Genomic DNA, 144,179 nt, shown 5'->3' with positions numbered 1-144,179 from the left:
ACAAGTTTTTCTGTGAAATCAAATATGTCTAATATTTTCTCTTTGAACTGAATCTGATAAGGGTAAGATCTGCACAATGGTCATCCCCCTCCCTCCTTTCCCTCAATTATAATAGGTTTTCTTTCCCTATTCACGAGAAGAAATTGCCCTGAATTATCTCCATTTTCTCCTTTTTTCCAGTGCAGTCCCCTTTCCACCTCTAGTTTCTTTTTCTATATTCATAGTAAAATCAAATTATACCTGTACTCTGTATATCTATAACTATAATATTTATAGTTCTCAAGATTTTTATCTTTTTATTCTTTTCTTAGTTTTATATTTGGAGGTCATTTTTTTTGTTCAATTCTGTTCTTTTCATCAGAAATAAATGAAATTCTCCTGTATCATTGAATGTCCATCTTCTTCTCTGAAAGATTATGCTCAATTTAGCTGGATAGTTTATTCCTGGCTGCACTCCAAGTTCCTTTGCCTTTTAGAAAATCAGATTCCAGACCCTTCAATTCTTTAAGGTGGAAGATGCTAGGTTCTGGATAATCCTGAATATGGCTCCTTGATAGTCAAATGGTTTCTTTCTGCCTGCTTGTGATATTTTTTCCCTTGATCCAATAGTTCTGAAATTCAGTTTTAAGATTCCTTGGAGTTTTCATTTTGTATCTCTTTTAGGAGATGATTGGTGAATTCTGTTTTTTAAAATTATTTTTAATTAAATTTTTAATAAAGTTTTGTATTTTCAAAATACATGCATGGATAATTTGATAACATTGACCCTTGCTTGCATAACCTTATGTTTCAGATTTTCTCCTTCTTCCCCCTACCATCTCCTCTATATGGCAAGCAATTCAATATATGTCAAACATGTCAAAATATTTGTTAAATCCAATTTGTATAAACATTTTTATACAACTGTTTTGCTGCACAAGAGAAATCAGATAAAAAAAGAAAGCAAATAAGAAAACAAAATACAAGTAAACAACAAAAAGGGTGAGAATGTTATGTTGTGATCCACTTTCAGTTCCTACAATCCTTTCTCTGGGTGTATATTGCTCTCTTCATCACAAGATCATTGAAACTGGCATCAATCATATCATTATTGGAAAGAATCATGTCCATCAGAATTGATCAATACCTCATTTATTTGGTGTTCTTTTTCTTATTTTTTAAACCAAATAGTAGTTTGTATATTTTATTGGTTTTGGGGGTTACATTTTAAATTTTAATATATCCCTTCATTTTTCACCATCCAGCACTAGAGGATACCAGATTAGAAGAGACTAGAGACTCATTTTATTAAAATTTATAAATATCTGTAAAACCATACTCTGGATATTTTTATTTATCAAGGTTTTTTTTTTTTCTGGAAGTGTATAAAATCTTCCTGCATAAGTCTCTTATAACTGATTTGAGTATTCATAGTAATCAGAATAAATTGGTTGCTCACAATTATTATTTAAACAATATTGATGTCATCATTATCATTTCATTCAGATCTTTCCATGTTTTTTTAAAATCAACCAGTTCATTATTCCTTACAGCATGATAGTATTCCATCACAACAATTTAGAGTAACTAGTTTATTAGTTTTCTAATTTATTTCTTCATTGAGAAACTGCCTGTTCAGTGTTTGACAATTTATCCATTTGGAGGAGGTATATATTTTTGTAAGTTTGACAAAGTTCTCTTCTTTGGCTTTTATTTATTTATTTTTTGTTTAGATTTATCTGGTTAAGAGGATGCCATTGAAGTTCTCCCACTGTTTTATTTTGCTATTTATATTGCCATCTCTAATTCATTTAACTTTTCCTTTTAAAATTTGGATAGTATAGCATTTGATGTATAAAGCTTGAGAATTTATTATCACTCATCATCTATGTTACTTAAGATCACAATATAGTTCCCTTGTTTGTAATTTAAAAAAAAATTTCTCCAATGATATAAAAAGTTGCATTAATTTTGAAAACTTTGAGTTCAGATTCTCTGCCCTCCTTCCTCTCTTCCCCCACCAATGAGAATGTGAGCAATTCAAAATAGTTCACACATGTGTAGTCATGCAAAACATTTCCATAATAGTCATGCTGTGAAATAAAATATACACCAAAAAAGATGCAAGAAATATAAATTAAAAATAAAATTTCAATATGTATTCAGACAACCTTAGTTAGACAGTACTTAAAACTCACCACGGCAGCTTACAAAAGAAGATGAAGAGGCTTTGAGAGAAATTGATTGGGCTTTATCCAATGTGTTTGAAAGAGTCACTCAAAAACCCTTGGAAATATCCATTTTTGCTACACAAGAGGCACCTACAGCAGTCCTTTATTGAGGATAGTGTGATAGAGTGGGTGAACCTCCCAGCACAATCAGAACAAAGCCTTACTCCTTACTTAGTGCTTGTAGCTAGAATTTTATTAAAGGCCATTAAGCAAGCAGTACAATTATCTTGGACAAGACCTGACAAGATATACACCTTTTATACCAATGCACAAATTAATGTATGCTGTGAAACTATCCTAGAGTGGCAAATTTTATTGGCCACAGCTCCAAAATTTACACATGGGTCTCCATTAAAGATAACCCATTACATAATTGCCAATGGATTCTTGAAAAAAATGTTTCTAAAGTTCCTCTTAAAGGACCAACTATCTTTACAGATGCATCCAAACATAACATTTGTGTTGTATACTCTCATGGCTTAACTATAAAGAGAGTAATCAAACTCTTTTTCAGTCCACTCAGCAAAATGAATTGTATGCCATAATTCTAACTTTTATTTATTATCCAGGACATATAAATATAATATCTGATTTGGTCTATTCAGTAGGTGTGGTACAAAGAATTGCCACAGCCCAAATAAAATTTGTAGCTTCTAATATATATCAGCTCTTTAAGGAACTTCAAGAGCAAGTGAGAAAGCATCCAGGTAAGATTTATTTCTTGCATGTCCGCTCTAATAGTGGACTTCCAGGTCTCATTTTTTATGGAAATTCAAAGGCAGATACCCTTCTAACCAAGTTAGCCAATACTCCTTTATTTCAGACAGCCCAAGAATCTCATTCTAAATATTATCAGGCTGCTCGAGCTTTACATTTTCAATTTGGAATAACAAAGGAGGAAGCTAGTATAGTATAGTAATAAGCATAATAAAAGCCTGTACAGCTTGCCTTCTTTTCCATACTCTTACACTCCCTCCAAGGAAGAGACCTTGTGGTTTGTGATGCAGTGAAATTTAGCAAATGGATGTGACCAATTATAAAGCTTTTGGTCATCTGTCTTTTATCCATGTTGTAGTAGGCACCTTTTCAGGATTCACTTTTGCAATACCAGCAGCCAAAGAGACAGCCTGAGTGGTCACTGAATTCCTTATACAAGCGTTTACAATTATAGGTGTGCCACAAGCAATAAAAATAGATAATGGGCCTGTGTATACTTCTAAACATTTTGCACACTTTTGTGCACAGTATAAGATATTACACCCCAAGGACATACCCTTTAATCCTCAAAGATAGGCAACAGTAGAGAGAAGAAATAGAGGCATTAAGATGCTCCTTCAAAAAACTATGGACAGACTTCTGGCCAAGATGGTGGCATGGAGGAAGACAGCTTCTTGAGCTCCGCACTTTCTCTCAAGACTTACTTCATGACAAGCCTCAGAGTTAATGCTTGACCAGAAAAGAAACCCACAAATAATCACCAAGAGAAGACATCCTTGAAATTCACCAGTGAAGGTCTGTATTTGCTCTGGGGAGGGTCGAACAGACTAGGTACAGACTGAGGGCAGACAGCCAGAGCAAGACAGACAGCTCACACAGCTCAGACCTGAGGGGCAGGGGTACTATCTCTGCCTTTTCTGTGAAAAGGCTTTTACCCCAGTGTGGATGTTCCATCTTGGCAGCAAGCCAGGAGCAGAGGAGAGGGTGTAAACACCGGAGGTGAAGATTAAAACCCCAGAAAGCTAGGGTCTCTCAGAACCAGCCACCCCCAACCCTCACCTGGACTGACTCAGCATCTTCTCAGAGCCTCAGAGAGCAGACACAGCACAGCTATCACTGTCCTGTTAGTGGCTCTCTGCTGCCCTACCCACAGTCTGTAGAGGAAGCCCATTAACACCATCCAGCCCCATCCCCCCAAAAACAGACCTATTGTTTCTCTTGTCAATTTGTTTTCTTCGATTCCCCTCTTGACAAAATGAACAAAAAATTCAAAAGGGCTCTAACCATTGACAGCTTCTGTATGGAGAGAGAGCAGACTTCAAATACTGAGGAGACTAAAAACAGACTGTCCCCAGAGGAATCCCCTAAGGGGGATATGATCTGCTCCTCAATACAAAAGAATCTCATAGAGGAAATCAAAAAGGCTCTCACAAGAGAGTTAGAAGAGAAATTGCAAAAGGAAAGGGAAGCTTGGAAAGAGAGCCTGGAGAAGTTATCCAGAGTGGATAAAGAAATCAAATCATTGAGAAATTAAATTAGTGAATTAGAAAAGGCAAACAGCTCCAAGGAAAACAGGATTAGTGAGCAGGAAAAGGTAAACAACTACAAGGAAAACAGGATTAATGAGCTGGATAAAGAAATCAGCTTTCTAAAAAATAAAATGGAAACAAATTCCATAGAAGATAAAAACTCAATTGGACAATTACAAAGAGATGTAAAAAAGTGAGTGAAGAAAATACATCATTGAAAATTAGACTCAAACAAGTAGAAATAAATGACTCAAGGAGAAACCAAGAGGTAGTGAAGCAAAACCAGAGAAATGAAACAATTGAAAAGAATGTCAAGTACCTTACCAGAAAGACAACAGACCTGGAAAACAGATCCAGGAGAGAGAATTTGAGAATAATCGGACTCCCTGAAAAATGGGAGGAAAAAAAGATCTTGGACACTATTTTCGAGGAAATTATCAAAGAGAACTGCCCAGACGTTTTGGAAGCAGAGGGCAAAATGGACATTGAAAAACTTCATTGATCACCTACTGAAAGAGACCCTAAAATCAAAACGCCAAGAAATATAGTGGCCAAGTTCAAGAACCATCAGACAAAGGAAAAAATATTGGAAGCTGCTAGAAAAAATAAATTCAGATATGGAGGAGCCACAATAAGGATAACCCAGGATCAAGCAGCGTCTACATTAAAAGAACAAAGGGCCTGGTATATGATATTCCAAAAGGCTGAGGAACTTTTATGCAGCCAAGAATAACTTACCCAGCAAGAATGAGCATTGTTTTCCAGGGAAGAAGATGGACATTTAACGAAATAAATGAATTCCATCTATTTTTGATGAAAAAATCAGACCTACATAAAATGTTTGATCTTCAAATACAGAACTCAAGAGATTTCTAAAAAGGTAAAAAGAAATCTTGAGAACTATACTTCTGCCAAGAAAATATGTAAAGAACATATGTACAATTTGTCTTAGAAACTAGAGGTGGAAAGGAAATTATATCATAAAGAAGTGTAAAGTGGTGGTACTACATCTCATGAAGAGGCAAAGGTAACTTATATTTGAGAGAAAGAAAGGAGGGAGATGAACATAGTGTGTATCAATAGACATATTCGATTTATGGTGAAACTTCTTCCACTTCATTGAAAATTGAAAGGGAAGGAGTAAGCTAAGGGGAAGGGAATACAGAAATTGTGAGGAAAAGGGGTAAAATAAGGGGAGGAACTTTAAGGTGGAGGAGGGATGATAAAAAGGGAGGGCTGTGAAAAGCAAGTGGTGTTCACAAGTTTAATACTGGGTAGGGGGGAAGAGGGAAGGAAAGGGGAAAAGCATAAGCAGGGGTTAATAGGATGGCAAGCAATATAGAATTAGTCCTTCTAACCATAAATGTGAATGGGGCAAACTGCCTCATAAAGAGGAAGTGGTTAGCAGACTGGATTAAAAGTCAGAATCCTATTATACGTTGTTTTCAGGAAACACACCTGAAACAGGGTGATACATTCAAACTAAAAGTAAAAGGGTGGAGCAGAATCTATTATGCTTCAGCAAAACCAAAAAAGCAGGAGTAGCCATCCTCATCTCAGATCAAGCAAAAACAAAAATTGATCTAATTACAAGAGATAAGGAAGGGCATTATATCCTGCTAAAGGGCAGCATCAATAATGAAGCAGTATCAATATTAAACATATACACACCAAGTGGTGCAGCATCTAAATTCTTTTTTTTTTTTAAATTTACAATTTTTTTTCGCGGTATATATGTATAATTTTTTATACTATTATCCCTTGTATTCATTTTTCCAAATTATCCCTCCCTCCCTCCATTCCCTCCCCCCAATGACAGGCAATCCCATACATTTTACATGTGTTACAATAAAATATGTGTGTGTAAATACCACTTTCTTGTTGCACATTAAGCATTAGATTCTGAAGGTATAAGTAGCCTGGGTAGATAGACAGTACTGCTAAAAATTTACATTCACTTCCCAGTGTTCCATCTCTGGGTATAATTATTTATGTCCATCATTGATGAACTGGAAGTGAGTTGGATCTTCTTTATGTTGAAGATATCCACTTCCATCAGAATACATCCTCATACAGCATTGAAGTGTACAGCGATCTTCTGGTTCTATTCATTTCACTCAGCATCAGTTTACAGCATCTAAATTCTTAAAAGAGAAATTAAGAGAGCTGCAAGAAGAAATATATAAGCAAAAATATAATAGAGGGAGATCTCAATCTTGCACTCTCAGAATTAGATAAATCAAACCAGAGAATAAATAAGAAAGAAGTCAAAGAGGTAAATAGAATACTAGAAAAGTTTGATATAATAGATCTTTGGCAAAAGCTAAATGTTGACAGAAAGGAGTATACTTTCTTCTCAGCAGTTCATGGAACCTATACAAAAATTTATCATATACTAGGGCATAAAAATCTCAAAATCAAATGCAGTAAGGCAGAAATAGTAAATGCATACTTTTCAGAACACAATGCAATCAAAATTACATTTAACAAAAGCCAGGGGAAAATAGACCAAAAAATAATTGGAAACTAAATAATCTTATACTAAAGAATGATTGGGTAAAACAGTAAATCATAGACATAATTAATAACTTCACCCAAGAAAATGACAATAATGAGACATCATACCAAAATGTGTGGGATCCAGCTAAAGCAGTAATAAGGGGAAGTTTTATATCTCTACAGTCCTACTTGCATAAAATAGAGAAAGAGAAGGCCAATGAATTGGGCTTACAACTAAAATTGCTAGAAAAGGAACAAATTCAAAACCCCCAGACAAACACAAACCTTGAAATTCAAAAAATAAAAGGTGAGATTAATAAAATTTAAAGTAAAAAAACTATTGAATTAATTACTAAAAATAAGAGTTGGTTCTATGAAAAAAACCAACAAAATAGACAAACCCTTAGTAAACCTGATTAAAAAAAGGAAAGAGAAAAAGCAAATTGTTAGTCTTGAAAATGAAAAGGGTGAATTCACCACTAATGAAGAGGAAATTAGAACAATAGTTAAGAGCTACTTTGCTCAACTTTATGCCAATAAATTCGATAACTTAAATGAAATGGAAGAATACCTTCAAAAATATAGCTTCTCCAGATTAACAGAGGGAGAAGTAAGTAGTCTGAATAGTCGCATCTCAGAAAAAGAAATAGAAAAAGCTATTAACCAACTTCCTAAGAAAAAGTCCCCAAGGCCAAATGAAATTACATGTGAATTCTACCAAACATTTAAAGAACAACTAACTCCAATGCTATGTAAACTATTTGAAAAAATAGGGATTGAAGAAGTCCTACCAAATTGCTTCTATGACACAGACATGGTACTGATACCTAAACCAGGTAGATCAAAAACTGAGAAAGAAAACTATAGACCATTTTCCTTAATGAATATTGATGCTAAAATCCTAAATAAGATATTGGCAAATAAACTTCAGAATATCATCCCCAGGATAATACACTATGACCAAGTGGGATTTATACCAGGAATGCAGGGCTGGTTTAATATTAGGAAAAATATTAGTATAATTGACCATATTAATAATCAAATTAATAAAAACCATGTGATCATCTCAATACATGCAGAAAAAGCATTTGATAAAATCCAACATCCATTCCTACTAAAAACTCTTGAGAGTATAGGAATAAATGGACTATTCCTTAAAATAATAAGGAGCATATATTTAAAACCTACAGTAAACATCATATGTAATGGTGATAAACTAGAACCTTTCCCTGTAAGATCAGGAGTGAAACAATATAGTACTAGAAACTCTAACCTAGGCAATAAGAGCCGAGAAAGAGATTCAAGGAATTAGAGTAGGAAATCAAGTTATCACTTTTCGCAGATGACATAATGATATACTTAGAGAACCCCAAAGACTCTGCTAAAAAGCTATTAGAAATAATTCAGAATTTTAGCAAATTTGGAGGATACAAAATAAATCCACATAAATCCTCTGCATTATTATACATTACCAACACAATCCAACAGCAAGAGATACAAAGAGAAATTCCATTCAAAATAACAGTCGATAGTATAAAATATTTGGTTATATATTTACCAAAGGAGAGTCAGGAATTATATGAGCAAAATTACAAAACACTTGCCACATAAATAAAGTCAGATTTAAATAATTGGAAAGACATTCAGTGCTCTTGGTTAGGCCGAGAGAATATAATTAAGATGACAATACTCCCTAAACTAATCTATTTATTTAGTGCTATACCCATCAGACTTCCAAGAAACTATTTTAATATCCTAGAAAAAATAACAGCAGAATACATATGGAATAACAAAAGGTCTAGAATTTCAAGGGAAGTAATGAAAAAACAAATTAAGTGAAGGTGGTCTAGCTGTACATGATCTAGAACTGTATTATAAAGCAACAGTCACCAAAACCATTGGATATTGGCTAAGAAATAGACTAGTTGATCAGTGGCATAGGTTAGGTTCACAGGGCAAGATAGTGAATAAAAATAGCAATCTAGTGTTTGACAAACCCAACTATCCCAAATTTTGGGATAAGAATTCATTATTTGGCAAAAACTGCTGGGAAAACTGGAAATTAATATGGCAGAAAATAGGCATGGACCCACATTTAACACCACATACTAAGATTAGATCAAAATGGGTCCAAGATTTAGGCATAAAGAATGAAATAATAAATAAATTGGAGGAACATGGGATGGTTTACCTCTCAGACTTGTGGGGGACGAAGGAGTTTGTGTCCAAAGGAGAACTAGAGATCATTATTAGTCACAAAATAGAAAATTTTGATTACACCTAATTAAAAAGCTTTTGAACAAACAAAAGTAATGTAAATAAGATTAGAAGGGAAGTAACAAATTGGGAAAACATTTTTACAGTTAAAGGTTCGGATAAAGGCCTCATCTCCAAAATATACAGAGAATTGACTTTAATTTAAAAGAACTCAAGCCATTCTCCAATTGATAAATGTTTAAAGGATATGAACAGACAATTTTCAAATGATGAAATTAAAACTATTTCCACTCATATGAAAGAGTGTTCCAAATCACTATTGATCAGAGAAATGCAAATTAAGATAATTCTGAGATATCATTACACACCTGTCAGTTTGGCTAAAATGACAGGAACAAATAACAATGAATGTTGGAGGGGCTGTGGGAAAACTGGGACACTGAAGCATTGTGGGTGGAATTGTGAAAGATTCCAACCATTCTGGAGAGCAATCTGGAATTATGCCCAAAAAGTTATCAAAATGTGCATACCCTTTGACCCAGCCATACTATTACTGAGCTTATATTCCAATGAAATACTAAAGAAGGGAAAGGGACCTGTATGTGCCAAAATGTTTGTGGTAGCCTTTTTCATAGTGGTTAGAAGCTGGAAGATGAATGGATGTCCATCAATTGGAGAATGGTTGGGTAAATTATGGTATATGAATATTATGGAATATTATTGTTCTGTAAGAAATGACCAACAGGATGGGAAAACTGGAAATTAGTATGGCAGAAATTAGATATGGATCCACACTTAACACCATATATCAAGATAAGATCAAAATGCATCCATGACTTAGGCATAAAGAATGAGATAATAAATAGATTAGAGGAACAGAGGATAGTCTACCTCTCAGCCCTGTGGAGGAGGAAGGAATTTATGACCAGAGGAGAACTAGAGATCATTACTGATCACAAAATAGAAGATTTTGATTACATCAAACTAAAAATTTCTGTACAAACAATACTAATGCAAACAAGATTAGAAGGGAAGTAACAAATTGGGAAAATATTTTTAAAAGTAAAGGTTCTGATAAAGGTCTCATTTCCAAAATATATAGAGAACTGACCCTGATTTATAGGAAACCAAACCATTCTCCAATTGATAAATGGTCAAGGGATATGAACAGACAATTCTCAAATGATGAAATTGAAACTATTTCCACTCATATGAAAGAGTGTTCCAAATCACTACTGATCAGAGAAATGCAAATTAAGACAACTCTGAGATACCACTACACACCTGTCAGATTGGCTAAGATGACAGGAACAAATAATGATGGATGTTGGAGGGGATGTGGGAAAAATGGGATACTGATACATTGTTGGTGGAGTTGTGAAGGATTCCAGCCATTCTAGAGAGCAATTTGGAACTATGCCCAAAAAGTTATCAAACTGTGCATACCCTTTGACCCAGCATTGCTGTTATTAGGATTATATCCCAAAGAAATACTAAAGAGCGGAAAGGGACTTGTATGTGCCAAAATGTTTGTGGCAGCTCTTTTTGTTGTAGCTAGAAACTGGAAGTTGAATGGATGTCCATCAATTGGAGAATGGTTGGGTAAATTATGGTATATGAAGGTTATGGAATATTATTGCTCTGTAAGAAATGACCAGCAGGAGGAATACAGAGAGGCTTGGAGAGACTTACATCAACTGTTGCTGAGTGAAATGAGCAGAACCAGAAGATCACTATACACTTCAACAACAATACTGTATGAGGATGTATTCTGATGGAAGTGGATATCTTCAACATAGAGAAGAGCTAATCCAATTCCAATTGATCAATGATGGACAGAATCAGCTACATCCAGAAAAGGAACACTGGGAAATGAGTGTAAACTGTTATTTTTACCTTCTGAATCCAATTCTTCCTGTGCAACAAGAAATTCAGTTCTACACACTTATATTATAATATATTTAACATGTATAAGACTTCCTGCCATCTGGGGGAGGGTGTTGTGGGAGGAAGGGAAAAAATCTGAACAGAAGTAAGTGCAAGGGATAATATTGTAAAAATTACCCATGCATATGTAGTGTTAAAAAAAAAAAGTTATAATTATAAAAAAACAAAACAAAACCAAAAAACAACCAAAAAAGAAACTATGGCCAATGAGCCATATTTCCTTGATGTAGCAGACCTTTGAAATGAAGGAGAAATCCCAAGAAACATTGGGTAGTTCTGTTGCTGACTGTGCTCACTACTGAAAGAGCATGGCAGTTATGGCAATTGATTCATGGACATCAAAAATTGAATCATTGTAATCTCTAAGACATGAAAAGATTGTTGTAGGACTTGAAAACCCTCAGGAATCATTGGGTTCTCTGAGAAATGATGAAACTGTCTGCAGGAATCATTGGATTCCCTAACATATAAAAAGATTGTTGCAGGATTATAAAAGGCTGAAGCTCTGAAAATGGTGTGCTTGAATCAGACAACCAAGCACTTAAAACTAATTACCTATTCAATATAAGACAATGACTCTATTAACATATGTTTGGGAAAATGGCCCCTCTCACCATTTGGTGCAGGCTCAATGTTTGGGGTTAAGATAAGCATAGGCAAGGATTAGCTGGTGGGGTGACAGAGATCAGAGACTCACTTGGGGGCAGGACTAGGAGGAGAAAGGTGGAGATTCTGGACTCCAGAATTGAGAAGAGATCTTTGGCAAAACTCCTGGTAGTTTGTTTGTCTCCTTCATTTCTCCCCCTAAAGACCAAGGACTTTTACTTATCCTGACTCTGACTGATCCTGAGGCCTTCAGGGAGCTAATCTGCACACTTAACAACATATGAAGAAATGCTCTAAATCAGTATTGATTAGAGAAATGCAATTAAAGGCAACTCTATGATAAAACTTGAAATTTTTCAGTTTGGGTATAATGACTGGAAAAGATGTTGGATGTTGTGTGGATGTGGGAAAACTAGACATTAATGCATTATTAGTGGAGTTGTAAACTGATCCAACCATTCTGCTCAGCAATTTGAAACTATGACCAAAGGGCTATAAAACTGTGCATACATACCTTTTGACCCAGTAGTATTATTACTGGGTCTATATCCAAAGGAGGAAAAAAACAAAACAAATGTGCACAAATATTTGTAGCAACTTCTTTTGTGGTGGCAAAAATTGGAAAATCAATAGATGCCCATTAATTGGGGAATGGCTGAATAAGTTGTGGTATATGGATGCAATGGAATGATATTTTCCTATAAGAAATGATAAGCAGGCTGATTTGAGAAAAGACTGGAGAAACTTAAGTGAACTGATATTAAATGAAATGAGTAGAACCAAGAGAACATAATACATAGTAACAAGAAGATTATGTGATGATCAACTTTGAATGGACTTGTGTCTTCTCAATAATTCAATTATTCAAGACAATTACAATTCTATGGCTTTGCCATAGAAAATGCCATCTACATCCAGAGAGAACTATGGAAATTGAATGTGGATTGATACATAATATTTCACCTTTTTGTTTATTTGTTTCTTTCTCATTTTTTTTCTTGTACAATGTGAAAAACATGGAAACATGTTTAAAATATTACACATATGTAACCCATATAAGATTGCTTGCTTGCTCTCTTGGGCAGAGGTGATATAAAAGAGAAAGAGAGAAAAATTTGAAATCTTACAAAAATGAATGTTGAAAAATATCTTTACATGTATTTGGAAAAATAAAAAACACAAACAAAAAAAAACTTTTCTTACATCTCTCTCATTTTTCTTCCCATTTCCCCCTCTCCCTCTTAGTTAATTTTAAGATCCTTTTTGAACTCTTCCATTGCCTGAAATCAATTCATATTTTTCTTGGAAATTTTGGATGTAAGAGTATAGAGGGCTGCAGATAGAAGGAGAACTCTGGGTGAGGTATAAGACCCTTCAGCCTCAAGGGAACCTGCTGATAATGTCTGGTATTCCCACCTCTCTTTGGTGCTCTCACCCCTTCCTAAGAAGTCAAGGACTACCTGTGTTCTACTTGAAGCAAGGGATACTTACAGCAAGAGGCATTTACATAGCAGGGTACTTATAGTTAGCACTTTCTCAGTGTGATTGATTATATAATATATAATGGCTATCTAGTTAGCACATGTTTAGTGTGCTGTAATGATGTAATCATACTGAGGTATTTAAGAGCTGAGAAGACTGGAAATAAGACCTTTCATCTTTGACCATACTGGTTGCTCTCCTGCCTCCTGCCCTCCTCCATTAAAATCAAGTCTAGTCACAAGATCCTCCAGAGAGCTAGTTTGGACAATATACTTCTCCAATTTATTTTATAGTTGAGGAAATTAAGTGAAGTGACTCACACAGCTAGCAAATGTCTGAGGCCAGATTTGAACTCAGGTCCTCCTGATTTCAGGGCTGCTGCTCTATCCACTTCACCAACTAGTTGCCACAAAGTCCAAAGCTTGGATTTTGTTGTCTTTTTCTGTGTGTGTGCTTTGATCTTTCTTGTCACCATTGTTACTTTCTATGGTCACCATTTCTTTATTCATTTCCCCAGTGTATTACTTTATTTTTTTAACTCTTTGTTAAAATCCCTATTTTAACATCCCTATGTTTCCAGGATGAAGGGTGCACTGTCCCAAGGTTGTATGACCTATGGAGAGTTGCTTAATACTTTTCTGTCCTGTGCTTTCATCTTTAAGTAGCAACAAGAACTCTTTTTTCCCTTAAACACTGATGAGGGTCCATGACATATTGTGACCTCAAGCTTTGGTGTATTAGTGCTTTTCCACACTCAGGGACTAACATTTAGAACTGCTACCAGGATCTGAGGATGGGAAATGCAACAGTCTTGCTTCAGTTCTAGCAAAGACATACTGGTAATCTTTTTCTGATCAGTTGTTCAATCTGTTTACCATTTACTGACAGAGGGTTTTGGAAGCATGTATAGTCATTTGATATCTAGTGGCTCTGAAATCTTGTTCCTGTTTTGCAGGAGCCTGGGCTCTCCTGGCAAAGCCTGTGCTGGATTATGCTACACTCTTACCCTAATTGAACAGACCTTTCCTGATGACCTTTCAAATTGTCTTGCGCTAGAAAATTGTTTCACTCCATTTTTTGTGAGTTCTGCCACTTTAGAATAAATTAGATTTAAAGGTATTTTTAAGCGTTTTTTACTCCAATCTTTTGTAGGCTCTGCCACTTTAAACTCTAGTTGAGGAATTTAAAATTGTTTCAAATCAGATGTTGAGAAAGTTCAGCTGAATTGCTGCCTATAAATCACCATCTTTAAAATTGCTTTTTAAATGGGAAAAATGTTAATAATGTTCTATGCTAAGGTATAAATGAAGGATTTTGCAGGAAATTACTGTACAGGATCAGAATTTGGTCAAAATCCCATGAAAAAGGTAATATAATCATTATCTACTAAACTGTAACTTTCATTAGGGCATGAACTGCCTTAGCTAAACTTATTTTATCTTTCTCAATGTCTAGAACATTTCTGAGAACATATGTTCATTATGACTTTTGAAATGGCTTGAATTGTCAACAATAAATATTTTAGTATGATGCTCACATTGCATAGATTTATGCTAGCTTCCAAGAATTCAAACACATTTGTACCCTAGGACAACTCACAATATAGTTTATTGCACAAGATGTAAAAATAAAAAGATACGTGACAACATAAGGTCATATATGGCAAGTATAAAATGAATGACAGACAAAAAATGCTACATATTTCAAAGAAGATATTGATGGCATGGGCAGTCTAATAAGGCATTGTGAAAGACACCATAGGATCATTGGAGAACAGAATTTGAGTTGAAATATATCTTAGAGATAATTTGGTGCAGTTTTCTTATTTTATGGATGAAGAAACTGAGACTCAGAAAATTGAATAAGTAGTCATAAATGTGCTAAATAGCAGATAGCATTCAGCACAGCTCCTGTACTTCAAACTTAACAAGTTTTTTCACATCATGTCATTTTTCTGTAAAAATGAAAACTGGGAAAAGCCAAGACCCAATAACTTGTTTGAGATTAGGATTTGGGGTAGGGGAAGGAAGGAGAATATGTGAAAAACAATTTCTAACATTATGTTTTTACTTTAAAAAGCCAAATTTACTTAGAGCAGGACATAGTGCACTAATAAGGCACCATCTCAAAGACCAACTTGGAGTTTGTTTAATTCCTGAAAACTCCTTCTACAAACCCATTTTTAATTGTAACATACACTGTAGCAACTTGGCTCAGAAAGATGGATGAACATTTCAATTAATCATTTGATTATATTTGGTTACATGAAAATATCAACCAGGATTCTTTTTTATAGCATAAAATGTTTTCTGCTTATTATTATTATTATTATTATTATATAATTATGATGTTACCATTATACTGCTGATGAGAGTAAAAACTATACTGGCATAAATATTTAAATAGGCATAAGAACCATTTCAAGTAGAAATTTTTCAGTTTGTACCTAGTTTTAAAGAATGCGATCCTTAAAATTTGCATGTATAATGTAATATAGAGTTTACTTCTGGGTGTCATATGGTGCCATATGGTTGATTCCCCTTTAGTTTTAAGGAAAAGACGTCAAATAGAAATGATATGTAAAATTGTGGCTAATTGAGAGGGATAAAAAAGGGAAAAATAATTTCCTTTCAAAATGCAAAAACTGAAAACATTTTGTATATAAAAATATACTAAAATAGATAGTATGTATAAAAATATATGGTATATAAAAATAAATTAAAAAGTAACCAAATTTATACAAATTTACAAATACAAATACAGAACTTTTCTGACAACCATTCTTTGAAATAAATCATGACTGTATACATGCACACATGCACACAAATATAAATCTCTCTATATGCATATACATTACACATGTAATCACACTTGTTATGGTCTAAGTAAATGGTGAAGGTATGATTCAAAGTTAAATATGACTCTAATTTTATAATTCTATTCACAACACCACTTATAGGCTATAATGGGGTATATTTTTCTCCCTTTATGTTGATTCCTTATTTAACCAGTTCTTATTCACACCAACTTAAAACTTTTGTCTCTTTGTTCTATAGATCATGTCTTATCAAATTCCAAACCTGAATTATTTCCATTTGTCCATCTCCTTTGCTCATTTTCAGCGAATATTGATTAGAACTGGAGAAGAATCATGAAGCCATATTGATTGGATCTACTATACATTTATATTGCATAAACACAATTGCCGCACATGGATTCTTTCACATACTCTGAATTGTTTTGTTCCTCCATCCACTACAGCAGCTAAGCAGCTATTTTAAACCTGTTCATGTCTTAATCCTTTTTTTTTTTTTTTTTTTTACTATTTCAGTTGAAGATTTTACAACTTTTCCTTTATGTCTTTCTTTCCCTTTTCACATTATGTTTCTCATTCATTGCTTCTTCATGTCTTGCTTCATTCGAATCTCATATAAGACATTGTCTTTATTTTTGCCAAAGCAAATCCTTTTAGATATATCCTTAATCCTATCTTCTCTTATCTTCTACATTAGATTTCTTCCACCCCTCCAATCTTTACTAAACTATGAGCTTCATACTTCTTCCTTTATGACTAAAAACACATTCATGTCTCATTTAATCCTACCATTTCTCCTCTATATCTCTATAGTACTATAGTACTCCTCTGTATCTCTATAGTACTTCTTTTTTTCTGTTACTCTACTCTAAGAAGGCTTTAATTTTGGTACTTCAATTTTATCTCCTCTGATTCACTTCTGAACCCTCTGCAGCTGAGATATTCAACCACAACCATTCTATTAATTCAAATATTATTGAATACTTTTCTCAAAATGGTAGTATATCTAATTCTGCATTGTATGGTGATATAGATCAGGGAAAAACAGAATCCTTACATATTTTAGTAACAAGTCCTTTTCTCTTATGGCTACCTATATAGGCTATGATTTTTACAAAAATCTTGGATTTTAAGTAAGAAAACTTGGGAATTACAATAGGAATTTGGAATATGAACCTGCTGGGTTATGAGGAAAGTACTATTCTTGGAGTTCATATGATGGCTAGCTGATGTAAAATACAGTTGTGTATTTTTAAAATTTCCTTTTATGTATCTTGAAATTTTTTTAAAATGAACTGCAACTAACTAAAAATCTATCCAACAAAAGATGAAAATTTACTTAGGTACTTAAATAATCCTTAGATAAGAAGTCAGAGAAAGATCTTAATTGTCCCTGACTCCATAATGACAGGTAACTCTTTCTCCTCAATCAGCCTATGTAGTTTATAAATGTAATTTGTAACCTGAATCTTAGTCTACCTAGATTTTGTCTGATGAGGTTTGTTTTCCTAAGAGATGCATGATATTATAACTGTTTAAATGTGTTTAACATTTATGTTATTGAAAAAAATAAGGGATTACAATTTCAACTTTTCTTTAGTCTTTACAGCCTAAGAGGAATGCATAAGACTGTGAAATATATACACACACATATATATGTATGTATAATATAGATAAATATTTTTGTATATATATATATATGTATATGTATATATATATATATATGTATATGTATATATGTGTGTGTGTACATACACACAACATTATTTATCTGTTACTCTGACATAATAATGGCTATTACAAGCCTTGTCAGAATCCTCATGATTATTCAGGTTTACTTTGAGGACTGACCTTATGCTTTAGCATAATAATGAAATTTAAAATTTTTTAATCTTTATGATTTCTGTATTGTGATACATATATATGTATATATATATGTATATATATGTATATATTTGTATATTTGGCAAAATGTTACTCACCATAAGGACCCAGAGAACAGATATTTCTTCCAAAACAAATTTGAATTCCTTGAAAGAAATATTTTCTTAATTAGTTAGGAGACAACCCATAGGGGTATATTTCACAAAAATAAACCAACTAAATCCCATAATTTACAGCAAAAGTTTTTTTGTTTGTTTGTTTAACTGGGAATTGTTGGACTAGAAACTCACCAGTAACACTTAACATTTGATCAGGACTACAGTTCCAGATCCTAACTGAGCCCTTCCAGAAACAATGGCCTTAGCACAGACAAGTTTTGTGCTTATACAACTGAAAAAAAAAGATAAAAAAGGGCATAAGATAATGAAGCAGAGTATAAAATTAGGAAAATGTCATAAAAGCAGAACAAAATTAATTATAATTTCATAATCATAATTTTCCCTAAAGAAGCAAACTTTATCTAACAAATTTGAAAGGTAAATTAAGTGGGGTTACAGATTAAATAACATTTAGATGGTTCAAAAATAGAGTGTTTGAGAGGGAGTGGTTTCTTATCTAAGGAATATGATGCTCTAAAGAAATTTTTTACATCCTGTGGAACAGGTTTTGGTCAGTTGAGGTTTAATTCAACCCAAATTTTGCAGAAGAAATGGTCCTAATACCTGAATAATAATAGGGAATAAAACTTTTTTGATAACCTCTAAAAGATTTCAGTATATATCCAAATACTTTCATTTATTGTTTACTGTATTGTTTTGGATAATTCACTTAAGTTTTTGTTAAATGAAAAACAAATTGCTACTTCCTTAAGACAGTTCCAGTTCCAGATCTTATGATATATGGTCAATTTTCTCAGAACTGTCTTAATGTAGTGAATAAAAGCATTAAAAATCTCCTAAAGTAAATTAATTAATATCATTTGCCTTTGGAATGTCAATTCTCTGCTTTTTTTTTCTTTTTAATATAAAATATAAAATTCATCATTTTATATTTACAGATTTCTATATAGTTTTTATGTAACTTGTCTTTTCCACTTTATTTGACATTATTACTTTTCACAAGCTTCATATTCCAACCAAACATGAAGGAAAAACTTTTCTATCAGAATGGTATATGAATGACCAGAAAAGCAGGCTTAGACTAGTCAGATCAATTGCCATATGGATATATTCCATTCTGGCCTCAAGCAGTTCAATTGTTGTTGTTTTTTATGATAGCAGAGCATGTTGAAGTAGACCAGTCTTTTCTGTAACTACTTAGTTGCTCAGTCTCCCATACCTATCCTTCATCACTGTTTATATTAATTCTTATTTTTCTTTTGTTATTCTATTTGTCACCTTCTCAAAAAAGTAATTGTGTTCTCGTTATTATCTCCTAGTTCTATGCGCTTAATACTTGGCTAGTTTATACATTTTGAGCATTCCTTTATACTCTTCACTTGTTGGATTTTGTCATATTTTTGTTTCTGTCAAAGCCTATGAATAGAATGAAGGAGGAATTGTTCTTCCCCCATACACTTGTACTTCAATTGCCTAGTCCAAACACTTGTTTGTAGTTGAAATTTAATAAATATTATATATCTTTACATTCAATTCTTAATAGAAATGAGGTAAGGGAACAAGTATTTATTAATCATTTTCTTTGTATCAGGCTGTTTGACATGAATCACAAATTTAGTTACATTCCACCCTGGATCAAGGTCATAGAAGGCTTCAACATCAAGAAGGATTTTATATTTGATCATAGATGTAATGTAGAACATTTATATTTGACTGAATAATGGTGTAACATAGTTTTGTGCCTTAAGAAGTTCATTTTCATAGCAGAATAGAGAATGGTCTAATGTGAAGAGAAACTTGTGGAAATGAGACCAATGGACTATTGAAAAAAACTCAGATTTGAGGTGATGAAGCCTTATTTTAGGCTGGTGGCAATGTCAGAGGAAAGAAGGAATCTATATGAGAAATGTTATAAAATAAAAATGAAAGAATTTAGTAATTCATTGGAAAGGGTGAGGGTGAAAAGTTGAAGGGTGAGAACTGGATAGTGAACTTGAGTGACTGGGATGATTTTAAAACCTTCCACAATGATAGAGAAAAAATATATATATATATGTATATATTAAATGAAAAACAGATGAGCTTAACTTTGAGTGAAAGATATCTATACTTGAAAAAATGCAGTAGTTGTCAAAGTATCAGACAAAGCAAGGTTAAAATCAATCTGAGTAAAAGAGATAAATAGAAAAAATACATTATGTTGAAAGCTATCATAAATATATATATATATATATATTTAATATAAATGTATTTAACAATATAGATCTATCTAAAATATCAGAAATGTTAACTAAATCAAGTGCCATTAAGAAAAGATTAAAGTTAATTTGAGGTCAAATAATCAGAGTGAGTCAATTAAAAATCATTTAAAAATAATTTCATTAAAAGAGCCAATAACAATTGGGCATTTTAGAATTTGTTTTTTTTTAAATTTTATAATTATACATTTTTGACAGTATATATGCATATGTAATTTTTTATAACATTATCCCTTGAATTCATTTTTCCAGATATTCCTCTCCCTCCCTCTACTCCCTTCCCTAGATAACAGGCAATCTCATACATTTTACATGTGTTACAGTATAACCTAGATATAATATATGTGTGTAAATCCAATTTTCTTGTTGCACATTAAGTATTAGATTCCAAAGGTATAAGTAACCTGGGTAGATAGACAGTAGTGCTAATATTTTGCATTCAATTCCCAGTGTTCCTTCTCTGGGTGTAGTTGTTTCTGTCCATTATTGATCAGCTGGAAGTGAGTTGGATCTTCTTTATGTTGAAGATATCCACTTCCATCAGAATACATCTTCATACAGTATTTTTGTTGAAGTGTATAGTGATCTTCTGGTTCTGCTCATTTTACTCAGCATCAGTTCATGCAAGTCTCTCCAAGCCTTTCTGAATTCATCCTGTTGGTCATTTCTTACAGAGTAATAATATTCCATAACCTTCATATACTATAATTTACCCAACCATTCTCCAATTGATGGACATCCATTCATCTTCCAGTTTCTAGCCACTACGAAGAGCTGCTACAAACATTTTGGCACACACAGGTCCCTTTCCCCTCTTTAGTATTTCTTTGGGATATAAGCCCAATAGCAGCAATTCTGGATAAAAGAGTATGGACAGTTTGATAACTTTTTTGGGCATAGTTCCAGATTGCTCTCCAAAATGGACGGATTCTTTCACAACTCCACCAACAATGTATTAGTGTCCCAGTTTTCCAACATCCTTTCCAACATTCATCATTATTTGTTCCTGTCATCTTAGCCAATCTGACAGGTGAGTAGTGATATCTTAGAGTTGTCTTAATTTGCATTTCTCTGATCAGTAGAGATTTGGAACACTTTCATATGAATGGATATAGTTTCAATTTCATTAACTGAGAAGTCTGTTCATATCTTTTGACCATTTATTAATTGGAGAATGGTTTGATTTCTTATAAATTAGAGTCAGTTCTCTATATATTTTGGAAATGAGGCCTTTATCAGAACTTTTAACTGTAAAAATATTTTCCCAATTTGTTACTTCCCTTCTAATCTTGTTTGAATTAGTATTGTTTGTACAGAAACTTTTTAGTTTGGTGTAATCAAAATCTTCTCTTTTGTGATCAATAATGATCTCTAGTTCTTCTCTAGTCATAAATTCCTTCCTCCTCCACAGTTCTGAGAGGTAGAAAATGCTCTGTTCCTCTCATCTATTTATGATCTCATTCTTTATGCCTAAATCATGGACACATTTTGATCTTATCTTGGTGTATGGTGTTAAGTGTGGGTCCATATGTAATTTCTCATATACTAAATTTCCAGTTTTCACAAGTTTTTTTTTTTTTAAAATAATGCATTTTTATACCTAATGTTGGTATCTTTGGGTTTATCAAACAATAGATTGCTATAGTTGTACCCTTTTTTGTCCTTTGTACCTAATCTGTTCCACTGTATTCCTGGTATAAATCCTACTTGATCATAGTGTAGTATCCTGGGGATGATTTTCTGAAGTCTTTTTGTTAATATCTTATTTAAGATATTAGCATCAATATTCATTAAGGAAATTGGTCTATATTTTTCTTTCTCAGTTTTTGATCTACCTGGTTTAGGTATCAGTACCATGTTTGTGTCATAAAAGGAATTTGGTAGGACTCCTTCAATCCCTATTTTTTCAAATAGTTTATATAGCATTGGGGCTAATTGTTCTTTAAATGTTTGGTAGAATTCACATGTAAATCCATCTGGTCCTGGGAATTTTTTCCTGGGGAACTGATTAATAGCTTGTTCTATTTCGTTTTCTGAAATGGGACTATTTAAACAATTTGTCTCCTCTGTTAATCTAAGAAGCCTATATTTTTGGAGGAAGTCATCCATTTCACTTAAGTTATCAAATTTATTGGCATAAAGTTGTCAAAGTAACTCATTATTATTTCACTAATTTCCTCTTCATTGGTGGAAAGATCCCCCTTTTCATTTTTAAGACTAACAATTTGATTTTCCTCTTTCCTTTTTCTGATCAGATTTACCAAAGGTTTATCTATTTTATTGGCTTTTTTATAAAAACAACTCTTGGTTTTATTTATTCAATAGTTTTTTCACTTTCAATATTATTGATTTCTCTTTTTAGTTTTAGTATTTCAAGTTTAATTTTTGGTTGGGGGTTTTTAATTTGGTCTTTTTCTAGCTTTTTAAGTTGCAAGCCCAGTTCATTAAACTTCTCTTTCTAGATTTTGTTCAAATAAGCCTCTAAAGATATAAAATTTCCCCTTATTACCGCTTTAGCTGCATCCCACAGATTTTGGTATGATGTTTCATCATTGTCATTATCTTGGGTGAAATTATTAATTGTTTCTATAATTTGATGTTTCACCCAGTCATTCTTTAAGATGATATTATTCAGTTTCCAATGACTTTTTGGTCTATTTACCCCTAACTTCTTATTGAATGTAGTTTTTATTGCATTGTGATCTGAGAAGAAGGCATTTATTTTCCTGCATTTAATTTTGAGATCTTTATGTCCTAATATATGGTCAATTTTTGTATAGGTTCCATGAACTGCTGAGAAGAAAGTATATTCCTTTCTACCACCATTCAGTTTTCTCCAAAGGATTATAATACCTAGTTTTTCTAATGTCCTATTTACTTTTAAATTTCTTTCTTATTTGTTTTGTGGTTTGATTTGTCTAAATCTGAGAGTGCAAGGTTGAAATCTCCCACAATTATAGTTTTACTGTCTATTTCTTCTTGCAACTCTCTCAACTTTTCTTTTAGAAAGTTAGATGCTATACCACTTGGTGCATATATGTTTAGTAATGATATGGCTTCATTGTTTATGCTACCTTTTAGCAGGATATAGTTTCCTTCCTTATCTCTTTTAATTAGATCAATTTCTGCTTTTGCTTGATCTGAGATAAGGATGACTACCCCTGCTTTTTTGGCTTTACCTGAACATAATAGATTCTGCTCCTACCTTTTACCTTTACTTTGTAGGTATCTCCCTGCTTTAAGTGTGTGTTTCCTGTAAACAACATATTGTAGGGTTCTGGCTTTTGATCTAGTCTGCTATCTGTTTCTGTTTGATGTGAGAGTTCATCCCATTCACATTTACAGTTAAACTTACTAATTCTGTATTTCCTGCCATCATATTATCCCCAGATTATGCTTTTTTCCCTTGACCCCCCTGAACTCCTTCCCCAATATTTAATTTATGGACCCCACTTGTGTTGCACAGCCCTCCCTTTTTAGTATCCCTCCCCCCTCCTTCCAAGTTCCTTCCTTTATTCCCCTTTTCCTTTTACCTTTTCCTCTCCCCCCCTTTTAATGAGGTGAGAGAGAATTCTCTGAAAAAGAAATATGTCAATTATTTACTCTTTGAGCCTATTCTGATGAAAGTAAGATTCACACAATGTTTCTCCCCCTCTCTAAATTCCCTCAGATGTGGTATATTTTCTATGCTTCTTCCTGGGATGTAGTTTCCCTCTTTTTATCACTCCGTCCCCTTTTTCTGATACTACCCCCTTCCTTTTACTACTCCCCCTTTTTTATATAAGTAAAATCAAATTATCCATGAGGACTTTCTGTATATCCACAACAGGATACAGTTCTCAAGAGTTCTTCTTACCTTTTTCTGTTTCTCTTCAGTCTTGTGGATGTAGATGAAATTTTTTGTTTAAGTCTGGGTTTTTTCTTAGAAACAAATGGAATTCCTCTGTTTCATTAAATTACCATCTTTTTCCATGGAAGAAAAAGCTAAACTTATCTGGGTAGTTTATTCTTGGTTGCAATCCTTGATCTTTTTCCTTTTGAAATATCAGGTTCCAGACTCTTCGATCTTTTAATGTGGAGGCAGCCAGATCTTGAGTGACCCTTAATGTGGCCCCTTGATATTTGAATTGCTTTTTTCTAGCTGCTTGCAATATTTTTCCTTTGTTTGGTAGTTCTGCAGCTTAGGCACAATGTTCTGTGGAGTTCTTTTTTTAGGGTCTTTTTTAGAAGGTGTTCGATGAATCTTTCAATGCCTATTTTCCCTTCTGTTTTTATTATCTCTGGACAGTTCTGTTTGATTATTTCCTGTAACATAGAATCTAGGCTCTTTTTTTGGTCATAGTTTTTGGGAAGTCCAATGATCCTCAGATCCTCAGATTGTCTCTCCTAGATCTATTTTCCAGTCTATAGATTTTCTCAATAAGTATTTGACGTTATTCTCCAGCTTTTAATTTTTTTTTGTTTGTTTTGTTTTGTTTTGTTTTGTTTGACTGATTGTTGGGTTCTCAATGAATCATTCATTTCTATTTGTTCCATCCTGATTTTTAATGAGTTATTTTTTTCATTCACATTTTAAAATTCTTTTTGTATATGCCCAATTGAGTTTTTAAATGAATTATTTTGCTCTATTGACTTTTTTTCCATTTCCCTAATTTTTTTTAGAGAATTATTTTCTTTTTCCAATTCAGCAATCCTACTTTACTGTGATTTTTTTAACCTTTTCTAATTCACAAATTTTGTTTCCCTGCATCTCCTGTGAATTCTTTATTTTTTCCAACTCAAATTTCAGGACATTGTTATTCTTTATCAAACCTTCTCTTTCCTATTCCCATTTTTCTTCAAACTCTCTTAACTTTTTAATAGTCTCTTCTAGGAGAGAGTTATGTGATTGGAGGCAGGTATCATTCCCCTTTAGAGTGTTTATCTGCTGACTCTCTGCTGTTAACTTCCTCGGGGTTGAATACCTGCTCTTTCTCTGTGTAGAAGGAATCAATAGTTCTCTTCAGCTTTTTACTCATTGCTAAAAATCTTTTAGGGTCTGTCCTTGGTGTAAGAAGTTTATTTATTTACTTATTTACTAGCTTCCTCCAAGACTGGATGGATGCAGAGGCTCCTGTGCCTGAGGTAGGAGAGAGCTCTGGGAGAGAGTTCCCCTCCCCCCTCCCTGGAAATGCCTCAGAGGTGATATGGCTGCACTGTGAGGGTTGCCCAGTGAAGGACCCTGCTGTGTGTCCTAGCGACTTCCCTGATGTTTAAGACTGAACAGTAAAAGTGACATAAAGCCCGGCCAATGCGTCCTAAGGGGCATGTATAGCAGCAACGTCTGTGAAAAGCCCCTGCACTCATATTGGAAGTGTCTGCCTGGAAACTGTGGTCCGTACTTCAAAGGTTCTGCTTCTCTCGGAATTCTGCCTGCTAGACCTCCACGGCCTCAGGCTAAGCCTGGCCCTATGTGGATTAGATGTTGCCTCAGGCTGTGTCCCTGCTGTTCAAGCTCTTAACTACCCCAAGGTGAAGCCCCAGACAACAGAAGGCGGCTTCACAGCCATGCAGAGATCTGTTAGATCACTTCTAGATTGGAGTGGTTCTAGGATCTAGCTTTATATTTTAAAGTGGCTTGATTTCTCTTCTGAACTGCTGTTTTATAAGCAGAGAAGAGCTAACAGCCTGTGTCAGATTCCTCTATCTCAATGGCTTCTCTGATCCCAGAGTTCTCCCCAGCCTGATCGGCACAGTGTCCTAACCGTCTGTGCTGGCCTTTTTTCTTCCTCCCCTTGGAACTGACCTTTTCTGTAGAGACTCCAGATTCTCTTCAGCTGGTATGTTTTGCTTCTCTAATCCTTGTGGTTTCTCTCAGTCCAGATTTATTTTTGAGGCTGATTTAACTAACTAGTAATGAGGGAAGAAGGGAGCTTACAAATTCGAGTGTAACTTCTCCGCCATCTTGGCTCTGCCCCCACATTTCAGAATTTGTGAAAGTACATGTTAGGGGAAATTTTATACCATTAAACATTTTCATCTTCAAGGAAAGAAAAATATAGATAATAATATGGCATGCATAAAAAATAAAACCCAGAAAACCAGCAAATTAAAAAAAAAATTACAGCAATTTAACATTAAAATTGACAGAGTTTAATGATATGAAAAGCAAAAAAAAAGTATGAATTAATTTATAAAATAACAAACTATTTTTTAAATTATTAGTTAATTTCATTTTTTAAGTGGAAAAGTTAATTTTGTGTATCAAAAATGTAAAATAAGAACTTAACAGTAAATGAAGAAATTACTTGAAACTACTTTTGCCTAATTATATGTCAACAAAACCTTATTTTTTAAAAAAATTAAATGACTAGGTCCGAAGAATATTTAAATGATCTAATTCAGAAAAAGAAATTGGATCAGACAGAGATAAATCTCCAATGGAAAAAGCCTTAGGGACCTGACAGATTTATAAATGAGTTCAATCAAATCTCTGAAGAGCAGTCAATGCCAATACTACAGAAATATCAAACTGAGGGACTGGTCATCAATCTGAGAATAACGCAATCAAATATCAAACATAAACATAATGGATTACTATTTTGTCCTAAGAAATGACAAAAAAATGTTCCATGGAAATATGTGAACTACTTCAGAGTAAAGTAAGAAATATCAGAAAGAATTTGTTTTTTTTTTAAAACATCAAAAAAAAAAAAAAAAGCTAAAAACCCAAGTCCAACCATCTATTCAGAGAACTGAAGAGGTGAGATGATATCTCCTTCCTGACAGATGATGGAATCAAGATCCATGACAAAGACATATAACTTTGGTGTGCCCAATGTAGAACTTTGTTTTGCCTGATTGTATTTTTTCCCTTTTTTATTATATTAATACAACTTGTGGAATAAAAGAAGAATTTTGATTACATTGAATAGTAAAAAAGATGATTACATATGAAATTCCAAATCTACCATGCACAACTTGCTATTCCTTTCAAATAAACAACAAAATTATCATGTAAATTTCTTTCTCTCTCTCTCTCTCTTTCTCTCTCTCTCTCTCTCTCTCTCTCTCTCTCTCTCTCTCTCTCTCTCTCTCTTTATCTTGCCATTCTTCCCTAGAGATGGCTATCATTAGACACAGGTATCTATACACATGTCAAATTATTCTATGTATGTTTCTATTTATTAGTTTTTTTTTTTTCTGGTTGCAGAAGGTGTCTTTCTTTATATGCCTTTTTTTTGTTAAATTTGGGTATTTTTAACAGTTTAACTTACTAAATGTTGTTCTTAAAACAACACTGCTATTACTATATACAATGTCTTCTTTTTCCTGCTCATTTAACTCTTATTTCATTCACATCTTTCTAATATCATTGAGCTCATTATTTCTTAAAGCACCATAATATTACATCATAATCATGAATCATAACTTGTTTAGTCATTCCTCAATTGATGGGCATCCCTGCAATAATCAGTTCTTTTGCACCACAAAGTAGTTGCTATAAACATTTTAGAATGTAGATTACCTAGGTTATTTCTATTTTCCCTAATCATCTTTGGAAATATAGCTAGTGGTGGCATTGGTTAAGTCAAAGAGTATAATTCATTTAATAACTCTTTGTACATAATTCCAGATTGCTTTACAAAATGGTTGGATCAGTTCATAATTCCAATAACAATTAATTATAATCTGATTGTGTATTACAAAATCATTCTTTTATTTTCTTTCCTAATCTAGCAGCAGACTGATAGATTGGAAGAAGGCAAAAGGAAAGAAAATGAATGTTTTTCAATAAGAAATTTTTAATGAAATGGGTGAGATGTGGTGCCAGATTGTCTTGTGTGTGTGTGTGTGTGTGTGTGTGTGTGTGTGTGTGTGTCCACTCTCAATTCAACTGCTAGATAAAGAGAATATCTTTCTCCTTCAGCACAATCAGGTATAGAAAATAGCTATTGTGAATAGACATTTAAGTTAATCGCATTGCATATACTGAGGTGTTTATAGACCTTGGTTCCTAGCTGCCTTCTCCTTTTCTGTATCCTTTTCTGACACAAGTTAGAAGTTACAGTACCTGAAAATGATCTTTTTATATAAACTTTAATGTAAGAGATTGAAAATTTATAAGTACCAATATGTTCAGACATAAGCCTCCTCCTAGAAAGATAATTGTCTTAAACTAGAGAGCAATTAACTAGACATTGTCAAAATAGCTATTACAAAATTTCTTGAACAGATCTGAGATGAATGAGAAGAACTTATTCATATATAAGAAAAAGTCCACTTAGGTTCTAAGGATATGTTAATGAACTATTTGATTGTTTTATGGAATTTACATTTCTGGGAACTGAGTTAAGTATTTTTGTAGAAATGTGTATGGGAGTCATATATATATACTTTCATCATAAGATAGAACCTGATAAAAGCTAGGTTTAGCTCTTCTTGATAATGGTGGTGGTGGTAGTGATGGTAGGAGGGATCTACATCATAGGTAAACATATATGCAGTTGGGGAGGGAGTTGATCAAGATATCACTGAAGAATTGATTTCTTCCCCAACTCCAGTTGATGAATTCATATAAGTGAAAATTGTATCTGATATATTAGATATGAAATATAAATCTACATTGAAATATAAAGAAGAGCTTAATTTTCCCTAAAAGAGGTTTAGAAAAGTTTTCTAATCAAAATTGATAGAATTAAAGGGAAGCCAGTCATCTACTGACCAATAATTAGTCATACTTCTTTAAAAACTGTGACACAGGAGTAAAAAAATACCATATTATTACATTAATAACTGAATATTAATTGTAATCCATTCTTTTCTTCCTATTTCTGTAAAAGCTTTATACCTATTAAGGTTAGTCATTTTTTGAAGGGAATAGCTGATAAGATTGTTCCTAGCCCTCAAGTAACATGCTTGTCAATTATGTGTTTGGGGCAGGACTCCATTCAAATAGAAGACCTAATTTCTGTTAAGATTATAAATAGATTGGGCAGCTAGGTGGTGCAGTGGATAGAGCACCAGTCCTGAAGTCAGGTGGACCTGTGTAATCCTGGGCAAGTCACTTAACCCAAATTTCCTCAGGAAAAAAATAAATATAGTAGATTTAGTTCAGAAAATGAATAATATGGAAGTGTTTTATATGATTGCATATATGTAATCTATATAAAATTGCTTAGTATATTAGGAAAAGGGTAGGGGATAGAAGAAAGGAGAAATTGGAGTACAAAAATTTATTTAAAAATGAATGCTAAAAATTGTTCTTTACATGTAATAAAAACATACAATATTACTCAAATGAAAATAAATTAATAAAAGTACCATAGACAATGGAGGAGGATACAGTTTGGGCAAGTCCTTACCCAAGAAAGAAGGATCCACTGTGCTTTATCTTCTCTATTAGAGTTTAGGGTAACACAGATCATGCAGTAGAAAACTAACCAGAGAATTCTGGATAGAAATGGCTCCTCCTTCCCAGACTGCTAGAGGCTATTTAGTTTCATGATCAATCCACATTCTCAGCAAGAAGAGCTGGTAACTTTTAAGGTACAACCATCAATCAAGGTTGACTTTTACTTATCAGAGGAATTTACTTTCAGAAGTTATTTAAGGTGTTTCAGGGTCTTCCTTGGCACCTTTGGTTACTAAGAGAAACCACTGACGATCAATTTATTGATTTCCAGTCAGCTTAATTATAAGCTGGTTATCTATTACCCAGAAACTCTGTTTCTCTGGGTTTTCATTTCTTCCAGGAGCATAGCAAAACAAACAAACAAAAACAGAATATCCCTTTAAGAAGTGTGCCACAGGAATATAGCTAAAATGAGAGAGAACCAAGCTGAAAGAGAAATAATAAGTACAGCAAAACTCATCCTGAGAAATCTTCCTATACAGATACAGAAAGCACAGGAAGCTAAAACCAGAGAAAGAATAACAATATATTATATTTCTAGCCTAGGCCAGCATAGAGAGATAGAGAAGTTTGCTGATATAGAAAAAAGGCTAGCCAGTCATAGCCATGCAATCAGTGATGATCTCTTGGAATGTATAAGGACTTAACACTGTACACTCAAATAAGAAGTTGCATACCCACATAGAGGAGCCTGACTTTATGGCAGATGCAGGGGCGATGTCATTTTGAACTCACTATCTGGTTGTGTCACAGAAAAAAAAATGGATTCTGCAGGGGTCGGGCTGATTCCAACTTGTTGACTTTAGTGGGTTGATGGTGGTTAAATTTATTAGTAGTTTAATAGAACACTATTCACAATATATTAGAATGAATAATATAAAATAAGGTAGTCACAAGAAACATAGTTAATATAGTAACATTACATACAGCTAAAATAAGTGGCAAGAGTAAAATATATTATGCTTCAATCAAGGTAATAAAAGATAACACAAAGGAAAAGAATGGAGACAACAACAAAAGTTGAGATTTCATTAAGAGATAAATAAGAAAACTATATTTTGCTGAAAAATACCAAAGATTTTTTAAAATTAATTTTATAATTATAACATTTTTTACAACATTATCCCTTGTACTCCCTTCTGTTCCGAATTTTCCCCTCCTTCCCTCCACCCCCTCCGCTAAATGGCAGGCATTCCCATACATATTAAATATGTTATAGTATATCCTAGGTACAATATATATGTGCAGAACCAAATTTTATTGTTGTTGTTGCAAAGGAAGAATTTAATTTGGAAGGTAAAAAATAACTTGGGGAGAAAAACAAACAAACAAAAAAAAAGCTAAGAGTTTGCACTCTTCCCAGTGTTCCTTTTCTGGGTATAGCTGATTCTGTCCATCATTAATCAATTGGAATTGGATTAGCTCCTCTCTATGTTGAAGATATCCACTTCCATCAGAATACATCCTCATACAGTATCATTGTTGAAGTGTATAATGATCTCCTAGTTCTGCTCATTTCACTCAACATCAGTTGATGTCTCTCCAAGCCTCTCTGTATTCATCCTGTTGGTCATTACTTAAATAACAATCATATTCCATAACATTCATATACCATAATTTACCCAACCATTCTCCAATTGATGGACATCCATTCATTTTCCAGTTTCTAGCCACTACAAAAAGGGCTGCCACAAACATTTTGGCACATACAGGTCCCTTTCCCTTCTTTAGTATTTCCTTGGGATATAAGCCCAGTAGTAGCATTCTGCTGGGCCAAAGGGTATGCACATTTTGATAACTTTTTGGGCATAATTCCAGATTGCTCTCCAGAATGGTTGGATTCTTTCACAACTCCACCAACAATGCATCAGTGTCCCAGTTTTCCCACATCCCCTCCAACATTCATCATTATTTGTTCCTGTCATCTTAGACAACCTGACAGGTGTATGGTGGTATCTCAAAGTTGTCTTAATTTGCATTTCTCTGATCAATAGTGATCTCGAAGATTCTTTCATGTGAGTGGAAACAGTTTCAATTTCATCATCTGAAAATTGTCTGTTCATATCCTTTGAGCATTTATCAATTGGAGAATGGCTTGATTTCTTATAAATTAGAATCAATTCTCTGTATATTTTTGAGATGAGGCTTTTATCAGAACCCTTATCTGTAAAAATGTTTTCCCAATTTGTTACTTCCCTTCTAATCTTATTTGCATTACTTTTGTTTGTTCAAAAGCTTTTTAATTAGGTGTAATCAAAATTTTCTATTTTGTGACTAATAATGATCTCTAGTTCTCCTTTGGACACAAATTCCTTCCTTCTCCATAAGTCTGAGCGGTAAACTATCCTATGTTCCTCTAAATTATTAATGATCTCATTCTTTCTGACTAAATCATGGACCCATTTTGATCTTATCTTTGTATGTGGTGTTAATTAATGTGGGTCCATGCCTAGTTTCTGCCATACTAATTTCCAGTTTTCCCAGCAGTTTTTGTCAAATAATGAATTCTTATCCCAAAAGTTGGGATCTTTGGGTTTGTCAAAAACTAGATTGCTGTTTTCATTCACTATCTTGCCCTGTGAACCTAACCTATTCCACTGATCAACTAGTCTATTTCTTAGGCAATACCAAATGATTTTGGTGATGGTTGCTTTATAATATAGTTCTAGATCAGGTACAGCTAGGCCACCTTCATTTGATTTTTTTTTCATTACTTCCCATGAAATTATTGACCTTTTGTTCTTCCATATGAATTTTGTTGTTATTTTTTCTAGGTCATTAAAATAGTTTCTTGGGAGTCTGATTGGTATAGCACTAAATAAATAGATTAGTTTAGGGAGTATTGTCATCTTAATTATATTCGCTGGGCCTATCCTAGAGCACTAAATATCTTTCCAATTATTTAAATCTGACTTTATTTTTGTGGCAAGTGTTTCGTAATTTTGCTCATATAATTCCTGACTTTCCTTTGGTGGATATATTCCCAAACATTTTATACTATCGACAGTTATTTTGGATGGAATTTCTCTTTGTATTTCTTGCTGTTGGATTGTGTTGGTAATGTATAAAAATGCTGAGGATTTATGTGGATTTATTTTGTATCCTGCAATATTGCTAAAGTTCTGAATTATTTCTAATAGCTTTTTAGCAGAGTTTTTGGGGTTCTCTAAGTATACCATCATGTCATCTTCAAAGAGTGATAGTTTAATTTCCTCATTACCTAATCTAATTCCTTGAATCTCTTTCTCGGCTCTTATTGCCGAGGCTAGCTTTTCTAGTACAATGTTGAATAGCAATGGTGATAGTGGGCTACCTTGTTTCACTACTGATCTTACCAGGAAAAGTTCCAGTTTGTCGCAATTACATATGATTTTTACTGACGGTTGTAAATATATGCTCCTTATTATTTTAAGGAATAGTCCATTTATTCCTATACTCACAAGTGGTTCTAGTAGGAATGGATGTTGGATTTTATCAAATGCTTTTTCTGCATCTATTGATATGATCATATGTTTTTTGTTAATTTGGTTAGTGATATAGTCAATTATGCTAATAGTTTTCCTAATATTGAACCAGCCCTGCATTTCTAGTATAAATACCGTTTGCCATAGTATATTATCCTGGGGATAATTTTCTGTAGTCTTTTTGCTAATATTTTATTTAAGATTTTAGCATCAATATTCATCAGGGAGATTGGTCTATAATTTTCTTTCTCAGTTTTCAGCCTACCTGGTATAGGTATCAATACCATGTCTGTGTCATAAAAGGAATTTGGTAGGACTCCTTCAATCTCTATTTTTTCAAATAGTTTATATAACATTGGAGTTAGTTGTTCTTTGAATATTTGGTAGAATTCACATGTAAATCCATCTGTTCCTAGGGATTTTTTCTTAGTGAGTTGGTTAATATCTTGTTCTACTTCTTTTTCTGAAATGGTACTATTAAGACTATTTACTTCTTTGTCTGTTAATCTGGGCAAGTTATATTTTTGAAGGTATTCTTCCATTTCATTTAAATTATCGAATTTATTGGCATAAAGTTGAGCAAAGTAGCTCCTAGCTATTGTTCTAATTTCCTCTTCATTAGTGGTGAGTTCTCCCTTTTCATTTTCAAGACTAACAATTTGCTTTTCCTCTTTCTTTTTTTTAATCAGATTTACTAAGGGTTTGTCTATTTTGTTGGTTTTTTCAGAGAACTAACCCTTAGTTTTATTAATTAAATAGTTTTTTTACTTTCAATTTTATTAATCTCACCTTTTATTTTTAGAATTTCAAATTTTGTGTTTCTCTGGGGTTTTTTAATTTGTTCTTTTTCTAGCAATTTTAGTTGTAAGGCCAATTCATTGACCCTCTCTGTCTCTATTTTATGCAAGTAGGCCTCTAGAGATATAAAACTTCCCCCTATTACTGCTTTGACTGTATCCCACACATTTTGGTATGATGTCTCATTATTGTCATTTTCTTGCGTGAAGTTATTAATTATGTCTATGATTTGCTGTTTTACCCAATCATTCTTTAGTATAAGATTATTTAGTTTCCAATTATTTTTTGGTCTATTTTCCCCTGGCTTTTTATTATATGTAATCTTAATTGCATTGGGGTCTGAAAAGGATGCATTTCTGCCTTACTGCATTTGATTTTTTGGTTATTATGTCCTAGTATATGATCAATTTTTGTATAGGTTCCATGAACTGCTGGGAAGAAAGTGTACTCCTTTCTGTCTCCATTTAGCTTTCACCAAAGATCTATCATATCAAACTTTTCTAGTATTCTGTTTACCTCTTTGACTTCTTTCTTATTTATTCTCTGGTTTGATTTATCTAATTCTGAGAGTGCAAATTGAGATCTCCCACTATTATAATTTTGCTGTCTATTTCTTCTTGCAGTTCTCTTAATTTCTCTTTTAAGTATTTAGGTGCTATACCACTTGGTGCATATATGTTTAATATTGATACTGCTTCATTATCTATGCTACCCTTTAGCAGGATATAATGCCCTTCCTTATCTCTTTTAATTAGATCAATTTTTGTTTTTGCTTGATCTGAGATGAGGATGGCTACCCCTGCTTTTTTGGCTTTGTCTGAAGCATAGTATATTCTGCTCCACCTTTTTACTTTTATTCTGAATGTATCACCCTGTTTCATGTGTGTTTCCTGTAAACAACATATAGTAGGGTTCTGACTTTTAATCCAGTCTACTAACTGCTTCCTCTTTATGAGGGAGTTTACCCCATTCACATTTATGGTTAGAATGACTAATTCTATTTTGCTTGCCATCCTGTTAACTCTTGCTTAAGCTTTTCTCCTTTCTTTCCCTCTTATCTTCTACCCAGTATTAAACTTGTGAACACCACTTGCTATTCACAGCCCTCCCTTTTATTATCCCTTCCCCATCTTTAAGTTCTTCTTCCTATTTTACCCCTTTTTCTCACAATTTCTGTATTCCCTTCACCTTAGCTTACTCCTTCCCTCTCACTTTTCAATAATTCAATATTTTTATTTCTCAATGATTTGTTCTCTTTATCTACTCTGGATATCTTCTCCAGACTCTCTTGACAAGCTTCCCTTTCCTTTTCCCATCTCTCTTGTAGCTCTCTTGTGAGAGTCTTTTTATTTCCTCTATGAGATTCTTTTGTATTGAGGAGCAGCTCATATCCCCCTTAGGGGATTACTCTGGGGACAATCTGATTTTTGTGTCCTCAGTATTTGAAGTCTGCTCTCTCTCCATATAGAAGCTGTCAATGGTTAGAGCCCTTTTCAATTTTCAAGAATATGTCTATTGATACACACTATGTTCATCCCCCTCCTTTCTTTCTCTCAGATATAATGGGTTACCTTTGCCTCTTCATGAGATGTAGGACCATCACTTTACCTTTTTTATGATATAATTTCCTTTTCACCTCTAGTTTCTAGCACAAATTATACATATGTTCTTTACATATCTTTATGGCAGAAATATATTTCTCAAAATTTCTTTTTACCTTTTTAGAAATCTCTTGAGTTCTGTATTTGTAGATCAAACATTCTGTGTAGATCTGTTTTTTTTTTTTTTTTTTTTTTTTAATCAATAATAGATGGAATTCCTTTATTTCGTTAAATGTCCATCTTCTTCCCTGGAAAATGATGCTAATTTTTGCTGTGTAAGTTTTTCTTTGCTGCATACCAAGTTCCTTACCCTTTCAGAATATCATGTTCCAGGCCCTTCGTTCTTTTAATGTGGATGCTGCTACATCCTGGGTTAACCTCTTTGTGGCTCCTTCATCTCTGAATTCTTTTTTTCTAGCAGCTTCCAATATTTTTTCCTTTGTCTGATGGTTCTTGGCCAGTACATTTCTTGGCATTTTGATTTTAGGGTCCCTTTCAGTAGGTGATCGATGAATTTTTTCAATGTCTGTTTTACCCTCTCTTTCCAAAATGTCTGGTCAGTTCTCTTTGATAATTTCCTGGAAAATAGTGTCCAGGCTCTTTTTTTCCTCACATTTTTCAGGGAGTCCAATTATTCTCAAATTGTCTTTCCTGGATTTGTTTTCCCGATCTGTTGTATTTCCAATAAGGTACTTGACATTCTTTTCAATTTTTTTTTTCTTTTGATTTTGCTTGACTACTTCTTGGTTTTTCCTTGAATCATTCATTTCTCCTTGTTCCATTCTCATTTTCAGTGATGTATTTTCTTCACTCACTTTTTTATATCTTTTTGTAATTGTCCAATTGAGTTTTTAAGTGAGTTTTTTTCTTCTATGGAATTTTTTTTCCATTTCATCCATTTTATTTTTTAGAGAGCTGTTTTCTTTTTCCAGCTCACTAATCCTGTTTTCCTTGGAGTTGTTTACCTTTTCTAATTCAATATTTTTATTTCTCAATGATTTGTTCTCTTTATCCACTCTGGATATCTTCTCCAGACTCTCTTGACAAGCTTCCCTTTCCTTTTCCCATCTCTCTTGTAGCTCTCTTGTGAGAGTCTTTTTATTTCCTCTATGAGATTCTTTTGTATTGAGGAGCAGCTCATATCCCCCTTAGGGGATTACTCTGGGGACAATCTGATTTTTGTGTCCTCAGTATTTGAAGTCTGCTCTCTCTCCATATAGAAGCTGTCAATGGTTAGAGCCCTTTTCAATTTTCAAGAATATGTCTATTGATACACACTATGTTCATCCCCCTCCTTTCTTTCTCTCAGATATAATGGGTTACCTTTGCCTCTTCATGAGATGTAGGACCATCACTTTACCTTTTTTATGATATAATTTCCTTTTCACCTCTAGTTTCTAGCACAAATTATACATATGTTCTTTACATATCTTTATGGCAGAAATATATTTCTCAAAATTTCTTTTTACCTTTTTAGAAATCTCTTGAGTTCTGTATTTGAAGATCAAACATTCTGTGTAGATCTGTTTTTTTTTTTTTTTTTTTTAATCAATAATAGATGGAATTCCTTTATTTCGTTAAATGTCCATCTTCTTCCCTGGAAAATGATGCTAATTTTTGCTGTGTAAGTTTTTCTTTGCTGCATACCAAGTTCCTTACCCTTTCAGAATATCATGTTCCAGGCCCTTCGTTCTTTTAATGTGGATGCTGCTACATCCTGGGTTAACCTCTTTGTGGCTCCTTCATCTCTGAATTCTTTTTTTCTAGCAGCTTCCAATATTTTTTCCTTTGTCTGATGGTTCTTGGCCAGTACATTTCTTGGCATTTTGATTTTAGGGTCCCTTTCAGTAGGTGATCGATGAATTTTTTCAATGTCTGTTTTACCCTCTCTTTCCAAAATGTCTGGTCAGTTCTCTTTGATAATTTCCTGGAAAATAGTGTCCAGGCTCTTTTTTTCCTCACATTTTTCAGGGAGTCCAATTATTCTCAAATTGTCTTTCCTGGATTTGTTTTCCCGATCTGTTGTATTTCCAATAAGGTACTTGACATTCTTTTCAATTTTTTTTTTCTTTTGATTTTGCTTGACTACTTCTTGGTTTTTCCTTGAATCATTCATTTCTCCTTGTTCCATTCTCATTTTCAGTGATGTATTTTCTTCACTCACTTTTTTATATCTTTTTGTAATTGTCCAATTGAGTTTTTAAGTGAGTTTTTTTCTTCTATGGAATTTTTTTTCCATTTCATCCATTTTATTTTTTAGAGAGCTGTTTTCTTTTTCCAGCTCACTAATCCTGTTTTCCTTGGAGTTGTTTACCTTTTCTAATTCAATATTTTTATTTCTCAATGATTTGTTCTCTTTATCCACTCTGGATATCTTCTCCAGACTCTCTTGACAAGCTTCCCTTTCCTTTTCCCATCTCTCTTGTAGCTCTCTTGTGAGAGTCTTTTTATTTCCTCTATGAGATTCTTTTGTATTGAGGAGCAGCTCATATCCCCCTTAGGGGATTACTCTGGGGACAATCTGATTTTTGTGTCCTCAGTATTTGAAGTCTGCTCTCTCTCCATATAGAAGCTGTCAATGGTTAGATCCCTTTTAAATTTTTTGTTCATTTTGTCAGAGCAGGAATTGAAGAAAACAAATTGACAAGAGAAACAATTGGTTTCAACAATCTTTCAAGTAAGATAAGCGGTAGATAGATAATACTCATTATTATAATTATTGCTCAATATAATGTTAGGCATTTATGTAGCAATAAGTCCAGAAAAGAAAATTGAAAGAATAAACAAAGATATTATTAAATTACTATTTCTTATAGATGATATGATGGTTTATTTAGCGAATCCTAGAGTATCAATTAAAAAAAACCCTAATTGAAACAATTAGCAATTATAAAAAAAAAAAAGTGGACAAGAGATTTTTAAAATACAAAAAATTGGTAGACTTTTGCAAATTTTGAACCAAATCTAGCAAGAAATCACAGTGTTTTATTCCATAGATTAAAACAAAATAAAAAAAAATACTTGTTTTTCAATAGTGTTTGATTTTTTTTTTTGACCACTTAGGTTACTGTCCATGGGATTATCTTGGCAAAGATACTGGAGTGGATTGCCATTTTCTTCTCCACTGGATTAAAGCAAATAAAGGTTAATTGACTTGTCTAGAGTCACACAGCTAAATGTGTCTGAGGCCAAATTTGAACAGGTCTTCCTGAATCTAAGTGCAGTGCTTTATCCATTAAGTCATCTAATTGCTCCCAAAATAGCTATGGATTTTACAAAATACTTGAAGTCTATTTTGAAGTCAAGACAAACACAAGCATTATACAAAAACAACTAAGTTGCTGCATATAAATGCAGATGCAGATTTAAATAATGTGAGAAAAATATTAATTGCTTATAAAAAAAGCCAATACAATATATTAAAATGATAATTCTACCTAGATTAGTTATATCACCCAAGAATCTTAGGACAAGGAAAAAATATAATTCATCTAACATAAAAAATATGTACTGTTAAAGAAAAAACATTAAGTGGGCAAGAAGTTGGCGTGGCTGGCTCATTATTGAGTTTTAAATTATAACATAAAATCGTAATTAACAAATCAATTTGGTACTGGCTAAGAAATAGATAGGTTGGTATATAGAAGAGATTAGGTATCAATAAGGAGCAACAAATAATCATATTAACCTGGTACCTGAGAGCAGTGATCCCAGTTATTGGGGTAAGAACTCACTATTTTGTGAAAAACTTACGGTAAAATTGAAAAAAAAAAAAAAAAAACAGTCTGTTTTCATGAGTAGATACCAATTACTGACATTTGACCCTAAGGTTGGTCCAAATGTACATGCAGCTGCCTGTAACATCATAAACAAATTATAGAAAAAAGAAAGAAATGATCTGCTAGAATTATGAATAGGTGAAGAATTTATTATCAAAAAAAAGTAAGAGAATATCAGGGAAGAGAAATTGAGCAATCTTTACTACATAAAATTAAAAAAAAATTGCAGGAAACTAAAGCAGCTAAATATGAGAAAGAAAGCAAGTAAATTTGTGATGAAGAGAAACCAAGGCACAAAAATCCTGAATATAATCTATTTTTTGGCAAAGTAGCAGTTGCTAGTAATTGAAGTCAATGCTTCCTCAATGACTATAGACTTTGTAGAGAAGATAGAGGGTTCTTTTATAAAAGTTGGTAAAGATGTAAGACAGGCTTACATTTATCCTGATTTATAGGAAATATATTTCTGAGATTCATGACAAGAGAGTTAGTAAACATTCTCTGGAAAGTCTGGTATTAAGCAAGCCATGACTTATGACTGACTAGACATAACATCCTATGACTCTAGGATTCATTCCTCTCCACCTGGGAAATAGCCCAAGCTTCAGTCCTGAAAAATAGAGAAGTCACATATGTTGTCAGATTTTTCAATATTAAGTAGTCAAACTATCCTTTAAATCAATGTAATTCCTAAGTACTGATTCTAGTGATTAGAAACAATTTTCAATCAATAATAAATTAAGAATAAAGTGGTATATCACTTTTAAATTTCATAAATGATTTTGTTTTTCTTAATGGGATGTGATTTGATAGGAGAGGTAAAAGACATTTTTTATCAATTGGCAAAAATAAAATTTAAACAGTGAAATTAGCTAGTAACTTCTGTTTTTAGAGTAAAGAAATGTAAGCCAGACATTTTATAAGAACTTAATTTTAGTTTAGAAAGTCCAGTTGATGGTAACTTCTTGTGGCAAGGAAGAGGGGAAGAAACCTACTGGTGATTATGAAATATACATTGAAGAAGATTGGTAGAACCTGATGCCTCTCTTCTTTCCCTTTTCTCCACATTAGCTGTGTTGTTTCACATTAGAATTTTTCAGAGTAGGAGATGACCATCCCAACAGGGAATATAACCATTAGTTGAGACATGAAACAGCTTTCATGAGTGTGACCAAGGTGAATAGATAATAGAATCAGCTTTGGCTTTCAGGAGTTGAGGGAAGGAAAAGATTCAAGAAACCCAGTTTTAAGTAAAGATCCTGTACCAAGGGGGAACAACATGAAAATTCCGGAGAAGGAAAGGATATCACAATTCTTCCTTGTTGAAAGAGTGAGTTGTTTTGAATATATGTTTACTAAATATGTGACCCTCTACAATCACACTCTCCATACATGTACTCACTCTCCTGATGATGCTGAGTGTATCTGTAGAAGACTATGCTCCCGGTTTATGAGGGAATGTTAGTATTGTTTTTACTATTATTATTATGCCATCTCAGACAATTCATGCTTTTTGGTGACTATTGATTGTGCGTTAAAGGTGAAGATCTGAAATGTGAAGTTCTTGAAGTGTGGTATTTGGTGGAGGTGGTGGTGGTGTGTGTGTGTGTGAGTGTGTGTGTGTGTATCTGAAAATATAAAATGACCTGTGTTTTGTGTTTTGTTGTTTAAAAAATATTATCCCAAAAGAAATTAAGTCTATATTTACTGTATACAAATCATAATCTGTCTATGAGGGCTTCAGGATAGGTGAACTTCATAAATAATGGAAATGCTAGTTAAAGGAAGTACTGGTACCTAGTATTTTGAATTTGACTTTGATAATGGATTATGATTACAGAACAGAATTGATAAGCTTGATTAAGTGGTTTTATTTCATTGAAGTCTTTAAATAGATGAATGCATGACTGGCAATTTAACCATTTCAGTTATCTGAGGGTTGCCATGGCAATAAAATATACATTGAAATGACATTTAAAATTCATTTCCTTATTTTAAATTGCAATCAGTGAAATACATGAACATTTCCTTACAAGTGTACTTCAGTTTAAGGTAAATGATGAAGAACAAATGTTCCCCTACTCCAGATAGTGATGATCTATAGGGCATAAAGAGAAAAGGTTATGGCTTATTCATTTATCATCCAAATTAGGCCTTTAATATATCTAAATGGAAAGGTTAGTTGTATTCTCTTGAAACAGGTTTCTAACTGGCCTTATGACCTTTGGACAAGGAGACAAGAATTTTCTGTGATAGATTTCAAGACAAGTTCCATTCCAAGATATTGCAAAAGAAAAATAGTATAATAAAATTATAACACACTGCCTTCTCAAGTATTTTGACATGACTGCAAGCAAACTAATGTTTAGTTATCTATTTGTGAGAAAGAATATTTGATTTGACTGGTATATAAATGCATTGGAAATTTGGAAAGCTCTGAATCTCTGACTTTTATTCTCAGGATCTTTGGATCTTAGCATCATTTCTTATGTTCTTTATTGACTCATTTTTGCATCATTTTGTAGTTATTTTTGTAGTTTTTGTACTTATACTTTTTATTCCATTAATATATGAATCAATATATCTGTGATTTCATCAGCATAGGAATCACCATCAGTAATTTCACCAGTACAGACCATAGGGAATTTGTGGCTAATAATTATTGGAAGAAATATTTGAAATTTGGTATTCTATTTGCAAGTCTGTCACTTTTTCTAATAATCCATTCTGCTTCTCCAGTATGGGATAATATAACATTTAGAAGATGAAGATGGTGGAAATAAGAAAGATATCAATAGGGTGTTACTTTTCTATTTGAATAGTCAGACAATTAAATTAATATTTACATCATGTGAATGTTTCTCAAAATGTTCTAAAATTTCCTTGATTTTCCTTTTCAATTTTTATCCAGAGTACAATGTGAATAATATTTGTCCTGTTGATGTATTATTTTGACAAATAATAATTAGCAGCAATTTAAAAATACAAATATTCTTACATATTTTTTCACAAGCTTTTAATAGAGACAGGAAATTGATGTTAACTCCACTTACTTATTTTTATTAAGACAACCTTTCTATTCTAATAAACAGAAGCTCACCCACACTACCATATTGCTATCCCCTTAGTTATTTGTTGGGAAATTGAGTTAAATTCTGTCTCTAAATCAATCTATTGATTTCATCCCCCTATTTAACCAGGCATACAGCTAAGAGTAAATAATGACACCAAAAATAATTGGCAGTATAGTACAGGGAATAAAGAGAGAAAGCAAAAGTATCTACAAACTGATGGAAATAAAACCAATAAACACTGGAAACAGTAAGAGAAACATTAATTCAGTCAGTGCCCTTTCAGTTTGCCTTAGGAGTCATGAGTAGCAATTTGAAATCCTGTTTTTCTCCTGGGGAGATTGCTGCCTCGAATATGATATAAACTATACTGATCAAATAAAGAGGACAGCCTCTGGCTAAAACAAGGAGAAAGAAGTTATAACAAAGAAAAACAGCTAGTTGTATAAAATGACATTATATACGAGTAAAGTAAAATTAGAAATCCACCCCATCCTGTAAATGTTTCTGTCAGTTATAGAAGAAAAATAACTGTCACAAAGACAATAGAGAATGAGAGTAACATAAAATAAAATTTATTTAAAATAATTCTTGGATAACATATATGTTTTTATGATGATGTGAAACAATTAATTAATACATTAAGTCCTATTAGATAAAGACTATTTTAAAGAAGAATTTTTTTGTGGGGTATGATGTTAAAAAGTTTAAAACCAAAAGCAAACTGAAAGAAGAAAACACAAAATTTAATTTAGTTAGATTTGTTTAATTCTAATGGTTCAACATTTTGACCCTTCTTTAGAAATTGAAAGTGTTCATTCAAGAAAAAAAAAAACAAAAAACAAAAAAACAAAAAAACAAACAAACAAACAAAAAAACCTGTTTGACTTGCATTAGAGTCACTGTGATGAAAAGAAAAGTGTAATCAATGATTATATATAGTAGGGCCATATTTGGAAATTTTGCCTTTGCAGTTGAGCTTCTTAAAAATTGAATGGCAAGTGTTTTTAATAACAGAATCATTTTATACAATAAATAGGTAGGTGTTGAAAATCTGAATATAAATAGAATTTGAGAGCAATCACATTTTACCAGTGCTTTGTTCATTTGAAGGAATTGATATTCTTCTGCAAAATCAAAAGTTTATATGTAATGATAACTCAGTTTACTTAATGCATTAGATTTGTCAATTGCCTGACTTTTAAAAGTGGGGCACAAAATAAATATTTTTCTTTTGCTTTCTTTTTCTTTTTTTTGGAAGGATGATCAAGAAATGTTTTAATCATTGTTTATTTGTTTTGAAACCCCTTTGCTTTAAGTAAACACTTAAATGCTTGCTGATGATTCATTGGGGTTCTGGTATTCCTTTTGAATTGAGGAAAATACTATCAATGGTTTCTTCCTTCTACTTCCTCTCTCCCCATCATCCCCTGTTTTCTAACAATTTTTTCCCTCTTTCTTCTCATCCTCTCCCTGGTAATGATAAACCTTGAAAAGCCTTGTTTATGTTTTCTTTTGAAAGAATGTTTTTATTTTATTTTTTCTCAATTACACTTAACATTTTTTGATATTTTTTTTTTTTTCACATCACTTAACTAGCTCCCATGCCTTTTACAAAGTATTCCTTCTAAATGCTCTGATAATCAATGTTTTTCCCCCTGAGGCTGGGGTTAAGTAATTTGCCCAGGGTCACACAGCTAGCAAGTGTTAAGTGTCTGAGACCAGATTTGAACTGGGGTCCTCCTGAATTCAAGGCTGATATTCTATCCACTGCGCCACCTAGCTGCCCCCTGATAATCAATTTTTTAGACATTACACATATCATCCTCTGTATCAGAATGTAAACTGTTTAACCTTATTGTCTTCCTTTCAATTTATCTTTATTATTTAACTTTTTATGCTATTTTTGAGTCATATTTCAGAATAAAATTTCCTATTTTGCTCTGAATTTTTCATCAGGTATATTTGAAATTCTTTTATTTCATTGAATATCAATTTACCCCATGAAGATTTATGCTCAATGCTATTGGGCAGATTCAGTTGGGCAGTCATTGTAACAATGACTTCTTTGTTTTTTGTAATATCATATTCTCATCCTTCTGCTCCTTTAATACAGAAGGTGCTAAATATGTGTTATCTTAACTGTGGCTCCAGATATTTGATTTTTTTTTCCAGGAAGCTTAGATTATTTTTTCCTTGACCTGGAAATTTGGAATTTGACTATATTATTCTTTTTAAAAATATATTTTAATAGTTTTTATTTACCAGAGATATACATGGATATTTGTACAACATTGACAATTGCCAAACATTTTGTTCTAATTTTTCCCCTCCTTCCCCCCCCCCCATGGTAGGTTGATCAATATATGTTAAATATGTTAGAGTATAAATTAAATTAAATACAATATATGTATATATGTCCAAACAGTTGTTTTGCTGTACAAAAAGAATTGAACTTTGAAATAGTGTACAATTAGCCTGTGAAAGAAATCCAAAATGCGGACAAAATTAGAGGGATTGGGAATTCTGTATATTGGTTCATAATCATCTCCTAGAGTTCTTTTGCTAGGTGTAGCTGGTTCAGCTCATTACTGCTCTATAGGAATTGATTTGGTTCATCTCATTGTTGAAGATGGCCACATCCATCAGAATTGGTCAACATATAGTATTGTTGTTGAAGTATGCAACGATTTCCTGGTCCTGCTCATTTCACTCAGCATCAAATCATGTAAGTCTCTCCAGGCCTTTCTGAAATCATCCTGTTGGTTATTTCTTACAGAACAATAATATTTCATAATATTCATATACAACAATTTATTAAGTCAATCTCCAATTGATGGGCATCCACATAGTTTCCAGTTTCTGGCCACCACAAAGAGGGCTGCCACAAACATTCTTGCATATACAGGTCCCTTTCCTTTCTTTAAGATCTCTTTGGGACACAAACCCAGTAAGTAGCAACACTGCTGGGTCAAAGGGTATGCACAGTTTGATAACTTTTTGAGCATAGTTCCAATTTGCTTTCCAGAATACCTGGATGTATTCACAACACCACCAACAATGTATCTGTGTCCCTGTTTTTCTACATCCCCTCCAACATTCTGCATAACCTTTCCTTCTCATTCTAGACAATCTGACAGATGTGTAGTGGTATCTCAGAGTTGACTTAATTTGCATTAATGACTTAATTAATAATGACTTAGAGCATCTTTTCATATGACTAGAAATAGTTTCAATTTTTTCATCCGAGAATTGTCTGTTCATATCCTTTGACCATTTATTAATTGGAGATTGGCTTGATTTCTTATAAATTAGAGTCAATTCTCTATATATTTTGCAAATGAGGCCTTTATCTGAACCTTTTACTGTAAAAATGTTTCCCCAGTTTATTGTTTCCCTTCTAATCGTATCTGCATTAGTTTTGCTTGTACAAAAATTTTCAATTTGATATAATCAAAGTTTTTTATTTTGTGATCAAATAATAATCTCTAGTTCTTCTTTGGATATAAATTCATTCCACAGATCTGAGAAGTAAACTATCCTATGTTCCTCTAATTTATTTATAATCTCTTTCTTTATGCCTAGGTCACGAACTCATTTTGACCTAATTTTGGTGTATGGTGTTAATTGTGGGTCAATGCCTAGTTTCTGCCATATTAGTTTCCAAATTTCCCAGCAAGTTTTGTCAAACATTGAGTTCATCCCAAAGGCTGGGTTCCTTGGGTTTGTCAAACACTAGGTTATTAGAGTTATTGATTATTTTGTCCTTTGGACCTAACCTATTCCACTAATCAACTAGTCTATTTCTTAGCCAATACCAAATGGTTTTGGAAATCGGGCTTTATAATATAATTTTAGATCTGGTACAGCTAGGCCAACTTCATTTGATTCTTTTTTTTTTCATTAATTCCCTTGAAATTCTTGACCTTTTGTTTTTCCATATGAACTTTGTTATTTTAGGTAGTATTGTCATCTTTATTATATTTTCTTGCCCTATCCAAGAGCATTTAATATTTTTCCAATTGGTTAGATCAGATTTGATTTGTGTAGAAAGTGTTTTGTAATTTTGCTCAAATAGTTTCTGATTTTCCCTTGGCAGATAGATTCCTAAATATTTTATACTATCAGTAGTTAAATGGAATTTCTCTTTGTAATTCTAACTATTGGATTTTTTAGTGACATATAAGAATGGTGATGATTTATGTTGGTTTATTTCATATAGTTAAACTTTGCTAAAGGTGTGGATTATTTCTAATAGCTTTTAACTAGAATCTCTAGAGTTCTCTAAGAATACCATCATATCATCAGCAAAGAGTGATAATTTGGTTTTATCATTACCTACTCTAGTTCCTTTAATCTCTTTCTCCACTCTTATTGCCAAAGCAAGCATTTCTAATACAATATTGAATAGTAATGGTGATAATGGGCAATCTTATTTCACCCCTGATCTTATTGGGAATGGTGGCAATCTTTCCCCACTACATAGGATGCTTATTGATTGTTTTAAATAGATGCTACTGATTACTTTAAGGAAAAATCCATTTATTTCTATATTTTCAAGTGTTTTTTTTTTTAATAGAAATGGATGTTGGATTTTACCAAATGCTTTTTCTGCATCTGTTGAGATGATCATATGATTTTTTTAATTTGTTTATTAATATGGCAAATTATACAGATAGTTTTACTAATACTGAACCAGCCCTGGATTCCTGGTATAAGTCCTACTTGACCATGATGTATTATCCTGGGGATGATTTTCTGTAGTCGTTTTGCTAATATCTTATTTAAGATTTTAGCATCAATATTCATTAGGGAGATTGGTCTATAGCTTTCTTTTTTTTTTTTCTTTTTTTAAATTATTTTTATTAGTTTTATAATTATAGCATATTTTTGACAGTACATATGCATAGGTAATTTTTTACAACATTATCCCTTGCACTCCCTTCTGTTCTGAATTTTCCCCTCCTTCTGTCCACCACCTTCCCTAAATGGCAGGCATTCCCATACATATTAAATATGTTATAGTATATCTTAGTTACAATATGTATGTGCAGACGCGAATTTTGTTGTTGTTGTTGTTGTTGTTGTTGTTGTTGTTGTTGTTGTTGTTGTTGCAAAGGAAGAATTGGATTCAGAGGGTAAAAATAACCTGGAGAAAAAAACAAAAAATGCTAACAGTTTACACTCATTTCCCAGTGTTCCTTATCTGGGTGTAACTGATTCTGTCCATCATTGATCAATTGGAATTGGATTAGCTCCTCTCTATGTTGAAGATATCCACTTCCATCAGAATACATCCTCATACATTATTGTTGTTGAAGTGTATAATGATCTCCTAGTTCTGCTCATTTCACTCAACATCAGTTGATGTAAGTCTCTCCAAGCCTCTCTGTATTCCTTCTGTTGGTCATTTCTTACAGAACAATAATATTCCATAGCATTCATAGAAATAGTTTACCCAACCATTCTCCAATTGATGGACATCCATTCATTTTCCAGTTTCTAGCCACTATGAAAAGGGCTGCCACACACATTTTGGCACATACAGGTCCCTTTCCCTTCTTTAGTATTTCCTTGGGATATAAGCCCAGTAGTAGTATGGCTGGGTCAAAGGGTATGCACATTTTGATAACTTTTTGGGCATAATTCCAGATTACTCTCCAGAATGGTTGGATTCTTTCACAACTCCACCAACAATGCATCAGTGTCCCAGTTTTCCCACATCCCCTCCAACTTTCATCATTATTTGTTCCTGTCATCTTAGCCAATCTGACAGGTGTGTAGTGATATATTAGAGTTGTATTAATTTGCATTTCTCTGATCAATAGTGATCTGGAAGACTCTTTCATGTGAGTGGAAACAGTTTCAATTTCATCATCTGAAAATTGTCTGTTCATATCCTTTGAGCATTTATCAATTGTAGAATGGCTTGATTTCTTATAAATTAGAATCAATTCTCTGTATATTTTGGAGACAAGGCCTTTATCAGAACCTTTAACTGGAAAAATGTTTTCCCAATTTGTTACTTCCCTTCTAATCTTGTTTGCATTAGTTTTGTTTGTGCAAACTCTTTTTAATTTGATGTAATCAAAATTTTCTATTTTGTGATCAATAATGATCTCTAGTTCTCCTTTGGTCACAAATTCCTTACTCCTCCAAAAGTCTGAGAGGTAAAAGTATCTTATGTTCCTTTAATTTATTTATGATCTCTTTCTTTATGCCTAAATCATGGACCCATTTTGATCTTATCTTAGTATGTGGTGTGAAGTGTGGGTCCATGTCTAGTTTTTGCCATACTCATTTCTAGTTTTCCCAGCAGTTTTTTTCAAATGATGAATTCTTATCCCAAAAGTTGGGATCTTTGGGATTGTCAAACATTAGATTGCTATTTTTATTCATTATCTTTCCCTGTGAACCTAACCTATTCCACTGATCAACTAGTCTATTTCTTAGCCAATACCAAATGGTTTTGGTGACTGCTGCTTTATACTATAGTTCTAGATCAGATACAGCTAGGCCACCTTCATTTGATTTTTTTTTTTTAATTCCCTTGAAATTCTTGACCTTTTGTTCTTCCATATGAATTTTGTTGTTATTTTTTCTAGGTCATTAAAATAGTTTCTTGGGACTCTGATTGGTATAGCACTAAATAAATAGATTAGTTTAATGAGTATCATCATCTTGATTATATTCGTTCACCATATCCAAGAGCACTTAATGTCTTTCCAATTATTTAAATCTGACTTTATTTTTGTGTATGCCAACAAATTTGACAACCTAAGTGAAAGGGATAACTACCTCCAAAAATATGGGCTTCCCAGATTAACATAGGAGGAAGTAAATTGCTTAAATAGTCCCATTCCAGAAAAGGAAATAGAACAAGCTATTAATCAACTCCCTAAGAAAAAAATCCCCAGTACCAGATCGTTTTACATGTGAATTCTACCAAACATTTAAAGAACAATTAATTCCAATGTTATATAAACTATTTGAAAAAATAGGGAATGAAGGAGTCCTACGAACTTCCTTTTATGACACAGACATAATATTGATACCCAAACCAGGTAGGTTGAAAACAGAGAAATAAAACTGTAGACCAATCACCTTAATGAATATTGATGCTAAAATCTTAAATAAGATATTACTCAAAAGACTACAGAAAATCATCTCCATGATAATACACCATGATCAAGTAGCATTTATACTAGAAATGCAGGGCTAGATTAATATGAGGAAAAATATTAGTGTAATTGACCATATTAATAATCAAATTAACAAAAACCATATGATCATCTCAATAGATGCAGAAAACGCATTTGATAAAATCGAACATCCATTCCTACTAAAAACACTTGAAAGTAAAGGAATAAATGGAGTAGTCAGGAGCATATATTTAAAACCGTAAGTAAGCATCTATGTAATGGGGTAAACTGGAACCATTTCCAGTAAGATCAGAAGTGAAACAAGGTTTCCCAGTAGCACCATTACTACTCAATATTGTATTAGAAATGCTAGCCTCAGCAATAAGAATGGAGAGAGAGATTAAAAGAATTATAGAAGGTAATGAGGAAACCAAATTATCACTCTTTGCAGACAATATGATGGTATACTTAGAGAACCCCTGAGATTCAACTAAAAAGTTATTATAAATAATTCACAATTTTAGCAAAGTTGCAGGATACAAAATAAATCCACATAAATCCTTAGCATTTTTATACATCACCAACAAAATTATACAGCAAGAGATACAAAGAGAAATTCCATTCAAAACAATTGTCAATAGTATAAAATATTTGGGAATCTATCTACCAAAGGAAAGTCAGGAATTGCATGAGCAAAATTACAAAATACTTGCCACAAAAATAAAGTCAGATTTAAATAATTGGAAAGACATTAAGTACTCTTGGATAGGCCAAGCAAATATAATTAATATGACAATATTCCCTAAACTAATCTATTTATTTAGTGCTACCAATCAGACTCCCAAGAAACTGTTTTAATGGCCTAGAAAAAATAACAACAAAATTCATATGAAGAACAAAAGATTGAGAATTTCAAGGGAATTAAGGGGGAAAAAAATCAAATGAAGGTGGCCTAGCTGTACTTAATCTAAAAGTATCTTTTAAAGCAGCAGTCAACAAAACCATTTGGTATTGGCTAAGAAATAGACTAGTTGATCAGTGGACTAGGTTAGTTTCACAGGACAAAATAGTGAACAATTATAGCAATCTAGTGTTTGACAAACCCAAAGATCCCAACTTTTGGGATAAGAATTCATGATTTGACAAAAAACTGCTGGGAAAAGTGGAAATTAGTATGGCACAAATTAGGCATGGACCCACATTTAACACCGTATACCAAGGTAAGATCAAAATGGTTCCTTGATTTAAGCATAAAGAATGTGATCATAAGTAAATTAGAGGAATATAAGATAGTGTAACTCTCAGACTTGTGGAAGAGGAAGGAATTTGTGACCAAAGGAGAGCTAGAGATCATTATTGATCACAAAATAGAAATTTTTGTTTACATCAAATTAAAAAGCTTTTGCACAAACAAAACTAATGCAAACAAGATTAGAAGGGAGGTACGAAATTGGGAAACTATTTTTACAGTTAAAGGTTCTGATAAAGGCCTCATTTCCAAAATATATAGAGAACTTACTCTAATCTGTAAGAAATCAATTGGCTTGATTTGAACAGACAATTTTCAGATTATGAAATTTAAACTATTTTCACTAATATGAAAGTGTTCCAAATCACTATTGATGAGAGAAATGCAAATTAAGAGAATTCTGAGATACCACTACCCCCTGTCAGATTGGCTGACAGGAAAAAATAATCATGAATATTGGAGGGGCTGTGGGAAAACTGGGACTCTGATACATTGTTGGTGGAGTTGTGAAAGAATCCAACCATTCTGGAGAGCAATCTGGAATTATGCCCAAAAAGTTATCAAAATGTGCATACCCCATGGTCCATCAGTGCTACTACTGGGTTTATAACCCAATGAAATACTGAAGAAGTGAAAAGGACCTGTGTGTGTCAAAATGTTTGTGGCAACCCTTTTTGTAGTGGCTAGAAACTGGAAAATGAATGGATTCCCATTAGTTGGAGAATGGTTAGGTAAATTGTATATGAATATTGTGGAATATTATTGTTCTGTAAGAAATGACCAACAGGATGAATACAGAGAGGCTTGGGGAGACTTACATGAACTGATGCTGAGTGAAATGAGCAGAACCAGAAGATCATTATACACTTCAACAAAGATACTGCATGAGGATGTATTCTGATGGAAGTGGATATCTCCAACAAAGAGAAATTCTAATTCAGTTTCAATTGATCAATGTTGAACACAATCAGATATAGCTAGAGAAAGAACACTGGGAAATGAGTGTAAACTATTTGCATTTTTGTCTTTCTTTCCAGGTTATTTTTACCTTCTGAATCCAATTCTTCCTGTGCAACAAGAAATTTGGTTCTGCACACATATATTGTATCTAGGATATACTATAATACATTTAACATGTATGGGACTGTTTGTCATCTAGAGTAGGAAGTGGAGGGAAGGATGGGAAAATTTGGAACAGAAGGGATTGCAAGGGATAATGCTGTAAAAAATTACCCAGACATATGTACTGATAAAAAAAAAAAAGTTATAATTATAAAATTAATTAAAACAGTAAATTATCAAAAAAAAAAAAAAGAAAAGAAAAGAAAAGAAAAGAAAAAAGAAATAGAATAGCCATTCCAGATGGTGGAGAGAACATATGTTTCATTCTGAGCTCCCCTTCTACCTCACTACTTAGTACAAAATTCAGCCTCTGAAATAGTGCTTGACTAGTAGAATTCACGAATATTGGGAGTACTAAAAATTACCAGCAGAACATAATCTAGAAGAGTGCCAGCAAAGGTCTCTCTTGATTGGGTGGGAGGAGGCCAACACAGGCAGGGATGTAGAACACAGGAGTGAGCTTATGCTGACAGGATCAGGGGTAGGGTGCAGTCTCTGTGTGCAGAATTTGCAAGAAGATCTCTGCTGCAGATTGGATGCTATGCTTTGATTACAAAGCAGTAAATCAGCAGAGAAGGTACAAAAAATGCAAAAATAGAATGTATCTCAAAAGGCCAGAGTTTCATAGGATCTGGCCACACCCACCCAGCACTGGGAGTGTCTCAGCATGATCACAGAGCAGTCACTCTTTCCAGGGCTGTCACAATTCCACAGTACAGCCGCTCTTCACAGTCTGTTTGCAGGATAGTCACTGTCCATCTGTTCCAGTTCTGTAGAGGAAGCTGGGGACCTCCTTGCCCTAAAGGTAAACCCCAAGGGTTTTAAAAAATGAGTAAAAGAGCAAAGATAGCTCTACCTATAGATAGCTTCTGTACTGAAAGAGAATTTCTTAACCCTGAGGAGACTAATAGAAGACAGTCTCCAGACAAAACCTCAAAGAGAGATATAACCTGTTTCTTACCACACAAGGCTCTCCTCGAAGAAATTTAAAAATATCTTAAAAGAGAGCTAAAGAAAAGTGGAAAAGGAAAGAGAAGTTTTGCAAGAGAGGATGGAAAAGAAATATAACTCATTAAAAGAAAGATTTGAAAATGAAAACAACTTTGTGAAATATGAAATGAAACAGGTAAAGAACTCACAAGGAAACCAAATTTGTGAATTGGCAAAGATAAAGACCTCCCAGAAAAGCACGATTTGTGAATTGGAAAAAGAAAATAACTCATTAAAAATTTTGTAAAATGGAAAAAAAATCCATAAAGTAAAACAACTAATTTAAAATCTCAATTGAACATATATAAAAAGAAGTAAAAAAGGTAAGTGAAGAAAATTCATTAAAATCAGAACTGAACAATGAAATGATTTGTTGAGACATCAAAAAATCAGTCAAACAAAACCAAAAAAATGAAAAAAAATTGATAAGGAAATACAGAAGTAGTCATTTTAACTATAAATATGAATGGGATGAATTCTCCCATAAAGCAGAGGTAGATAACATACTGGATAATAAGCCAGAATCCTACATTATGTTGTTTACAGGAAACATATTTAAAGCAAGGTGATACATACAGAGCAAAGGTAAAAGGCTGGAACATAATCTATTATGCTTCAGGTGAAGTAAAAAAAGCAGAGGTAGTCATCCTTATCTCAGATCAAGCAAAAGCAAAATTTGTTCTAATTAAAGGAGATAAGGAAGGAAACTATATCCTGCTGAAAGGTAGCATAGACAATGAAGCCATATCAATACTAAACATATATACACCAAGTGGTATAGGTTCTACCTTCCTAAAGGAGAAGTTAAGAGAGTTGCAAGAAGAAATAGACAGCAAAGCTATAATAGTGGGAGACCTCGACCTTGCACTCTCAGAATTAGATAAATCAAACCACAAAACAAATAAGAAAGAAATTATAGAGATAAATAGAATATTAGAAACGTTAGGTATGATAGATCTCTGGAGAAAACTGAATGGAGACAGAAAGGAGTACAGTTTCTTCTCAGCAGTTCATGGAACCTATACAAAAGTTGACCATATATTAGGACATAAAGAACTCAAAATTAAATACAGAAAGGCAGAAATAGTAAATGCATTCTTTTCAGATCATGATCCAGTAAAAACTATATTCAACAAAAAGCTAAGGTTAAATAGACCAAAAAGTAACTGGAAACTAAATAATATCATCCTAAAGAATGAATGGGTGAAACAGCAAATCATAGACACAATTAATTTCACCCAAGAGAATGACAACAATAAGACAACATTGCAGCCAAAGTGGTAATAAGGGGAAACTTTATATTTCTAGAGGCTTACTTGAATAAAATAGAGAAAGAGAAGATCAATGAATTGCACTTGCAACTTAAAAAGCTAGAAAATGAGAAAATAAAAAAAAAAACAATTTAGAATTTGGAATTCTAAAATTAAAAGGAGAAATTAACGAAATTGAAAAAAATATTGAATTAATTAATAAAATTAAGAGTTGGTTTTATGAAAAAGCCAACAAAATAGAAACCTTTGGTAAATATTATTAGAACAATGAGAGGAAAATCAAATTGTTATTCTTAAAAATGAAAAGGGAGAACTGTCCACTAATGAAGAGGAAATTAGAGCAATAATTAGAAGTTACTTTGCTCAACTTTATGCCAATAAATTTGATAACTTAAGTGAAATGAATGAATACCTTCAAAATTCTAAGCTTCCCAAATTAACAGAGGAAGAAGTAAATTGCTTAAATATCCCATTTTAGAAAAAGAAACATAAGCAGCTATTAATCAACTCCCTAAGAAAATAATCCCCTGGACCAGATAGATTTACATGTGAATTTAACCAAATATTGAAAGAACAATTAACTCCAATGTTATATAAACTATTTGAAAAAAAAATAGGAATGAAGGATTCCTCCCAAATTCCTTTTTTGACACAGATCTGGTAATGATACCTAAACCAGGTAGTTTGAAAACAGAGAAAGAAAATTATAGACCAATCTCCATAATGAATATTGATGCAAAATTCTTAAACAAAATATTAGCAAATGATTACAGAAAATCATCCCCAGGATAATAACACCATGAACAAGGAGGATTCAAAACAAAAATGTAGGAATGGTACAATATTAATAAAACTATTAGCATGATTGTGTGTATCAACAACCAAATGAACAACAAAAAAAAATATGATCACCTCAATAAATGCAGAAAAAAACATTTGATAAAATCCAACATCCATCCCTACTAAAAATTGAGAGTACAGGAATAAATAGACTTTTCCTTAGCATAGTCAGTAGCTTCTATTTAAAGCCATCAACAAGCTTCATATGCAATGGGGATAAACTGGATCAAGAGTGAAACAAGGTTGCCCACTATCACTATTTCTGTTCAATACTGTACTAGAAATGCTAGATTCAGCAATAAAAGTTGAGAAAGAGATTAAAGGAATTAGAGTAGGTAAGGAGGAAATCATTTTTATACATTACCAACACAATCCAACAGCAAGAGATACAAAGAGAAATTCCATTCAAAATAACAGTAGATAGTATAAAATATTTGGGAATATATCTACCAAAGGAAAGTCAGGAATTATATGAGCAAAATTACATAACACTTGCCACAAAAGTAGTCAGATTTAAATAATTGGAAAGCCATTCAGTGCACTTGGATAGGACAAGCAAATATAATTAAGATGAAAATACTCCCTAAACTAATATATTTATTTAGTGCTATACTAATCAGACTCCCAAGAAACTATTTTAATGACCTAGAAAAAATAACAGAATGATGATGATTTATGTGGATTTATTTTGTATCCTGCAAATTTGCTAAAACTCTGAATTATTTCTAATAGCTTTTTAGCAGAATCTTTGGGGTTCTCTAAGTATACCATCATGCCATCTGGGAAAAGTGATAATTTGATTTCCTCATTTCCTACTCTAATTCCTTGAATTTCTTTCTCGGCTCTTATTACCGAGGCTAGCGTTTCTAGTACTATATTGAATAGTAATGGTGATAGTGGGCAACCTTATTTCACTCCTGATCTTACAGGGAAAGGTTCCAGTTAATCGCCATTATATATGATGTTACTGACGGTTTTAAAATTATGCTCCTTATTATTTTAAGGAATAGTCCATTTATTCCTATACTCTCAAGTGTTTTTATTAGGAATGGATGTTGAATTTTATCAAATGATTTCTCTGCATCTATTGAGATGATCATATGGTTTTTGTTAACTTGGTTAGGGATATAGTCAATTATGCTAATAGTTTTCCTAATATTGAACCAGCCCTGCATTCCTGGTATAAATCCCATTTGTCAGAGTGTATTATCCTGGGGATGATTTTCTGTAGTCTTTTTACTAATATTTTATTTAAGATTTAGCATCAATATTCATCAGGGAGATTGGTCCATAATTTTCTTTCTCAGTTTTCAGCCTACCTGGTTTAGGTATCAGTACCATGTCTGTGTCATAAAAGGAATTTGGTAGGACTCCCTCATTCCCTATTTTTTCAAGTAGTTTACATAACATTGGAGCTAATTGTTCTTTGACTGTTTCGTAGTATTCACCTCTGAATCCATCTGGTCCTGGAGATTTTTTTCTTAGAGAGTTGGTTAATAGCTTGTTCTATTTATCTTTCTGAAATGGGACTATTTAGACTATTTACTTCTTTGTCTGTTAACTTGGGCAAGCTATATTTTTAAGGCATTCTTTCATTTCATTTAAGTTATCGAATTTATTGGCATAAAGTTGGACAAAGTAGCTCCTAACAATTGTTCTAATTTACTCTTCATTAGTTGCAAGTTCTCCCTTTTCATTTTTAAGATTAACAATTTGCTTTTCCTCTTTCCTTTTTTTAAATCAGATTTACTAAGGGTTTGTCCATTTTGTTAGTTTTTTCATAGAATCAACATTTAGTTTTATTAATTAATTCAATAGTTTTTTAACTTTCAATTTTATTAATCTCACCTTTTATTTTTAGAATTTCAATTTTCACAATTGTCTGGGGGTTTTAAATTTGTTCTTTTTCTAACCATTTTTTGAGCCTCTCTTTCTCTATTTTATGCTAGTAGGCCTCCAGAAATATAAAACTTCCCTTTATTCCTGCTTTGCCTGTATCCCACACATTTTGGTATGATGTCTCATTATTGTCATTTTCTTGGGTGAAGTTATTAATTATGTCTATGATTTGTTGTTTCACCCATTCATTCTTTAGTATAAGATTATTTAGTTTCCAATTATTTTTGGTCTATTTTCCCCTGGCTTTTTAATGAATGTAATTTTCATTGCACTGTGGTCTGAAAAGGATTAATTTACTATCTTTGCTTAACTGCATTTGATTTTGAGGTTTTTATGTCCTAGTATATGATCAATTTTTGTATAGGTTCCATGAACTGCTGAGAAGAAAATGTACTCCGTTCTTTCTCCATTTAGCTTTCACCAAAGATCTATCATATCAAACTTTTCTAGTATTCTATTTACCTCTTTGACTTCTTTCTTATTTATTTTGTGGTTTGATTTATCTAATTCTGAGAGTGCAAGGTTGAGATCTCCCACTATTATAGTTTTGCTGTCTATTTCTTTTTTACACCTCTCTTAATTTCTTTTTTAATAATTTAGATTCTGCACCACTTGGTGTGTTTATGTTTAATATCGATACTGCTTCATTATCTATGCTACCCTTTAGAAAGATATAATGCCCTTCCTTATCTCTTTTAATTAGATCAATTTTGGTTTTTGCTTGATCTGAAATGAGGATGGCTACCCCTGCTTTTTTGGCTTTACCTGAAGCATAGTAGATTCTGCTCTACCCTTTTACTTTTAGTTTGAATGTATCACCCTGTTTTAGGTGTGCTTCCTGTAAACAATATATAGTATGATTCTGGCTGTTAATGCAGTCTACTAACTGCTTTCTCAATATTAGGGAGTTTACCCCATTCAGATATATGGTTAGAATAACTAATTCTATATTGCTTGCCATCTTGTTAACCCCTGCTTATGCTTTTCTCCTTTCCTTTCCTCTTAACTCCCTCCCCTGTATTAAACTTGTGAGAACCACTTGCTTTTCACAGCCCTCCCTTTTTAGTATCCCTTCCTCACCTTAAAGTTCCTCCTCCTATATTACACATTTCCCTCACAATTTCTGTATTCCCTTCCCCTTAACTTACTCCTTCCCTCCCACTTTTCAATGAAGTGGAAGAAGTTTCTCCATAAATCGAATATATCTATTTATACGCACTATGTTAATCTCCCTCCTTTCTTTCTCTCAGATATAATAGTTTACCTTTGCCTCTTCATGAGATGTAGTACCATCATTTTACCTTTTTTTATGATATAATTTCCTTTCCACCTCTAATTTCTAGGACAAATTATACATGTGTTCTTTACATATCTTTATGGCAGAAATATAGTTTTCAAGATTTCTTTTTGCCTTTTTAGAAATCTCTTAAGTTCTGTATTTGAAGATTAAACTTTTTCTGTAGATCTAGTTTTTTCATCAAGAATGGATGGAGAGGGACTTCTGGCCAAGATGGCGGCGTGGAGGCAGACAGCTGCTTGAGCTCCTCGTTTTCTCTCAGAACTTACTTCATGACAAGGCTCAAACTTAATGCTTGAACCAGAAAGAAATCCACAAATAATCACCAAGAGAAGACATCCTTGAAAGTCGCCAGAAAAGGTCTGTGTTTGCTCAGGGGAGGGTCAATCAGACTGGGTGCAGACTGAGGGCAGGCAGCCAGAGCGAGACAGACAGCTCGCACAGCTCAGACCTGAGGGAGAGGAGTACGATCTCTGCCGTTTCTGCGAAAAGACTTTTTCCCCAGAGTGGATACTCTGTATTGGCAGGAAGCCAGGAGCTGGGAGAGGGTGTAAACACCGGAGGTGAGGATTAGAACCCCAGAAAGCCAGCGTCTCTCAGAACCCGGCCACCCCCAACCCCCATTTGGACTGACTCGGCAAGTTCTCAGAGCCTCAGAGCGAAGACTCAGTACAGTCATTGCTGTTCTGTTAGTGGCTCTGCTGCCCTACCCCCAGTCTGTAGAGGAAGCCCATTGATACCATCTAGCCCCATCCCCGCAAAACAGACCAATTGTTTTTCTTGTCAGTTCTTTTTCTTCTATTCCTAATCTGACAAAATGAACAAAAAGTTCAAAAGGGATCTAACCATTGACAGCTTTTGTATGGAGAGAGAGCAGACTTCAAACAAAGAGGAGACTAAAAACAGACGGTCCCCAAATGAATCCCCTAAGAGGGATATGAGCTGCTACTCAATACAAAAGAATCTCATAGAGGAAATCAAAAAGGCTCTCACAAGAGAGCTGGAAGAGAAATGGGAAAAGGAAAGGGAAGCTTGGCAAGAGAGACTGGAGAAGTCATCCCATGCATTCAAAGACAGATGGATAAAGAAATCAAATCATTGAGAAACAAGATTAGTGAGCTGGAAAAGGTAAACAACTCCAAGGAAAACAGGATTAGTGAGCTGGAAAAAGAAACAGCTCTCTAAAAAATAAAATGGATAAAATGGAAAAAAATTCCATAGAAGATAAAAACTCAATTGGACAATTACAAAGAGATATAAAAAAAGTGAGTGAAGAAAATACATCATGGAAAATCAGACTCCAACAAGTAGAAATGAATGACTCAAGGAGAAACCAAGAGGTAGTCAAGCAAAACCAGAGAAATGAAACAATTGAAAAGAATGTCAAGTACCTTACTAGAATGACAACAGACCTGGAAAACAGATCCAGGAGAGACAATTTGAGAATAATCGGACTCCCTGAAAAATGTGAAGAAAAATAGAGCTTGGACATCATTTTCGAGGAAATTATCAAAGAGAACTGCCCAGATGTTCTGGAAACAGAGGGTAAAATAGATATTGAAAAAATTCATCGGTCACCTACTGAAATGGACCCTAAAATCAAAACACCAAGAAATATAGTGGCCAAGTTCAAGAATCATCAGACAAAGGAAAAGATATTGGAAGCTGCTAGAAAAAAACAATTCAGATATGGAGGATCCACAATAAGGATAACCCAGGACCTAGCAGTGTCCACATTAAAAGAACGCAGGGCCTGGAATATGATGTTCTGAAAGGCTAAGGAACATGGTATGCAGCCAAGAATAACTTACCCAGCAAGACTGAGCACTGTTTTCCAGGGAAGAAGATGGACATTTAACGAAATAAATGAATTCCAGCTATTTTTGATGAAAAAACCAGACCTACATAAAAGGTTTGATCTTCAAATACAGAACTCAAGAGATTTCTAAAAAGGTAAAAAGAAATCTTGAGAACTATACTTCTGCCAAGAAAATATGTAAAGAACATATGTACAATTTGTCTTAGAAACTAGAGGTGGAAAGGAAATTATATCATAAAAAAGTGTAAGGTGGTGGTACTACATCACATGAAGAGGCAAAGGTAACCTATTATATCTGAGAGAAAGAAAGGAGGGAGATGAACATAGTGTATCAATAGACATTCGATTTATGGTGAAACATCTTCCACTTCATTGAAAAGTGAAAGGGAAGGAGTAAGCTAAGGGGAAGGGAATACAGAAATTTTGAGGAAAAGGGGTAAAATAAGGGGAGGATCTTTAAGGTGGGGGAGGGATCCTAAAAAGGGAGGGCTGTGAAAAGCAAGTGGTGTTCACCTGTTTAATAGTGGGTAGGGGGGGAGAGGGAAGGAAAGGTTAAAAGCATAAGCAGGGGTTAATAGGATGGCAAGCAATATAGAATTAGTCCTTCTAACCATAAATGTGAATGGGGCAAACTGCCTCATAAAGAGGAAGCAGTTAGCAGACTGGATTAAAAGTCAGAATCCTACTGTATGTTGTTTACAGAAAACACACCTGAAACAGGGTGAGACATTCAAACTAAAAGTAAAAGGGTGGAGCAGAATCTATTATGCTTCAGGCAAAACCAAAAAAGCAGGAGTAGCCATCCTCATCTCAGATCAAGCAAAAACAAAAATTGATCTAATTAAAAGAGATAAGGAAGGGCATTATATCCTGCTAAAGGGCAGCATCAATAATGAAGCAGTATCAGTATTAAACATATATGCATCAAATGGTACAGCATCTAAATTCTTAAAAGAGAAATTAAGAGAGCTGCAAGAGGAAGTAGATAACAAAACAATAATAGTGGGAGATCTCAACCTTGCACTCTCAGAATTAGATAAATCAAACCACAAAATAAATAAGAAAGAAGTCAAAGAGGTAAATAGAATACTAGAAAAGTTTGATATGACAAATCTTTTGCGAAAGCTAAATGGAGATAGAAAGGAATATACTTTCTTCTCAGCAGTTCATGGAACCTATACAAATATTGATCATATACTAGGGCATAAAAACCTCAAAATCAAATGCAGTAAGGCAGAGATATTAAATGCATCCTTTTCAGACCACAATGCAATCAAAATTACATTCAAAAAAAAACCAGGGGAAAATAGACCAAAAAATAATTGGAAACTAAATAATCTTATACTAAAGAATGATTGGGTAAAACAGCAAATCATAGACATAATTAATAACTTCACCCAAGAAAATGACAATAATGAGACATCAAACCAAAATGTGTGGGATACAGCCAAAGCAGTAATAAGGGGAAGTTTTATATCTCTACAGGCCCACTTGCATAAAATAGAGAAAGAGAGCGCCAACGAATTGGGCTTACAACTAAAATTGCTAGAAAAGTAACAAATTAAAAACCTCCAGACAAACACAAAACTTGAAATTCAAAAAATAAAAGGTGAGATTAATAAAATTGAAAGTAAAAAAACTGTTGAATTAATTAAAAAATATAAGAGTTGGTTCTATGAAAAAACCAACAAAATAGACAAACCCTTAGTAAACCTGATTAAAAAAAGGAAAGAGAAAAAGCAAATTTTTAGACTTGAAAATGAAAGGGGTGAATTCGCCACTAATGAAGAGTAAATTAGAACAATAGTTAGGAGCTACTTTGCTCAACTTTATGCCGATAAATTCGATAACTTAAATGAAATGGAAGAATACCTTCAAAAATATAGCTTGCCCAGATTAACAGAGGAAGAAATAAGTAGTCTAAATAGTCCCATCTCAGAAAAAGAAATAGACCAAGCTATTAACCAACTTCCTAAGAAAAAGTCCCCAGGACCAGATGTATTTACATGTGAATTCTACCAAACATTTAAAGAACAGCTAACTCCAATGCTATGTAAACTATTTGAAAAAATAGGGATTGAAAGAGTCCTACCAAATTCCTTCTATGACACAGACATGGTACTGATACCTAAACCAGGTAGATTGAAAACTGAGAAAGAAAACTATAGACCAATTTCCTTAATGAACATTGATGCTAAAATCTTAAATAAGATATTAGCAAATAGACTTCAGAAAATCATCTCCAGGATAATACACTATGACCAAGTGGGATTTATACCAGGAATGCAGGGCTGGTTTAATATTAGGAAAAAATATTATCACTTTTTGCAGATGACATGATGGTATACTTAGAGAACCCCAAAGACTCTGCTAAAAAGCTATTAGAAATAATTCAGAATTTTAGCAAAGTTGCAGGATACAAAATAAATCCACATGAATCCTCAGCATTTTTATACATTACCAACACAATCCAACAGCAAGAGATACAAAGAGAAATTCCATTAAAAATAACGGTCGATAGTATAAAATATTTGGGAATATATTTACCAAAAGAGCGCCAGGAATTATATGAGCAAAATTACAAAACACTTACCACAAAATAAAGTCAGATTTAAATAATTGGAAAGACATTCAGTGCTCTTGGATAGGCCAAGAGAATATAATTAAGATGACAATACTCCCTAAACTAATCTATTTATTTAGTGCTATACCAATCAGACTTCTAAAAAACTATCTTAGTAACCTAGAAAAAATAACAACAGAATTCATATGGAACAACAAAATGTCGAGAATTTCAAGGGAAGTAATGAAAAAAAAAATTAAGTGAAGGTGGTCTAGCTGTACCTGATCTAGAACTATATTATAAAGCAACAGTCACCAAAACCATTTGGTATTGGCTAAGAAATAGACTAGTTGATCAGTGGAATAGGTTAGGTTCACAGGGCAAGATAGTGAATAAAATAGCAATCTAGTGTTTGACAAGCCCAAAGATCCCAAATTTTGGGATAAGAATTCATTATTTGACAAAAACGTCTGGGAAAACTGGAAATTAGTATGGCAGAAACTCGGCATGGACCCACATTTAACACCACATGCTAAGATTAGATCAAAATGGGTCCAAGATTTAGGCATAAAGAACAAAATCATAAATAAATTGGAGGAACATGGGATGGTTTACCTCTCAGACTTGTGGAGGAGGAAGGAGTTTTTGTCCAAGGGAGAACTAGAGACCATTATTGATCACAAAATAGAAAATTTTGATCACACCAAATTAAAAAGTTTCTGCACAAACAAAACTAATGCAAACAAGATTAGAAGGGAAGTAACAAATTGGGAAAACATTTTTACAGTTAAAGGTTCTGATAAAGTCCTCATCTCCAAAATATACAGAGAATTGACTTTAATTTGTAAGAAATCAAGCCATTCTACAATTGATAAATGTTCAAAGGATATGAACATACAATTTTCAGATGATGAAATTGAAACTATTTCTGCTCATATGAAAGAGTGTTCCAAATCACTATTGATCAGAGAAATGCAAATTAAGACAACTCTGAGATATCATTACACACTTGTCAGATTGGCTAAGATGACAGGAACAAATAAGATGAATGTTGGAGGGGCTGTGGGAAAACTGGGACACTGATGCATTGTTGGTGGAGTTGTGAAAGAATCCAACCATTCTGGAGAGCAATCTGGAATTATGCCCAAAAAGTTATCAAAATGTGCATACCCTTTGACCCAGCCATACTACTATTGCACTTATATCCCAAAGAAGTACTAAAGAATGGAAAGGGACCTGTATGTGCCAAAATGTTTGTGGCAGCCCTTTTCATAGTGGCTAGAAGCTGGAAGATGAATGGATGTCCATCAATTGGAGAATGGTTGGTAAATTATTTTATATGAATATTATGGAATATTATTGTTCTGTAAGAAATGACCAACAGGAGGAATACAGAGAGGCTTGGAGAGACTTATATCAACTGATGCTAAGTGAAACAAGCAGAACCAGAAGATCATTATACACTTCAACAATGATACTGTACTAGGATGTATTCTGATGGAAGTGGATATCTTCAACATAGAGAAGAGCTAATCCAATTCTAATTGATCAATGATGGACAGAATCAGCTACATCCAGAAAAGGAACACTGGGAAATCAGTGTAAACTGTTATTTTTATCTTCTGAATCCAATTCTTCCTGTGCACCAAGAAATTCGGTTCTACATACATATATTGTATCTAGAATATATTGTAATATATTTAACATGTATAAGACTGCCTGCCATATGGGGGAGGGGGTTGGGGGAGGAAGGGAAAAAATCTGAACAGAAGTAAGTGCAAGGGATAATGTTGTAAAAAATTACCCATGCATATGTACTGTCAAAAAAAATTATAATTAAAAAATTAAATAAAAATTAAATTAAAAAAAAAAAAGAATCGATGGAATTTATTTATTTCTTTAAATTTCCATCTTCTTCCCTGAAAAACAATGCTCATTTTTGCTGGGTAAGTTATTCTTGACTTCATACCAAATTCCTTAGCCTTTCAGAATATCATATTCCAGGCCCTTCACTCCTCTAATGCACACTGCTAGATCTTGCGTTATCTTTATTGTGGCTCCTCCATATCTGAATTGCTTTTTTCTAGCAGCTTCCAATATATTTTCCTTTGTCTGATGGTTTCTTGAACTTAGCCATTATATTTCTTGGGGTTTTGAATTTAGGGTCCTTTTCAGTAGGTGATTGATGAATTTTTCAATGTCTATTTTACCCTGCATTTCTAAAACGTCTGGGCAGTTCTCTTTGATAATTTCCTGGAAAATAGTGTTCAGGCTCTTTTTTTCCTCACATTTTTCAAGGAGTCTGATTATTCTCAAATTGTCTCTCCTGGATCTATTTTCCAGGTCTGTTGTCTTGCCAATAAGGTACTTGACATTCTTTTCAATTGTTTCATTTTTCTGGTTTTGCTTGACTACTTCTTGGTTTCCCCTTGAGTCATTCATTTCTACTTGTTCAATTCTAATTTTTAATGATGTATTTTATGCACTCACTTTTTTATATCTTTTTGTAATTTTCCAATTGAGTTTTTAAGTGAGTTTTTTTCTTCTATAAATTTTTTTCCAGTTCATCAATTTTATTTTTTAGAGAGCTGTTTTCTTTTTCCAACTCACTAATTTTATTTCTTAATGATTTGATCTCTTTATCTACTCTGGATGACTTCTCCAGACTCTCTTGCCAAGCTTCACTTTCCTTTTCCCATTTCTCTTCTTGATCTCTTCCCTTTTTGATTTCCTCTATGAGAGTCTTGTGTATTGAGGAGCAGATCTTATCCCCCTTAGGGGATTCCTCTGGGGACAGTCTGCTTTTAATCTCCTTATGGTTTGAAGTCTGCTCTCTATCCATACAGAAGCTGTGAATGGTTAGAGCCCTTTAAATTTTTTTGTTCATTTTGTCAGAGCAGAATCGAAGAGAACAAATTGGCAAGACAAACAATTGGTCTGTTTCTTGGGGCGGGGGGGGGTGGCTGGATGGTGTTACCCGGCATCCTCTAGAGAATGTAGAAGACAGCAATGAGGTACTAGCAGGACAGCAATGGCTGTGTGCTGCATTTGCTCTCTGAGGCTCTAACAATGTAGTAAGTCACTCTTGTTGGGGGTGAGGGTAGCCAGGTCCAGAGAGACGCTAGCTTTCCAAGGTTTTATTATTTGCCTCCGGTGTTTTTAACTTCTCTGTTGATCCTGGCTTTCTTCCAAGATGGAATATCCACACTGGGGTAAAGGTCATTCTGCAGAAACGGCAGAGATTGTCCCCCTCCCCCTCCCCCTCCCCCCTCAGGTCTGATCAGTGTGAGCTGCCTGCCTCTATCTCCAGCTGTTTACCCTCAGCCTGTGTCCAGTCTATTCTTCCCTTCCCCCGAGCAAACACAGACATTTTCTGGTGAATTTCATGTATATTCTTCTGGTGGTAATTATTTGTGGGATTTTTTTCTGGTCAAGCATTAATTCTGAGGTTAGTCATGAAGTAAATTCTGAGAGAAAACATGGAGTTCAAACAGCTGTCTTGTCCAGAAGTCATTTGCTAATGTTTTAATTATTTCAAGTAATTTTTAGTTTATGATCTGGGATTCTCTAAATATAGTATATGTATTAGATGAAGAGTAGTAATTTTGTTTCTTCATTGCCTATTTTAATTCCTTCAATTTATCTTCTCTTATTGCTAAAGCTAACATTTCTAGTTATTTAAAAAAAAAACACACAAAAAAAACAGTAGCAGTGAAAATGGGCATCTTTTAGTGAATAAAAAGAGCAATCTAGTGTTTGACAAACCCAAAGATCCCAACTTTTGGGGTAAGTATTCATTATTTGACAAAAATTGCTGGGAAAACTGGAAATTAGTATGGCAAAAACTAGGCATGGATCCACACTTCACACCACATACTAAGATAAGATCAAAATGGGTTCAAGACTTAGGCATAAAGAATGAGATCATAAATAAATTAGAGGAATATGAGATAGTTTACCTCTCAAACTTGTGGAGGAGGAAGGAATTTGTGACCAAAGGAGAACCAGAGATCATTATTGATCACAAAACAGAAAATTTTGAATGTATCAAATTAGAAAGCTGTTGTACAAACAAAACTAGTTGTTGTACAAACAAAACTAATGCAAACAAAATTAAAAGGGAAGTAAGAAATTGGGAAAACATTTTTACAGTGAAAGGTTCTGATAAAGGCCTCATCTCCAAAATATACAGAGAATTGACTTTAATTTGTAAGAAATCAAGCCATTCTACAATTGATAAATGCTCAAAGGATATGAACAGACAATTTTCAGATGATGAAATTGAAACTGTTTCCACTCACATGAAAGAGTGTTCCAAATCACTACTGATAAGAGAAATGCAAATTAAGACAACTCTGATATATCACTACACACCTGTCAGATTGGCTAAGATGACAGGAACAAATAATGATGAATGTTGGAGGGGCTGTGGGAAAACTGGGACACTGATGCATTGTTGGTGGAGTTGTGAAAGAATCCAACCATTCTGGAGAGCAAACTGGAATTATGCCCAAAAAGTTATCAAAATGTGCATACCCTTTGACCCAGCAGTGCTACTACTGGGCTTATATCCCAAGGAAATACTAAAGAATGGAAAGGGACCTGTATGTGCCTAAATGTTTGTGGCAGCCCTTTTCATAGTTGCTAGAAACTGGAAAATGAATGGATGTTCATCAATTGGAGAATGGTTGGGTAAATTATGGTATATGAATGTTATGCAATATTATTATTCTATAAGAAATGACTAACAGAAGGAATACAGAGAGGCTTGGAGAGACTTACATCAACTGATGCTGAGTGAACAAGCAGAACTAGGAGATCATTATACACTTCAACAACAATACTGTATGAGGATGTATTCTGATGGAAGTGGATATCTTCACCATAGAGAAGATCTAATCTAATTCCAATTGACCAATGATCGACATAATCAGCTACAACCAGAGAAGGAACACTGGGAAATGAGTGTAAACTGTTATCATTTTTTGTTTTTTTTTTCCCCCAGGTTATTTTTTTTTTTACATTTCAAATCCAATTCTTCCTTTGCAACAACAACAAAATTCGGTTCTGCATATATATATATACATATACATATATATATATACATGTATATATAGATATACATCTATATATATGTATATATATCTATACATGTATATATAGATATATATATAGATAGACATATATATATGTGTCTATCTATATATATATATCTATATATATATGTATGTATGTATGTATGTATTGTACCTAGGATGTATTATAACATATTTAATATATATGGGAATGCCTGCCATCTATGGGAGGAGGTGGAGGAAAAGAGGGGAAAAATTTGAAACAGAAGGGAGTACAAGGGATAATGTTGTAAAAAATTACCTATGCATATGTACTGTCAAAAAAATTACAATTATAAAATGAATAAAAAAAGAGGAAAAAGAAAAAAAGAAAATGGGCATCTTTGCTTTACCCCTGATTTTACTGGGAATGTTTTTAGATTATCTTCATTAGACACAATGCTTACTGATGATTTTAGATAGAACCTGTCATTTTAAGGAATTTTGCCTTTATTCCTATTCTCTGAAGTTTTTTCCAGTGGGAATATATATTGTATTTGTTCAATTGCTTTTTCAGTATTTATTTAGATAATCATATGACTTCTGTACTTCTGTTGACTTTCTTATGGATAGCTTTAAATGATGCTGTTAGCTCCTCATCACCTCTTTCCCTTCACTGTAATAGTTCTTTTGTCTCTCTTCATGTGAACTAATTTACATTGCCACATTTCCCTGTTGCTTTTGCACCTGGTGTACTCCTATTTCTCATCGTTTAATTTTTTATATCAGTTCCTCAAATTCAACTTCTAATAATAATCTCTGTCTATGTTTATTTCTTTTTGTTTTACTATTTCCTTGATTTGGTAGTTCTGAAATTTGAATAAAATGTTGCTTCAAGTTTTTTTTATTTTTTTCCTCTTGCCTGAAGTGATACATGTACTCTTTTAATGTCTATTTTGTCCTCTGATTCCAGAAAATCATGTAGTTTTCCTTAATTTTTTTTTGGAAGATGATGTTCAGATCCTCCTTTTGATTATGGATTTCAAGGTAGTGCAGTGATTCTAATACTATCTTTCCTACATCTAGAAACACAGTTCTAAAACAGTTTTACGTTTTTTGTTTTTTTTTTTTTTTTTTCTGGCTGCTTTCTATTATTTCTCCTTGAATTGGTAGCTCTGGAATTTGGCTCTAATATTTCTAAGAATTTTCATTTTGGAAATCTCTTTGAAAAGGTGGTGAATCAATTCTTGTTGTTTCTGCTTTACCCTCTGGTTCTAGATTATCAAGGCAGTTTTGAAAATTTCTTGAAGGATGATTTTGATTATGGCTTTCAGGTACTCCAAGCATTTAAAATTGTGTCTTCTATATTTATTTTGTGTCAATTATTTTAAAGGTATTTTATAAATAGTTCATATTGTTTTATATTTTTGTTTTTTCTTTTATGGTTTTTTGATTTCTGATAGACATTAACTTTTATTTTTTAAATTTCAATGGTATTTTAATTTTTTTTTTTTTTTTTTTTTTTTTTTTTTTTTGCTGAGGCAATTGTTGTTAAGTGACTTGCCCACATTCATACAACTAGGAAGTGTTAAGAATGTGAGGCCAGATTTGAACTCAGGTCATCCTGACTCCAGGGCTGCACTACCGAGCTGCTTCTCAATGTCAATTTTTAAGGAATTTCATTCTTCACTGAGATTTTATATATCCTTTTCTATTTGTCCAATTATACTTTTTTAAATTTTATTTATATTTTATTTTATAATTATAACTTTTTTTTTTGACAGTACATATGCATGGGTAATTTTTTACAACATTATCCCTTGCACTTACTTCTGTTCAGATTTTTTCCCTTCCTCCCCCAACCCCCTCCCCCATATGGCAGGCAGTCTTATACATGTTAAATATATTACAATATATTCTAGATACAATATATGTATGTAGAACCGAATTTCTTGGTGCACAGGAAGAATTGGATTCAGAAGATAAAAATAACAGTTTACACTGATTTCCCAGTGTTCCTTTTCTGGATGTAGCTGATTCTGTCCATCATTGATCAATTGGAATTGGATTAGCTCTTCTCTATGTTGAAGATATCCACTTCCATCAGAATACATCCTAGTACAGTATCATTGTTGAAGTGTATAATGATCTTCTGGTTCTGCTTGTTTCACTTAGCATCAGTTGATGTAAGTCTCTCCAAGCCTCTCTGTATTTCTCCTGTTGGTCATTTCTTACAGAACAATAATATTACATAATATTCATATAAAATAATTTACCCAACCATTCTCCAATTGATGGACATCCATTCATCTTCCAGCTTCTAGCCACTATGAAAAGGGCTGCCACAAACATTTTGGCACATACAGGTCCCTTTCCATTCTTTAGTACTTCTTTGGGATATAAGTGCAATAGTAGTATGGCTGGGTCAAAGGGTATGCACATTTTGATAACTTTTTGGGCATAATTCCAGATTGCTCTCCAGAATGGTTGGATTCTTTCACAACTCCACCAACAATGCATCAGTGTCCCAGTTTTCCCACAGCCCCTCCAACATTCATCGTTATTTGTTCCTGTCATCTTAGCCAATCTGACAGGTATGTAATGATATCTCACAGTTGTCTTAATTTGCATTTCTCTGATCAATAGTGATTTGGAACACTCTTTCATATGAGCAGAAATAGTTTCAATTTCATCATCTGAAAATTGTATGTTCATATCCTTTGACCATTTATCAATTGGAGAATGACTTGATTTCTTACAAATTAAAGTCAATTCTCTGTATATTTTGGAGATGAGGCCTTTATCAGAACCTTTAACTGTAAAAATGTTTTCCCAATTTGTTACTTCCCTTCTAATCTTGTTTGCATTAGTTTTGTTTGTGCAGAAACTTTTTAATTTGGTATAATTAAAATTTTCTATTTTGTGATCAATAATGGTCTCTAGTTCTCCCTTGGATACAAACTCCTTCCTCCTCCACAAGTCTGAGAGGTAAACCATCCCATGTTCCTCCAATTTATTTATGATTTTGTTCTTTATGCCTAAATCTTGGACCCATTTTGATCTTATCTTAGTATGTGGTGTTAAATGTGGGTCCATGCCTAGTCTCTGCCACACTAATTTCCAGTTTTCCCAGCAGTTTTTGTCAAATAATGAATTCTTATCCCAAAATTTGGGATCTTTGGGTTTGTCAAACACTAGATTGCTATTTTTATTCACTATCTTGCCCTATGAACCTAACCTATGCCACTGATCAACTAGTCTATTTCTTAGCCTAGAAATGACTGTTGCTTTATAATACAGTTCTAGATCAGGTACAGCTAGAGCTTCACTTAATTTTTTTTCATTACTTCCCTTGAAATTCTCGACCTTTTGCTCTTCCATATGAATTCTGTTGTTATTTTTCTAGGTTATTAAAGTAGTTTCTTTGAAGTCTGATTGGTATAGCACTAAATAAATAGATTAGTTTGGGGAGTATTGTCATCTTAATTATATTCTCTTGGCCTATCCAAGAGCACTGAATGTCTTTCCAATTATTTAAATCTGACTTTATTTTTGCGGCAAGTGTTTTGAAATTTTGATCATATAATTCCTGACTCTCCTTTGGTAGATATATTCCCAAATATTTTATGCTATCGACCGTTATTTTGAATGGAATTTCTCTTTGTATCTCTTGCTGTTGGATTGTGTTAGTAATATATAAAAATGCTGAGGATTTATGTGGATTTATTTTGTATCCTGCAACTTTGCTAAAATTCTGAATTATTTCTAATAGCTTTTTAGCAGAGTCTTTGGGGTTCTCTAAGTATACTATCATGTCATCTGCAAAAAGTGATAATTTGATTTCCTCATTTCCTACTCTAATTCCTTGAATCTCTTTCTCGGCTCTTATTGCCGAGGCTAGAGTTTTGTAGTACTATATTCAATAGTAATGGTGATAGTGGGCAACCTTGTTTCACTCCTGATCTTATAGCGATAGGTTCTAGTTTATCGCCATTACATATGATGTTTACTGAAGGTTTTAAATATATGCTCGTTATTATTTTAAGGAATAGTCCATTTATTCCTATACTCTAAAGCATTTTTAGTAGGAATGGATGTTGGATTTTATCAAATGCTTTTTCTGCATCTATTGAGATGATCATATGGTTTTTATTAATTTGATTATTAATATGGTCAATTATACTAATATTTTTCCTAATATTAAACCAGCCCTGCATTCCTGGTATAAATCCCACTTGGTCATAGTGTATTATCCTGGGGATGATTTTCTGAAGTCTATTTGCTAATATCTTATTTAAGATTTTAGCATCAATGTTCATTAAGGAAATTGGTCTATAGTTTTCTTTCTCAGTTTTCAATCTACCTGGTTTAGGTATCAGTACCATGTCTGTGTCATAGAAGGAATTTGGTAGGACTCCTTCAATCCCTATTTTTTCAAATAGTTTACATAGCATTGGAGTTAGCTGTTCTTTAAATGTTTGGTAGAATTCACATGTAAATACATCTGGTCCTGGGGACTTTTTCTTAGGAAGTTGGTTAATAGCTTCTTCTATTTCTTTTTCTGAGATGGAACTATTTAGACTACTTACTTCTTCCTCTGTTAATCTGGGCAAGCTATATTTTTGAAGGTATTCTTCCATTTCATTTAAGTTATCGAATTTATCAGCATAAAGTTGAGCAAAGTAGCTCCTAACTATTGTTCTAATTTCCGCTTCATTAGTCTTGTGTTCACACTTTTCATTTTCAACACTAACAATTTGCTTTTTCTCTTTCCTTTTTTTAATCAGGTTTACTAATGGTTTATCTATTTTGTTGGTTTTTTCATAGAACCAACTCTTAGTTTTATTAATTAATTCAATAGTTTTTTTTACTTTCAATTTTATTAATCTCACCTTTTACTTTTTGAATTTCAAGTTTTGTGTTTGTCTGGGGGTTTTTCATTTGTTCCTTTTCTAGCAATTTTAGTTGTAAGCCCAATTCGTTGGCTTTTAAGATTACTAGGTGAGAACTCAGGTTGTCTGGACAGTGTCAAGGTGAGAATTCAGGTTGTCTGGACAATTACAAGGTTGACTTGATAGAAGGAGCAAGCTCATTGGCTGAAGTGGTTCTTCCCAGAAGCCCTTGCATTATCCCACGCCCATTCTCTGGGAGGATAAAATAGGCAACCTTGGGCCTGGAGAGCATATTGGACTGGAGAAGGACAAGAGTCAAAGAGGAGAAGACTCTGCACTACATCAGGCTTGACGGGGCTCTCTGCACTAAGGGAAGTCACTTCTCTGGACAAGAGTTAACAGCAATTGCCTGGAGACAACGGTTCACTACAGGAAGAAGAATCTTGTCCAGAACCATTGTCTCCAGACAGTTGCCGTTAACTCTTGTCCAGAGAAGTGACTTCCCTTCCTGCAGAGAGCCCTGTCAAGCCTGATGTAATGCAGAGACTTCTCTTCTCTCTGGAGTGGTGTCCTCTTTTATCCTCCCAGAGAATGGACGTGGGATAATTCAAGGACTTCTGGGAAGAACCACTTCAACCAATGAGCTTGCTCCTTCTAGGATTCCTAAGGTGTAAACTCCCTTTACAGGTCTGAGCCAGAGAACTGTCAAGTCAACCTGAGTTCTCACCTTGTAATTGTCCAGACAACCTGAGTTCTCACCTAGTAATCCTAACAGTTGGCCCTCTCTTTCTCTATTTTATGCAAGTAGCCCTGTAGAGATATAAAACTTCCCCTTATAACTGCTTTGGCTGTATCCCTCACATTTTGGTATGATGTCTCATTATTGTCATTTTCTTGGGTGAAGTTATTAATTATGTCTATGATTTGCTGTTTTACCCAATCATTCTTTAGTATAAGATTATTTAGTTTCCAATTATTTTTTGGTCTATTTTCCCCTGGCTTTTTGTTAAATGTAATTTTGATTGCATTGTGGTCTGAAAATGATGCATTTACTATTTCTGCCTTACTGCATTTGATTTTGAGATTTTTATGCCCTAGTATATGATCAATTTTTGTATAGGTTCCATGAACTGCTGAGAAGAAAGTATATTCCTTTCTATCTCCATTTAGCTTTCGCCAAAGATCTATCATATCAAACTTTTCTAATATTCTATTTACCTCTTTGACTTCTTTCTCATTTATTTTGTGGTTTGATTTATCTAATTCTGAGAGTGCAAGGTTGAGATCTCCCACTATTATAGTTTTGCAGTCCATTTCTTTTTATGCCTCTCTTAATTTATTTTTTAAGAATTTAGATGATGCACCACTTGGTGTGTATATGTTTAATATTGATACTGTGTCATTATCTATGCTAACCTTTAGCAGGATATAATGCTCTTCCTTATCTCTTTTAATTAGATCAATTATTGTTTTTGCTTGATCTGAGATGAGGATGGCTACTCCTGCTTTTTTGGTTTTGCCTGAAGCATAATAGATTCTGCTCCACCCTTTTACTTTTAGTTTGAATGTCTCACCCTGTTTCAGGTGTGTTTTCTGTAAACAACATACAGTAGGATTCTGACTTTTAATCCAGTCTGCTAACTGCTTCCTCTTTATGAGGCAGTTTGCCCCATTCACATTTATGGTTAGAAGGACTAATTCTATATTGCTTGCCATCCTATTAACCCCTGCTTATGCTTTTACCCTTTCCTTCCCTCTACCCCCCTACCCACTATTAAACGGGTGAACACCACTTGCTTTTCACAGCCCTCCCTTTTTAGGATCCCTCCCCCACCTTAAAGATCCTCCCCTTATTTTACCCCCTTTCCTCGAAATTTCTGTATTCCCTTCCCCTTAGCTTACTCCTTCCCTTTCACTTTTCAATGAAGTGGAAGAAGTTTCACCATAAATCGAATATGTCTATTGATACACTATGTTCATCTCCCTCCTTTCTTTCTCTCAGATATAATAGGTTACCTTTGCCTCTTCATGAGATGTAGTACCACCACCTTACACTTTTTTATGATATAATTTCCTTTCCACCTCTAGTTTCTAAGACAAATTGTACATATGTTCTTTACATATTTTCTTGGCAGAAGTATAGTTCTCAAGATTTCTTTTTACCTTTTTAGAAATCTCTTGAGTTCTGTATTTGAAAATCAAACCTTTTATGTAGGTCTGGTTTTTTCATCAAAATAGATGGAATTAATTTTTTCGTTAAATGTCCATCTTCTTCCCTGGAAAACGATGCTCATTCTTGCTGGGTAAGTTATTCTTGGCTGCATACCAAATTCCTTAGCCTTTCGGAATATCATGTTCCAGGCCCTTCGTTCTTTTAATGTGGACACTGCTAGATCCTGGGTTATCCTTATTGTGGATCCTCCATATCTGAATTGTTTTTTTTTAGCAGCTTCCAATATCTTTTCCTTTGTCTGATGATTCTTGAACTTGGCCACTATATTTCTTGGTGTTTTGATTTTAGGGTCCATTTCAGTAGGTGATTGATGAATTTTTTCAATGTCTATTTTACCCTCTGCTTCCAGAACGTCTGGACAGTTCTCTTTGATAATTTCCTTGAAAATGGTGTCCAAGCTCTTTTTTTCCTCACATTTTTCAGGGAGTCAGATTATTCTCAAATTGTCTCTCATGGATCTGTTTTCCAGGTCTGTTGTCTTTCTAGTAAGGTACTTGACATTCTTTTCAATTGTTTCATTTCTCTGGTTTTGCTTGACTACCTCTTGGTTTCTCCTTGAGTCATTCATTTCTACTTGTTCGAGTCTGATTTTCCATGATGTATTTTCTTCACTCACTTTTTTTATATCTCTTTGTAATTGTCCAATTGAGTTTTTATCTTCTATGGAATTTTTTTCCATTTTATCCATTTTATTTTTTAGAGAGCTGTTTTCCTTTTCCAGCTCACTAATCCTGTTTTTCTTGGAGTTGTTTACCTTTTCCAGCTCATTAATCTTGTTTCTCAATAACTTGATTTCTTTATCCACTCTGCCTTTAAATGCTTGGGATGACTTCTCCAGTCTCTCTTGCCAAGCTTCCCTTTCCTTTTCCCATTTCTCTTCCAGCTCTCTTGTGAGAGCCTTTTTGATTTCCTCTATGAGATTCTTTTGTATTGAGGAGCAGCTCATATTCTCCTTAGGGGATTCCTCTGGGGACAGTCTGTTTTTAGTGTCCTCAGTGTTTGAAGTCTGCTCTCTCTCCATACAAAAGCTGTCAATGGTTAGAGCCCTTTTGAATTTTTTGTTCATTTTGTCAGAGTAGGAATGGAAGAAAACAAATTGACAAGAGAAACAATTGGTCTGTTTTGCGGGGGATGGGGCTGTATGGTATTAATGGGCTTCCTCTACAGACTGGTGTTAGGGCAGCAGAGAGCCACTAACAGAACAGCAATGACTGTACTGAGTCTTCACTCTGAGGCTCTGAGAATGCTCTGAGTCTGTCCAGGTGGGGGTTGGGGGTGGCCGGGTTCTGAGAGAAGCTAGCTTTCCGCAGCTTTTATCTTCACTTGGGGTGTTTACACCCTCTCCACTGATCCTAGCTTGCTGCCAAGACAGAGTATCCACACTGTGGTAAAAGCCTTTTTGCAGAAACGGCAGAGATCGTACCCCTCCCCCCTCTGATCTGAGCTGTGTGAGCTGTCTGTCTCACTCTGGCTTGCCTCCCCTCAGTCTGCACCCAGTCTGATTGACCCTCCCCTGAGCAAACACAGACCTTTTCTGGCGACTTTCAAGAATGTCTTCTCTTGGTGATTATTTGTGGGTTTCTTTTCTGGTCAAGCATTGACTCTGAGGCTTGTCATGAAGTAAGTTCTGAGAGAAAACGAAGAGCTCAAGCAGCTGTCTACCTCCACGCCGCCATCTTGGCCAGAAGTCCAAAAATTTGTCCAATTATACTTTTAAAGGAATTGTTTTCTTCAGTGTATTTTTTTTTCATTTTGACCCATTCTATTCTGTAATGTTCTTCTCTAGAATATAATGTTCTCTGATAGCAGGTTTCTTGAGAGCTTGTGGAGGCAACTTTCCTTTCTGTTCAGTTCGATCATCACTTCAAATTCAGCCAGAAGTTAAAATCAAGATCCTTTATTGTCTCCGTCGAAATAGCCCAGTTAGTTTTCTTAGAGGCCTATCTCTCTCCTTGGTTCCGAGAGCTCTTGCCACTAGTCCTTTGTTTCTGCCAGCTTCAGCCTCTCATCTTCCCAATGTCTCCAGCTAGCACAAAAGTGGAATGGAATGAATTTGACTCTGCCTCCAAGAGTGGGATTGTGGGCTTTTGTCTTGTGAATCTCCAGAAATCCATCCTAGTTGAGGCTCCTAGCTTATAATATGCTCTGTAAAGGTATGAACTCTAATGTGCTAACTATTTTGTGAACTATCTTAAAAGTGTGTACTCTAAAGGTGTGCATTAAGTACATAAGCATTGTCCCTATCAATTCCAGTGACTTAGCCCCTTGTTTCAAGTTCTGGCCCATAATTTAAGAAATTTTATTCTTCAGTAAATTTTTATGATTATCCTTCCATTTGGTCAACTCTGCTTTTTTGAGGCATTCTTGCCTTTGATGACTTTTTTACCATTTGGCTTAATCTGTTTGTAAGATATTATTTTCTTGAGCATTTTTGTATCCCCTTTATAAAGCTCTTGACTTATTTGCCATGATTGTTATGCATCACTTTCAATTTTCTTTTCAATTATTCCTTTACCTCTCTTAATTTCTTTTCAATATTCTTTTTGCCCTCTCTATGGTCTCAAATAAATTTATATGTTTTTTCAGGCTTTGGATCTAGAAGCTTTGTTATCTTCAGAGTGTGTGTTTTGATTGTCCTTGTCTCCATTGTAATTTTTTGTAGTCTGAATTTTTTTTTGTTCTTATTTCAGTTCCTCAATCTACTACTTGCCTTTTAATTTTTTTGTTAAAGTTGGATTCTTTTCAGGGTGAAAGGTGCATTGTTCCAAGATTCAAGAGTTTTGTGCAATTTTTAAGGGATACTTCTAAGAACTTGATGTAACTTTTTTTAGGGTAGTATGATTTAAGAAGAGGTATACTTACTATTTTCCTGTCTTGTGTTCTGGTTTGTGAGCCACCACAGTAAATCTTTTCTAACCTGGAACTGTGAGATTGGATCATTTTCTTTTTCTAATTTTTTTTCTGGTTACACATGCACAACCTTTTTCAATACAAATTTCATTAAGAATCATGTTGGGAGAGGAAAAAAAAAAAGAACCAAAGGGAAAAATCACAAGAGGGAAAAAACCCTCACAAAAATGTGAACATAGCAAATGCTGAGTTATATTCAGTCTCTGTAATTCTTTCTCTGGATGTGGCCATTATTTTCCATCCAAAATTATTGGATTGCCTTGGATTACTAAACTGCTGAGGAGAGCCAACTTCATCACACTACCTTTTTATTACTGGGTAAAATGTTCTATTGGTTGCTGTCCTTTCACTTAGCATCAGTTTATGTAAATGTTTCCAGGTTTTTCTGAAATCATCCTGTTTATCATTCCTTACAGAACAATAATAGTCCAGTACATTCATTTGCCATAACTTATACAGCTATTCCTCATTTGATGGGCTTCTACTCATTTTCCAATTCTTTGCCATACCAAACAACATTTTCCAATTCTTTGCCTCAAACTTTTTTGTACATTGTGGGTCCTATAACCTCCTTCAAGATTTCTTTTGGATACAGACCCAATAGTGACTGGATTAAGTAACATAGTTTTATAGCCTTTTGGGCATAATTTGAAATTGCTCTTCAAAATAATTGGATCATTTCACAATACCACTAACAATGCTTTAATGTCCTAGTTTTCCCACATCCCCTCCAATATTTATCATTAACTTTTCTTGTCATTTTAGCCAATTTGAAAGGTGTGAAATGGTATCTCAGAATTACTTTATTTTCCATTTCACTTGCTGATGCTCCAAGTTTCCTGGGCTAAAAAATATTTTCACCTTGTCTTCTAGCTGTTTCTGTTGCTCTGGGACTTGTATAGGGGTGTTATATTATCATTACTCAGAAGTAAATATAAGAGACTTAAAGTAATTCACTGTTTATTTTGCTATCTTGGATCCTGAAAGTGAAAAACTTGCAAAAATATTTTAAAGTGCAGATATTAGATGATTATTTTCTTAAACTTTCTTAAACACTTTTGTTTTGTGTTTTAATTGTTATTTCATTTTATATTTTACAAATGAGGCAAAGTAAAAACATTTCAACTGGCCTATTTGAATTCAAGCCATCTGACTTAGATGAAATATAACTTAGGCAATTGGAGATTTCATTGCCAAGCTGCTGTCAGTAATTTTTGAATGAACATATAGAATGAGTGAGGCAGTGCAGGGTTGGAGAAATAGAAAATGAATCTATTTTTTCTCAATAATATTTTATTTTTCCAAATACATATAAAGATAGTTTTCAATATTCATTTTGGTAAGATTTTGTATCCCAAACCTTTTCTCCTTCCCTCTTTTATAATCTCCTTCCTCAGAGAGCAATCTGATATAAGTAATATGTACAATACTTTTAAACATATTTCCATATTTGTCATGTTATGAAAGAAAAATCAGAATAAAAGGAGAAAAGAAAGAAAAAAAAGCAAGCAAGCAAGCAAAAAAAAGTGAAAATAGTATGCTTTTATCCATATTCAGTCTCCATAGTTTTCTCTCTGGATATAGATGGTATTTTTCATCTCAAAACTGTTAGAATTAATTTGGATCACTATATTTATTTCTAAGAAGAGCTAAATATATCATAGCTAATCATCCCATAATCTTGATGTTATTATGTGAAATATTCTCCTGTTCTGCTCACTTTACTCAGCATCAATTCACAACTCCAAATTGTTTTCCAGAATGGTTGGATCAGTTCATAAATCCACTGACAATGAAATGTATCCACTTTAAAATAAGGACTATTAAATCTGTAACTTTAGGACATTAAAAAAAAAGCTTAATAATGATTCCTGGTACGAATCTTGAATATGTATATTATAAACGGTATGCATACTGAATCTTTAAAAAAGGAAGTGTTGAATAACAAATATTAGTATGGCTTTATCAAGAACAGATCAACCTTTTGAAAGGTTTATTAAACTGGAAGTTTAGAGGAATGCTATAAAAATATTTTGACTAAACTTGAAAAAAGATTTTGACAATTTTTTTAAAATTATGCTTATGGAAAGATGGAAAGAAATAGTATATGAAAGTGTAGTTAAGTATATTTGGATTAATCATCCAAATAATAATCATTTATCTTTTAATGTTGGCATAGAAAAGTGTCTCTATTGGAGTGTTGCAAAAGTCTGTAATTGGTTTTATTTTTAATAGTGACAAGTGGAGGTATATATCAAGTTTTCTAATAATAAAATCTTGGAAGGATAGCTAACACTTTGGATTACTGTCTGGAATCAATTAGATCTTAATAAAGTAGAATTATGGGTCAATATCAAATAACACAAAAATTTATAGGGATGACTATAAAATCCCAAAATCTAGTTCAATAAATTCAATTCATAAATACTAATTATAAGGCAGGAATTTGCAAATATATGCTCAACAGCAATCAATAGAATGATTTTGTGGACAAAAATGAATACAATTTGAAGTTTCATTAAGAGATGCATATTCTATTCTGGTCATAATATATATGAATCATTATATTCAATTCTGAGTATCTTATGTTTTCAAGGACATTGAAAAGTTGGAAAATGTTGGAGGACTCTATCATAAGAAGTGTTTTGATTTGTTTAATGAAGGAACTATGAAAGTTTAGCTTGAAGAATATAAGAATATTTTGGGGAGGTGGGGAAGGGAAAATTATGATAAATGTATTGAAATATTTCAAGGATTATCATGTGAAAGAGTTATTAAATCTGTACTGCTCATTACCAGAGGATTAAACTATGAACAATGAGTTTGGATTGATTATGAGGTAGATTTATACTTATTTTAAGAGAAATTCCCCAACAATGACAACTATCCAAAAATGGAGTTGGATTGTCTTGGACTTTGCTCTTTTCAATAATTGGGTGATTCAGGCCAATTCCAACAGACATGTAATGGAGGGAACCATTTGTATTCAGAGAAAGGACTCTGGGGAATGAATGCATATAACAGCATAGTATTTTCACTTCTTTTGTTGTAGTTGTTTGCTTACTTGTTTTTCTCTCTCTCATTTTTTTCCTTTTTGATCTCATTTTTCTTGTGCAGCATGATATGAAATATATTTAGAAGAAGTGCACATGTTTAACCTTTATTTAATTACTTGTACTCTAGCAGAAAGCGGAATGGAGAGGGAGAGAGAAAAATTTGGACACAAGTTTTTGCAAGAATGAATGTTGAAAACTATCTTGGCATTTTGAAAAATAAAACGCTATTATAAAAAACAAAAATGGTTTACACTCCTCACTAGTGGTCTTTTTAAAGTTTGTTCAAGAAAATATGATTAACATGTCTGAGTTAAGTTTGATGGCTTCTGATATTCCTTCTAATTATGACACAAGGAAATTAGATGTTCACTTGAATTTGTTATTTGTTATTTGACATAGAATTTCTTATTGACATAGAAATATCCCAACTCAATTTTTTGGTTCCTGTGCTAGAAACAGTAGGTTATTCAGTCCCATTCTAATTCAATAATCCCAAAATATTGTCAAGGGCTATGTGCTATAGTTGTGTAAATCCTTCCCTCCCTCTTTGTTTGTTTGTTCCTTTATTTGTTTGTTTGTTTCTTTCACTGGTATCAGAAGAATAACAAATTTAAAATGAAATATATAAAAATATTTTTATCTTGAGTACTTTTTGAACCAATGTCCAAATATATTGAAGGGATTCAGTAACAAGAAAGACTGTATCTCCAGAATAAACAACAAAAGAAATTTAATATTATTTGAAGAACAGAAGTTAATGTACAATGGCTAACAAAGGAAACTCAAGCCTTTGCTATTTTCCAACTGCCTATTGACTTCAGAAGTAAATATAGAAAGAATTGCTCATGCACTGGCTTTATAAAAGAGAACATAGGCTGTCATGTAGTTGGAATTGGAGAAGAAAGGAAATTTATACACAAACACAACATATATAAGTTTATACAGGCATGGTCAATACAATCTATGTATAAATTGTTTCCAGCTACAGTTAATAAAGCTATGTGGAAGATTTATTAGTCATTTGGGTATGACAGTAATATATTGTTTTAAGAAAAGCCTAACAACTGAATCAAGACAATAGGACATTTAAAGAGAAGGAATTTCTGCTATCAATTTTAATTAATATCATTAAATGATAAAAAAAAAAAAGAGAGAAAAGAGGGGAAAATAATAGCTACTGTTCAGAAAACATCCTTTCCATTTTTCTAAATTATCATGACAATATTACTACATAGTGAAGTTAATTCCCTTCTTACTTGCATTCTAGTTACACTTTCCTATCAAAGAAATATTTTTTTATTCAGAAGAGAATGGAGCAGAGAAGTTTTTCAATCATATGTTATAGTTTCATTTTTCCCCTTTTTCAACCAGTTATATGTAATAGCTGTGATACATAAACATTATCTCCCTTTATAACTATTATCCTCTCATCTAATAAGTGCAGGACAATTAACTCCAAAGGAGTTCTAAGTGGAATTCCTGGGGAAAAAATTGCATTTACCTCAAATTATGTATATTTTTGGAAGACAATTACTTAGCATTTAAATTTTTTAGAATGTTCAATAAGGAAGTTACACAGGAAATTTTTCATTAAAGCTTCAGAAAGTGTTATTAGAATATTAGAGAATAGAAGTTGTTTCTACAAACTGGAAACTAGTAAGGTAAAATAATTTTGTAATTATTGGGATGGTAAATTTGTCCCAAGTTGTGATTTCCTTGATGTGAGGAACTTATAGAGGAAACTCATTTTTCCAGAGCATATGGATAGTTTGAAATTTCTAATTTTAGAGAGTTGTTTGAGGGTGATTAAGGGGTTAATGATTTATGTGATTAGTATATGTCAGAAGTGAGATTTGAACTCAGATATCACTGAATTCATATCCAGTTCTCTATTTAACATGCCATTATTACTCTCATAGTGTGTAGGAGATATTGAAATCTGTAAAAAGAAAACTCATTATTTTGGTTATTTACCATCCTCTCAGTGCTGCTTAAATTCACACAAGGTCCCTAGAGGTTATTTCCTCCTACTATATTTTTGTATAAATGAAAGTGGTTGAAATTTTCAATATTAATTGATGCTAGCGTGGTTCCCCTTTATTATCAGCTAACAGCCTTATTTGAGTTTTAGAAAAGATTAAGATAATATAGAAATAATATTTTTATAAAACATTATTGTATCTTCCTTCTGCCACAAAAAAGAGAAAGCCTCATGTGTGTTGTACACATACAAAGTTCCTAGCAAAAGTGTGTTCAATTTTAAGTATAAAAAAGAAATATAGTAAGGACGTAATTTACAAATGCCAGCACTAAGATTTTTTTTTCTTGCTTTGTAGCTTTTTAGTCGGATCTATTCTGCTGAGTCACATGTCTATATTACATATTCCTTTATTGAGTCTATTGTTGGCATACTTTCCACAATGAGATGTTATGAAGAAGGGGTCACATTACTTGAAGCTTTTTATTCCTGCTATATTCATCTTTTCCTGTATTTGTACTTGATGTGTCTATAGCTGATCTGGGATGATAATGTTATATTGATTCCTCTCTCCAATGACATGGCCACTGAAGGAGGAGGCAAAGACAAAAGATGTAGAAATTCTCTTCTCCCCCATGAACAGTTGTCTCCCAGGGATTGGCTAGAACTAAAATATTTAATAACAGAAGTGAATATCCTCTCAGTCAACTGCATTGCTCTTTTGTTGACCCAATCAAACAGATTTGTACTTCATAGAGATCACATGATAGAAATCACCTTGTTAAGCATTTAAAAGTTTTAATTGTCTTTAGACTTATTGAAGGTATGAGGTATGAGGTAATGGGGTATGAGATAAATAATAACTTCTTATGAAATTATCACAAATCTAGGTTATATAGACTCAAATGAATACATTTTAACATTTTCTTCTCATCTGCTTTTTAATAGACAGTTTTATTCTGTTACTTAAGCCCACTTTAACATCAGCTCCATTCAGACAGCTCTGCTGCTTATAAATTCATTACAGTTTTCTGTCCAGACAAAACTATAATAAATGCTTTGCAGGGATGTTTACTTACTTTCTGTATCACCTTAGTTGAAACAAAAGGATTAATAATCTTTATCAAATAATTTAATACATGTAACTGAATATTTAGTCACTTTTTATGAGATATCAGGAGAGCTTGTTCTCCAGAATCCAAAATATTATAGAAACCATGGTTTTAATTCTATTACTACCTCACCTGGGCACATTAGTTTTGCTCATCTATAAACCAGTATCATAATGGAGCATGTCACAGCTGTAGTAATTAGGAAAGCGTCTACTTCCATTTTTCAAGATGACATGAAAACAGTTGTCAGGAAACAAACTCATTTTCTGACTCTGCCATGATTTACAGGGTTTTAGGCAATGATGGTAGCTTGTCTGCTTGGTTTAAAAGAGCTCTTGATATAACAGAACCTGACACTGTTTACTTCAGCCTATTATGCCTGCTGCATTTACTGAATGCTTCATTGGAGAAGAAAAATCGAAAGAAGGCTATTCATTGTAATGCCAGATGCTTTTTGAAAAAGAAAATCAATTTTTGCTTGAGCTCAGAATGTACTCAGCAGGTCCAGAGTGACCTACCACTTTTGATGTCAACAACAAAAGGCTGTGCCTGCATTTCCCACAACAAATCATTCAACATCTCAAAGAACACTGAAAATCCTAGATTAGTTTCATTTTTGTATGTGTTCAAATTGGTATCCACTCATCCCCACAATATCATAAAATAGAGAACCTTAGGTTACAAAGCCAGAATGTAGGAAGCTAAAAAGAGAAATTGCTTCTAAACATGGGCTGAGTTGTAAATTACTTAGAGCCATTTTATGACTTAAATAATTAGTTATGTTTAGTATTTATAGCTGGTATCATGATGTCTTTCTGTATTACTAATTAATTATTTTATGGCCAGCATGTTTCAAATGCAATTAGGTATGGTGATAATCATAATATTTTGCACATTCATGACATTCTGTCTATTTACAATGAAACGGGTATCAAAATCAATTATTGTTCTTTTGTTATTAGGTAGGATAATTATAGAAAAAAAACAAACAATGATACTTTGTTCTTCAAATAACACTGTCATTCATACAGGCACTATTTTGCTATTTTTTACAGGGGGAAAACATTTCCCAAGTGATACAGTTTGACTATGTCTTTTGATTAACTTAGAAGTCACTAGCAAAGACATCTTCCTTCTCAAATGCAGCTAGAGTTCCATTGGTATCACCAAGGAGGTTTGGGGGAAAGGAAGAAAGTTGGACAGGAAGGAAATTTAAACCGGAGTGGGAATTACAGCAAATAGAACAAAGGGGAGAGAAGTTTCAAAAATGTGAAATGCATAAGTGGATACAGTTCTTGAAATTTCTGGATCTGTTCCCAGCTTAATTAATGTAAGCAAAGTGTTAATGTGACTGCTGTCCTAGAGCAAAGACACTGCATTTAAGCAACGTCATTGTTAAACCTAATAGCATCCAGAGAGAGAAAAAAAGATGATGGTAAAGAATCCTTTATAACAATCAATTAAAATGATAGGAAAGGTATATTTAACCAGGAGGAGAAAAGACTTAGTAGAGATATTAAATACTATATTGTAGTATATTGCAAAGAATATTGAACTTGGATTCAGATGTGAGTTCAAATGTAAGATATACTTCTTACTATCTGTGTAACTTCAGGAAAGCCATTTAACTTCTCAATTCCATTATCTTTAAAACCAGAGAAAAGATTATATGATGTCTAAATTCCATTCCAATAAAAATTCCTGTGATTCTATAAATACTATTTTTAAAATTAAAGTGGGAAGAGGTAAAGGAATAGAAGTGAAGGGCATCCTTTTACATGGAACTTAGGAAAGCCTAAGAGGGTTTTATGAAATGTAAAATGCTCAGAGGACTACTAGATTGAATTATTGCTCAGGAGGCTGTCATATAAGTTGTCTTATAAAGAACTATTGAGTCTTAAATTAAAAAAAAATTAGAAAAAAACATGCCCTGTGAAGCATTAACATGTTTATGGACAAGATCAATGATATATTCTTTTTTACCAGTAACATTCCATTTTCTTTTATACTGTAAGTTTCCTTGACTGGTCACAATTTTCCATTTTTTTTTTTTTTTTGCTAAATATGCTCAGGAAAATACTAAAAATAGCAGTCATAAGGGTAAGTATTTATCCTCAAACTTTATATATTTCTTTTTTTTTTTTATTATATATATATATATTTTATAATATTATCCCTTGTATTCATTTTTCCAAATTACCCCCCTCCTTTATTCCCTCCCCCCGACGACAGGCAATACCATACATTTTACATGTGTTACAATATAGTCTAAGTACAATACATGTGTGTGAATATCATTTTCCTGTTGCACAATAAACATTAGAATCCGAAGATACATGTAACCTGGGCAGACAGATATTAGTGCTAACAATTTACATTCCCCTCCCAGTGTTTCTTCTCTGGGTGTATCTACCTCTGTCCATCATTGATCAACTGGAAGTGAGTTGGATCTTCTTTATGTTGAAGATTTCCACTTCCATCAGAATACATCCTCATACAGTATCGTTGTTGAAGTATACAGTGATCTTCTGGTTCTGCTCATTTCACTCAGCATCAGTTGATCTAAGTCTCTCCAACCCTCTCTGTATTCCTCCTGCTGGTCATTTCTTACTGAGCAATAATATTCCATAACTTTCATATACCACAATTTACCCAACCATTCTCCAACTGATGGACATCCATTCATCTTCCAGTTTCTAGCTACAACAAAAAGAGCTGCCACAAACATTTTGGCACATATATGTCTCTTTCCGCTCTTTAGTATTTCTTTGGGATATAATCCCAGTAGTAGCGCTGCTGGGTCAAAGGGTATGCACAGTTTGATAACTTTTTGGGCATAATTCCAGATTGCTCTCCAGAATGGCTGGATTCTTTCACAACTCCACCAGCAATGTATTAGTGTCCCAATTTCCCCACATCCCCTCCAACATTTGTCATTATTTGTTCCTGTCATCTTAGCCAATCTGACAGGTGTGTAGTGGTATCTCAGAGTGGTCTTAATTTGCATTTCTCTGATCAGTAGTGATTTGGAACACTCTTTCATGTGAGTGGATATAGTTTCAATTTCTTCCTCTGAGAATTGTCTGTTCATATCCCTTGACCATTTATCAATTGGAGAATGGTTTGGTTTCTTATAAATTATGGTCAGTTCTCTATATATTTTGGAAATGAGACCTTTGTCAGAACCTTTGTTTTTAAAAATATTTTCCCAATTTGTTACTTCCCTTCTAATCTTGTTTGCATTAGTATTATTTGTACAGAAACTTTTTAGTTTGATGTAATCAAAATCTTCCATTTTGTGATCAATAATGATCTCTAGTTCTCCTCTGGTCATAAATTCCTTCCTCCTCCACAAGTCTGAGAGGTAGATTATCCTCTGTTCCTCTAATCTATTTATTATCTCCCTCTTTATACCTAAATCATGGACCCATTTTGATCTTATCTTGGTATATGGTGTTAAGTGTGGATCCATATCTAATTTCTGCCATACTAATTTCCAGTTTTCCCAACAGTTTTTTCCGAATAATGAATTTTTATCCCTAATGTTGGAATCTTTGGGTTTGTCAAAGATTAGATTGCTATAGATGTACCCTTTTTTGTCCTTTGTATCTAATCTGTTCCACTGATCTACCGGTCTATTTCTTAGCCAATACCAAATGGTTTTGGTGACTGCTGCTATATAATATAGCTTTAGATCAGGTACACTTAGACCACCTTCCTCTGAGTTTTTTTTCATTAGTTCCCTTGCAATTCTTGACGTTTTATTCTTCCATATGAATTTTGTTGTTATTTTTTCTAGGTCATTAAAATAGTTTCTTGGGAGTCTGATTGGTATAGCACTAAATAAATAGATTAGTTTGGGGAGTATTGTCATCTTTATTATATTCGCTCGGCCTATCCAAGAGCACTGAATGTCTTTCCAATTATTTAAATCTGATTTTATTTTTGTGGCAAGTGTTTTGTAATTTTTCTCATATAATTCCTGACTTTTCTTTGGTAGATGGATTCCCAAATATTTTATACTATCAACATTTGTTTGGAATGGAATTTCTCTTTGTATCTCTTGCTGTTGCATTTTGTTAGTGATATATAAAAATGCCGAGGATTTATGTGGATTTATTTTGTATCCTGCCACTTTGCTGAAATGTTGAATTATTTCTAGTAGCTTTTTAGCAGAGTCTTTGGGGTTCTCTAAGTATACCATCATGTCATCTGCAAAAAGTGATAGTTTAATTTCCTCATTTCCTACTCTAATTCCTTGAATCTCTTTCTCGGCTCTTATTGCCGAGGCTAGCGTTTCTAGTACTATATTGAATAGTAATGGTGATAGTGGGCAACCTTGTTTCACTCCTGATCTTACTGGGAAAGGTTGCAGTTTCTTTCTATTGCATATTATGCTTACTGACGGTCTTAAATATATACTCCTGATTATTCTAAGGAATAATCCATTTATTCCTATACTCTCAAGAGTTTTTAGTAGGAATGGATGTTGGATTTTGTCAAATGCTTTTTCTGCATCTATTGAGATGATCATATGGTTCTTATTAATTTGATTATTAATATGGTCAATTATATTAATAGTTTTCCTAATATTAAACCAGCCCTGCATTCCTGGAATAAATCCTACTTGATCATAGTGTATTATCTTGGAGATGATTTTCTGAAGTCTTTTTGCTAATATCTTATTTAAGATTTTAGCATCAATATTCATTAAGGAGATTGGTCTATAATTTTCTTTCTCAGTTTTCGATCTACCAGGTTTAGGTATCAGTACCATGTCTGTGTCATAAAAGGAATTTGGTAGGACTCCTTCATCCCCTATTTTTTCAAATAATTTATATAACATTGGGGCTAATTGTTCTTTAAATGTTTGGTAGAATTCACATGTGAATCCATCTGGCCCTGGGGATTTTTTCCTGGGGAGTTGATTAATAGCTTGTTCTATTTCTTTTTCTGAAATGGGACTATTTAAGCAATTTATCTCCTCCTCTGTTAATCTAGGGAGCCTATATTTTTGGAGGAAGTCATCCATTTCACTTAAGTTATCAAATTTATTGGCATAAAGTTGGGCAAAGTAACTCCTTATTATTTCTCTAATTTCCTCTTCATTGGTGGAAAGATCCCCGTTTTCATTTGTAAGACTATCAATTTGATTTTCCTCTTTCTTTTTTTTGATCAAATTTACCAAAGGTTTATCTATTTTATTGGCTTTTTTATAAAACCAACTCTTGGTTTTATTTATTAATTCAATAGTTTTTTTACTTTCAATTTTATTGATTTCTCCTTTTAATTTTTGTATTTCGAGTTTAATTTTTGGTTGGGGGTTTATAATTTGGTCTTTTTCTAGCCTTTTAAGTTGTAAGCCCAATTCGTTAATCTTCTCTTTCTCAATTTTCTTCAAATAAGCCTCTAAAGATATAAAATTTCCCCTTATTACCGCTTTAGCTGCATCCCAAAGATTTTGATATGATGTCTCATCATTATCATTATCTTGGGTGAAATTGTTAATTGTTTCTATAATTTGCTCTTTCACCCAGTCATTCTTTAAGATGAGATTATTCAGTTTCCAATTACTTTTTGGTCTATTTACCCCTAACTTTTTACTGAATGTAGCTTTTATTGCATTGTGATCTGAGAAGAAGGCATTTATTATTTCTGCCTTCCTACATTTAATTTTGAGATCTTTATGTCCTAGTATATGGTCAATTTTTGTATAGGATCCATGAACTGCTGAGAAGAAAGTATATTCCTTCCTATTGCCATTCAGTTTTCTCCAAAGGTCTATCATACCTAGTTTTTCTAATGTTCTATTTACTTTTTTAATTTCTTTCTTGTTTGTTTTGTGGTTTGATTTGTCTAAATCTGAGAGTGCAAGGTTGAGATCTCCCACTATTATAGTTTTACTGTCTATTTCTTCTTGCAGTTCTCTTAACTTTTCCTTTAGAAAGTTAGATGCTATACCACTTTGTGCATATATGTTTAGTATTGATATGGCTTCATTATTTATGCTACCTTTCAGCAGGATATAGTTTCCTTCCTTATCTTTTTTAACGAGATCTACTTCTGCTTTTGCTTGATCTGAGATAAGGATAGCTACCCCTGCTTTTTTGGCTTTACCTGAAGCATAATAGGCTCTGTTCCAACCTTTTACCTTTACTCTGTATGTATCTCCCTGCTTTAAGTGTGTTTCCTGTAGGCAACATATTGTAGGGTTCTGCTTTTTGATCCAATCTACTATCCGTCTCCGTTTGATGGGATCGTTCATCCCATTTACATTTACAGTTAAAATTACTAATTCTGTATTTCCTGCCATCGTATTATCCCCAGATTATGCTTTTTTCCCTTGACCCCCCTGATCCCCCTCCCCGATATTTAATTTACAGACCCCCCTTGTGACGCGCAACCCTCCCTCTTTTTTTTTTTTTTTTTAGGATCCCTCCCCCCTCCCTCCAAGTCCCTTCACTTATTCCCCTTTTCCTTTTCCCTTTTCCTCTCCCCCCTTTTAATGAGGTGAGAGAAAATTCTCTGAAAAACAAATATGTTAATTATTTACTCTTTGAGCCTCTTCTGATGAGAGTAAGATTCACACAATGATTCTCCCCCTCACTAAGTTCCCTCAGATATGGTGTATTTTCTATGTCTCTTCCTGGGATGTAGTTTCCCTCTTTTTATCACTTCTTCCCCTTTTTCTGAACCGACCTCCTTCCCTTTACTACACCCCCCTTTTTTTCTTTTATATCAGTAAAATCAAATTATCCTTGAGTATTTTTTTATATACCCACAACAGAGTTACAGTTCTCAAGGGTTCTGTGTACCTTTTTCTGTTTCTCTTCAGTCTTGTGGATGTAGATCAAATTTTTTGTTTAAGTCTGGTTTTTTTCTTAGAAACATATAGAATTCCTCTGTTTCATTGAATGACCATCTTCTTCCGTGGAAAAAGATGCTAAACTTAGCTGGGTAGTTCATTCTTGGTTGCAGTCCTTGATCTTTTGCCTTACGGAATATCAGGTTCCAGGCCCTTCTATCTTTTAATGTGGAGGCAGCCAGATCTTGGGTGACCCTTATTGTGGCACCTTGGTATTTAAATTGTTTTTTTCTAGCTGCTTGCAGGATTTTCTCCTTTGTGTGGTAATTCTGCAGCTTAGCCACAATATTCCGTGGTGTTCTTTTTTTAGGGTCTATTTCAGAAGGAGTTCGATGAATTCTTTCCACATCTACTTTCCCTTCTGTTTCTATTATCTCTGGACAGTTCTCTTTGATAATTTCCTGTAAAATAGAATCTAGGCTCTTTTTTTGGTCATAGTTTTCTGGAAGTCCAATAATCCGCAGATTATATCTCCTAGATCTATTTTCCAGGTCTATAGATTTTCCCAGTAAGTATTTGACGTTGTTCTCCAGCTTCTCATTTTTTTTGTTTTGTTTGACTGATTCTTGGGTTCTCTGTGAATCATTCATTTCTATTTGTTCCATCCTGACTTTTAAGGAGTTATTTTCTTCTTTCACAGTTTTTAGTTCTTTTTGTAAATGCCCAATTTCGTTTTTAAATGAATTGTTTTGCTCTATTGAATTTTTTTCCATTTCCCTAATTTTTTTTTTTGAGAATTATTTTCTTTTTCCAATTCAGAAATTCTATTTTCTTGAGACTTTTTTATCTTTTCCAATTCAGAAATCCTACTTTCCTGTGTTTTTTTAACCTTTTCTAATTCACTAATTTTGTTTCCCTGCATCTCCTGTGAATTCTTTATTTTTTCCAACTCCAATTTCAGGACGTTGTTATTCTCTATCATAACTTCCCTTTCCTTGCCCCATTTTTCTTCGATCTCCCTCAATTTCTTAAGAGCTTCTTCTAGGAGAGAGTTATGTGATGGGGGGCAGGAATCATTCCCCTTTAGGTTGTTATCTTCTGAATCTTTGCTGTTAACTTCCTCGGGGTTGGGTACCCGCTCTTTCTCTGTATAGAAGGAATCTATAGTTTTTCTAGCTTTTTTGCTCATACTTAAAAAATGTTTTGGGGTCTGTCCCTGGGGTAGGAAATTATTTACTTCTTTACCAGCTTCCTCCCAGACCGGATGGATGCAGCGGCCCCTGCGCCCGCGCTAAGAGAGAGCTCTGGGAGAGAGTTCCCCACCCCCTCCCTGGAGGTGCCTCAGAGGTGATTAGCACTGCTGTGCTTTGAGGGCGTAGAATAGTGAAGACAGCAAGAAGCTCAGCCTATGTGTCCGGGTGGGGAGTGGATGTCTGCAGCAGGTGACGTGAGAAGCCCCTGCGCTCAAACTGGAAGTGTCTGCCAGAAACCGCGGTCCCTAGTTCAAAGGTTCCGCTTCTCTGGGACTTCCTGGAGCTGAGTTCCACTCCCTCCAGCTAAGCTAGGCAGTGTGTGTTGCCTTGGGCCGTATCCACCCACTTGTCAGTCTCTTAACTATTCTCAGGAGGTAGCTGAGGCCACACCCCCTGGTGCCGAGTCTGCCGAGTCACCCCCAGGGTGGGGGGGGGGGAAATCTAATCTGAGTTTTAAAATATTTTGGCTTTCTCTTCTGAACTGCTAAATAATTAGCAGAGAAGAGCTAACAGCCTGTGCCAGATTCCTTTACCTCAGTGGCTTCTCTGATCCCAGAGCCCTTCTCAGCGCAATGGGCGCAGTGTGCCCCTACCCCACCGTCTGTGCTGGTCTTTCTTATTCCTCCCCTGAGAACTGACCTTTCCTGTTGAAACTCCAGATTCTCTTCAGCTGGTAAGTCGTGCTTCCAGTCCTTGTGGTATCTATCAGTCCTGAGCTAATTTTGAGACTTAATTTATCTAATTGGTTGTGAGGGAGTGAGGACGTTCACTGAGTCGTGTGTTTCTTCTCCGCCATCTTGGCTCCGCCCCCAAACTTTATATATTTCAATTATTTTTATTAAAATATTCCTTGTCTATTAAATGACTCAATTTTTTAAAAAAAATTTATTTTTCTTGATCTTCAGAATTTGTAAGTTTGTATTTAGTTGATTTTTTTAAAAATAGCCTTTTTAGTTTTTTTTTTTTTTTTTAAGTTCAATGCACTATTATTTCTTTTTTGTTGATGAAAATACTTATTAAACCCTTAAGGTTTAGCAATATCACAAAAGTTTTGACACATAGTATCATGGCAATACTCTTTGATAAAATTGTCTATTGCTTCTATGATTTGTCTTTCTTCCACATTTCTTTGTATTATTGGTATTCCTCATGTCAGCATGCTTTTTCTGTATCCTCATATAGCCATTATGTATTCCATAGTATTATGGAAATATTGTAATACTTTAAAGTGCACAGATTCTTCCAGATATACATCAGATTGCTACTTAACTAATTACCTTCTCATAAATTATTAAAATGCAGCATCTCTCATTAATTAAAAATTAATAAAATTAGTTAATTAAAATTAACTAAACATTAAACTTTTACCACAGATTATATTTTTTAAAAGATCTTAGAAACTTATTTTTTCCATAACATTTTTATTTCCAGTTTTAAACTGAATTGTAAACTTTCTCTATAATTTTTTAGACAGAGATAAAAGATTCAATGATATAAATGCTTAAACTATAAGATAATAAAACTCACAAGCAGTCACCTTCATCTATGAGCTGCAACTGGTGAATCTTCCGAGATGACGGAATTACAATTCAGCAATTCAATTCTTTAAGCATGACAAAGTTTCTCAAAGATTATTGTAGGTATACCTTCTGCAAAGAGGTCTTCTCAACATATTGACTTAAATTCAGTTCTCTGAAGTTGCTATAGACTTTTCACAGATGACGGTTAACCCTGTCTTTCATCAGGTGACATTTTTCTACCACATGATAGTTATCTATCATAAGGGTACTACATTTTTTCCATAAAGAAATAATAATGGTATCCATAGTCTTTATAAAAGGAGCTATTTAAGGCAAAAGTACTTAAGGAAATATTTGACCAATGACTATATCATATTTAAGTAAAATTTTTATTTATGTGAAAATAAAATAGGTTATAAAATCACAGAATTGAAAAAAAAGAAACTGTGGGATCTTTCTTGCTATCTCAAGTAGACGATCATTAATTCTGTTCTTGAAAATCTTTAAAGACGGACATTCATTTTATTTTGGGGGGGTGGTAGTATTATTTATTAGAGTTTTCGAACTGGAGGCAAGAAATCTTTCTTTGAATCCTTATAGTCATTATTATTTTTGTAATCTTAGAGGAGTCAATTTCTTAATGTCTGTTTTATCATCAGGCTAAGGCTCATACTAGTCTTTTTAAGGTTTTCTTAATTCTACCCATTAAAAATGTCTTCTTTATGGCTAGCTAACTTAATTGCAGTTCAATGAATCTTAATTACAAACTTAACAAAGTTTGTTAAACAATAAGTAACAAACAAAAGTTTTCATCTACTAAATATAAGGAACTGTACTTTTGTTTTAATTTAAGCTGATTTTTTAATATGTTGAAATATAGAAAATAACAGACATGTTACTATATTAAGATTTTTGGTATTTTTGAAGACATAATTAACATTATCATTAAACTGTGTCTAATCTAAGCTAAGGAATCAAATTTTCTTTTATTTTTTTTTTCTTGGGACTTAAACTTCTTTTACACTCTTCTCTGAACTTCCTCCATTTGCAAATTACAAAAAAATAGTTTCCAAATTGCCTTTCTTAGATACCTACTTAAATCTAACAAATATCTGCCAACAATTTTGTCCAGATCCTAAATTACTTTTCCAAGTTAAATGATTCTGATATTGGTGATAGGCAAGTTATTAGCCTTTCTCTTAAAATGTGAACCTATTTGGAAGAAACTTTTAAGAAGTAAATAAAAAGTCAATGAATAATCCCCATATATACTCACCTTTTTGATTAATATGATACAAAATAAAGAACTCTGAATTTAGAGTCCGAAACCCTATGTTCAAATTTAATATACTACTTCTGTTTGCTTGGGTAAATCACTTAACTTCTGGAACTTAATTGTATTTATCCATACATAATGGGGGATTGAACAATACAGATATACACAATTGTATATATAATGAACTTTGACTAAGTAATCAAAATGAATAGGAGCTAGTCACTGAATATTTGCAAATGCTCTTAAGTAAAAAGGTAAACTATAAACTCTTTCATTCTAAGACTTCAAACCATTCTAGTATGTAATTTTCCCTCAATGTATTGTGTGTGCTCCTTACAATACTTATTGAGCTTAAACTAGTCTCTGCTTTACACCAGGCTTGACGTGACTCTCTGAAGAAAGGGAAGTCACTTCTCTGGACGACAGTTAATGGCAATTGTGTGGAGACAATGGTTCTCTACAGGAAGAAGAATCTGTTCTAGAGATTTGAGTTGACACAGCAGATCTCCTCCCAGAGAGCGATTGGCAGCTTCTGAAGACAACAGCACGTTACAATTTTATTTTTTTACCTATAAAATGAGTGGGGTTGAACTAGATTATCTCTTTTGGTTCTCTTTTTATGATCCCATGATATTTATATTCTGTTTTAATTTAATCCTGGACTTTGGGATTCAGGCTAGAATCATATTGGTGAAGAAGAAAATGTTTCATGGAGATTAAAAGAACAGTTAGGAAAATTAAAAGTTTTCATGGCTGTTCTTGCCACATTTGGTAGATTATTGGATAGAATTCTAGTTCTTGGCATCTCACTTGAAGTGATCACCTAAGACAAGAATAGGGAAACTGATTTTACACTGACTTTTTAATATCTTCTTGATTTAACTTTGTATTTTCTGGATTGAACTTTTTATATAGCATTTTATTGAAAGAACATATGCATGGGTAATTTTTACAAAATTGTCCCTTGCACTGACTTCTGTTCCAACTTTTCACTTTATTCCCTCCACCCCCTCCCCTAGATGACAGGCATTTTCATACATATTAAATATGTTAAAGTATATCTTAGATACAATATATGTGTGCAGATCCCTACAGTTTTCTTGTTGCACAAGAAAAAATTTGAATCAGAAGGTAAAAATAAACTGAGAAGAAAAATAAATTGCAAGCAGTCCACATTCATTTCCCAGTGTTCCTTCTCTGGGTGTAGCTGATTCTGTCAATAATTGATCAATTTGAACTGAATTGGATCTTTTTTTTTTGTTGTTGAAGATATACACTTCCATCAGAATACATCCTCCTCATACAGTATTGTTGTTGAACTGTATAATGATCTCCTGGTTCTGCTCATTTCACTTAGCATTAGTTCATGTAAGTCTCTCCAAGCTTCTCTGTATTCATCCTGCTGGTCATTTCTTACAGAACAATAATATTTCATAATATTCATATACCACAATTTACCCAAACATTCTCCAATTGATGGGCATCCATTCAATTTCGATTTTCTAGTCATTACAACAAGCGCTGCCATAAACATTTTTGCATATGCAGGTCCCTTTCCCTTCTTTAATATCTCTTTGAGATATAAGTCCAGTAGTAACACTGCTGGATCAAAGGGTATGCACAGTTTGATAACTTTTTAAGTATAATTCCAAATCACTCTCCAGAATGGCTGGATCTGTTCACAACTCCACCAACAATGCATCAGTATCCCGGTTTTTCTGCATCCCCTCCAACATTCAGAAATTACTCACCAATATTTCTTTTTGCATTTTTCTTCAGAAGGAGAAGGAATCAGATGGGTGCCAACGAGTTGTATTTGCCTTGTCCATCAGAGAGAGAGACAGAAAAAAGAGAAAAACATCAAAACAAAGGAGAAGATCTAAGAAACATCTGACACTGAAAGACATGGCTGATAAGGAAAATGTTAAAGAACTTTAAAACCAGCAGGAATTATTGGATTCCCTAACACAAGATAAGACTGTTAAAGGACTTGAAAACCAGCAGAGATCATTGGATTCCTTGAGATGAAAAATTGTTGATGAGACTATTGCAGGACTTCAAAACTTGCAGGAATCATTGGATTCCTGGCACATGAACTAATGGACAATAGATTCCATTTGGACTATTTCCAGGACTTATGGACATATATAAATTCTCAATTTATGATTATTTGATCATATTATTTGTTACATCACTTCTAGCATGTGTTATGTTACTATGTGTTTATGTAATTATGTGTAATATCTCCCATATTGATGGATTTATGTATACCTGTTTCAAGGTCATGATCACCCTATGTTCTAAATCAAAAGAAAGGGGGAGATGCTAGGATTATTACTAGGTGCTAACTTGGTTGTCTAATTTAGCATGGTACTTAATAATTCTCTTCGTCAGAGTTCACACCTTTAAAAGGAGTTTACAACCTTAGACTTCTGAAAGGAGTTTATTCCTTTAAAGGAGTTTACACCTTTGGCGTACCCACAAGCCCATTCTCTGGGAGGATAAAAGGTGCCAAGACTCAGTGGGGAGAGGCAGTCGGGAAAGAGTCTAGATTGGGTCAAGGAGAAGACTTCCCACACTATTGGAGGCAGAGTCTGATTCCCACACTCTAGGAGATTCAGAGTCAAGATTTCATTCCATCTACCTTCATGTTGACTGAAGGCTTTGGATTCAGAGGGAGCTAGAGACTGAAGCTGGCTGGAGACATTCTGAAAGGAAAAGATTCAAGACTTAGAAGGACACGATATAGTAAAGGACTTTAATTCCTGGCTGCATTTTGGGGATTACTGGTACTGGAATTAAAGCCAAGGCTGCCTCTAGAAGCCCCCCCAGAAACCTGCTCCCAGAGAAAATGATTTACAGAAAAGCAATCTCCTCCCAGAGAATGCTCACAATCTAGAAACAAAAGAAGAACACCACAAGTAGCATCTATTTAAAACCATCAGTAAGCATCATGTAATAGGGATAAACTTTAACCATTCCCAATAAGATCAGGAGTAAAACAAAGTTGCCCACTATCATCATTAATATTCAATATCGCATTAGAAATGCTACCTTTGGTAATAAGAGTTGAGAAAGAAATTAAAGGAATTAGAATAGGTAATGAGGAAACCAAATTATCGCTCTTTGTTAATCATATAATGGTATACTTAGAGAACCCCAGGGATTCTACTAAAAAGCTATTAGAAATAATCCACATCTTTAGCAACATTGCAGGATATAAAATAAACCTACATAAATCATCAGAATTCTTATATATCAGTAACAAAATCCAACAGTTAGAGTTACAAAGAGAAATCCCATTTAAATAACTACCAATATTATAAAATATTTAGGAATCTATCTGCAGAGGGAAAATCAGAAATTGTATGAGCAAAACTACAAAACACTTTCCACACAAATATTAAATGGAAAAATATTAAATGCTCTTGGATTGGGTGAGCAAATATAATAAAGATGACAATACTACATAACTAATCAATTTATTTAGCGCTATACCAATCAGACTCCCAAAAAATATTTTAATGACCTAGAAAATAATAACAAAGTTCACATGGAAAAAAACAAAAGGTCAAGAATTTCAAGGGAATTAATGAAAAATATCAAATGAAGGTGGCCTATCTGTACTAGATCTAAAATTATATTATAAAGCAGCAGTTACCAAAACCATTTGGTATTGGCTAAGAAATAGACTAGTTGATCTGTGGAATAAGTTAGGTTCAAAGGACAAAACAGCCAATAACTTTAATAACCTAGTGCTTGACATACACAAAGATGCCAGCTTTTGGGATAAGAACTCACTCTTTGACAAAAAAATTGCTAGGAAAATTGGAAATTAGTATGACAGAAACTAGGAATTGATCCACACTTAACACCATACACCAAGATAAGTTCAAAATGAGTTCATGACATAGGCATAAAGAATATGATTACAAATAAATTAGAAGAACTTAGGATAGTTTACCTCTCAGACCTGTGGAAGACGAAGGGATTTATGACCAAAGAAGAACTAGAGACCATTATTGATCACAAAATAGAAAAAATTGATTATATCAAATTGAAATGCTTTTGTACAAAAAAAAAAAAAAAAAAAAAAAAAAAAAAAACCTAATGCAGACAAGATTAGAAGGGAAGCAATAAACTGGGAAAACATTTTTACAGTCAAATATTTTGATAAAGGCCTCATTTCAAAATATAAAGAAAATTGACTCTAATTCATAAGAAATCATGCCATTCACCAATTGATAAATTGGTCAAAGGGTTATGAACAGACTATTCTCAGATGAAGAATTTGAAACTATTTCTAGGCATATGAAAAGATGCTCCAAGCCATTATTAATCAGAGAAATACAAATTAAGACAACTTTGAGATACCACTACAGATTGACTAGAATGACAGCAAAAGATCATATGGAATGTTGGAGGGGATGTGGTAAACCTGGGACACTGATATATTTTTGGTGGAATTGTGAATACATCCAGCCATTCTGGAGAATAATTTGGAACTATGCTCAAAAGGTTATCAAACTGTGCATAACCTTTGACCCAGCAGTGTTACTACTGGGCTTATATCCCAAAGAGATTTTAAAGAAGGGAAAGGGGCCTGTATGTGCAAGAATGTTTATGGCAGCCCTCTTTTTAGTGGCCAGAAATTGCAATCTGAGTGGATGCCCATCAATTGGATATTGGCTGAATAAATTGTGGTATGTGAATATTATGGAATATTATTGTTCTGTAAGAAATGACTAGCAGGATGATTTCAGAAAGGCCTGGAGAGACTTACATGAACTGATGTTGAGTGAAATGAGCAGAGCAGAAGATCATTATATAATTCAACAACAATACTATATGATGATCAATTCAGATGGATGTGGCCCTCTTCAAAAATGAGAAATTGTATGCTATTTCAAAGTCCAATTCTTTCTGTACAGCAAAATAACTGGACATGTATACATATATTGTATTTAACTTATACTGTAACATATTTAACATGTATTGGTCAACCTGTCATCTGGGGGAACGGGTTGGGGGAAGGAGGGGAAAAGTTGGAACAAAAGGTTTTGTAATTGTCAATGCTGAAAATGTACCTATGAATACATCTTTTAAATAAAAAGCTATAATAATAAAAATATTTCCTTCATCACTTTTTTATTCTAAGCTAATACTGCCCCTCTCTTCATCAAGATTAACTCCCTTTTTTGTAGCCTGGGTGCTATTTTTTGCTATTTTTCTCCCAAAAAATTTAACCTTCAATCTCTATACCCTTCTTTCCTATATATAATCTTCCACTTGTGCCCATCTACTAGTTCCTTTATTTTCACAACAAACATACTCAAGACTTTATCATTATTTTTAAAATTACATCTTTAGTTCTAATATCCTCTGAAGTCATCATCCAACATTTCTCTTCTTTTTTCTCAACTAATTTCTTAGAAAAAGTGTTAATACTCTTTTAAATTTCCACTTTTTCTATTCACTTCTCAAATACTGGCAATTTGATTTTAATTTCATTACTCATATTACTTCAATTATAAGTAATTTCTTAGTTGTCAAATGTAATGATCTTTTCATAGCCTTCATACTTATTTACCTCTCTGCATTATTTGATGCTACTGACTACCTTATCTTAGATCCTTCTTTTCTTCTTGATTTCTGTGACATTATTCTCACTTGGTTTTCTCTGCACTTATCTTTTGCAGTATTCTCATTTATATCACAACCTCTTGCTGAGCTTTGCACAAGGTATCCTGGGAGCATTTCTCTCACTATATTCTTACTTGGTGATTTTATTAGCTCTCATGGATTTAATTATCTCCTCTGTGGGAAAGAATCTAAAATCTTTACATCTAATCTTAGTGTTACTGTTGAACTCTAGTCTAATGAACATCTTTTTGGATAATTCAAACTAGACTACCCAAAGACAATTTTATTCAATATTATCTTCCCCATCCCAAACACCTGTTTTACTGGTGCCCTGAAAAGATAGAAAACGTAATAGAGTATCCAGGAACTAAAGTCTATGCCAGAGGTTTTATGTATCCCAGACCAGTGAAGGACCCACATTTCAATTCCCATTGAATAATCTCTCCTGCCCCCAGTAAGGTTACATAATTCTCTCAGGACTCTAAGGGTATAAGTGGAGATACTGAAGATATCTTTGTAATGCTATCAACTTTTTTTTTGAATTTAAGTTAATATCTTCTCAATATGATCAATTGATCTAGTTACTAGGGCCTCAGTATCATTTAACCAACTAATATCAATCACTTTTTATATTTCCAAAGAAATGTTTACTGAGCTTATTACAACAGGTACAAACACATTCTCCCCTTATTATGGATAAGGGTCCTGACAATATAGGCTCAGATTGTTGTGAGCAAATAAAGGATGATACACATTTATGGAAGTTCTGGTTTATTTTGAATCCAAGGGGTTTGAGCTGGTACTCAGGTGTGAGCTTTTAAAGATGATTTTCAGAGCTTCACAGGAAATTCTTGGGACCCCAAGAAAATATCTTGATTTTAATTTATCTGCTAGTGGCGTTTATATTTGTGACATTCCTTTTAATCAATCACTTTGGAGACTGATTTTACTTGTAGCAATGTGAATGTTTGTTTGAACCCTTAATCTCTTAGCAATCTATTGCACCAGATGCAGAGCCATGAATGCAACTAGAAAACTCATAAATTAGGAACACAGATTCTCATATACTATTTTGATCTTTAGGAGCAGTAGACTTAAAATTAAAATGGTTTGCTACAAATAATTTTCCCCACTAAGTTCACTTCAAATACAGCATTACTGATAGAAAAACTTGTTCCTTTTCTTGTAAACATGATATTATTGACTGTTGGGTTGATTCACTGCTGCTTTGTCAAGCAGGTCATAATTAAAGACAGAATAGGTACCTCACTAAAATCTACTTCTGGCAAACTTCTTCCTTCTCTGCACTCTGAATGTGGTGAACTATTCAACAAGCATTGAATTGTAGTCTGTTTATGGATATCTCATAGGTTTGTATATCCATTTCTATACTATCCCCAATTTCAGCACTAAATTGGAAGTTTATTTATTACATTCATTCAGTTATATTATATTCAATATATTTACATAATATTCATTTGAAATTTCAATCTGGATATTTTTAAGTTAATTCTTCAAGTTGACTATGTCAAGAACCTATTGTCTGTTCTTCCTAGTTTTTAATTAATTAATTAATTTTTAATATATATTGCTTTATGACTCATGTTGGGAAAGAAAAAATAGAACAAAATAAAAAAAAACATGGGAAATTTTTTAAAAAGTAGAAAAAAAAAAACAAAGTGAACATAGCATTTAAATTTTTTTTAGAGTTACATTAAATCTTCATAGTTCTTTTTCTGGGTGTAGATGTCATTTTCTGTCCAAAGTCTATTACAATTGCTTTGGATTACTGAAGCACTGGAAAAACCAAGTCTTTCATAGTTGATCATTGCATATTCTTGCTGTTATTGTATGCAATGCATTCCTTTTTCTGCTTGTTTTGCTCAGCATCAGTTCATGTAAATCTCTCTAGGCCTTTCTACAACCAACTTTTTGTCATATTTTTTACAGAACAATAATATTCCATTGTCTTCATATATCACAGCTTATTCAACTATTCTTCAATTGATGGGTAGCTACTCATTTTGCAATTCTTTGCTATAACAAAAAGAGCTGCTACAAACATTTTTTTAAATATTTGGGTCCTTTTCCCTACTTTATGATTTCCTTGTGAGACAGATCAGTATGACACTGATGGGTCAAAGGGTACACACAGTTTTATAGCCCTTTAGGTATAGTTCCAGATTACTCTCCAGAATGGTTAGATGATTTCATAATTATATCAACAGTTGTGCATTAATATAGTAATTTTCTCACATCCCCTCCATGATTAGTCATTAACTTTTCTTGCTATCTTAGCCAATCTGAGAGATATGAGGTTGAATTATTTAATTTGCATTTTTTCTAATCAAGAGTGGTTTTTTTTTTTCATATTATGGCTTCATTATAGATGGCTTTAATTTCATCATCTGAAAATTGTCTGTTCATATCCTTTGACTATTTGTCTACTGGGGAACATATTTTTTAAAATAATCTAATAGTCTCTATTCTTGATTGAGGTTCTCTTTGTCTTTCGACTAGATTACCAAAATATTTTATTCTGATTGAGTTTTCTGCCTTATCTCTCCCCAATTCAGTCTATCTTGCACACTGCTGTCAAAGTAATTTTCCTTAAGTGCAAATTTACCATATCATTTCCTTTCTTAATAAAGTACCTTGAGTCTTAATTGGGTCTTAGATAAAGTGATAACATACTGTTTAGCATTTGAGGTTTTCACTGCCCAGATCTTACTATTTTCCTATCCTTATTATATACTTCTTCCCCTCCTCTTTGAAATCCAGACTAAATTCTCTGTTTCTCCAATGTGACATTCAGTACCCTATTTCCATGCCTTTATATAGAACATCTTTCATATTTGGAATGTATTTCTTCTCACAGAATCACTCTTTTCTGTCAAGATATATTTTAATTACGATCTTCTACATTAATTTTTCCCAGTTGCTAGTGTTATCTCTTCTGAACTACTTTTCAATATTTTATATTTATTTGTATTAATTCTTTTTGTATGCCAGGCCCTCACCTAGAACAACAAAAATAATTTGATAAATCTTCAAAAGTACTACATAAATACTAACTATTATTATTGTATTTTTTTTTGTTGTATACAAGGGTCTGGCTTATAAAAAGAATCAATACCTGCTATTATGCATAATATTATTTATATGCTTGTTTTATGCTCTCTAATAAAATACAAATTCTTTGAGGACAAGGCCTGTTATCACTTGGGACTTAATGAATGATTGTTGAGTGGAATGTGTTCCTCTGGGCAAAGCATAATCCTTATAATACTATTGTAATAGGAAACTAAATATCTGAAAGAAAAGTTTACTAACAAGAAAAAAAAAAAGCATAGAAACTGTCCTTGAATGAGCCTATTTGCATGTCTATATTTCTTTATAACAATTTTAATGAGATATAACTATATGATATATTTTTAAAATTTTATTTAATTTTTATTCTTACAAAAATTTTATGCATGGGTAATTTTCTAGCATTGACCATTGTAAAACCTTTTGTTTCAATTTTTCTCCTCCTTCCTCCCACCCCTTCCCCCAGAGGGCAGGTTGCAAGTTAAATATGTTAAAGTATAAATTAAATATAATATATGTATACATGTCCAAACAGTTATTTTGCTGTACAAAAAGAATTGGACTTTGAAAAAGTGTAGAATTAGCCTGTGAAGAAAGTAAAAAATGTAGGCAGACAAAAATATAGGGATTGGGAATTCTATGGAGTGGTTCATAGTCAACTCCCAGAGTTCTTTTGCTGAGTGTAGCTGGTTCCGTTCATTAATGCTATACTGGAACTGATTTTGGCTCATCTTATTGTTGGAGAGGGTCCATCAGAATCGATCGTCATATTATTGTTGTTGAAGTATATAATGATCTCCTGGTCCTACTCATTTCACTCAGCAGCAGTTCATAACAATATGATATTTTAAAAATCAAAGGCATCAAGTAGAATTAGGAGAACACTGTACCCCAGATTTTGTATTTCTGAGAATAGCTGTTATTCAAAATTATTTACTGTGTAATATTGTTGTCATTAAGTACTCCAAAGCAATTCAGTGATTCAAGGTAATCCAAATAGACTTGGATAGAAAATGTCATCTTCATCCAGAAAAAGAACTATGGATACAATGTAAATCAACACATGCTATGTTCACTTCTCCTCCTCCTCCTTCTTTTTTTTTTTTTTAAATCTCTCCCATGGTTTTTCCTTTTGTTTTGATTTTTCTCTTCCAACATGATTCATAAACCAATGTGTATTAAAAATAAATAAATTTACTTTGAAAAAAGACAAATTGTTTTACATCATGATTGAACTAATTCGAATGTATACCAAGAATGCATTACTGTAGTTTTCCTCACAGATCCAGCAGAATTTCTTGTTTTACTTGTTTGTTGTCATATTATTCAATTTCATGAATGTATGGTATTTCAAAAGTTTTTTTTAAAATTTTCATTTCTGTAATTTTAACCAACTAGAGCAATTTTTGATAGCTTGTATTTATTACTCTGAAATTATTTATGTATATCCTTTCATTCATCTTTTGGAAAATGGCTCTCAGTTTTGTAAACTTGACTCATTCCACATGTATAAATTTTAGAAACATAATCTTTATCACAGAAAAATTGTTGGAAATAGTTTTTCAAGGAATTCATAGGAAATTGGGGATATGATACATATTTCTTGGTGACTGCCCATGGATTTATAGAGATACAAAAGATGACCTTTATCTCAAAAATTGGATTCCTAATAGTTGCTTTTCATTTGACTATCAGACTTCATTTTTCCATAGCAATAATATTATAAATGGCAGGCAGGTTTCCAGATTAACCCACAAAATCCTGTATCAGTTCTGATATTATGAATAAACACCATTAAATACATCCTCTAATATTCTGCTACTATCATGGTATAGTGTTGACTCTAGGTCATTTCAAGGCAATACCAGTAAATTAAAAACTTGAATAGGTATTTTATGTTATGAATATTTGAATATGTTCTTGGAAGTTAAATATAGGCAGGTTTTCTGATGCACAGCTCACTTAATTTCTCAGATAGGTTCATAACTGATCATTTTTGCAGTAGCAATAAATCCCAAATACTAATATTTTAACATAGATTATAATGTTCAACTTAGAAACCATAGAAAACACTAAAGAATTATTTTTGTAATATCAATATTTTAATATAGTGTTATTATTATACTATTACTAAATAGTATTAATGAATAATTATAGTTAATCTATAATAATATAGCATCATATATAGTAATAATAATTATTATTATATAATTATATTATTATAGTTTTGAAAAGTACTAGTTTCTTGTGGGAAAATATATCAGAAGCACTAATTGGGAAAATCATAAGCCTGAGCACATGTATTTCTCCATTGTAACTTCAGGCTCTAGAAAATAAAAAGTTAATCCCATTGCACTTGTGCTTCAGCCAGTCTTAAGAAAGTCTTTACCCTCTTATTGAACCTTAGAGAAGAAATTCCTTTTCTCCTTCTCCCTTGACCTATTCAAATATAGTGAAAGTGCTGTCAGTAACTACCAGTGGTAGAGAGAAGAAGTTTAAAAACCTCAAGAATTAAGTGTTGATATTTTTCTAGTGCATCAAGAGTCATAAGTAGTTAGATTTTTGCATCTCAGCTTCTGGGGGTTGAATACTATGATTCTATGTGACAGTTAAAGACAGAAACAATCTTTGTTGCCAAAGCAAAACTATGTGTTCCTACCAAATCACAAATGATAAATCCTGCAAGACCCTATGATCTAAATAAAAAGTCAAAAAATTTACACTAACTGAAACATCAAATAGAACTGTTTTCAAATGTGCTTAAATTGGCAATGTTCTTTGCTTATTTCCTTGGATATTAATGGTATTTAGATTTTAGATCTTTGGTTGTAGCACTTTTGTATGAATACAAGGAAAATGAAAAGTTTTATGTGGCTATGAAAAAAGAGGCCTAAAACCAGCATTTTTTTTTATTGAATTGTGGCATCCTTCTATTTTCATTATGTTTCTCATATTATTCTGTCATCTCTTGTTATTAGATTTAGTTGAATCTTCACAAAGTGAATCTTATGGCTTCATTCAAAAATGTAAAAAAAGGAAGATTTCTATTTTGTAATACGATTTACATTTTTCTTTTTTTTTTAATTTTTAAATTAATTTTATAATTATAATTTTTTGACAGTACATATGTGCTGGAACTCTGTCTTCCCAGAAATCAGCCGGAGCCAGGATTACTAAACATCTTTATTCTTGATCTTTTACAGTCAAGGTCAGGGGGTTAGGTTTAACAATCTCACACACACCTTCCTCCCTCAAACGTCAGGAGAGACTGACTCAGCATCAGCTTCTCAGTTCCTCTTCCTCCTCCTACTCCTCCCACACACGTCACTTCCCCCTCTTTGTCCCACCCATCAAGTCAGCATAGAACAGCTGGGGAGTGTCAACCTTCAAACAAGTTAATAAGGAACTGTCCAATTGGCAATTAGTCTCGCGTGTTTCATCATCCAAGTGCATTGCTCAGTTCTAGCCCTTTACATCTCCTGCTTTCTTTTGTTTTAGACCACAGGTGGTTACATCATCCCTGACTTTTCAGGGAAGTGAGAATCCCAAAAGGGAGGTGATCACGGCCCCCCTGACTTCTCAGGAGGGGAGATGAAAGCACTAAAAAGGAGATAATCACGCCCTCCCTGACATCTCAGGAAGGGAAATGAAAAGCACCAAAGAGAAGTGGGAATTGCTAGCAGGTTTCTGGGTTGAAGGGCCTTATTAGAGACAAGTATGCACAAACCTATGAGCATGGGAATTATTACACAAGCACATAGCAATAACAGAGGCTATTAGTGATGACTCTCCCCACAGTCAGTGCAGACTCGATGTGATGTAACAAACAGGAATTGTACATGCAAGTCGTGATATAACAAACAATATAAATCAACACAGTTTTGTAAAAGATTTCCAGAAGTCCTAGAAGGAGGGTATGTAAACATCAGTCACACATACGCCTTCTTCAGCAACCAAGAGATAGTCCAAAACCAATCTATTGTCCATTGCTTCATGTGTTAGGGAATCCAATGATCCCCACAAGTTTTTGAAGTCCCGCATCAGTTTTTTTATATGTTAAGGAATCCAATGATCCCTACAGGTTTTGAAGTCCTACAATAGTCTTATGATGCCTCAGAGAATCCAATGATTCCTGAGGACTTTCAGTCTTACAATAGTCTTATGATGTCTCAGAGAATCCAATGATTCCTGAGGATTTTCAAGTCCAACAATTTTTGATGTCCATGAGTCAAATGCTATAACTGCCAGGTTCTTTCAGTGGTGGGCACAGTCAGCAATGGAACCACCCAATGTTTCTTGGGTCTTCTCCTTCATTTCTCTGCTCCATCCTCTCTGATGGACAAGGCGAATATGGCTCGTTGGCACCCATCTGATTCCTTCTCCATCTGTGGAGATACAAGCAAACCCTCTCCCCCAAGCAGTTAACCTATCTGGTCCCTTCCATTCACCACTTTCTGGATCTCTCCACATGACCTGGCCATTATCTAAAGACAGTAGAGCTGCTCGCACTGGCCTGATGATATTTAGAATGAGTTTCTTGCACTTCTTGAAATAAAGGAGTACTGGCCAACATGGTTAGAAGGCTATCTGCCTTTGAATTACCATCAAAAATAGGATCTGGAAGTCCACTATGGGAGTGGACATGCAAAATATAAATCTTACCTGGATGCTTTCTCACTCGCTCTTGAAGTTCCTTAAAGAGCTGATATATATTGGAGGCTACAAATTTTATTTGGGTTGTGGCAATTCTTTGTACCACACCTACTGAATAGGCCAAATCAGATATTATATTTATCTCTCCCGGATAATAAGCAAGAGCTAAAATGATTGCATACAATTCATTCTGCTGAGTGGATTGAAAAGGAGTTCTGATTACTCTCTTTATAGTTAAGTCACAAGAGTATGCAGTGCAAATATTATATTTGGATGTGTCTGTAAAGATAGTTGGTCCTTTAAGAGGAACTTTAGAATCCTTTTATTTAAGAATCCATTGCCAATTATGTAACAGTCTTATTATCTTTAATGGAGACCCGTGTGTAAAATTTGGAGCCATGGCTAATAAAATTTGCCACTCTGGGATGGTTTCACGTGCACATTAACTTGTACATTAGTATAAAAGGTGTATATCTTGTCAGGTCTTATCCCAGATAATTGTACTGCTTGTTTAATGGCCTTTAATAAAATTCTAGCCACAAGCACTGGGTAAGGAATAAGGCTTTGTTCTGGTTGTGCTGGGAGGTTCACCCACTCTATCACACTTTCTCCTTGATGAAGGACTGCTGTGGGTGCCTCTTATGTAGCAAAAACTGATATTTCCATGGGTTTTTGAGTGACACATTGGATAAAGCCAGTTCAACTTGTCAAAAAGCCTCTTGAGCTTCTTTTGTAAGCTGGCGTGGTGAATTTAAAGCACTGTCTCCCCTTAAAATGTCATATAATGGTTGCAATTGACAGGTAGTCAAGGCTAGCATGGGATGCATCCATTGGATATCTCCTATCAATTTCTGGAAGTCATTTAAGGTGTTTAGCTTTTCTGTTCTTAAGGAGAGTTTTTGTACTGTAAGCACCTTAGGATATACTTCATATCTTAAATATTGAAAAGGAGCATGTCTTTGTATCTTTTCTGAAGTTATGTGCAATTTATAATTCCTTAGTGTTTCTATGGTTTTTTGTAGACATGCTTGTAACATTTGTTCCTCAGGTGCACATCCCAATATATTATCCATGCGATGTAATAACATTACTTTTGGAAATGTTTTTCTTACTGGAGTAAGAGCACCAGCAACATACATTTGACACATAGTAGGGCTGTTTTTCATTCCCTGTGGCAAAACTGTCCATTCATATCTTTTATAAGGCTCAGCTAAGTTAACACTGGGCACTGAAAAGGCAAATCTTTTCATATCCTCCTTATCTAGAGAGATAGAATAGAAACAATCGTTAATGTCTATAACCCTCAGAGGTCATTCTCTAGGCAATTGAGTAGGAGATGGAAGCCAAGGTTGAAGAGTTCCCATAATTTCCATCTGTTCATTTACCTTTTGTAAATCAGTCAACATCCTCCATTTTCCAGATTTCTTTTTTACAACAAATACTGGGGAATTCCAAGGACTTAGAGAAGGTTGTAAGAGTCCTTGGTCAAGTTGTTCCTGTACTATGTCTAGTAAGGCCTGAATTTTATCACTACCTAAGGGCCACTGTTCTATCCACACTGGTGTATCAGTTTTCCATTGGATAGGGATAGGTGAAAGTGTTGGCAGGTCTTCAACAACAGCCCTGCTTAAAAAAACCAAAGTACTCATTTTTAACCCTAATTGTTGTAAAATGTCTCTTCCCTAAAGATTGATGGGGATTTTTTCAACTATAAAAGGGAGTAAAAACTTGTGTTTCACCTTCAAATATCCATCTTAAAGGGGTAGCATTAACTTTAACTGCTATTGATCCTCCTACCCCAGACATGTAGATGTCTGCCTTATTCTTAGGCCAGTGACTGGGCCAGTTGACATTTCTAATGTCTGTGCGATCTGCATCTGTGTCCACCAGTCCTTCTAATGGTATGCCATTTATATAGATGGTGAGCATAGGTAGGTCAGCTGTCACAACTGCTGTCCAGTATATTCCTGGGTTTTGCTGCTTGGAGTCAGAATGTGGGTGACCAGATTGCTTATTAAGGGTCTGTATCAATAAACCCAATGCTACTACTTCCCTTGGTTGATAAGTCACACATTGTCTACCTGTGTTAGTGACTTGGATGTTATCTACACATTCCTCAGTTTCCCACATCAGTGTATAAATGAACACTGTTTTGTAAGTACTCTCAGGAGGTGAAATGGTCAAGCCTACTGTCCCTGGAGGCAAAGGATCTATAGGCTGGAGAGGAACAAATTTCACCTCTCCAGGGGATATCTCAGTTGTCCCAGCTGCATACAACTCTATCTTCCCTAATTGTAGTCCCTGTCTCCCATCATGTTGCTTCCTGATTGACTGATTGTGTAGTCCCTTTCTCCTCACAGATGGCATCCTGGCTGATTGGACTTGGAGGCACTCTCTGGATGTGGCATCGGCTGCCATCATGCCCCAAATGTTTTTTGCCTGGGGCCCTGGAGCTGGGCCCCTCATCCCATTTCCCTGAATCAGTCTACATGCTGATGACTGATGGAGTCCTCTGTTGCATTTTGGACATGGGGTTTTGGGTCTTGTTCTCCCAATCTGTTTTCTCACTCTATCTCTATGCCAACATTAAGCTTTCAGATGGCCTACTTTACCACATTGACAGCATTGATGAGTCTCTCTTGCCAGAAGGGACCCTGTCTTCCCATGTTGGGATCTTGGGAAGTCTGCACCATAGCCTGGCTATAAAAAGTATTTGTGCCCACTGTGGCACAGTGTCTTATGATCTCCACTAAAGGAGAATCCCATATGCAACAAGAAAATGGTATTTACATACATATATTATATCTAGGTTATATTGTAACATATGTAAAATGTATGGGATTGCCTGTCATCAAGGGGAGGGAGTAGAGGGAGAGAGGGGATAATTTAGAAAAAATGAATACAAGGGATAATATTATTAAAAAATTACTCATGCATATATACTGTGAAAAAATTATATAAAAAAAATAAAGGAGCCTCCCTATTTAGTCTTAGTATAATCCTTCTACAAACCTAATTGTCATTGTCTTTAGCAAGTTGCCTACCAAAGTGTCTGTTACTTTATTTTCACCACTAGTCCATGTGACAGCTGTCTGCAAAAGTTCCACATAATCAGCAAAGAGTTCATTTGGTCCTTGTACAATTTTTGTGTAGGTTTTTACTGGGGAAAGAAGCCCATGCTTTGATAGCAGCAGCAGCAATTTGCTCAAATGCTGTTATGGAGTAATTAATCTGTACATTAGCATCTCCATAAGAATCTACACGTGTTAGTAGGTCACAGGTGATTGAAGTATTAACTCCACTTTGACTATTTTGTTTGGCTTGAATCCTACAGAGCTCACCATATTCAGAAAACCACAACAAGTTTTGTCCAGGTTCTAAGCACACCTTTGCAATGATTTTCCAGTCACTAGAGGTTAAAGTTTCATAAGCCAAATTGTGTATTAACATCTTAATATAATTTGATGTAGCCCCAAAAAGAGTGCAAGCTTTTTTCAGGTCTTTAAGGACATCCATATTAAAAGGAGCATATTTTATACTTCCTTGACCTGCAGAATTATGCTGTTGAATCATGGGAAAAATTTGAAGTTTGAAATCATTATCTATTTCTTTTCCATTTTTAATCACTTCAACAAGCCCTTTCTGTAATCTAGTTATAGGGGTTGGTGATTGCTGGGGGGAGGGTGCTGATGATATCACTGCCCCTCCCTCTACTCCTCCTTCCTCTGTCCCTGAAGGTGTAGTTGATTTGGGTTGATCAATAATCTGCTCTGTAGGAGGGGTTGAAATTTCTTCAGGATAATCAGAGTCAACACACCCTCATTCCTCATTCAAATCCCCTTGCCCTCTGGCAAGGTCTTGAGTTTGCTTATCTTCTATCTTGTTCCTCACACTTCCTTCTCTGTCAATTTTTAGAACTTTTCCTTCTCCTATAACTTGCTTGATAGCTTAAGTCTAATTGAATCACATTGTATATATAAAATATCTCTGTGGAAATTGAACAAGGCTCATTTTTTGTGTAAAATTCTTTCATTTCAATTCCCACTAGCTTCCAGTTATCTACACTTAGTTTTTCTTCCTTTAAGAACCAAGGGGATATGCAATTCAATGAGTTTAAGAGATTATCCATTTGTGGGCTGGTTACAAGTAAACTCTTCTTGTCAATTATCTTAATTATATCCTCTATAGCATTTCTAGATGAGGCTGAAGCAGGGGCTGGGGTTGGAGCAGGGTTGGCAGAGGCCAAGGGAATGTCTGTATCTAACACCTGCCCCACCTCAGCTATTAGAGATTGCTGGTTTAGGCCTTAACAAGGTAAATTCCTTATTTTATTAGAATACTCACTTAATCTCCTGGTCACCAGAGGACTTCGGTGGAAGTAGGGTGCGGAGCCCATGTTTGGATGCCATAATGCTGGAACTCTGTCTTCCCAGAAATCAGCCAGAGTCAGGATCACTAAATGTCTTGATTCTTGATCTTTTATACTCGAGGTCAGGGGGTGAGGTCTAACAATCTCACACACACCTTCCTCCCTCAAACATAAGGAGAGACTGATCAATTCCTCTTCCTCCTCCTAATCCTCCCACACACATCACTTCCCCTTCTTTGTCCCAACAATCAAGTTAGCATAGACCAGCTGGGGAGGGTCAACCTTCAAACAAGTTAATAGGGAACTGTCCAATTGGCAATTAGTCTCACGTATTTCATTATCCAAGTGCCTTGCTCAGTTCTAGCCCTTTACACATATGCATGGGTAATTTTTTTACAACATTATCCCTTGTACTCACTTCTGTCCCGAATTTTCCCCTCCTTCCCTCCACTCCCTCCCCTAGATGGCAGGCAGTATTATACATGTTAAATGTATTATAGTATATCCCAGATACAACACATGTGTGCAGAACCAAATTTCTTGCTGCACAGGAAGAACTGGATTCAGAAGGTAAAAATAACCTGGGAAGAAAGACAAAAATGCAAACAGTTTATACTCATTTCCCAGTGTTCCTTCTCTGGGTGTAGCTGATTCTGTCCATCATTGATCAATCAGAACTGAATTAGATCTTCTTTTTGTTGAATATATAAACTTCTATCAGAATACATACTCATACAGTATTGTTGTTGAGGTGTATAATGCTCTCCTGGTTCTGCTCATTTCATTCAGCATCAGTTCATGTAAGTCTCTCCAAGCCTCTATGTATTCATCCTGCTGGTCATGTTTTACAGAACAATAATATTCCATAACATTTATATATCATAATGTACTGAACTATTCTCCAATTGATGGACATCCATTCATTTTCCAGTTTCTAGCCACTACAAAAGGGCTGCCACAAACATTTTGGCACATACAGGTCCATTTCCCTTCTTTAGGATTTCTTTGGGATATAAGCCCAGTGGTAGCACTGAGGGAACAAAGTATATGCACAGTTTGATAACTTTTTGGGCACTTCCAGATTGCTCTCCAGAATGGTTGGATTCTTTCACAACTCCACCAATAATGTATCAGTGCCCCAGTTTTCCCACAGCCCCTCCAACATTCATCATTATTTGTTCCAGTTATGTTAGCCAATCTGACAGGTATCACAGAGTTGTCTTAATTTGCATGTCTCTGATCAATAGTGATCTGGAAGACTCTTTCATATGAGTGGAAATAATTTCAATTTCATCATCTGAAAATTGTCTGTTCATATTCTTTGACCATTTATCAATTGGAGAATGGCTTGAATTCTTTCTTTCCTTTTTTTTTAATAGATTTTATTTACCAGACATTTGCACAGGTAATTTTACAACATTGACAATTGCCAAACCATTTGTTCCAACTTTTCCTTTCCTTCCCCCTCTCCCTCCAGATGTCAGGACGACCAATACATGTCAAATATGTTAGAGTATAAATTAAATAAAATATATGTATAGATGACCAAATAGTTGTTTTGCTGAACAAAAAGAATCAGACTTTGAAATAGTGTACATTTAGCCTGTGACAGAAATCCAAAATGCAGGCGGACAAAATTGGAGGGATTGGAAATTCTATGTAGTGGTTCATAGTCATCTGCCCAAGTTCTTTTGCTGAGTGTAACTGGTTCTATTGGAACTGATTTCTGTTGGAGAGAGCCACGTCCATCAGAATTGATCATCATACAATATTGTTGTTGAAGTATATAATGATTTCCTGGTCCTGCTCATTCACTCAGCATCAGTTCATGCAAGTCTCTCCAGGCCTTTCTGAAATCATCCAGTTGGTCATTTCTTATATAATAATAATATTCCATAATATTCATATACCACAATTTATTCAGCCAATCTCCAACTGATAGGCATCCATGTAGTTTCCAGTTTCTGGATACCTTAAAGAGGGCTGAAAAGGCTAGATTTCTTATAGATTAGAGTCAGTTGTCTACATATTTTGGAAATGAGGCCTTTATCATAATCTTTAAATGTAAAAATATTTTCCCAATTAATACTTGCCTTCTAATCTTGTTTGCATTAGTTTTGTTTGTACAAAAGCTTTTTAATTTGATGTAATCAAATTTTTCTATTTTGTGATCAATAATGATCTCTATTTCTCCTTTGGTCACAAATTCATTCCTCCTCCACAAGTCTGAGAGGTGAACTATCCTATGTTACTCTAATTTATTTATGATCACATTCTTTATGCCTAAATCATGGACCCATTTGATCTTATCTTGGTATATGGTGTTAAGTGTGGGTCCATGCCTAATTTCTGCCATATTAATTTCCAGTTTTCCCAGCAGTTTTTCTCAAATAATGAATTCTTATACCAAAAGTTGGGATCTTTGGGTTTGAGAAACACTAGATTGCTATAGCTGTTCACTACTTTGTCCTGTGAACCTAACCTATTCCAATGATCAACTAGTCTATTTCTTAGCCAATCCCAAATGGTTTTGGTGACTGCTGCTTTATAATATAGTTTTAGATCAGGTACAGGTAGGCTACCTTTATTTGATTTTTTTTTCATCAATTCCCTTGAAATTCTCGACCTTTTATTCTTCCATGTGAATTTTGTTGTTATTTTTTCTAGGTCATTAAAATAGTTTCTTGGGAGTCTGATTGGTATAGCACTAAATAAATAGATTAGTTTAGGGAGTATTGTCATCTTTATTATATTCGCTCGGCCTATCCAAGAGCACTTAATGTCTTTCCAATTATTTAAATCTTACTTTATTTTTGTGGCAAGTGTTTTAGAATTTTGCTCATATATTTCCTGACTTTCCTTTGGTACATAGATTCCCAAATATGTTATACTCTCGACAATTGTTTTGAATGAAATTTCTCTTTGTATCTCTTGCTGTATAATTTTGTTGGTGATATATAAAAATGCTGAGGATTTATGTGGATTTATTTTATATTCTGCAACTTTGCTAAAGTTGTGAATTATTTCTAATAGCTTTTTAGTTGAATCTCTGGGTTTCTCTAAGTATACCATCATATCATCTGCAAAGAGTGATAATTTGGTTTCTTCATTACCTACTCTAATTCTTTTATTCTCTTTCTCGGCTCTTATTGCTGATGCTAGCATTTCTAATACAATATTGTATAGTAATGGTGATAGTAGGCAACCTTGTTGCACTTCTGATCCTATTGGGAAAGGTTCCAGATTATCCCCATTACATATGATGCTTACTCAGGGCTTTAAAAATATGCTCCTGACTATTTTAAGGAATAGTCTATTTATTCCTATACTTTCAAGTATTTTAAGTAGGAATGGATGTTGGATTTTAACAAATCCTTTTTCTGCATCTATCAATATGATCATATGTTTTTTTGTGAATTTGATTATTAATATGGTTAATTATACTGATAGTTTTCCTATTATCAAACCAGCCCTGCATTCCTGGTATAAATCCTATTTGATCATAGTGTAGTATCCTGGGGATGGTTTTCTGTAATCCTTTTGCTAATATCTTATTTAAGATTTTAGCATGAACATTCATTAAGGAGATTGGTCTATAGTTTTCTTTCTCAGTTTTTGATCGACCTGGTTTAAGTATCAGTACCATGTCTGTGTCATAAAAGGAGTTTGGTAGGATTCCTTCATTCCCTATTTTTTCAAATAATTTATATAACATTGGGACTAATTGTTCTTTAAATGTTTGGTAGAATTCACATGTAAATCCATCTGGTCCTGGGGATTATTTCTTAAGAAGTTGATTAATAGCTTATTCTATTTTTTTTCCTGAAATGGGTCTATTTAAGCAATTTACTTCTTCCTCTGTTAATCTGGGAAGCCTATATTTTTGGAGGTAGTCATCCATTTCACTTAGGTTATCAAATTTATTGACATAAAGTTGGGCAAAATAATATTTTCCTCTTCATTGGTGGAAAGTTCCCCCTTTTCATTTTGAAGACTAACAATTTGATTTTCCTCTTTCCTTTTTATGATCAGGTTTAACAAAGGTTTATCTATTTCATTGTCTTTTTTCATAAAACCAACTCTTAGTTTTATTTATTAATTCAATAGTTTTTTTTTTTTTACTTTCAATATTATTAATTTCTCCTTTTAGTTTTAGAATTTCAAGTTTAATATTTGATTGGGGGTTTTTAATTTGGTCTTTTTCTATCTTTTTAAGTAGCAAGCCCAATTCATTAATCTTCTCTTTCTCTATTTTATTCAGGTAAGTCTCTAAAGATATACAATTTCCCTTTACTACTGCTTTGTTTCTATAATTTGCTGTTTCACCCAATCATTCTTTAAGATGAGATTATTTAGTTTCCAATTACTTTTTGGTCTATTTATCCCTAACTTCTTGCTAAATGTAATTTTTATTGGATTGTGGTCTGAGAAGAAAGCATTTACTATTTTTGCCTTCCTGTATTTAATTTTGAGATCTTTACGTCCTAATATATGGTCAATTTTTGTATAGGTTCCATGAACTGCTGAGAAGAATGTATGCTCCTGTCTATCACTATTCAGTTTTATCCAAAGATCTATCATACCTAATTTTTCTAATGTTTTATTTACCTCTTTAATTTCTTTCTTAATTGTTTTGATGTTATATTTATCTAATTCTGATAGTGCAAGGTTGAGATCTCCCACTATTATGTTTTTTTTTTTTTTTTTGTCTATTTCTTGCAACTCTCTTAACTTCTCCTTTAGGAAGTTAGATGTTAAAACACTTGCTGCATATATGTTTTGTATTGATATTGCTTCATTGTCTATGCTACCTTTTACCAATATATATAGTTTCCTTCCTTATCTCTTTTAATTAGATCAATTTTTGCTCTTGCTTGAATTGAGATAAGGATGGCTACCCTGCTTTTTTGACTTCACTTAAACCATAATAGATTCTGCTCCAGCCTTTTACCATTACTCTGTAATTATCGCCCTGCTTTAAATGTGTTTCCTGTAAACAACATATTGTAGGGTTCTGACTTAATGGGAGAGTTCGTCCCATTCATATTTACAGTTAAAATTAATAATTGTATATTTCCTGCCATCATATTATCCCCTGATTATGCTTTTTTCCCCTTGACCCCTCCTGAACCCCTTCTCCAGTATTAAACTTATGGGCCCCACTTGTGTCATGCAGCCCTCCCTTTTTGGCATCCCTCCCCCCTCCTTTTAAATCCCTTCCCCTTTTTGTACCCTTCTCTTATTCCTCTTTACCTTTTCCCTTTTCCTCTCCCCCTTTTCAAGGAGGTGAAAGAGAATTTTTTGTAAAACAAATATGTCAAGTTGAGCCAATTCTGATGAGAGTACAATTCACACAATGTTCCTTCCCCTCTCTAAATTCCCACAGATATAAAAAGTTTTCTTTGCCTCTTCCTGGGATGTGGTTTCCCTCTTTTTATCTCCCCTTTTCCTGTTTTCTTACACTATCCCCTTTCCAGTTCTTTTTTTTTTCTCTTTTTTATGTTATATCAGTAAAATCAAATTATACATGTGATCTTTATGTATATCCACAATAGAAATACAGTTTTCAAGAGTTCCTTTTATCTTCTTCTGCTTCTTTTAAGTCCTGTGGTTGGAGATCAAAATTTTTGTTTAGATCTGGTTTTTTTCCTTAGAAACAAATAGAATTCATCTGTTTCATTAAATATCCATCTTCTTCTATGGAAGAAAATGCTCACCTTAGCTAGGTAGTTTAGTCTTGGCTGCATTCCAAGTTCTTATTCCTTTCAGAATATCAGATTCCAGGCCCTTTGATCCTGTAATGTGGAGGTAGCCAGATCTTGAGTGACCCTTATTGTGGCACCTAGGTATTTGAATTTTTTTTCCTGGCTGCTTGTAATATTTTCCTTAGTCTGATAGTTCTGAAGTTTGGTCATAATATTCCATGGAGTTTTTTTTTTTTTTTTTTTTTAGGGTTTTTTTAGAAGGTGTTTGATGAGTTCTTTCACAGCTTATTTTACCTTCTTGTTCTCTTACCTCTGGGCATTTCTCTTTGATGATTTGCTGTAAAATAGTATCTAGGCTCTTTTTCTCCATCATAATTTTCTGGAAGTCCAAGATTATCTCTCCTAGATCTATTTTCCAGGTCTGTCGATTTTCCACATAAATATGTGATGTTTTTCTCCAGCTTTTTATTTTTTTGGTTTTGCTTGACTGATTCTTAGTGTCTCAATGAATCATTCATTTCTATTTCTTCAGTTCTGATTTTTAATGAATTATTTTTTTTATTTTTTACTTTTTTGTATATGCCCAATTGAGTTTTTAAATAAGTTGTTTTGCTCTATGGAATTTTTTTTCCATTTCACTATTTTTTTTAAGTGAGTTATTTTCTTTTTTCAGTTCACAAATTCTACTTTCTTGGGAATTCTTTATCTTTTCCAATTCACAAATACTACTTTCCAGGGATTTTTAAACCTTTTTCAATTCACAAATTCTGTTCACTGTACTTCCTGTGAATTCTTTATCTTTTCCAATTCACATTTCAGGATGTTGTTACTCTCTTGCATAGCTTCTCTTTCCTTTCCCCATTTTTCTTCTAACTCTTTTTTGAGATTTGTAATAGTCTCTTCTAGGAGAAAGTTGTGTGATGGGGGGCCAGTAACATTCCCCTTCAGGGTATTATCTGAAGACTATCTGCTATTAGTCTCCTCTGGGTTGTAAACCTGCTCTTTTCTGTATAGAAGGTATCAATCATTCTTTTAATTTTTTTACTCATTTAAAAAAAAAAAAAAACTATAGGGTCTGCCTTCAGGGCAGGTAGGTTACCAGCTTCCTCTTTAGAACAGGGATAGGTATATGGATGGCAGCTGTCTTGTGAATGGGCTGCAAAAGAATGAGGGTGCTTTGGGAGAGAGTTCCTACCCCAGCACCAGAAGTCATTCAGAGTTGGTTAGCATGGACTGGGCTGTGGAAGTGCCCAGGAAAGAGCCCCTGCTGTGTAGCCTAGTGACTACCCTGAGACTAGAGGCTGAACAGTGAAATTGTCACAACCCCAGGCCAAAGCCCCCAGTGGGGCTGTGGATATTAGCAGTTGACCAATTAATAGCCCCGGAGCACAAACCAAAAGTGTTTCTGCCCTGGGAAGCATAGTTGCTGCTGTGGAAGTTCCATTGCCTCAGGCTGAGCCCCACACTGTGCAGATTAGAGGTTGCCCTGGGCTGTGTCCCCATGCCTTGCAGATTCTTAACTGCCCCAAGGATAATCCCCGTACAACAGAATGGAGCTGCACAGATGTGCTGTGGACTTTGCTGAGTCACTTCTGGTTTTGAGTAGCTATAGGCAGACCATAGTTTCTGGCATTTTTTTAAATTGGCTTTGATTTCTCTGATGATCTTTCATGGGTTTTTACCAGTCTTGTGCTATTTTTGAGACTGAATTAAATAGTTGGTAGTGAGGATAAAAGACATAGAAACTCCCGTATGTTTTCTCCACTATATTGGCTCTGCCCCCCGAATTTATATTTTTCAATGAAAACCAATGTAGTTTCATTTTAATATTGAGACAGTTTTTTGCAGTAATTATCAGACCAACTGATAAACTCTGGATGATTTGTAATCACTAGAAATTAGTTCAGGCATTGGCACATTTGCATTTGGAATATACATAAATGAATGAATTTATTTTTTTGTTTGAGAAAGGAAGTTTTTATAAGAGGAACCTGATTCATTAAAAAATAAATTACTCTTGCTAATTGCATTTCACTCTCTCTCCTTTTTCTCCTTTCATCCTGTACCTCCTTAAAAGTGCTTTGCTTTTGACTACCTCCCTCAATATGCCTTTTCTTTTGTCATCCCCAGTTTCATTTTTTTTTATCCTTTTTTTTGAACTTTTCCATTGCCTGAGACCAATTCTTATTTTTCTTGGAGGCTTTGTATGTAGGACCTTTGACTTTTTTTTTTTTTTTTAATCTTCATTGTTAGTGTAGTAACTTTTTTTTTCTTTTTTTTTTTTAAGTATCTTTTTAGGGTCAAAATATTTTTCTGTTGTTTGCTCAATTCCACAGCTTATTGCTTTTTTTTTTTTTTTTTTTTTTTTTTTTTTTTTTTGTGTGTGTGTGTGTGTGTTAACTCTTTAATAAAGTAGGGTTCTGATTTCAAGAGTTTTGTGCAGTTGGTTTTGAAGAGCCCTCTAGGAAGTGTAAATTTCCAGTTCTTCCAAGGTACTATGATCTAAGATGTGCTTATTCTTTACTGGGATGTACTTTGGTCTATTAGTGACTACAAACCTTCATTTTTAATCTTGGAACTATGACGAGGCTTCCTTTTCTATTTTGGCCACAAGATGTGGTGTATTATTCCTTCCCATCACCCTGCAAATGTCATCCAGGACTGTAACCGAGATCTAAGTAAGTGTAAAGCAACAGAATACTTCCTCAATGGTAACAAATATACCCCTGTAATATCCTTCTATCAAGTTGTTCAAACCCCTTACCATCTGAGCTTTGATATCTCTAGAACCTGCTGTTGTCATTGCTGATTCAGTGGCTCCTAAGGCCTTCTCCTGGTTTGCTGGGACCAGCTCCATCCTCACTGTAGTGTGACAAATCTTTAATACTAACTCTCCAATTTGTCCTTGCCTCTTTTGGCTAAACATCATTTCAGCAACTGATTTTTTTCACCCCAAGTTCTGTTCCTGGTTTGTTTGGTCCAGAGCCATGCTGGTGTAGTCTGAAAGAGGGAGCACTCCACTTTCACTGTGTTATGACAGATTTTTCCTGACAGTCTTGTAAGTTTTCTATATTAGGCATTGTTTTACTCTATATTTTTTGAGCTCTGTTGCTCTAGAATTTGTTTGAAGTCATTATTGTAAAGAATTTGGAGAGGTTTGAGGGAGTGTTCGGGGAGATTTCCTGCTTTTACTCAGCCAATCTGGCTCTGCCTTCCAGAAGGAATAAATGTAGAAACAAAGACAACAGGCCCTGGGAGTAGCTCTGAAATTTGTTGTCTTAAAAGGAATTTATATTGTCACGTTAAAAAGTATTACTGTTCTCAAAAAAAGTATTACTTTTCAATTCTGACTTTAAAAATAATAATACTAAGCCATAGCATGGAGGAGAAAAGAAAGGAACATGTCTTTATTGTAATTTTCTTGTTTAAAAATTTTCAATATATGCTTTGAGATAAAAGAAATAAATCATCATTACTCCTACTATAAAACATGCCTGGCCCTTGACTAAAAAAAGACTAGATATTATGAAGACAAGGGAAAAGAACTCAATCACTCTCAGCAATTACTGTCTTATTGATAACTTGCAGTTCTATCCTGAAAATTTCATCTTGAGAACAAAGACTGTCAGAGATCAGACTGAATCCATTAAAAAGCTTTGATTAACATGTCCCTGGGGTATTCTAGGGAAACTTTTTATATAGAATGACAGCTCATTGCTACTATTTCTGAATTATGCTCCTCAAATAATTTTTTGTTGTAATTGTCAGCTGTTTAATTTTTTTTTTAACTGCAATGACTTTGTATGATCTAAATATAAGCCACTGTTATACATGGTAATATATATTTTTTTAATGTTGGTAAATTGAATGTTTAGAGAAGTTAAAAAAAAAACAAAACTAACTATCCTATGCATTGACCAATGTTAATTATATATACATGTACTTACTTGAATATGCTTTCTATACATAATCACCTGAAATTTTTTTAAATTTTTCAACATGGAGAAATAATCATAAGTGATTTGCTTAAATTAGTGAACTGGAAGCTTTGCGTTCATCCATAACTGAAAATATATGTGTATTTTTGAAAATACAACCTCCCTGTCTTTCTGGATATCTGTCACCTAAATAAATTTTACTCCTTTAAATTAGAAAAAAATATTGATCTTTCAGGTTTAGTATTTTCAAATAATGAGGAGTTTCTCTATACTGTTCTATTGGACAAATATAAACATGTTATCCTCACTTTAGTCTTGTTCTTTTTATTTTGCAGTAAAATACATGTGGAAAAGTCAGGGCCTACAGGTTCCTGAAGTGTGACATTTATTTAATATATGTGAAATTTTATGACATGAGTTATGTACAGGTAAATGAATTATAGGTTCAAAACGTAATTACTCAGCTAGAATTTTAACTAAGGCTGCCTTTTTGAAATTTGTAATTTATTCTCTTAGTAAAGATGGTCAACTATCAGTCTTGGTCTTAAATATTTTCCTTTTTTTCTGGGTTGTGAGTCTAATTCATTATTTCATATTGAAACAATTGTCTGGACAATGAAGTGAATCATGGGTTTGTTGTTCTCTAGAAGTTATTAACTTTTATCTATAATTCTTATTTTATACCTAAGAAAAATGAGGCCTGATCAATTGTTTATGTTTTTAATATGGAAATTATATCATATGTTTTAGATTTACATCAGTAATTGCTTAGTTCAAAAAAAAAAAGATTTGGGCAGAGTTGAGTATGGTGTGACTCTAAAAAGCAAAATCACCTGGGAAAAAGTAAAAATGGTAATTATGTTATACAAATAAGGTATAGAGGAAGAATAGACATAGAAGTATTAGAAGGAGAGGAGGGCTAATAGTTGCAGATTATAGCCATTCTGTGGCTACTTATTCTGTATAGTTCTTATTCATGTTCTCTCCAAAGTGCCACAGGCAGTTTACTGATTTTTTTTTAGGTCTTCTTTGTTTCATCTTGAATATTCAGGGGAGTGTTCTGAATGTCTATTTGCAACATGACTACTCCATATTTTCTTTCTAAAAGTGAATCCTTGATGATATTCTTTCTTTTGTTCTTCAGAGATTTTTATTAGCTATATATTTTACCTTACCTACTCCTATTATGCTCCTCTCTATTGTTTTCTATTCAATATTTATCTTTAGTTCTTGATCTGGGAGAACAGAAAATGCTTTCTGAGTAATGACCAGAGAAATTTGGTGTTTTCTTGTATTTTTTGGATTAATTCAAATTTCATATTTGTCATTTACTCTATTATACCATACCAAGGAATTGGTATAGAATTGCTCAAGTTATCTTAGGCACTATTTTTTCAGTGAAGAACTATAATGATACATTTAAGAACATTTACCTTCAAAATGAATAAATCATAAATGACAAATGTGTCTTTTAAAAAAGAAATAGCAATATTATTAAAGGAAAATATGTTTTCCATACAAACAAAATATAATCTCCAAGATAGAATCTGTCAAGACAATGTAAGAATTATTGATCTCACATAAGATAATGAAAAGTAAAAAATCTGAATAACACTATTCAAGAAATAATACTAGAACAATGCCCTGAACTTTGGAATATGGAAACAAAATGCAAAGGAAGAGTCAACAGCTCGTTAAGAAGACACAAAAATTCTGGAAAATAATTAACACTTTAAAATATGAAATATGGAAAACACTAAGAGGGAAAAAGATCCATTAAAGAGAAGAATTTCTTAAAGAACAGAGCTGGGAAAATGGGGAAAAAAAGACTCAAATATTCACTGAAGAAAAGAACCTCAGTGGATGCAAGATGGAAGAGAAAAGGGAAAGCTGTTCCTAAAATTTCAAAAAAAAAAAAAAAAAAACTTTTCTTAATGCTTTAAATAATGCCTTAAAACAAATTCTGGAGCAGCAGATCCCACAAAAGGAGAGGATGAAACAATTTTTCATCACAAGAAAACTTACAAGACCTGCGGGAAATGTCTATTGCATTTGGGTGAGAATGGAGTACAGTCTAGGAAAATTGAACTTATAAATAAGGTAAAAGCAACTGGAGAAGGAAATCAAAAATGCAAGCAGTCAAAAACAGGAGTGGAAATGCTATGTTGTGGTTCACACTCATTCCCCATTGTCCTTAGCCGTGTCTGGCAGGTTTTCTTCATTATTGAACAAATGGAACTGATCTGGTCATCTCATTATTGAAGAGAGTCACATCCATCCGAATTGATCATCATATAGTATTGTTGTCGAAGTGTATAATGATCTTCTGGTTCTGCTCATTTCACTCACCATCAGTTCATGCAAGTCTTTCTAGGCCTTTCTGAAATCATCCTGCTGGTCATTTCTTACAGAATAATAATATTCCATAATATTCATATACCATAATTTATTCAACCCTTCTCCAACTGATAGGCATCCATTCAATTTCCAGTTTCTATCTACTACAAAAAAGGCTGCCACAAACATTTTTGGACATACAGGTCTCTTTCCCTTCTTTAAGATCTCTTTGGGATATAAACCGAGTAGTACCACAGCTGGATAAAAGGGTATGTACAGTTTGATAACTTTTTGAGCATAGTTCCAAATTGCTCTCCAGAATGGTTGGATGCATTCACAATTCCACCAAAAATGTATCAGTGTCCCAGTTTCCCCTCATTTCTTCCAACATCCATCATTATCCTTTCCTGTTGTCCTAACAAATCTGAAAGGTGTGTAGTGGGAACTCAGAGCTGTCTTAATTTGCATTTCTCTGATTAATAGTGATTTGGAACATCTTTTCATATGGCTAGAAATAGTTTCCATTTTTCATCTGAAAACTGTCTGTTCATATCCTTTGACCATTTATTAATTGGAGAATGGCTTGATTTCTTATAAATTTCTATATATTTTGGAAATGAGTCCCTTATCAGAACCTTTGACTATAAAAATGTTTTCCCAGATTATTGCTTCTTTTCTAATCTTGTCTGTATTAGTTTTGTTTGAACAAAACCTTTTTAATTTGATATAATCAAAGTTTTGTTTTTTGTGATCAATAATGAACTGTAGTTCTTTGGTCACAAATTTCTTCCTCCACAGGTCTGAGAGGTAAACTATCCCATGATCTTCTAATTTATTTATAATCTCATTCTTGTGCCTAGATCATGAACACATTTTGACCTTATCTTGGTATACTGTGTTAAGTGTGGGTCAATGTCTAGTTTCTGCCATACTAATTTCCAATTTTCCTAGCAGTTTTTCTCAAATGGCAAATTCTTATCCCAAAAGCTGGGTTCTTTGGGTTTGTCAGACACTAGATTATTACAGTTACTATTTTGTCCTGTGAACCTAACCTATTCCACTGATCAACTAGTCTATTTCTTAGGCACTACAAAATGGTTTTGATGATTACTACTTTATAATATAGTTTTAGCTATAATACAGATAGGGTGCCTTTATTTGACTTTTTTCATTAGTTCCCTTGAAAGTTGACTTTTTGTTATTCTGCATAAATTTTGTTATTATTTTTTCTAGGTCATTAAAATAGTTTTTTGGGTGTCTGATTGGTATAGCTAAATAAATAGATTAATTTAAGTAGTAATATCATCTTTATTATTTTTGCTCAACTTATTGAAGGGCATTTAATATTTTTTCCAATTGGTTAGATTTGACTTTATTTGTGTGGAAAGTGTTTTGTAGTTTTGCTCATATAGTTTCTGATTTTCCCTTGGAAGATAGATTCCCAAATATTTTACACTATGGGCAGTTATTTTAAATGGAATTTCTCTTTGTATCTCTAACTGTTGGATTTTGTTAGTGATATATAAGAATGCTGATGACTTATGTGGATTTATTTTGTATCCTGCAACTTTGCTAAAATTGTGGATTATTTCTAATAGCGTTTTAGTAGAATATCTGGGGTTCTTTAAGTAAACCATCATATCATCTACAAGTAGAGATAATTTGGTTTCCTCATTACCTACTTTAATTCCTTTAATCTCTTTTTCAATTCTTATTCCTGAATCTAGCATCTCTAATACAACATTGAATAGTAATGGTGATAGTGGGCAACATTGTTTCACTCTTGATTTTATTTAAAATCGTTTTGGTTTATCCCTATTATATATGATGCTTTTTAAATGGTTTTAAATAGATGCCTTTTTTAAGGAAAGGTCCATTTTTTCCTATGTTCTCAAGTGTTTTTTTTTTCTTTAATAGGAATTGATGTTGGATTTTATCAAATGCTTTTTTTTTTTTGCATCTATTGAGATGAACATATGTTTTTTGTCAATTTAGGTATTGATATAGTCACTTATGCTTATAGTTTTCCTAATATTGAAACAATCCTAAATTCTTGGTATAAATCCTACTTGGTCATGTTGTATAACCTGAGGATGATTTTTTGTAATCTGTTAGGTTTTTACTAAGTGCTAAGTCGGTACTTAACAATTCTCTAGCTCATGATTCACACCTTTAGTTAACATCTTTAAAAGGAGTTCTGAAAAGGAATTTACACACCTTTAAAAGAAACAAGTTCATTGGTTGTAAATAGTTCCCAGAAGCCTTGGAGTACCCACAAGCCCATTCTCTGGGAGGATAAAAGGAGAAGTTAGAGTCTGGAAGAATCATTCTGGTGAAGATCAAGGAGAAGACTTCCCACACTCTTGGAGCAGTGTCTGATTCCCACACTCTAGGAAATTAACAGTCAAGATTTCATTCTCACATCTACCTTCACTCTGGCTGGAGGCTCCAGAAGCCTCCCAAGAAATCTGCTCACAGAGAAAAGGATTAACAGAAAAGAAACCTCCTCCCAGAGAAGGATTATAATTGAGAGAGGACAGGACACTACATTTTGGTGCCCATCATGGGGCAAGGACTTATTCTGAACCCTTCAGAGGAGCTAGCCCGGACTTGAAAGTAATCTTTTTACTAATAGATTATTTTTGCATCAATATTCATTAGGGAGATTGGTCTATAATTTTCTTTCTCTGTTTTTAACCAACCTGGTTTAGGTACCATATCTGGATCATAAAAGGAATTTGATAGGACTCCTTCATTCCCTATTTTTTCAGATAGTTTATATAACATTTGAGTTAATTGTTCTTTAAATGTTTGGTAAAATCCACATGTAAATCCATCTGATCCTAGGGATTTTTTTCTTGGGGAGTTGATTAATGGCTTGTTCTATTTGTTTTTCTAAAGCAGGACTATTTAAACAATTTACTTCCTCCTCTGTTAATCTGGGAAGCGTATATTTTTGAAGGTAGGCATCCATTTCACTTAGGTTATCAAATTTATTGGCATAAAGTTGGGCAAAGTAACTACTAATTATTGATCTGATTTCCTCTTCATTGGTGAAAAGTTCCCCCTTTTCATTTTTAAGACTAACAATTTGATTTTCCTCTTTCCTCTTTCTAATCAAATTGACCTAAGTTTTATCTGTTTTGTTGTTTTTTTTTCATAAAACCAACTCTAAGTTTTATTTATTAATTCAATAGGCTTTTTTTTTACTTTCATATTATTATTTTCTCCTTTTAATTTTAGAATTTCAAGTTTATTATTTGATTGGGTGTTTTTAATTTACTCTTTTTCTAGTGTTTTAAACTGCAAGCCCAATTCATTGATCTTCTCTTTCTTGATCTTATTTAAGTAAGCCTAAAGACATAATACATTTCCCCTTTCTAGTGTTTTAAACTGCAAGCCCAATTCATTGATCTTCTCTTTCTTGATCTTATTTAAGTAAGCCTAAAGACATAATACATTTCCCCTTATTACCACTTTGGCTGCATCCCACACATTTTGGCATGTTGTCTCATTGTCATCATTCTCTTGGGTGAAATTATTAGTTGTTTCTATGATTTCCTGTTTCACCCATTCATTCTTTAAGATAAGATTATTTATTTTCCAATTACTTTTTAGTCTATTTACCCCTAGCTTTTTGTTGAATATAGTTTTTATTGCATCATGATCTGAAAATAAAGCATTTAATATCTCTGCCTTTCTGCATTTAATTTTGAGGTCTTTATGTCCTAATATATAGTCAATTTTTATTTACTTTCCATGAACTGCTGAGAGGAAAGTGTACTCCTTTCTGTGTTTATTCAGTTTTCTCCAAAGATCTATCATACCTAACTTTTCTAATGTTCTATTTACATCTTTAACTTCTTTCTTATTTGTTTTGTGGTTTGATTTATCTAATTATGAGAGTGCAAGTTTGAGATCTCATACTATCATAGTTTTGCTGTCTATTTCTTCTTCCAACTCTCTCAACTTCCCCCTTTTGGAATTTAGATGCTATACCACTTGGTGCAAATATGTTTAGTATTGATATTGCTTTGTTATCTAGGGTACCTTTTAGCAAGATATAGTTTCCTTCCTTATCTCTTTTAATTGGATCAATTTTTGCTTTTGCTTGATCTTAGATAAGGATGGCTACCCCTGCTTTTTTTTTTTTTTTTTCTTTTTACTTTACCTGAAGTATAATAGATTCTGCTCCAGCCTTTTACCTTTACTCCATATGTAACTCCCTGGTTTAAATTTGTTTTGTAAACAACTTATTGTAGGGTTCTTGATTTTGATCGAGTATGCTCTCTCCCTCTGCTTTATGGGAAAGAGTTAATACCATTCACATTTATGATGAAAACTACTAATTCTGTATTTCCTGCCATCTCATTATCTCCATATTATACTTTTCTTTTTCTTTCTCCCCTTATTCCCCTCCCTAGTATTAAACTTATAAGCATCACTTTTCTCATGCTGCTCTCCCTCTTTAGAATACCTCCCAGCCCCTTTGACTCCCTGCCCCTTTCTTATACCTTTCCCTTATTTTTCTTCTATATTCCCTTCTATTTAGCCTACTCTTTTCCTTTTCCCTTTTTGTTCTCCCACTTTTTAATGAGGTGAGAGAAGTTTCTCTGTAAACCAACTATGTCTAATATTTTTTGCCTTTGAGCTAAATTTGAAAAAGTTAGATTCATATAGTATTCCTCCCCCTCCCATAATTTCCTTAGATATGATAGGTTTCCTTAGCCTCTTTGTGAAATGCAATTTCTGTCTTCTTACCTCCACTTTTCACTTTTTTGATACAATTCCCTTTTCCATTTCTAATTCCCTTTTAAAAATATTATAATAGAAAATCAAATTATATATGCACAATTTATGTATGTCCATAACAGAAATACAGTTATCAAAAGTTATTTTTATCTTTTTATGCTTCTCTTGAGTCCTATATTTGGAGGTCAAATGTTTTGTTTAGCTCTGGTTTTTCATTAGGAATAAATCAAAGTCACCTGTTTCATTGAATGCCCATTTTCTTCCCTTGAAGAAAATGTTCAGCTTAGCTGGGTAGTTTATTCTTGGCTGCATGCCAAGTTATTTTGCCTTTCAGAATATCAGATTCCAGGCCTTCAATCCTTTAATGTGGAAGCTGCTAGATCCTGAGTGATCCTTATTGTGGCTACTCAGTACTTGACTTTTGTTTATTTATTTATTTATTTTTATTCTGGCTGCTTTTAATATTTTTTCTTTAGTCTGATGGTTCTGCAATTTAGATACAATATTCCTTTGAGATATTTTTTGGGGGGCTCTCTTTCAAAAGGTATTTAATGAATTCTTTCAATGCCTATTTTACCTTCTTATTCTATTACATCTGAGCAGTTTGCTTTGATGATTTCTTGAAAAATAGCATCTAGCCCCTTTTTTTTCATAATGGTTTTCAGGAGCCCAATAATCCTTAGATTATCTCTCCTAGATGTAGATCTGTTATTTTTCCAAGTAGATATTTAACATTTATTTCAATTTTTTCAATTTTTTCAATTTTGGGGGGTTTTGCTTGACTGATTATTGATGTCTCAATGAATCATCCATTTCCGTTTGTTCAGTTCTGATTTTTAATGAGTTGTCTTCATTAACTTTTTAACTTTTTTTTGTATATGTCCAATTGAGTTTTTAAATGAATAGTTTTGCTCTATGAAAAATTTTTTTCCATTTCACTAATTTTTTAATGAGTTATTTTCTTTTTCTAATTCACAAATCCTACTTTCCTGGGAGTTCTTCATCTTTTCCAATTCACAAATTCTGTTCTTTACCTTTTTCCAATTCACATTTCAGGAAGATGTTTTCTTTTTCCACTTTATCAAATCTTTCTTTTCATGAGTTATATGCCTTTTTGATACTCTCTTGCAGAGCTTCTTTTTTTCTTTTCCCCATTTTTCTTCTAACTCTCTTTTAAGATATTTTATAATTTCTTCTAGGAGAGCCTTGTGTGATGGGGACCAGGTTATGTTCCCTTTTGAGGTTCTGTCTGGAGACTGTCTTCTCTTAGTCTCCTCAGGATTGGAAGTCTGCTTTCTTTCTATATAGAAGCGTGAATTTGTGAATTGGAAAAGTTAAAAAGTTAATGAAGACAACTCATTAAAAATAGCTGCCCTACAATCAGGCTGTGAAGAGTGGCCATGCTGCAGATGTGTGACTGTCCTGGAAAGAGCTCCACCCAGCAGAAGTGCCATTAACCTGGGAAGAGCCCCACTGTGTAGACTGCAGCTGAGTAGCTGTGCTGTAGTCATGCTGAGTCACTACCAATGAAACTCTGGTGTTTTGGGGTACACTCTAAATTTGGTGTTTGTATAACTTCTCTGCTTATCTACTGCTTTACAACCAAAGCAGAATAGCTAACCTATAGTAAAGTCCTCCCTGAAAATTCTCCACCCACAAAGACTGTACCCTGCCACTGGTCCATTCAGAGTGTGCTAGCCTCTATGTTCTGCCTCCCTACCTGCACTGGCCTCCTCTTGCCCAATCAAGACAGAACTTTTCTGGCAAATTTCCAGATTATCTTCTACTGGTAATTTGTTGTACTCCCAGTATTCATGGATTCTACCAATCAAACACTATTGCAGAGGTTGTATTTGGTAATCAGTAGTGAGGGTAGAAGGTAGCTCAGAATGAAGTGTGTGTCCTCTTCACCATCTTGGCTCTGCCTCCCCCTAAATTTTTATATTTTAGAAATTATACCTTTATTAGAACCCTTAAACATAAAAAATGGTTTCTCAATTTATTGCTTTCTTTCTGAACTTTTCTACATTATTTTGTTTGCACAAAACCATTTTAATTTAACATAATCAAAATTATCTACGTGGTATTCAGTTATGAGTTCTACTACTTCTTTGGATACAAATTCCTTCCTTCTCTATAGACCTGAGAGGTAAATTATCCTATGATCTTCTAATTTGCTTATAACATCACTCTTTATGTCTGAATCATGAACCCATTTACATCTTATCTCGGTATGTTGTGTTAAGTGTGGGTCAATCCCTAATTTCTTGCATACTAGCTTCTAATTTTCCATGAGTTTTTATCAAATAGTAAGTTTTTCCCCTAAGAGCTGGGGTCATTGAATTATGTCAAACACTAACTTGTTATAGTTATATAATATTTTGTCCTGTGATGCTAACTATTCCACTGATTGAATACTTTATTTCTTAGCCAGTACCAAATGGTTTTGAAAACCACTGCTTCATAATATAGTTTTAGGTTTGGCACATCTAGGCCACCTTCATTAGAATTTTTTTTTCACTAATTCCCTTGAAATTCTTGACCTTTGTTTTTCCAGATGAACTTTGTTATTATTTTTCCAGATTGGTAAACTAATTTCTTCAGAGTTTGATTGGTATGGCACTAAATAAGAAGATTAATTTAGGTAGTATTGTCATTTTTATTATATTTGCTTGGCCTATCCATAAACACTTGGTATTGGTCCAAATGATTAGAACTGACTTTATTTGTGTGGAAAGTGTTTTGTAGTTGTGTTCATATAGATCCTGACTGTCCCTTCACAGATAGATTCCCAAATATTTTATACTATCAGCAATTATTTTGAATGGAATTTCTTTTTGTGTTTCTTGCTGTTGGATGTTGTTGGTAGTATATAAAAATACTGATGATTTATTTGGATTTATTTTGTATCCTGCAATTTGGCTAAAGTTGTGAATTGATTCTAGTACTTTTTTCACTTGATTATCTAAAATTATCTAAGTATAACATATCATCTGCAAAGACTAATAATTTAATTTCCTCATAATCTACTCAAATTCCTTTAATCTCTTTTTTCTTTACTTAGTGTGAAAGCAACCATTTCTAATACAACATTGAATAACAATGGTGAGGACTTCTGGCCAAGATGGCAGAGTGGAGACAGAAAGCTGCTTGAGCTCTGTCTTTTCTCTCAGGACTTATTCATGACAAGCCTCAGAGTTAATGCTTGACCAGAAAAGAAGCCCACAAATAATCACCAAGAAAAAACATCCTTGAAATTCACCAGAGAAGGTCTGTATTTGCTCGGGGGAGGGTTGAACAGACTGGGCACAGAATGAGGGCAGGCAAGTCAGAGCTAGACAGACAGCTCACACAGCACACACCAGAGGGCAGAGAGGTATGATCTCTCCCATTCCTGCAAAAAGGCTTTTACCCCAGTGTGGATGTTCCATCTTGGCAGCAAGCTAGGAGCAGCAGAGAGTGGGTGTAAACACCATAGGTAAAGATTAAAACCCCAGAAAGCTAGCGTCTCTCAGAACCAGCCACCCCCACCCCCACCTGGAGTGACTCCAAGTTCTCAGAGCCTCAGAGAGCAGATGCAGCACAGGCATCACTGTCCTGTTAGTGGCTCTCTGCTGCCCTACCCCCAGTCTGTAAAGGAAGCCTATTAACACCATCCAGCCCCATCCCCCCAAAAAAACCAGACCAATTGTTTCTTTTGTCAATTTGTTTTCTTCCATTCCGTTCTTGACAAAATGAACAAAAAATTCAAAAGGGCTCCAACCATTGACAGGTTTTGTATGGAGAGAGAGCAGACTTCAAATACTGAGGAGACTAAAAGCAGACTGTACCCAGAGGAATCCCCTAAGGGGGATAAGAGCTCCTCAATACAAAAGAACCTCATAAAGGAAATCAAAAAGACTCTCACAAGAGCGCTAGAAGAGAAATTGGAAAAGGAAAGGGAAGCTTGGAAAGAGAGCCTGGAGAAGTTATCCAGAGTGGACAAAGAGATCAAATCATTGAATTAGAAAAGGCAAACAACTCCAAGGAAAACAGGATCAGTAAATTGGAAAAGATAAACAACTCCAAGGAAAACAACATTAGTGAGCTGGATAAAGAAATCAGCTCTCTAAAAAATAAAATGGAAAAAAATTCCATGGAAGAAAAAAACTCAAAAACACAATTGGACAATTACAAAAAGATATAAAAAAAGTGAGTGAACAAAATACATCATTGAAAATTAGACTTGAACAAGTAGAAATGAATGACTCAAAGAGAAACTAAGAGGTAGAGAAGCAAAACCAGAGAAATGAAACAATTGAAAAGAATGTCAAGTACCTTATTAGAAAGACAACAGACCTGGAAAACAGATCCAGGAGAGACAATTTGAGAATAATCGGACTCCCTGAAAAATGTGAGGAAAAAAAGAGGTTGGACACTATTTTCGAGGAAATTATCAAAGAGAACTGCCCAGATGTTTTGGAAACAGAGGGTAAAATAGATATTGAAAAAATTCATCGATCACCTACTGAAAGGGACCCTAAAAGCAAAACACCAAGAAAAATAGTGGCCAATTTCAAGAACCATCAGACAAAGGAAAAAATATTGGAAGCTGCTAGAAAAAAGCAATTCAGATATGGAGGAGCCACACTAAGGATAACCCAGGATCTAGCAGCAACTACATTAAAAGAATGAAGGGCCTGGAATATAATATTCCAAAAGGATAAGGAACTTGGTATGCAGCCAAGAATAACTTACCCAGCAAGAATGAGCATCATTTTCCTGAGAAGAAGATGGACATTTAACGAAAAAAAAATGAATTCCATCTATTCTTGATGAAAAAACCAGACCTACATAAAATGTTTGATCTTCAAATACAGAATTCAAGAGATTTCTAAAAAGGTAAAAAGAAATCTTGAGAACTATACTTCTGCCAAAAAAAAATATGTAAAGAATATATCTATAATTTGTCTTAGAAACTAGAGGTGGAAAGAAAATTATATCATAAAAAATTGTAAAGTGGTGGTACTACATCTCATGATGAAGCAAAGGTAACCTATTATATCTGAGAGAAAGAAAGGAGGGAGATTAACATAGTGTGTATCAATAGACATATTCGATTCATGGTGAAACTTCTTCCACTTTATTGAAAAGTGAAAGGGAAGGAGTAAGCTAAAGGGAAGGGAATACAGAAATTTCGAGGAAAAGGGGTAAAATAAGGGGAGGAACTTTAAGGTGGGGGAGGGATCCTAAAAAGGGAGGGCTGTGAAAAGCAAGTGGTGTTCACAAGTTTAATACTGGGTAGGGAGGTAAGAGGGAAGGAAAAGGGAAAAGCATAAGCAGGGGTAAATAGGATGGCAAGCAATATAGAATTAGTCCTTCTAACCATAAATGTGAATGGGGCAAACTGCCTCATGAAGAGGAAGCAGTTAACAAACTGGATTAAAAGTCAGAATCCTACTATATGTTGTTTACAGGAAACACACCTGAAACAGGGTGAGACATTCAAACTAAAAGTAAAAGGGTGGAGCAGAATCTATTATGCTTCAGGCAAAACCAAAAAAGCAGGAGTAGCCATCCTCATCTCAGATCAAGCAAAAACAAAAATTGATCTAATTAAAAGAGATAAGGAAGGGTATTATATCCTGCTAAAGGGTAGAATCAATAGTGAAGCAGTCTCAATATTAAACATATATGCACCAAGTGGTGCAGCATCTAAATTCTTAAAAGAGAAATTAGGAGAGCTGCAAGAAGAAATAGATAGCAAAACTATAATAGTGGTAGATCTCAACCTTGCACTCTCAGAATTAGATAAATCAAACCACAAAATAAATAAAAAAGAAGTCAAAGAGGTAAATAGAATACTAGAAAAGTTTGATATGATAGATCTTTGGTGAAAGCTAAATGGAGACAGAAAGGAGTATACTTTCTTCTCAGCAGTTCATGGAACCTATACAAAAATTGATCATATACTAGGGCATAAAAACCTCAAAATCAAATGCAGTAAGGCAGAAATAGTAAATGCATCCTTTTCAGACCATAATGCAATCAAAATTACATTTCATAAAAAGCCAGGGGAAAATAGACCAAAAAATAATTGGAAACTAAATAATCTTATACTAAAGAATGATTGGGTAAAACAGCAAATCATAGACATAATTAATAACTTCACGCAAGAAAATGACAATAATGAGACATCATACCAAAATGTGTGGGATACAGCCAAAGCAGTAATAAGGGGAAGGTTTATATCTCTACAAGCCTACTTGCATAAAATAGAGAAAGAGAGGGCCAACAAGTTGGGCTTACAACTAAAATTGCTAGAAAAGGAACAAATTAAAAAAACCCAGACAAGCACAAAACTTGAAATTCAAAAAATAAAAGGTGAGATTAATAAAATTGAAAGTAACAAAAAAACTATTGAATTAATTAATAAAACTAAGAGTTGGTTATATGAAAAAATGAACAAAATAGACAAACCCTTAGTAAACCTGATTAAAAAAAAGGAAAGAGAAAAAGCAAATTGTTAGTCTTGAAAATGAAAAGGGTGAATTCACCATTAATGAAGAGGAAATTAGAACAATACTTAGGAGCTACTTTGCTTAACTTTATGCCAATAAATTCGATAACTTAAATGAAATGGAAGAATACCTTCAAAAATATAGCTTGCCCAGATTAACAGAGGAAGTAAGTAGTCTAAATAGTCCCATCTCAGAAAAAGAAGTAGAAGAAGCTATTAACCAACTTCCTAAGAAAAAGTCCCCAGGACCAGATGGATTTACAGGTGAATTCTACCAAACATTTAAAGAACAACTAACTCCAATGCTATGTAAACTATTTGAAAAAATAGGGATAGAAGGAGTCCTACCAAATTCCTTCTATGACACAGACATGGTACTGATACCTAAACCAGGTAGATTGAAAACTGAAAAAGAAAACTATAGACCCATTTCCTTAATGAATATTGATGCTAAAATCTTAAATAAGATATTAGCAAATAGACTTCAGAAAATCATCTCCAGGATAATACACTATGACCAAGTGGGATTTATACCAGGAATGCAGGGCTGATTTAATATTAGGAAAACTATTAGTACAATTGACCATATTAATAATCAAATTAACAAAAACTATATGATCATCTCAATAGATGCAGAAAAAGCATTTGATAAAATCCAACATCCATTCCTACTAAAAACGCTTGAGAGTATAGGAATAAATGGACTTTTCCTTAAAATAATAACGAGCATATATTTAAAACCTTCAGTAAACATCATATGTAATGGCAATAAACTAGAACCTTTCCCTGTAAGATCAGGAGTGAAACAAGGTTGCCCACTATCACCATTACTATTCAATATAGTACTAGAAACTCTAGCCTCGGCAATAAGAGCCGAGAAAGACATTCAAGGAATTAGAGTAGGAAATGAGGAAATCCAATTATCACTCTTTGCAGATGACATGATGGTATACTTAGAGAACCCCAAAGACTCTGCTAAAAAGCTATTAGAAATAATTCAGAATTTTAGCAAAGTTGCAGGATACAAAATAAATCCACATAAATCCTCAGCATTTTTATATATCACCAACAAAATGCAACAGCAAGAGATACAAAGAGAAATTCCATTCCAAAGAAATGTTGAGAGTATAAAATATTTGGGAATATATCTACCAAAGGAGAGTCAGGAATTATATGAGCAAAATTACAAAACTCTTGCCACAAAAATAAAGTCAGATTTAAATAATTGGAAAGACATTAAGTCCTCTTGGATAGGCTGAGCGAATATAATCAAGATGACAATACTCCCTAAACTAATCTATTTATTTAGTGCTATACCAATCAGACTCTCAAGAAACTATTTTAATGACCTAGAAAAATCACAACAAAATTCATATGGAACAAGAAAAAGTCAATAATTTCAAGGGAAATAATGAAAAAAAATTAAGTGAAGATGGTCTAGCTGTACCTGATCTAAAACTGTATTACAAAGCAACAGTCACCAAAACCATTTGGTATTGGCTAAGAAATAGACTAGTTGAGCAGTGGCATAGGTTAGGTTCACAGGGCAAGATAGTGAATAAAAATAGCAATCTAGTGTTTGTCAAATGCAATGATCCCAAATTTTGGCATAAGAATTCATTATTTGACAAAAACTGCTGGGAAAACTGGAAATTAGTATGGCAGAAAGTAGGCATGGACCCACATTTAACACCACATACTAAGATAAGATCAAAATGGGTCCAAGATTTAGGCATAAAGAACAAAATCATAAACCACATGGGATGGTTTGCCTCTCAGACTTGTGGAGGAAGAAGGAGTTTTTGTCCAAGGGAGAATTAGAGACCATCATTCATCACAAAATAGAACATTTTGATTACACCAAATTAAAAAGTTTCTGCACAAACAAAACTAATGCAAACAATATTAGAAGGGAAGTAACAAATTGGGAAAACATTTTTACAGTTAAAGGTTCTGATAAAGGCCTTATCTCCAAAATATACAGAGAATTGACTTTAATTTATAAGAAATCAAGCCATTCTCCAATTTTTAAATGGTCAAAGGATATGAACAGACAATTTTCAGATGATGAAATTAAAACTATTTCCACTCATATGAAAGAGTGTTCCAAATCACTATTGATCGGAGAAATGCAAATTAAGACAACTCTGAGATACCATTACACACCTGTCAGATTGGCTAAGATGACAGGAACAAATAACGATGAATGTTGGAGGGGCTGTGGGAAAACTGGGACATTGATGCATTGTTGGTGGAGTTATCAAAGAATCCAACCATTCTGGAGAGCAATCTGGAATTATGGAAAAAGTTATCAAAATGTGCATACCCTTTGACCCAGTCGTACTACTACTGGGCTCATATTCCAAGGAAATAAAGAAGGGAAAGGGACCTGTATGTGCCAAAATGTTTGTGGCAGCCCTTTTCATAGTGGCTAGAAGCTGGAAGATGAATGGATGTCCATCAATTGGAGAATGGTTGGGTAAATTATGGTATATGAATGTTATGGAATATTATTGTTTTGTAAGAAATGACGAACAGGAGGAATATAGAGAGGCTTGGGGAGACTTACATCAACTGATGCTGAGTGAAACGAGCAGAACTAGGGGATCATTATATACTTCAACAATGATACTGTGTGAGGATGTATTCTGATGGAAGTGGATATCTTCAACATAGAGAAGAGCTAATCCAATTTCCATTGATCAATGATGGACAGAATCAGCTACACCCAGAAAAGGAACACTGGGAAATGAGTGTAAACTGTGAGAATTTTTTGTTTTTCTCCCCAGGCTATTTTTACCTTCTGAATACAATTCTTCCTTTGCAACAACAACAACAACAAAATTCTGTTCTGCACATATATATTGTGCTTAAGATATACTATAAGATATTTAATATGTATGGGAATGCCCACCATCCAGGGGTGGGGGTGGAAGGAAGGGGGGGAAAAACTCAGAACAGAAGGGAGTACAAGGGATAGTGTTGTAAAAAGAATTACCTATGCATATGTATGCTAAAGAAAATGTTTTAATTATAAAAATCAATTTAAAAAATTTTTAATAAAAAATAAAGAAAGAAAGAAAGAAATGAAAAAAAAATAGTAATGGTGATAGTGGGCAGCCTTGTTTCACTCCTCATTTTATTGGGAATGATCCAAGTTTTCCCCATTATATATGATGCTTGCTAATGGTTTTAAATAGATGCTACTGATTATTTTAAAGAAAAGTCCCTTTATTCCTATATTATCTAGTGTTTTAATAGGAATGGGTGTTGAATTTTATCATTTTTTTTCTGCATCTATTGAGATAATGACATGTTTTTGTTAGTTTGGTTGTTGATATAGTCAATTATGTTAATAGTTTTCATAATTTTGAACCAGCTCTGCATTCTTGGTATAAATCCTACTTGATCATGGTGTATTATCCTTGGGATGATTATCTGTTATCTATTTGCTAATATTTTATTTAAGATTTCTGCATCAATATTCATTAGGGAGATTGGTCTATAATTTTCTTTATCTCTTTCTGTCTTGCTGGTTTTGGTATCAGTATCATCTCTATGTCATAAAAAGAATTTGGCAGGAGCCATTCATTCTCTATTATTTTCAAATACTTTATATAGTATTGGAGTTAATTTTTCTTTGAATATTTCAAACAATTCACATGTAAAGGCATTTGTTCTTACTGAGTTGATTAATAACTTGTTCTATTGCTCTTTCTAAAATGGGACTGTTTAAATAATTTATTTCTTCTGTTAACCTGAACAATCAATATTTTTGTAAATATTCTTCCATTTCATTTAGATTGTCAAATTTATTGGCACATACTTTGAAAAAATAACTGCTAATTATTGCTCTAATTTCCTCTTTATTTGTTGAAAGTTTTTCCTTTTCATTTTTCAGACTAACAATTTGATTTTCCTCTATCCTTTTTCTAATCAAAGTAGCCAAAGGTTTATCTATTTTGTTGTTTTTTTCATAAAACCAACTCTCAGTTTTATTTATTAATTCAATACTTTTCTTATTTTCAAGTTTATTATTAATCTTCCCTTTCATTTTTAGAATTTCAAATTTGTTGTTTAATTGAGGGTTTTTACTTTTTTCTTTTTCTCCCTTTTTTAGTCATAAGCCCAACTCATTTATCTTCTTTTTCTCTATTTTATACAAGTAAGCATTTAGATAAATAAAATTTCCTCTTATTACTGCTTTGACTGTATCCTGCAAATTTTGGTCTGTGGTCTCATTATTGTACTTTTCTTAGATGAAGTTGCTGATTGTGTCTATGATTTGTTTTTACCCATTCATTCTTTGAGATTGGATTTTTTGTCAATTTTCTCTTGGCCTTATATTGCATGTAATTTTTGTAGCATCATGATCTGAAAAAATACATATACTATTTCTGCTCTCTGCATTTGATTTTGAGGGTTTTATGCTCTAATAAATAATCAATTCTTGTATAGGTTCCATAAACTGCTGGGGGAAAAATAAACTTCATTCTGTCTCTATTCAATTTTATCCAAAGACATATCATAATTAAACTTTTAAATTATGTTTACTTCCTTAACTTTTTTCTTATTCATTTTGTGGTTTGATTTATCTAGTTATGAGACAGTGAGTTTGAGATACCCCACTAGAACAGATTTGCTTTCTATTGTTTCTTGTATCTATTTTAACTCATCCTGTAGGAATTTTCGGTGCATATATATTGCTTCATTATCTATAATACCCTTTAGTAATATAGTTTCCTTCCTTATCTCTTTTAATTAGACCTATCTTTGCTTTTACTTGATCTGAGATTAGGATTACTACCTCTGCCTTTTTTTTTTTTTTTTTACTTCACCTGAAGCATAATAGATTTTGCTCAAAGCCTTTTATTATTTTCATTCTGTATGTATCACTCTGCTTGAAATATGTTTCTAGAAAACAAAAAATTGTAGGATTTTGCCTTTTAATCCAGTCTGCTATTCTGCTATTTGCTTCCATTTCATCCCATTTACATTCACAGTTAAAATAACTAATTCTGGAATTGGGGCAGAGCCAAGATGGTGAAGAAGATACATATGGATTTGTAAGCTCCTTTCTTCCCTTAATTCCAACTAGTTAAATCAGCCTCAAAAATAACGGTGGACTGATAAAAACCACAAGGATTAGAAGCACAACTTACCAGCTGAAGAGAATCTGGAATTTCAACAGAAAAGGTTGATTCCTAGGGGAGAAAAAAAAAAAAAAAAAAAAAAAAAAAAGATCAGCACAGACAGAGTTAGGTGCTAGCACACTGTGCCAAACGGGCTGGAGAGAACTCTGGGATCAGAGAATCCACTTAGATAGAGGAATCTCGCACAGGCTGATAGTTAGTTATTCTCTGCTTAAAAAACAGCAGAACAAAAGAGAAACCAAGCCATTTTAAAATATAAAGCCAGATCTTAGATCCATCCCAATCTGGAAGTTGCTTAACACCAATCTCAGCATGGCTGTGCAGCCACCTTCTGCTGCCTGGGGCTTCTTCTTGGGGTAGTTGAGAGCCTGAATAGTGGGGGCACAGCCTGGGACAGCGTCTAATCCACATAGTGCGAGGCTCCGCTTGAGGCAGTGGAATTCTAGCAGTAGTGAGTGAAACTCCAACAGCAGTGGAATTCCCAAAACAGCAGAACCTCCAAAGTAGGGACCAGGCAGACACTTCCGGTTTGAGCACAGAGGCTTTTTGCTTCAGCTGCTAATATCCACGACCCTAGCGAGGCTTTGGCTGGGGTTTGTGATACTTTCACTGTTCAGCCTTAAACCTCAGGGCAGTCACTAGGCCACACAGCAAGTTTCCTCACTGGGCACTCCTGGCAGCACAAAGGTGCTAACCACCTCTGAGGCATTTTTGTGGAGAGAGGAAGGGAACTCTCTTCCAGAGGTCTCTCTTAGGCTGGGCACAGAGTTGTTGCATTCTTCCCCGGGGCCGGGAGGACGTGGATAAATTTCTTACCCAAGGGCAGACCTCCCACAGAGTGTTAACAATGAGTAAGAAGATGAAGATAACAATTGACACATTCTATACAGAGAAAGAGTGGGTATACAACCCCAAGGAGGCTAAAAGTAGAGAGTCTCCTAACACCCTAAAAGGGAATGATACCTGCTCCCCATCACATAACTCTCTCCTAGAAGAAAGTATTAAAAAGTTAAGAGAGTTTGAAGAAAAATGGAGAAATGAAAGAGAAGCTATGATAGAGAATAACAACGTCCTGAAATTTGAGTTGGAAAAAATAAAGAATTCACAGAAAGTGCAGGGAAACAAAATCTGTGAATTAGAAAAGGTTAAAAAAATCACAGGAAAGTAGGATTTCTGAATTGGAAAAGATAAAAAAAATTCCCAAGAAAGTAGGATTTGTGATTTGGAAAAAGAAATTAACTCATTAAAAAAAAAAATTAGTGAAACGGAAAAAATATTCGACAGAACAAGATAATTCATTTAAAAACTCAATTGGACATATACAAAAAGAACTAAAAAATGTGAATGAAGAAAATAACTCATTAAAAATCAGGACTGAACAAATAGAAATGAATGATTCATTGAAAAACCAAGAATCAGTCAAACAAAACAAAAAAAAAAAAAAAAAAGAAAGAAAGAAAGAAAAGTTGGAGAAGAATGTCAAATATTTACTGGGAAAATCTATAGACCTGGAAAATAGATCTAGGAAAGATAATCTGAAGATCATTGGACTTCCCGAAAATTATGATGAAAAAAAGAACCTAGATTCTATTTTACAGGAAATCATCAGAGAGGACTGTCCAGAGATAATAGAAACAGAAGGGAAAATAAGCATTGAAAGAATTCATCGAACACCTTCTGAAAAAGACCCTAAAACAAAACAAAAAAAAAAAAAAAAAAAAAAAAAAAACTTCAGGGAACATTGTGGCTAAGCTGCAGAACTACCAAACTAAGGGAAAATATTGCAAGCAGCTAGGAAAAACAATTCAAATATCAAGGAGCCACAATAAGGGTCATACAAGATCTGGCTGCCTCTACATTAAAGGATTGAAGGGCCTGGAAACTGATATTCTGAAAGGCAAAAGAACAAGGATTGCAACCAAGAATAAACTACCCAGCTAAGTTTAGCATTTTCTTCCATGGAAGAAGATGGTCATTTAATGAAACAGAGAAATTCCATTTGCTTCTAAGAAAATAAACCAAACTTAAACAAAAAATTTGATCTACATCCACAAGACTGAAGAGAAGTAGAAAAAGGTAAAAAGAACTCTTGAGAACTGTATCTCTGTTGTGGATATAGAGAAAGTTCAAATGGATAATTTGATTTTACTGATATAACATAAAAAAGGGAAGCAGTAAAGGGAAGGGGACAGTATCAGATAAAAGAAAAGGAGAGATAAAAAGAGGGAAACTACATCCCAGGAAGAGTCACAGAAAATCTACCACATCTGAAGGAATTTAGAGAGGGGGAGAAATATTGTGTGAATCTTACTCTCATCAGAATAGGCTCAAAGAGTAAATAATTGACATATTTGATTTTCAGAGAATTCTCTCTCACCTCAATATAAGGGGGGAGAGAAAAAGGGAAAAGGAAAAGGGGAATAAGGGAAGGGTACAAGAAAAGGGAAGGGACTTAAAAGGAGGGGGAAGGGAAACTAAAAAGGGAGGCCTACATGTCACAATTGGGGTCCATAAATTCAATACTGGGGAAGGAGTTCAGGGAGGACAAGGTCAAAATAAAGCATAATTAGGGGATAATATGATGTCAGGAAATACAGAATTAGTAATAATGTGAATGGGATGAACTTTCACATTAAACAGAGGTGGAGAGCAGACTGGATCAAAAATAAGAACCCTACAATATGTTGTTTACAGGAAACACACTTAAAGCAGGGAGATACATACAGAGTAAAGGCAAAAGGTTGGAGCAGAATCTATTATGCTTCAGGTGAAGCCAAAAAAGCAGGGGTAGCTATCCTTATATCAAGCCAAAACAGAAATTGATCTAATTAAAAGAGATAAGGAAGGAAACTATATCCTGCTAAAAGGTAGCATAGACAATGAAGCCATATCAATACTAAATATATATGCACCATGTATAGCATCTAACTACCTAAAGGAAAAAGTTAAGAGAGTTGCAAGAAGAAATAGACAGCAAAACTATAATAGTGTGAGATCTCAACCTTGCACTCTCAGAATTAGACAATTCAAACCACAAAACAAATAAGAAAGAAATTAAAGAGGTAAATAGAACACTAGAAAAACTAGGTATGATAGCTCTTTGGAGAAAACTGAATGTTGATAGAAAGGAGTATACTTCTCAACAGTTCATGGAACCTATACAACAATTAACCATATATTAGGACATAAAGATCTCAAAATTAAATGCAGGAAGGCAGAAATAGTAAATGCCTTCTTCTGAGATCACAATGCAATAAAAACTACATTCAATAAGAAGTTAGGGGTAAATAGACCAAAAAGTAATTGGAAACTAAATAATCTCACAACCCCAGCCCAAAGCCCTCCATGGGGTTGTGGATTTTAGCAGCT

Source organism: Sminthopsis crassicaudata, chromosome 1 (assembly GCF_048593235.1).
Source record: "Sminthopsis crassicaudata isolate SCR6 chromosome 1, ASM4859323v1, whole genome shotgun sequence".
Classification (NCBI taxonomy): domain Eukaryota; kingdom Metazoa; phylum Chordata; class Mammalia; order Dasyuromorphia; family Dasyuridae; genus Sminthopsis; species Sminthopsis crassicaudata.
This window is presented reverse-complemented; position numbering follows the sequence as displayed.